This window comes from Chenopodium album, chromosome 1, assembly GCF_948465745.1.
Source record: "Chenopodium album chromosome 1, dcCheAlbu1.1, whole genome shotgun sequence".
Lineage (NCBI taxonomy): Eukaryota > Viridiplantae > Streptophyta > Magnoliopsida > Caryophyllales > Amaranthaceae > Chenopodium > Chenopodium album.
This window is the reverse complement of record NC_137834.1, coordinates 23,961,730-24,105,908: the sequence shown is the minus strand read 5'-3', so window position 1 is coordinate 24,105,908 and position 144,179 is coordinate 23,961,730. Positions and strand designations below refer to the sequence as shown.

The following is a 144,179-nucleotide window of genomic DNA, read 5'->3' as shown; positions in this document are numbered from 1 at the left end:
CGTAAAAAGGAAAAAGACCTACAAAATAAGATCTAAGGAAAATAAAAGGTGCCTATGCTAGACTTATTGGGGAAAGGGTTTGAAAAAAAGATGAAGAAAGCATGAAATATTGGTGAAAAGCTTGCCTTGTGCATTTGTTTCATCATTACCTTTTTTTTTTTTTTTTTTTTTGTGTCAATCACATGACTCAAACTCAATTCAACATGCATGGATGGGAAAAAAGTGTTGTAAGGTGAATGATGTATGGAGGAAGCATGTAAGATGAAGGAATGTGAAAGTAGAAAGTAGAAAGTGTTTAAGAAGAAAAGTGTGATATATGTATGGAAAGGTGATGTAGATGGAGAGATATGGAAAAATTAGGAATAGAGTGGACCCCCAACTTAAATGACGGAAATGACGACTCATGCGTGAACCTAAGACATGGTCATGGTGTAAAAAGAGTATGTACAAAGTGTGTGAATACTTGTGAGTGTAAGTGATGTGTTCAAGAATCGTGTCATGACCATGGGACTAGACTATGTGACTAGACTCAAGCAAAGACTAAGTTAAGACCTCACGTATGTGCACTAAACAGGACAGACTATATTATTTTAGTCATAACTTTTGATCTGTGACTCCGAATTTGACGAAACCAACGCCAAATGAAAGATAAAACTTGGGGCTACAGATCCATAGGTTCTACGACTCGTAACTCTTTCTAGAACTCCGGCTATGACCAAAACAATTTGACGTTTGTGCAGTATACGGGAATAAAAATCTGGGTTGACTCAAAGGAACTATGACTTGATTTTAGACATATTTATTAGCTTAAATTAATTAATAAATTAATTAAGAAAAGTCCTTTAGTCCTTGGTTATTTTATTTAATCATATTCATAATTACAAGTCAAACCAAACGGTTAGTTTAATCACATGTAAGTATGCACAAGCAAATAATGCAAAAGTAGTCAAATAGTCACAACATGATGCAATGAGTTTGCAACCTAACCATGGCTCTAGTTCTCTAAAGTTCAGGATATGGGTTAGTCAAAGAGGGTCCATGGTTATGAGTCTGGATGCAACGCGTGGAAGCCTTACCTTTGGAAGGGTTGGCGTGTGTGGATGGGACCCCGCGAGTTAAACTCGCTTCCATGGTTTGGTGAATTCAACAATCTTGGATGTACCCTTTGTTGCCAAGAGCGTTCAATTGGGTAGATGGAGCATAAATTCCCAGAGGGTTATGGCCATATGTAGAACACATATGGGTTTCAGAAAAAGGGAAAAACTCAATAAGGAAGTAAAACCGAGCAAATAGTACTAGAAAACTAGTCGAAACAAGAAGGTATATTTCTAGCTCGGTAGTGGAAGAATTTGGCGCGAGAAAATAGCGCCGTTGCCAAACGCTGGCACTGTTGCTAGATGACAAGCTTGTCGCCAGGTGATAGCACCATCGTTTGGCGCTGACGTTGTTTTCTCAGCACTAATTCCTACATGCCTCGACAGCTTTCTATTCTTAAATTTTCCAGTTTTTTCGTAGCATTATTTCGATTTTAGTTGTGAAAGATAATTCCCTAGATTCCTACGTGTAAAAATCCTATGTTTTGACTCATTCGGATGGTCTTTCCAATGAGAACCTTTTTATGCTTATGCCAATAACGTCAATCAAAATTACGCACATGAAATACTTATAACTTTTCGAGTCTCATCCACTCATTCTAAATCATTGCAAAAATAAATTTTAGGAATTAAAATAGAAATCCTCCCCAATGGAGTTGCCAAAAAACTGTAGGGAATATTTCAAGCCATCCCACACTTGAGCCCCACTGTAATCATACACTTGAGCATGGTGGTGTCCAAAGAGAAGGAAGTTAGAGCAAAAGACTCGCCAACAAGTATTAGGAACTTGTAAACCGTTTACAGGGTGAAGGTTACACCCCTTAACGATCCAGGAGATCGTTAACTCCAATAGGTCTGGAACCATGACTGGAAGTTCGGGGATGAAGGTACAAATCCAACCTTAAAGACTATCACTAAACAAGATCCTAGACATGATACTAACATGAAATAATCAAGCAACATCATATAATAACAATAGTCATAATCAAAATAATCATGTTAAAAATAAAGCATAATAATAATAGCAAGATCCTAGACATGATACTAACAAGATTAATAACAAACCCTAGCATGTCACTAAACAATAAAGATTAAAGCTTTAGCTCTAACATGATACTTACATGATATTTGGAAAGAAATAGGAAGCATCATAATAAACATACTTGATATTAGAAATATTAATTATCCCTAAACATGATACTAGGAATCAATAAAACATCATAACATGATACTAGGAATCAATAAAATAATCTAAGCATAATTTTTATATCAAAAGAATAGTAAAACAATTAAAGTACTTACTTCGATGCCTCGTATCTCTTTCCAATAACAAAATACACGTGTTAGTAACTTCAAGGAAAATATTATAACAAACAATTAAATTAAATAATGGAAATAGGGATTTGGGACCAAACCCTCAGAAATTATCAACCTTTCACGTCTTGGGCGAAGGCAACTTCGAACTTGGCTAGGTGTTTCTAGAACTAATGTATGAGGAATTTTGAGGGAGGGAAGGTTTAGAAAAAGAAGAGAGAGAAGGAAAGTACTAGCTTTTAGAGAGAGAGAGATGTTTGTTATTAGTGATTAAAAACGGGGAGATACGACCCCTATTTATAGAAAAAATAGCACGGAAACGATAGAAGAGAGTTCGAGTCCTATTCGGAAAAAAAGACCTCATGTTGCCAATGACAGGAGCAGCGCCAGAAGACAAGCTCGTCGCCAGGCGACAGACCTGTCGTTTGGTGTTGGGACAACTTTTTTGCGGGATTTTGTTTTTATATCTTTTGATCTAGAAGTCCAAATAAGTCTTATAATATATCGTTGAAATGCTCTTGTACTCTAATTTACAACCCAATTGGAATCAGATTAAAATCTTATGTAAATAAAAATGATATGGCCGAAATAGTGGAAGGGTTTCAGTTTTGGATAGAGTTTCGTATTCCATTCATATCTTTTTCGTTATAGCTCGGAATTATTATTATAATATATCATTAGAAAGATAATTTCAAGATTTATCCAACCATATAAGATTTGGATAAATATTATGAGGAAAAAAAATAATATCTGACTGTCTTTGAACATCTTTAAATTAGAATAGAATTAGGATTTTAAAAAAGAAAAGTTTTATTCAATTTCAAACTCTTTGATTTTATCATTTCAAAAAGGATAATTAAGATCATTTAGAAATTTATGGAAGTATCTAATTAATCCTAATTAGTTTAGGAATAGGATCAAACCTTTGGAACCTCCACATAATCATTGGGTTGCAGGTAAAATCCGGTTTGGGCCCAGTTTAGTATTTTGGCCATAACTTTCTCATTATTCATCGTAATTGGGCTTATAATATATCGTTGGAAAGGTTTTTTAAAGCCCCGTCTAACTATGATTGGCCCCCATATCATGGATCAAACTAAACTGGAATGCACATTTTTCATAAATAGGGTAAGAAAAGAAATATTTTCAAAAACAGAAAGAAGAGATATTTTAATAAAAACATCCTCATCACTAGACTTTTCACACTTTCGCTTTGTTCGACAATCAAAAGACAAGAAAGGTATTCATCACTTGGTTTGGTTTTGGGGAGACACATTTGGGTGTCTACACTTATCATAAGTATGTTTTCTATGAATTTTGATCATATTTTTACTTGATTTTTGTATTTTATTTCTGCTAAGGTTTAGGGCTTATTATTAAAAAAAAATAAAAATATAAATAAATACTACATCCATTATATGTTATGTGCAACTTTGGGGTATTATTTGTGAGATATAAAATATTCCAAAGTTGCACATAACATTTAACGGAGGTAGTAAAATTATGGGTAATCATGAATTATGAAGCTTAAATTGATGCTTGCTGTTGTTATTGCATTTAATTAATTTGTTAATTCTTGTTTTTTTAGAATTTTATGGGAAAATGGATTAATAATCCCACCTTTGCTCTATCTTCTCTGAACAATCCCATCTTTTGAATATTTCAAAATAATCCCACCTTTTACCCTAATCTTTTTCTAACAATCCCTGTGCTTGGTCCCACGTATGGCCTAAATAAAATAAAAAAATAAAATAAAATGACCAATCAAATAAAAAAATAAAAAATAAAATATTCTAACAATCCCTGTGCTTGGTCCCACCGTTAGAATGTCACTATTTAACAGGTCTATTACATTTTTTGTAAAAAAATAAAATAAAAGAAAAAAACAACCCCAGCTTGGTCCCACGTATGGCCTAAATGACCAATCAACCACCACGCCTCCACCCCTTGTGCTGCCCTGGGATGAATGGCCACCCCTTCCCTCCCCATACCGCATGAACAGCCTAGCCATGCATTCCCCTTCCCTGCCGGAAGCAAGCCCCACCCCAATCCTCACCTCTAACTTCTTTTCATTTCACTTTAACATTTGAGTTTGTTCATTTTGATAGGAAAAATCGTCTAATAATGTAATTGACTAGCAATAAGTACACTATCACAATCACTAGTTCACTACCATTAACAATCCATCAAAACTCAATTGCAGGATTAATATCAAATTCATCACCAGCACCTACACCTTTGGTATATCATAACTGACATTAATTTATTAGCTTAAAGTATACGATTTCCAAAATAATACAATTTCAACTTTGTATTCTTTTTGAAAATCATCACAAACAACCCAAATACTCTAAATGAAACCAAAAAGGATAAATTAGTCAGCTTCAATTCAGCGATTACACAAGTAAATACAAATATTGGGTTATTAAAAAAGAGAGATTGGTATTACACTTCGGTGTGGGGTTGCGGATTGCGATTGGAGGGTGAAATGAATCGCATGGGCTGTTGTGAGGTGATTGTAGGCAGTAGCACTACTGGGGAGGCTGGATCTCGGTGGTTATGGTGGCGAGTGTTTATTTGTCCGATTGGGGTGAGTTGCGTGAGGTGTGTGGTGATTTGTGTGAGGTGGGGGTAGGGAATCGGGGAAGAGTTAGGAGTGGGGATTCGGGCAGCAAGGAGTAGGGCTGGGATTTTTGAGGTTGGGTGGTTCAGGCAGCAGAGGATGGAGGTGGTGGCAAGATGTTTGGGTGGTGGACTGGTGGTCATGGTGAGAGGAGAGAGATTGTTAAGAAAAAAAAAAACAGTTTAACCTGTTAAAGGTCAAAAAGGCTGTTGGAAGAAGATTAGGGTAAAAGGCTGTTGGAAGAAGATTAGGGTAAAAGGCTATTGGAAGAAGATTAGGGTAAAAGGTGGGATTGTTTTGGAATAATTGAAAAGTGGGATTGTTTAAGGAAGATGGAGAAAAGGTGGGATTATTAGTTTCCATTTTTCCAATTTTAAATTATTTTTGTGTTATATTGGGGTAAACTGAGAATTTTTTTCCCAAGTATATAAACTTAAGCATTGAACTGGGGTAATTTGAGAATTTTTTTCCCAAGTATTTTAATGTTAAATTTTGTAGCAACTCCCATAGAGTCAACTTCCTCAATTTGATAGAAATTTTTTGTTTTGGATTTTTGGACTATGGTTTGCTATAATAGTTTTAGTAAAAAATTTGGAAAATAAAAGGCTATTTTTTTTTTGAAATTTATGTATTTTTTAATAGTTTGATGTTAACACTCGTTTTTTTTTTTTACAGACTGCAAAAGGAGTTCAGCACTCCACTCTAACATATTTTCTAAAACTAACAACTAACAAATGTGCTTTATGCACCTTATTTCTATCTGTTTTGGTGCATACAAGAAAGTCTCTTTTGGATGCTTCTAGCCAGATGTCCTTAATAATTTGCTTTAGTTCCTTGTCTGCTTTACTCATATCTTTTAGTGCCTCCACCACATGATTTGAGTATATTTTTATAATTAGATTAGAGAAAGTATCTGGAACCTGTTTCAGCGCCATTAGTACAACTAGTCCATCTGCTTGTGTTGGGGTGGAAACGAAGATGCGCATTTTACCCTGAATATGGTGCATGTGGTTCTCTTCTGCTATCCATGCAACTGCTGCTTTCTAAGTACTTCCTGCGCTATCTCACTTCTCTTTCCATGCTGCGTCTACGTTGATTGAAATGCTTGGTTTAGAAGTTACACTTACTTGCCTCTAGACTGATGGGATGCTGACTTTTCCTTGAGCCGAATGCTCTGCCTTTTTCTATACCTTCTTCTTTCTTGAGCTTTTCACCAACTTACAACGTGAAACTATGCCGATTCCAAAATACTTCTTGGGTTGACACTAACACCTTCAAAGATGATCTCATTTCCGTGTAAACCGATTGCCCACAAGGTTGCTATGAAAGTTATTGTGACTGATTCTTCTTGCATATTCTCCATACGGTAGGTAATGTAGTTAGTAGTCCATTCCCTGCAAGACAAATGGTTAGGATTAGTAGAATTAATTCCTAGTGAAGCTGCAACCCATACTCTTCTTGTGACTTCACAAAAGCGGAACAAATGATTATGTTTTCCTCCTCCTTTTGGCAAAAGACACACTTCTTATCTGATCGGATTCCTCTCTTCTCTCAGTTTTCCATAGTTGGGATAATGTTCTGGGATAGTTTCCAACCAAAAATTTTCCACTTGGGTGGAATGTCTACTTTCCACCATTTCTTCTAGAATAGCTTACAATTTAGGTGCCAAGTTGAAGTTTTTTCTTTTGCTATTTACATCCTATTTCCCGACTTGAAGTTGAATTCACCTTTCCTGTCTGCAAGCCATTTGAATTCATCCTTTTGTTCCTATTTTGGGAGATGGATTGTGAGTATCCTTCTAGCTGTGTTCTCTTCAAAAGATCTCCAAATAAGTCCTACATTTCACGTCTTGTCTGAGGTTATTAGATTAGAGACTCTTGTTAGTTGCCTTTCCCTGTCATATCTTTTTGATGTGGACTCTTTCATGTTTTACCAAACATCTTGTTCTATATTAGTGTCCTTCCCATCCCCTACTCTTTTCCCAATCCCGCATTTCATCAGCTTCACTTCCTTTGTCATGCCTTTTCTATCTTAGATGCCCGTTACGAATAACGAGTTATTTGTAACGGGCTTTTTAGGTGCCCGTTACGACTAACGGGTTATTTGTAACGGGCTTTTTCAGGTGCCCGTTACGAATAACCCTGTTATCCGTAACGGGACATGGTTTGCCCGTTACGAATACTGTATAATCAAATTAAAAAAAAAAAAATCCAGCAAAATGCTGGATTTTGCACACCATTTTATCATTAATGAAATGTATATATTTTTATACAAATATAGTATACAATTAATATTTCTTTCAAAAAAAAAATATACAATTAATATTAATAAACTACTAACTAAAACTTTAAAAGAACAGCTAAATTAAACCAAATCTCAAGTACACTTGTTTTCTTAGTTTCAAAAAAAAAAATAATAAAAAATTACACTTGTCTCCTCTAAAGGCATTATGTTTTACTTATTTGTCATTGTACAATTAAGCTACCTTTAGCCAAACTTAAATCCTCCAGAAGAGCCTTATGTTTCATAGCGGTTGAGTTGTCCAGCTTTTCAGCCTGATCATACACCTGCTGATTGGAATGAGCCCCAAATCTAGGTGCCTTGGACCTCAGCTTTTCAGCATGATCATACAAGTTGTAATGGAGGTAATTGCAAAGCAGAAGGTTAAGAAGTGTTTCCTGCAGCATAAATAAATCACATGTAATTCAAGTTCTCATCATATAAATCAGATTATGAATATATATTCTCATTGACCGCATACAAACCTGACCAAGCTCATCATGGTGCAATGTAGCTAGCCGATGCAAGGTGAGGAGTTCACTGGATCAGAAAAGAATTAGATTAAAGCGCTAAAGCAGAAGCACAACAAAATCAATAACTTTATGAAACATATTTCTTGATTACCTATGTACATTAGGGTTAATCTTATATCAATACAAGATATTAAGGCAAATAGAAATTCTGAGCCTACCCACGGATTTCAGCAAGATCACCGGTGAGCTCATAGCTCAATGAATAGAAAGAATACAATTTGGATGCCTACACATTATCAACCCTTCTTTTCAATCATTTTAAACGAGCAATGCTTGCAGAAGCACAAGATTTAGCCTGAACATTTTCAGAGTTAGCTTGAAACACATATGACAATGAAGAGTACAAAAGTAGTTTTTGGAACAGAGCACACCACATTGTGCATTTTCTGATCAATTAGAAACAACAAGACAATCAAGTAACAGAATATTTCCAGCTCTAGTAAAGTGCTTTTCCCTGAAGGTTGCACAGCAGATGTTGTAGTATCAACTTCCATCTCTTGTTCACCTCCCTAACACCAATGTGATGATAATAAGTTAGGATTTCTGAGTTGGAAAACCATAGCTGTAAGCAGCATCAGAACTAAAATTTGCATGCAAGTTATAAGAGAACCTGAAGCAACAATTTCCTAGTAACTAGTAAGGTTGTTCCAATTAAGTTTTTTACACATCCATATCATAAACTCCACACACAAGTTCAATCTGAAAACAAACGTAGAGGTAGAGACGTAGAGTAAATAAGATGCAATGCATCATATGCATACTCACAGTTAGTCTCAAAAAACTAGTCTCAAACAACTAAATCACAGTATAAGTGAAAAAGGACAGTGTATGTAGCAGTGTCACACAGCAGCCCAATAAAACTTCATTGCTAAACTTCTATACCTGGTAACCACAAACAGTTTTTGCCCAATAATTGAACTTAGTAGAGTATAAGATAGTTTACTAGGGAAAATTAGCTGAAAAAAGGCCATGATAGCAAATAATCGACTAAGTAGTCTCACCGCAAAAAATTGATAACAAACAAGTGAAATCAATAGAATAGATTAGTAATAAAACCCTTGCAAAAGGAGTGACCCTAGAATAAGATGGATTCACAATTATGACAACAGAAATGAAAACCATAAAAATCAACACCAAGTAATATGCAAAGCAGATAATGAGTGTGAAACAAAGCAGGTTCCTAAAACATATCACAACAAGACATTTAATTTATTTCAAGTTTAGTCCTTTCTTTTAAGTAACATTCATCAGGTTGACAAATACACAAGTTAAGGAACAACAAATAGCAAGAGTGGGAAAAAAAAGATTAAAAAAAAAGACCAATTTTGTATGCAGGGAACACAAAACCGCTTGGTTTTACACTTGGTGCACCTCACAAATTCATCCTTGTCATTCCTCTGGTGCTGATGACACATTTTTGAATCGATTTTAATCCCCTACAACATCAAACACAACAAATTAGACAGAATTACACATGCAAATCAGAAATGTTTTTGTCATCACTGCCTCAACAATATCCAATCAAATCTTGCCACTACGATCTCCTATTCAATTCATTTTTGGGTCATAATAGATTCATCAGTAAGCTATAAACCAACATTTTAACTGCTAAAAATCACAAAATAAAAAACAAAACCTCAAAATCACGAATCTAATTACAAAAATTAGCTTAAAAAAACAAAATAATGAAATCAAAACCAGCAAACAAATAGTTACATCTCACATGCAGATTAACACATTAATCAAATCAACAATAATTTAACAAAAACCTGAAACAAATCAACAAAACCAAGATCTTCTCCAGTCTAATTGGCTTGAAAAAAAATCGAAGAGATAGAACCATACCCATAACGTACTGTGATGTTTTTTACGAGAATCGTCACCACCATATCCACTTCCGAGTAACGAGCTTCGTACAAAAGACATCCTAAATTGGGTCCTCTACCGTTGATACGATTCAGAGGAGAGAGAAAGAGGGGAAATTTTGGGAAATAGGGTGGTGAAATGGAGGAGATTGAGTGAGGTGAATCAGTCGTAGAAGAGAGAGATTGAGTTAGCATAATGAGAGAGGAGAGAGAAAAGAATGGGGGATTTGAGTGTTTGACGGCTAGGAGTGTGAAACCCTAATAATTAGTAATGGGCTCCTCTTTTCAGCTGGGTCAAATATTCGTAACGGACACATGGTGTCCGTTACAAATAATATAGTATTCGTAACGGACACCATGGTGTGCGTTACGAATAAATGTTTATTCGTAACGGACAATATTTTGCCCGTTACGAATAATATAGTATTCGTAACGGACATCATGTGTCCGTTACGAATAAATATTTATTCGTAACGGACAATATTTTGCCCGTTACAAATGTATTTAATGTAACGGGCATAGCTTTGCCCGTTACAAATAACCCGTTACAAATGAAACTTTTTCCACTAGTGTTTGCACAAATATTGTTGCAATTGGAGGGGATTTTGGTAAAAAATATTAATTTTTGTTGGAAAAAACAAATGGGTTAAACATTTTGGGATTAAATATTGGCCAAAATGGACTATCATTTAGAGACAGAAGAAGTAGTTTATTAAAAACTAATGAATGTGAAAGGAAAAAGTAGTATTGGATTTGGGTGAGTACCATAAAAATATCGAGAAAGATATAATATTAAAATGTTTGTTTTTTATGCCAAAAAAGAAAGTGTAAAACTTATTAAAACACAACCACATTTGGTAAACACTTATTAAAGTGTAGACGCCCAAATGTGTCTCCCAAAAAACCAAACCCAGTGATGAATACCTTTCACGTTATTTGATTATCGAACAAAGTGAAAGTGTGAAAAGTCTAGTGATGTGGATGTTTTTATTAAAATATATCTCTTTCTATTTTTGAAAATATTTCATTTTACACTCTATTTATGAAAATAGCCATTCCAATTTATTTTGGTTCATGATAAGGGTCCAATAATAGTGTAGTTGGATTAGGCTCAAAAAGAGCTTTTCAACAATATATCATAAGCCCAATTTCGATGAATAATGAGGAAGTTATGGATTAAATTAAATTTGGCCCAAAATGAATTTTATATGTGGCCCGATGATCTAGAAGAGGGCATATTTTATTATTATTCCCAAAGTTATTAGGATTGATTTTAATCTTCTAGAATATCTAGAAGGTTCTTTTAAAATCTAATGAGATTAGGATTAATAATTATATTTTAAAGAGTTTTATTTTTGAATAAAATATGTGATTTGTCACAAACATGATTTTATCTAATCAACGCGGAATTAGATGCTTAATCATATTAAGAAGAGGATTCCGCGTGGAAAGCGCGTTTTAATTCTGACTTAGAGGGAGACAACAAGGTTGTCGCCTGGCGCTAAAAGTTGTCGCCTGGCACTGACAGCTGTCGCTTGGCACTGACAGCTGTCGCCTTGAGCTAAGCCTATCGTCTGGTGCTGACTCCTGTCGTTGGTGACAGGAGATATTTTATTCCGAATAGGACTTGATTTGTTTCCGGACTATTTTTTCTATAAATAGGGGTCGTATCTCCCCGTTTTCATTCATTCACAATCATTATTCACCAATCATCTCTTTCTCTCCAAAAGTTAGAAGCTTATTCTCCCTCTATTCTTTTTTTAAAACTTCCCTCTCACAAAATTCCACATACATTAGTTCTAGACACACCTAGCCAAGTTCGAAGTTGCCTTCGCCCTAGACGTGTAAGGTCGATAATTTCTGAGGGTTTGGTCCCAAATCCCTATTTCAATTATTTAATTTAATTGTTTGATTTGTTATTTTTCTTGAAGTTACTAACGTGTGTATTTTGTTATTAGAAATAGATACGGGGCATCGAAGTAAGTAATTGCTTTAATTGTTATTATTTTGATATAGAAAGCATGCTTTGATTATTTTGATTCCTAGTATCATGTTAGGATGTTTTATTGCTTTCTAGTATCATGTTTAGGGTAATAACTAAAGTTTCTAATATCATGTATGCTGATGATGCTTCCTATTTCTTTCCTAATATCATGTTAGGGTTAAAGATTTGATCTTTATTGTTTAGTGACATGCTAGGGTTTTTTTTATTAATCTTGTTAATATCCTCCCTAGGATCTTGCTATCATTATTATGCTTTATTGAGATTGAGAATATTATTATGATGATTGTTGTTATTATTGTTGCTTGATATAAATTATTATTGTAATTGCTTGATCCCGCTGATTGTTGTTATTATTGTTGCTTGATATAAATTATTATTGTAATTGCTTGATCCCGCTTTTTATGAATGTTTAAAGGGAATTTGTACTTGTAATCACGCTTAATAAGATAATTAATAATCTTGTTTAGGTTAATATGATTATAATTTAAGTGATCGCGGATAATAGATTTGTTTGTGCATTAATATTCATCCAGCATAGATTAAACAGGTTTAGGGTTAACCTATTGATTGTATGTTAGTCAGAAAGCACACATGAATATGAGAAGAATAAAGTAGAGGCCTATTTTTAAGGGTAGTTTCAATCTCTTTTAGGTTGGATTTGTACCTTCATCCCCGAATATCCATTCATGGTTCAAGACCACTATGGAGTTAGCAATCTCATGGATTATGAAGGCCGGGGTGTAACCTTCACCCTGTGAACGGTTTACAAGTTCCTAAAACTTGTTGGCGACTCTTTTACTCTAACTTCCTTCCCTTTGGACGCCACCATGCTTAAGTAAATTATCACAATGGGGCTCAAGTGTGGGATGCTTGAAATATTCCCTACAGCTTTTTGGAGACTCCACTAGGGAGGATTTCTATTTTAATTCCTAAAATTTATTTTGGCAATAATTTAGTATGAGTGGATGAGACTTGAAAAGTTCTAAGTATCTCATGTGCGTAATTTTGATTAACATTATTGGCATAAGCATAAAAAGGTTTGCATTGGAAAGATCATCCGTAATGCGTCAAAAACATAAATATTTTACATGTAGGAAATTAGGGAAATATCTCTTCACAACTAAAATCGAAATAACGCTGCGAAAAACTGGAAAATTCAAGAACAGAAGATGCCGAGGCATGTAGGAATTAGTGCTAAGAAAACAGCGTCATCGCTAAGCGATGGCTCTGTTTTCTGGCGACAGTGCCATTGTCTAGCGACAGGCACTGTTGTCTTGCGCTGAATTCTTCCAATACCGAGCCAGAAATCTACCTTCTTGTTTCGACTAGTTTCTATTACTGTTTGCTCAATTTTACTTCCTGATTGAGTTTTTCCCTTTTTCTTTCTGAAACCCATATGTGTTCTACATATGGCCATAACCCTCTGGGGATTCACGCTCCATCTACCCAATCGAACGCTCCGGATAACGAAGGGTACATCCAAGTTTGTTGAATTCACCAAACCATGTATGGAAGCGAGTTTAACTCGCGGGGTCCCCTCCACTCGCGCCAACCCTTCCAAAGGTAAGGCTTCCGCGCGGTGAATTCGGACTCATAACCATGGACCCTCTTTAACTAACCCATATCCTGAACTTTAGATAACTAGAGCCATGGTTAGGTTGCAAACTCATTGCATCATATCGTGGCTATTTGACTACTTGTCCATTATTTGTTTGTGCATAACCTATATGTGTTTCCACTAACCGTTTGTTTGAATTATGGATAAGTTTAAATGAATTAATTAATGACTAAAGGAATTTTCTAAATTAATTAATTAATTAATAAATGATTAAAGTCTAAATAAATTGATCAAACTTCACTTAGCTTAGTACGACCTTAGGTTTGTCCCTTTAGAGTAAAATACTGGAAACAGTCCCAGACCAATGTTCCATCAATGACGCAGAGGTTTGGACTGTAGCGCCACGCGCTAGTGATTAGCGCCAGGCGACAATGTTGTTGTCGGGCGTTGGTCCTTAGAGTTTGGCGACAATCCTGTTGCTCCGACGACGGTCCGTATTTTTGCTCGAGTCCTCACGACGAGTCTAATTAATCAATTACTTAATCAGTTTAATCAATTAATGACAGTAGTCATGTTTAGTCTTTTATTAAGTCTAGTCACATAGTCTAGTTCCATGGTCATGACACGAGTCAAACATGTCACCTACACTCACTAGTCTTAGCACACACTTTGTGTATATGTCATCATGGCCATGTCTTAGGTTCATGCATGAGTCGTTATTTCCGTCATTCGAGTTTGGGGCCTATTCTATTCCTAATTCTCCCATATTTCTCTTTCACCCATATCATTCTTCTTTTCCTTCCATGTTCTCTTCCCATCTATTGCATGTTGAAAAGAGCTTGAGTCAAAAATAAAAATTTATCCCTAACTTCCCTTACCGCAACGCTTGGTCAAGGAGAGAAGGGAGATTAATCAAGGACAATACCTTTGTTCAAGTACTACTTTTTGACAAACCAATCAGCCAAAAAAGAAAAGCTAAAAAGATAATGGCAACTCAAGAGGAAGACAACAAACTTAGGAAAGACGTGGCTAACATAACTGAATTGATGAAGGATATGTCCCTTCAAATCAATGACCATGTGAAGCAACAACAAATGGAGCTCATGTAAGAAAGCCTAAGCAAACTCTCCAATGACCATAGATTCCAGGGCATTAGCTCACAAGGGGTCTTAGTGGACAAGGAACTTCTTGCGCAGAAGTTCAATGTCAACGAGATCCTTAAGTTCAAGCCAACGGACAATCCTTATTTTCACCTAAGGGCTTTTGAAACCATAATGAACATTAAGGGGATTGATAGGAAGGTTTTTCATTCTTTGTTCTCGCTATATCTTGAAACCGTTTGTCAATATTGGTTCTTTTCTCATGATAAGGAGAAGACCTCTACTTAGGACGGAATAGTAAACGCTTTCATTGATAGATACAGATGTAACATTCACGTTGAAACTGATAATAGACAACTCGAGATGCTAAAGCAAAAAGAACATGAAGGGTTCACTTCTTTCTTCAACAAATGGAGGGAAACTTCCGCTAATATGGTTGAGGTTCCTATTGAAAAGGAGTCTGTAAGGATGTTCATCAAGAACCTTCAAGACTAGTATTCGAAACATTTGGAATATCAACATAATTTGAATACTTTCAAGGCCGTCTACGACATAGGTGTTGAAATCGAAGATGACCTTGCAAAAGAGAAAGCTACTAACAGTAGTAACAACAGTGGCTGGAAAGTAAAGAAGAACAACAATCCTTCTTCTCCCGAAAACACCTACTCTAGTAACAATGTTAGTACCCTTTACCATAAAGTTGTCTTAGCCATGGATAATAAAGGATCTAAAAGGAAACCTAAAAGAGAGTTCACACCCATTGGAATGACCTATGATGTTGCTTTCGATCGTCTCTATGATCGAGGATTAATCAAACCTATTGGCCTTACTGAAGATCCAATGCCAGAAAAGCGATCTTCGAGATGGAATCCCAACTCTTATTGCAAGTACCATCAAGGAAATAGTCATACCATAGATGAATGTTACAGATTTCAAAATCTTATTCAAGATCTCATAGAAGCAAACAAGATCCCATTGCCTTTAGCTAGCAAGAAGACCGGATGATAATAGAGCAAAAGACACGAGGCGAGCTTCAACGATAGATTTCGTGACCCTTTTTTTCTATTTCCTTTTATTCTTTCTTTCCCCAATAAGTCTAGCATAGGTACCTTTTATTTTCCTTAGATTTTATTCTGTGGAATTTTTACCCTTCACTTTTTAAATAAAATGAGCATTTATTTTCTTGCATATGATCATTGCATTAAAATAAATAAATAAATAAATAAATAAAAGTCATGTCGAACTAAGCACAAGGTATAACAATGATTCAAGGCACCCCTTTGTAGCCTATCATATCACCTTTCGCCTTTCAAATATACAATCGCTTCTTGTCAAACCACTTTAAGCCTCGCCTGACGATAGACCTTTATTTGTTCGACCCACATCTACTTAACCTTGGGATGGGATGGTGTGCAACTTATGCAAATACAAAATCTTGAGTGATTAAAAATAGCTAAATTTCCAAAAAAATAAAAATAATAAAAGTGTACAAAAGGGAAAATGTTCCAATGTCATTGACATGAATATGTCTTTGATATGAACACGTCTCAGATTGCGTCTCTTATAGAGTGCTCGGTACCGTTCCTAGGAAACATAAATGCCAAGTGAGTGATAGACCGCATGATCGGGATTGCCCACACTTATCAAATAAAAAAATGCAAAAGCAAAAAATCAAGAAAAAAGAGAGAAAAAAAAAGAAATAAAGAGAGTTAAAAAGTGAGGAAACCTCAAGCATAAAAATAAAAATATTTTAAAAGCAAGGTTGCACACCTTGGGGGCTTATCTAGGTCTTGAGCCTTTATCCCCTTCTTTTTCAACCTTTAACCTAAGCACATTACAACCCTTTAAAGACCACATACTTGTGCGAGGTTCGGCTAGAGCTACGTTCGGCCTGATTCCTAACGGATACGTAGGGAACCTCACATTGAGGTGTGGTCGTAATTAAAATACATTCATATTCATATTCACACACTTACACCATGATTGTATCAAGGAATTTCCAATGCTCATCCCTTTCCATTTAGAGCTAGACTTGAGGGCTTGATCCCTACATCATTAGCTTACCTAACCTGAGAGTCACCATCATTTGACTCTTCTCAAAATAATATTTTTCCATACCGTTAGCCTTTGCAGCCTAAATTTAGTATCACTTTCACACACGTCACAAATACATGCCCAAATGATACTTCTCTTAGGAACCTTTTGTCAAGAAATCTTAACATGACGTGGAAGCGTACCTTTTTATCATTGCATCATGAAGTATGAAGTACTTAGCCTCTGTGCCTAAGTTACATAAATACTTTCATCTAGAATCAACAATCGAAATGGCCTAGGATGTTACACACCCTAAGATATGGCATCGACATATACATTTGTTAAAGCTTATTCGACATGTATCGTAACACTTTACTCCTGTCTTTTTTCGTCTTTCCTTTTCGGGAGAAAGTCGATACCCTCCATAAAAATGACAGAAATTTTTGTTTTTTCTGCGTTTTCGAGTCGAATGCACACATAAGTCATGTACACATCGAGTCTCATGAGTCAATACTTTGCACACACGAGTCACACGAAGTGAGTCATCATTAAGTCAAGTTTACACCTTGAGTCATGTGAAGCCATGTGTGTCAACGCTTTGAGTCGAGTCATGACAAGTCATATGTGTTAAAAGCACATTAAGTATTATGCAATGAATCAATCATCACTAAACCTTAGGTAGACCCTAAAAAAAGATGAGAAAAGTCCTATAGTCCAAAATATAAATGCAGGTACGAGAAACCTGTACAAATGGCTTAGGAAATCAACTAGAGTTAGCCTGGTCGCAGTTAGATTGACGATCAGCCTGATTGATTAAGCACTTCCGAATTTCGATCAAGCACCTCATTTGGAAGATATCTACGGAAATTAACTTGGACTCGGTAAAATCTCGAAGGATAGGGTTTTCGACAGAGTTTCAAGGCATGGGGAGCTATCACTTCCAAAGAACAAGCGAGCAAGAACATTCTCGGATTTTGTGAAAAACCGCAAATATAAACGTATGAAATTCGTCCAAGATAAGAGGAGTTTGAGCAAAACTTACATGGATCGGTAAACTAGAGATGAAGAACTTTTATTTGCAAAAGATTTGAGCAGATTTGGTTGAAAGGATACGAACAAGTTGAAGGTTCGGAGTAAAACCGAGCACCGAACAGCAGCAGCAGCGAAAATGGAGAATAAAGGGTTTTTTTATTTCAAAAACCCGATTCTGTCGCCAAACGACAAGATTGTTGCCTGGCGCTGGTCTTTGCCGCATGGCGACAAAAGTGAAATTGCGGCAATAGCACATAGCAGTGTGTGCCTGACATGGTAAAGTCGTATCCCCTAATAAAAAATAATTACCTAAATCTCTAACTAAAGTAGATAGGGAAGTAGGGTCGAACTCCACAGGGAAACAGGTCTTTTTAATTCTAATTAATTATTATAATCTAAATTATCTAAGTAACCAATAATTTTAGGTAAGAATTCTATACTACGAAGAACAAGTTTAGGGAGAAAAGAATCAATAATAAGGAAACCTAGGGTCACAAGTTCACCTATAATTAACATTCCGGGATAGAACGAAGTAATTAATAATTAACAATGCATAGATAACATGATTAACAGGCTCTCGCAATTTATTAATCAACATAGATCTAACAGGCTCTCGCAATTTATTAGACCTAAGTTCCTATTAAAAATAGCCTTTAATATTAAATCAACATCTGCTCGATTCATCAATTCAATATTGCTAAACATTCACAATCAAATTACATCTGCTCGATTCATAATCTAATTGCAAAGAATTAAAACAATTCAATAGGAGATTATCATGCAATATCAATAATCAATAATAACAAACTATCCCTTCATATTAATTATGGATCCCCATAAACCCTAGAATGGAACTACTCACTAATCATCATAACTAAACCAATCAAGTAATTAATTAAAAGCATAATCAAGAAAACAATTAAAATAGCTGAAATTAAAAAGGGAAGAAATTGTACCAAAAATAATCTGGAATTAAAGGGAGTATTAAGAACAAAAGTTTAGAGAGAGAAAAATACTAAGTAGAGAGAGAAAGTCTAAGAAAAGAAGGTAACTAATAATTCCGTACAAATCGTATTTAAACCTCTCCTAAAACAAGAATTAAAACTAAACTGATCAGATTCTAGGAAAACACGCGCCCGATCGGGCGAAGGGCCGCCCGATTGGGCCCGTCTTTTTTACAATGCCTCTACTGACGTGCCGCGCCCGATCGAGCTTAGCTCACCCGATCGGGCGCGCTTCTTCCTTGAGGGCCCTTATGCGCGCAGCCGCCCGATCGGGTGTATGCTTGCCCGATCGGGCCCGGTCTTCTTCTTCGAGGCTTGAACTTCGATTGGGCTAGATTTCTTGGCCCAATCCATATTTCCTCTCGGGTCTCAAATACTTGGTCCAAATGCCTCGTGATCCCAATTACCGAGCCCTTAATCACCGGCTCTCACCGATCTTGGGCTCCAAAAGTGGTCGTGTCCTTCTAGCTTCCGTAGTCGATCCAATAAGGCCCGGGAGAATGCTCCAAGAGTGCAATTTCCTGTAAAATACAACTAAAACTACGAAAACACTAGAACACACAAATTAGTAATAAAAGTGGCCTAAAAGAGCCAAAAACACTACTAATAACGACCAAGGGACGGGGATAAAACACTATAAAAACTAGACATATCAAACTCCCCCAAGTCAAACCTTTGCTTGTCCCTAAGCAAAGAGCTCATCAATGAACATATAAAACATACTTCACCCCAATAATCAAATCAAAAACCAACAACTCAAGGCAAATCTAATGAACACGCTTCAACATCAATCAATCTTATTCATCTAATCACCCTTCCTCCCCAACAATTGTCAAATAGACCAAACCACAAGAGCATATAGAATTCAAGACTAGTGCTCACACACTCAACTCTCATTTATGTGGCGAGTAAAGAATGTACTCGATCGCTCTCCAACCAACCCCTTTAATGTGAACAATGCCCTCCCAACTCACACTCTCGTGTGTATAAAAACATTGAACGCTCATCCTACTAGTCGACTCGAAATATGCCAAGTCATAACTTGCTTTGACAAACAACACTTTCACATTTACATAACTTCTATGCACAAGGTCGGAAGGTCTTTTAAACTTGTAATGTAAGGCTAGGGTAAAGGTAGGATAAATTTGGGAGTATGTGAGAGAAAAGCTATGCATTAAGGGAGCCAAAACCTAATAAACCCATGATAAAAAATAATGACCATACACATCTCCAACATAACCAAATCCAAACAACAATCCACCAAATATACCCTAAACAAAATAAACAATCCCAACACTTACAATTTCACTCATAAGAATATGATAATGTAGAACTTTGAGTGAAAAACAAACTTTGAACTCATTCTTTTTTTTTTTTTTCCTTAGAACAACCTTCAAATAGAACATTTGAACATCAAACATTTTTTTCTTTCTTAGAAGTTCACCTTTTTTCAAATTTCTCACTTTTTTTTTTGAACTTCTTTTTTTTTTTTTTTCATCACACTTTTATTTTTTCTCAAAAATATACAACTTTTAAACTCAACAAAACAAAAATATGATCAAGAATGAATTACTTTTCAAAACCCACCCAAATTGTGCAAATAATGCGCACACTACAAACTCCCTCACCTCACTCACTAATAGCTCCCCCAAGCCAAGCTTGGGACTAGTAACCAATGGGGCTCATGTAGGCTTGTAATGTGGCTAAATAAACAATAAAAGGGCACAAGCAACAACATGGGTAACAAGAAGGGAACAAATGTATCTAATACTCTGAAGGCTACCTAAAAGAATGAACGCCTTCGTCCTCCTCATGTGCATAATAATAAGTTATGAAACACTACTCATAGTTGCAAATCAATACTCAAATTCATTGACATACCAGGAATTATGGAACTATCACACATTTCCTAACCAAATCAACTAGTCAAGCACTATATTCACAAGTAGTTGGACAAAATTGACGCATGTTTAGGAATCCAAGCAATCAAACTTCAAATCATGACCAACAAATCCACAATATTCATCATCAAATACCAAGAATCAAAACAATTTTTCTTAAGTACGGGGCACAGGGAAGCATGATTTACAATTCCAGAAAACTATACTAGGAAAGCAAATAAAAACTATACTAGAAAGCAAATAAAGAGAGAAAAGGAAAAGAATTACCAAGTGAAAGAACACTCCCCTAAGACAAATCAAGCAATGCCCTCATTGACTTGGGAGAGTAGCCTACTCCTCATCCTCATCCATCCTCGAATAGCCCCCGCCGTGGCTAGAACCGGCTCCTCCATGGCTAGAGCCACACCTCCATACCCCGAACCACCTGCATAGTAGTTAGGGTCCACATTCCCACCCATACCCCCAAAAGGAGCATCACCCCCATATCCGTGGACCGAAGAGTAGTCCACGTAAGCACCATACGCACCGGGGTGAGAATACCCTCCTTGGGGGTATTGGAACCAATCGGGAGTAAGTGAATCGGGAGGAATAGCCCCTCGACGGGCGTAATCATCATACATGGGATAAAGGCCCCTCCCTAGGTTCCTCTCTATATGACCAACCCGCCCATCTAAGGTGCTTAACCTAGAGTCTAGGTTTTGCATCATACCCTCAACTCTCCCTTGCCCCGTCTCGATGCGGTCTAATTGGCTCCTTAAAGCCGAAAAGTCATATGGGGCATTGGGGTCGACATTGTAATCGACCGAGGAAGTGGGCATACCATAGGTGAAGGGTGGAGGTGGTTGGTAGTGTGGTGAGTGGTGAATGGGGGAATGGTGGGGTTGTGGTGAGGGGTGAGGTGGTTGAACCTCACCTTGACCATTTATCTCGAAAGTATAAGAGGGCTTCCCCCTCTCAAATTTGGTCAAGGCGGGGTTGGGTAAGTTAAAGGCTTGGTCTCTCCTACCCGATTGTCGGTGGACTATCCACCAAGTATCACTCCCCACAGGTTGCACACAGTTCAAACCCCCTAAATAGGGTAGGTCCATGAAGTTCGATCCCACAACTTTCCTATGCCCATCCGGGTTCCAACCTAGGTGTTTCCTAGCAATGTGGGTTACTAACCCCCCAAAGTAAATAGGTGCCCTAGACCTACTAGCTTCGGCCGCATTGGCCGCCCTTTGGAAGTGATTGGCTATCCTATGGGGTATGTTCAATTTTTCAGCAGTAGGAATTATATAGGATGCCAATAGTTCTAATTCATCTCTCCTAACATTTGTCGGTTCATGCCTCCCAAAAATAGTGAGGCCGGCAAATCTTTGCCAAAGTTTTGGGACGGGATGTTGTCCCTTTGGCATGCTAAAGGTTCACTAAATCCTCCCCAGTTAGCCTCTTATAGACCACGGCGGTGTGGTCTTGAGAGGGTTCAATAGGTTTATCCGATTTTAAATCAAACAACTTTCCAAATTCTTTAAGAGTTAGTCTCACATCGTTGTTTAATAATCGGAATTGTACATGAGTAATTAGTGCATTCATTTTAATAACATTAAAACTTGAGATAAATTCCAATGTTAAGTAATCATATGTATCATGGCACATTTGAAAAAAACCACTCATGCCTATACCTTTGAATAATTTTTCCACATATTTATCTAGGCCTAACCTAACTAATGTGGGATGATGAATAAAACGGGTAGAGAGTACCTGACGATCGATGAGGTTGACCATCCTAACCCGTTGCTCCTCCGAGGTAATGACAACCTCCTCCCATCCCGGAATTTGAAGATCCGGGTTGATTGTTGGTTGTGGTGCCCTCGAGCTCTCACCCCTTTGGTTCCTTGAACGCTTTGAGGCCATTTTCTTGTAAAATAGTGGCAAATTGGAGGTTTATCTCTCTTAGGGTTTGAGAAAATTTGAGAGAAAATAGGGGAAAATTAGTGTAGATTGTAGAGGAGGATGAGGGGAGATGGAATATGTAAGAATTTTTTAGTTTGGATGGAAGAACTGGAGGAGATCTTGGATTGAAGTGAAGCTTTTTGGTTTGAAAATGGAGGTTTTAGAGAGAGAAAGTGAAATGAAGAAGATGAAATAAGGAGAAAGTGAGGAAAGAAAGAAGAGAAAAGAAAGTAAAAGGGGGACGGGTTGATGGCGCGCCCGATCCGGCGAGCCTCGCCCGATCGGGCGAAGGTGGGATTTCCAGAACTCAATTTGCGCGCCCGATCGGGCGAGCTCCGCCCGATCGGGCGCGAACGCGAAGAAAATTTTCGCCCTTTGCTCGCCCGACATATCTTTTCCTTCTCACTCGATTTTCCACAAAAAGCGCCCGATCGGGCGAAAATAGCCTCTGAATTCAACCTTGCTTGCGCGCCCGATTGGGCTGTTTCGCCCGATCGGGCGAAAATAGGTCCGATTTCAAGCTTGCTTGCGCGCCCGATCGGGCTGCTTCGCCCGATCGGGCAAATTTGCTGCGGAAATCTGGGTTGCTTGCGCGCCCGATCGGGCGAGGCTCGCCCGATCGGGCCCGAGCAGCCCTTTTTCTCCGATTTTTTTTCTTCTTCAAATTTTTCTAAGTCTTTATACCTGTCAAATTCATACCTGTACAACAACACTTAAAACTGGTGAAATATCACTCTCCTCGCCTCTCTAAAAAAACAAAAATAAGGAAAAGAAAAACTAGCCTAGAAAGCATGAAATACGGGTTGCCTCCCGCTAAGCGCTGGTTTATCTAGGTCCCGCACGACCTTCTTACCACCTTGAAGATCATGTTGGAAGTGGAGTTAGGAGAGTCTCCTCCACATCTCTAATGGTAGCACCTTCATGATACACTTTCAACCTTTATCCATTTACCTTGAACTCTTCACCTTTGTCATTCACCAACTCCACCGAACCAAATTTGTTCACCTTTGTGACAGTGAAGGGACCAGACCACCTAGACTTCAACTTTCCTGGGAAAATCTTCAATCTAGAATTAAAGAGAAGAACCTTATCACCCGGTGCAAACTCTCTTGGTAAGATCCTCTTGTCATGCCACTTCTTGGTCTTCTCCTTGTAGATCCGCGCACTATCATATGCCGACAATCTAAACTCATCCAACTTATTGAGTTGAAGAAGTCTCTTCTTACCCGCGGCCTTAGAATCCATATTAAGCTCTTTGATTGCCCAAAAGGCTTTGTACTCCAATTCTACGGGAAGATGACATGCCTTACCATAAACCAATCTATAAGGTGAAGTACCAATCGGTGTCTTAAAAGCTGTTCGGTATGCCCAAAGTGTGTCATCAAGCTTCATGCTCCAATCTTTCCGTGACTTGGCTACTACCTTTTCTAGGATCGCCTTGATTTCCCTATTAGAGACCTCAACTTGACCACTAGTTTGAGGGTGGTAACTAAGCCCTGTTCTGTGATATACTCCATACTTCTTAAGGAGGTTATCCAATTGTTTTTCATGGAAGTGGGTACCCCCATCACTAATAATAGCTCGTGGAACACCAAACCTGGGAAATATGATCTTCTTGAAGAGCTTGATGACTACCTTAGAATCGTTTGTTGGTGAAGCTATGGCTTCTACCCACTTGGACACATAATCGACGGCTACAAGTATGTAACAATTCCCATTGGAAGATGGGAACGACCCCATATAATCGATACCCAAAACATCAAATATTTCAACTTCGAGAATCCCAGTTTGGGGCATCTCATGCCTCCGCGAAATGTTGTCAGTCCTCTGGCAAGAGTCACAAGCCTGCACAAAAGTGTTAGCATCTTTAAACATAGTAGGCCAAAAGAAACCTGACTCATTAATCTTAGCCACCGTTTTAGTGGGGCCATGATGTCCACCATAGGGTGAAGTATGACAACTGGTAAGGATGCCGTGAACCTCCCATTCGGGAACACACCTGCGAAATAATCCATCTGCACACTCACGAAACAAAAAAGGATCATCCCAAAAATAATGTTTAACATCATAAAGGAATTTCTTTTTCTGTTGGTAGGACACGTCAGGAGGTAGAGTACCACCCACTATATAATTGGCAAAATCAGCATACCAAGGGTGATGCTCTACAACTGCATACAGGTTGTCATCAGGGAAAGAATCATCTATAGGTAAAGAATCCTTACCCTCATCATACCTGATACGTGACAAGTGGTCTGCCACTACGTTCTCTGCTCCCTTTTTATCTTTTATTTCTATGTTGAAATCTTGGAGCAAGAGAACCCACCGGAGTAGCCTTGGCTTTAATTCCGCCTTGGCTATCAAATATTTTAGTGTTGCATGATCAGTAAAAACAATAACTTTAGAACCAACTAGATATGATCTAAATTTTTCTAAAGCATAAATAACAGCAAGAAACTCCTTTTCTGTGGTGGCATAGTTGACTTGGGCTTCATCCAAGGTTTTGCTAGCATAATAAATAGCATGCAAAACCTTGTCCTTCCTCTGTCCGAGCACGGCTCCTAGTGCAAAGTCACTTGCATCACACATGATCTCGAAAGGAAGGTTCCAATCGGGAGCACATATGATGGGTGCCGATATCAAAGCCTGCTTAATCCTGTTAAAAGCCTCAAGACACTCGTCAGTAAAAATAAATGGGGCATCCTTGAGCAAAAGTTGTGTCAGTGGTTTAGAAATTTTAGAAAAATCTTTGATAAAGCGGCGATAAAACCCCGCATGACCCAAGAAGCTTCTAACTCCCTTAACATTGACTGGGGGAGGTAATTGCTCAATCACTGATATTTTAGCCCTGTCTACTTGTATGCCCTTATCAGATACAATATGGCCAAGGACTACTCCCTCTGTCACCATAAAGTGACATTTTTCCCAATTAAGGACCAAGTTGCACTCTTCACATCTTTTCAAAATTTTAGCGAGATTAATTAAGCATGAATCAAATGAAGAACCATATACGCTAAAATCATCCATAAAGACCTCCATAATAGACTCTATGAAATCAGAAAAAATACTCATCATGCAACGTTGAAAGGTAGAGGGTGCATTACATAAACCAAAGGGCATTCTACGATATGCAAAAGTGCCATAAGGGCATGTAAAGGTAGTCTTTTCCTGATCTTCAGGGTGAATCGGAATTTGGAAAAATCTCGAATACCCGTCCAAATAGCAAAAGAATTTGTGATTGGCTAACCTCTCAAGCATTTGATCTATAAAGGGAAGAGGGAAGTGATCCTTTATAGTGGCGATATTTAATCTACGATAGTCTATGCACATACGCCACCCTGTTACATTTCTAGTGGGAATTAATTCATTTTTTTCATTTGTTATCACAGTCATCCCACCCTTCTTCGGTACTACCTGCACAGGACTTACCCACTTGGAGTCAGAAATAGGATAGATAATACCTGCATCAAGTAATTTCATCACCTCCTTCTTGACTACTTCCTGCATGTTGGGATTTAATCTTCGTTGGGGTTGAATGCAGGGCTTGTAATTTTCCTCTAGATGAATCCTGTGCATGCAAAAATCAGGGCTAATACCCTTGAGATCATCAATACTGTACCCTATAGCCTTCTTATGGGTTTTGAGGACCCCTAGAAGTTGGGAAGATTGTAGGTCAGTGAGTGCAGTACTGATGATCACGAGGTGTAGTTCCTGTTCATCGAGAAAAACATATTTTAAATGAGAAGGGAGAGGTTTTAGCTCAGGTTTCTTGACCTCTGCAGGTTTTGATTCCTGAACTAAATTTACTACCTTCATTGTCTCCTTGGGGCTTAACTCTTCTAAGGAAAGAGCCTTTTCAATATTTTGTACCTCATTACCCCAAACGCTTGCATTGTCGCTAGATAAATTCCCGCAGAGAACTTCCTCTAAGGGATCCTTCGCAAGAACATGTGGCAAGCTATCATCACAAATATCGTCCATTATATCAATTGTATCAATGTAGCAACAATTTTCCTCTAACATAGGCCCTTTCAAAACCTTCCCTAAATTAAAGGTAACATTATCGTCACCTACAGAAAGGGTTAGTTTACCATTTTTTACATCAATAATCGCTCCTGCAGTATGGAGGAAAGGCCTACCTAATATAATGGGTATTTGTGTGTCCTCTGCCATGTCTAAAACAACAAAATCAACAGGAATAAAAAATTTACCAACTCTGACAGGTACGTCCTCTAAAATACCTAAGGGGTTTTTTACCGAACGATCTGCCATTTGCAAAGTTATATTAGTAATTGTTAATTCTCCCATATTTAATTTAGCGCAGATAGATGATGGCATGACACTGACACTAGCACCCAAATCACATAGAGCTTTATCAATAAAAACATTCCCAATGTGACAAGGGATAGAAAAACTACCGGGATCCTTTAATTTAGGAGGGGATTTATTTTGCAAATAAGCGCTACACTCCTCTGTGAAAGCTACAGTTTCTACTTCATTAAAGGCCCTTTTCCTAGTCAGAATTTCTTTCATGAATTTAGCATAAGCAGGTACTTGATTGATTAAATCAATGAAAGGAATTGTTACCTGCAGGTTTTTCACAACCTCTAAAAACTTACCGAATTGTTTATCAAGCTTACTCTTCAGTTGTCGATTAGGGAATGGGAGCTTGATAACTGGGCTCTGCGCATCTCCTCCCTTATCCTGCGATTTACCCTGCACAGAAACATTAGTAGGGTTAGTATCTATTTGTAGCCCTGCAGGGCTAGCAGGATTACCGTTTGGTATAGAGGAATCTAGATCAGGAACTGGTCTATCTTCCTTTGGCATAGGAGGTCCATCATAATGTGAACCACTCCTTAGAGTGATTGCATTAGCATGATCTGTAGGATGGATAGGTTGTGATGGTAGAGCTCCCTGCTGACGGGATTGTAGGGTAGATGAAAGTTGTGCAATTTGATTGTCCATGATTTTGTTATGGGCTAGAATAGAATCAATTTGCGCATCCCTACTCTCCATATGCTTTTGCATATTGGCAAGCATTGCTCTAATTTCTGTCATGGCAGGGTCGGAAGATGATGAGGGTGATGCTTGGCTTTTCTGGCCGGCATTAGGATGATAATATTTTTGCTGTGGTGGTGTTTGCTGTTGTGGTTGTTGTGGAGGTGGAGGATTTTGTACATTGGTACTCCGGTATGAAAGATAAGGATGAATTTTATGACCGGCATTATAGGAATTGGAATAGGGGTTATTTTGCCTATAGGTTTGAAAGGCATTAACTTGTTCCATAGAGCTCCTACAATCTTGCTCCCAATGACCTACAATTCCACAATTTTCACAAAAAGCTTCATGGTTAGCAACAGCAGAAACATTAGCTACAGAGTTAGGAGCCGTAGTAAGATTATCTAATTTTTGACAAATAGATGTTAATTGAGCTTGCAAAAAGGATACGGAATCGACATTATGTTTTCCTTTATTTGCAAACCCTCTCGGATTCCCATATTGGGAATTGTGTATTGCCATGTCTTCGATAACCTGTCCTGCATCATCCACATTTAAATTCATAAACCTCCCACTAGCTGCCGAATCTAGTACTGATCTAGAAGAATTTCCATGTCCATTATAAAATGCTTGGATCAATTGCCATTGTGCTAGATTGTGGTGGGGGCACTCTCTCTGTAGATCCTTGAACCTCTCCCAAGCCTCATATAATGTTTCGTCGGCCTCTTGAGCGAAGTTCTGAATAGCACTCCTTAGCACCGTTGTTCTCTCTACAGGATAATATTTATTATAGAAATTCAAAGCAAGAGTTTCCCAGTCAGTAATACCAAGTGCAGTTCTATTCAAACCATTAAACCATAATTTTGCTTTGCCACATAATGAAAAGGGAAAAAGAATCTCCCTGATTTGGTCTTGCGTGACCCCGACTTGTCTAATGGTGTTACAATATTGGCAGAAATCTGCGATGTGAAGATTGGGATCTTCACCTTTAGCTCCGCTGAACTGCTTCCTCTCTATCATAGTGATAAATTGGGGCTTGATCTCAAATTGAACTCCATCTAGAGCCGGAGTGGGAGTAAGGTGCGGGAAATCTGTGAGCTTCGGTTGCGAATAATCACTGAGTTTCTTCTGGGCCGTCATCTCTGATTCTGAATCTGAAGGAATATCTGTGTCACTAGAATCAGGGGGAGGATCTCTTCGATCGTTGTCCTCCTCAGAACCCGCCAGAATTTGTCTATAGAGTCTCCTTTGCCTATGAAAAGAACGCTCGATCTCAGGATCAAAAAGGATGTCACCTGATCTGGAACACCTGGGCATAAACAAAGAACTAAAGACAAATATAAGATTTGCCCCACAGAACTAATGTTCTCTGAGGCAAAGGGGGGATAATCTAGACTACAAAAATATAATTAGAATATAAAAATAAAACCGTTTCCCCGGCAACGGCGCCAAATTTTAACAGGGTAAAGTCGTATCCCCTAATCAAAAATAATTACCTAAATCTCTAACTAAAGTAGATAGGTAAGTAGGGTCGAACTCCACAGGGAAACAGGTCTTTTTAATTCTAATTAATTATTATAATCTAAATTATCTAAGTAACCAATAATTTTAGGTAAGAATTCTATACTACGAAGAACAAGTTTAGGGAGAAAAGAATCAATAATAAGGAAACCTAGGGTCACAGGTTCACCAATAATTAATATTCCGGGATAGAACGAAGTAATTAATAATTAACAATGCATAGATAACATGATTAACAGGCTATCGCAATTTATTAATCAACATAGGTCTAACAGGCTCTCGCAATTTATTAGACCTAAGTTCCTATTACAAATAGCCTTTAATATTAAATCAACATCTGCTCGATTCATCAATTCAATATTGATAAACATTCACAATCAAATTACATCTGCTCAATTCATAATCTAATTGCAAAGAATTAAAACAATTCAATAGGAGATTATCATGCAATATCAATAATCAATAATAACAAACTATCCCTTCATATTAATTATAGATCCCCATAAACCCTAGAATGGAACTACTCACTAATCATCATAACTAAACCAATCAAGTAATTAATTAAAAGCATAATCAAGAAAACAATTAAAATAGCTGAAATTAAAAAGGGAAGAAATTGTACCAAAAATAATCTGGAATTAAAGGGAGTATTAAGAACAAAAGTTTAGAGAGAATTTTAGAGAGAGAAAAATACTAAGTAGAGAGAGAAAGTCTAAGAAAAGAAGGTAACTAATAATTCCGTACAAATCGTATTTAAACCTCTCCTAAAACAAGAATTAAAACTAAACTAATCAGATTCTGGGAAAACACGCGCCCGATCGGGCGAAGGGCCGCCCGATCGGGCCCGCCTTTTTTACAATGCCTCTACTGACGTGCCGCGCCCGATCGAGCTTAGCTCACCCGATCGGGCGCGCCTCTTCCTTGAGGGCCCTTATGCGCGCAGCCGCCCGATCGGGCGTATGCTTGCCCGATCGGGCCCGGTCTTCTTCTTCGAGGCTTGAACTTCGATTGGGCTAGATTTCTCGGCCCAATCCATATTTCCTCTCGGGTCTCGAATACTTGGTACAAATGCCTCGTGATCCCAATTACCGAGCCCTTAATCACCGGCTCTCTCCGATCTTGGGCTCCAAAAGTGGTCGTGTCCTTCTAGCTTCCGTAGTCGATCCAATAAGGCCCGGGAGAATGCTCCAAGAGTGCAATTTCCTGTAAAATACAACTAAAACTACGAAAACACTAGAACACACAAATTAGTAATAAAAGTGGCCCGAAAGAGCCAAAAACACTACTAATAACGACCAAGGGACGGGGATAAAACACTATATAAACTAGACATATCAGTGCCGATGCGGCAACAAGATGCGTGGCCCCCATAAATGATAATGCGGACCTTATGCAACGATTTTGGGTTCCTTGGTACGCCGGTTAGCCCCTATAAGCAAATTTACATGATTAGCAGTCAGCTTGATTACAATCGCAGTAAGTGATCGACTTGACAAATGATCGTCTCATTTAGCTTAAAGGGCCTAAGTATTGGCTCATCACAAGCACCGAAGTAATGGTTCACAAAGAAGCGCATCACCAAAATGACAAATTTTCAAAGATTTGATTGGCATCTTAAATTGGAAATGTTTCCAAGCATGGATTGTCGCGCTTATTCTCTGTTTGGCAATTTTTCCAAGTTTGGATTGTCATACATTCATCAAATTGTTGGCAATATTTCCGAGATTGGATTGTCATACACCCAGTTCCCTATGGAAAAATTTCCCAAAGGATTTTCGTAGGTCTCTATTCATCTTAACATTTCGACAAAGGTTCCCTAACGTCGATTGTCATTCATTTCGGTAGTGGCAAATTTTCCCGAGATGGATTGTCAATCGACTCTTTTTTGCAAATGTTCCAAGACAAGGATTGTAAATTGTGGCAATATTTCTCCAAAAGGTTTGTCGCATAATATTATAAAATTTTCAAGGTGGATTTCTTTCAAGAGTTATATTCCAAGACGTGGATTGTCAATCGTAGCAAGGTTCTTATGATAGATTATTACGAAGCATTGGCAACTTTTCCCAAATTTGGATTGTGGCAAAATTTCCTAGGATGGATTGTTACAAAGCATTGACAACTTTCCCTAAATCGAACTATTGTACATCATTCAAGAGTTGTGTTGGCAACTATTCCTAAAGAAGAGAGGATTGTCGTCACCCCCAAGGCATCAATACAACAAGCAAATGGCGAAGTAAAGCATTGAGGATCAACATGCGATGGTCTTCGATAATTTTCCTCGGAAGATTATCACTATGAAATTGAAGATAGCTACAAGCAGCGGTCTTTGACGATGTCCCGAAGCAAAGAGGAGATTGTCTATAGTGGCGAGGCACTACACCCCTGAAGATGGCAAAGCACAGTCACCTTCGACGATGTCCGAAGTAGAGAGGAGATTGTCTTTAGCGGTGAGGCACTGCCGTGGTGAGGTACTGCTACAACCCTGAAGATGGCGAGGCACAGTCACCTTCGACAATGTTCCCGAGGCACTGTGGAGGATTGTCACAAGCAAATGAAGATAACGAGGCACTATTACCTTCAGATGGCGTTCACGAGGCACTGTGGAGGTCGTCACCAACAATAATGTAGCAACAAATCGGTTACTTTAGAGACGTGTGCTCAACGGTGCAAGATACGCGTTTCTTAACTCTCTTATCTGTTTGATTAACGCTAGTTTGCAGGTATTGGCGTTACAAGAATGATTTAGGATCGCAGAACGTTTTCAATCATTCTACGTCCCTATCTCTAGTTTGACTTTTGTTTTCGAAGCTTGCGTTTCTCCAAACTCAGTCAAAGTGGGGGCTTCTGTAGACACCCAAATGTGTCTCCCCAAAAACCAAACCTAGTGATGAATACCTTTCACATCATTTGATTATTGAACGAAGTGAAAGTATGAAAAGTCTAGTGATGTGGATGTTTTTATTAAAATATCTCTCTTTCTGCTTTTGAAAATATTTCTTTTTACACTCTATTTATGAAAATATCCAGTCCAATTTAGTTTGTTCCATGATAAGGGTGCAATAATAGTGTATTTGCATTGGTCTCGAAAAGAGTTTTTCAACGATTTATTATAAGCCCAATTCCGATGAATAATGAGGAAGTTATGGATTAAATTAAATTTGGCCCAAAATGAATTTTATATGTGGCCCAATGATCTAGAGGAGGTCCTATTAATTATTATTCCCAAAGTTATTAGGATTGATTTTAATCTTCTAGAATATCTAGAAGGTCCTTTTAAATTCTAATGAGAATAAGATTAATAATTATATTTTAAAGAGTTTTATTTTTGAATAAAATATGTGATTTGTCACAAACATGATTTTTATCTAATCAACGCGGAATTAGATTCTTAATCGTATTAAGAAGAGGATTCCACGTGGAAAGCGCGTTTTAATTCTGACTTAGCGCGAGACAACAAGGTTGTCGCCTGGCGCTGAGCCAGTCATCTAGCGCTAACTCCTCTCGTTGGCGATAGGAGATATTTTATTCCGAATAGAACTTGATTTGTTTCCGGACTATTTTTTCTATTAATAGGGGTCGTATTTCCCTGTTTTCATTCATTCACCATCATTATTCACCAATCATCTCTTTCTCTCTAAAAGCTAGAAGCTTATTCTCCCTCTATTCTTTTTCGAAACCTTCCCTCTCACAAAATTCTACATACGTTAGTTCTAGACACACCTAGCCAAGTTCGAAGTTGCATTCGTCCTAGACGTGAAAGGTTAATAATTTCTGAGGGTTTGGTCCCAAATCCCTATTTCAATTATTTAATTTAATTGTTTGATTTGTTATTTTTCTTGAAGTTACTAACGCGTGTATTTTGTTATTAGAAATAGATACGGGGCATCGAAGTAAGTAATTGCTTTAATAGTTATTATTTTGATATAGAAAGCATGCTTTGATTATTTTGATTCCTAGTATCATGTTAGTATTGATTGTATGTTAGTCAGAAAGCGCATATGAATATGAGAAGAATAAAGTAGAGGCCTATTTTTAGGGCAGGTTCAATCTCTTTTAGGCTGGATTTGTACCTTCATCCCAGAATATCACTATGGAGTTAGTGATCTCATGGATCGTAAAGGGGTGTAACCTTCACTTTGTGAACGGTTTACAAGTTCCTAAAACTTGTTGGCGACTCTTTTACTCTAGCTTCCTTCCCTTTGGACACCACCATGCTTAAGTGTATGATCACAGTGGGGCTCAAGTGTGGGATGCTTGAAATATTCCCTACAGAGAGTATATGCATTTAGTATTCTTCCGTATTTGTTAAGTGTTACTCTCTCTGTTTCGTAATAATAGCAACACTTTTACTTTTGCACTATTAATATGTTTACTTTGACTATGAAAATATACAAATATATAAACAAATATGTTGTCATGTAAAATATTTTGGGATTATTGTTTAAGTTTATTTTCATTACATTAACTTTTTATACTTTTGTACAATTACAAATGTAACACCCCGAAATCTTTTCTTCGGAAATACTAGCAGGGTCGTCGATGGGGCCCAAAATGAGAAAGCCCAAAATTGGTTATACTTGGTAAAAATTAAGGGCCTCAAAAAAAAAAAAAATTACAGTGTATTCAAAGCGTTATATTCCTTTCCCTATGTTCTTCATCCCTACATTTTTGGGGTTTTAGTTTCCAATGCCTATTGACTACTGACATTAATGATGTCCTCAAGATTTTAATTACTCTTTCTAAATCCAACTCATCATATTCAATTTCTTATAATATCAAATCCTTATTTAATCAATCGAAGCCGAATTCGTCACTCCATTGTTGAACATCTGATGAAAAAGATAAAGGTTTTTGTTTTGGTTTTACTATTATTTTTTTTTCTTCATTTTTTTAGTTTTAAATTTTTATATCCGATTTTTCTAATTGTAATTATACTCTATTTTCATTGTTTTTAGGGGTTGAATTACAATTATAAAGTATGTTAATCTGTGGAATTAATTTAGAATAAGACGAACCAAGTTGTTTATCTATTTACTAGATTTTTTTTTGGTGGAATAGCAATTGGATAATATCTACGTAGTTTATCTTAATCAAGTGTTTCTACTTTTTTTTTCTCATTAACGACTTATTAATTATAAAAAAACCTATTTTCTTTTCTAGAATTTTTGTAGACATTATACTCAATGAAATTCTTTTGTGTTTTTTAATTTCATATTTGAGTATGAAATTATTTTGTAGAAATTAAGTAGAGAACTGCTAATTAATTGTCTTTGTTTTTGGTTAAAAAAAATAAATTGAGGCTTCTAATTAATCTCGTTGTATAAGAAGTTTAATATTTTAATAAATGTTTTGTTGTATACCCTTAAAATTCATTTAAAAAAAAAAAAAAAAAGAATATCACGACTTAATTAGGGCCCAATGTATAGCTTCGCCCTAGGCCACCAAAATCTCATAAACGGACCTGAATACTAGTATAATACATATAATTATACTCTAAAGATAGACTTAGGCGTATTACCACCGCATGATTACGCAAGGCTGCTCAAAATACTTAACTCAATAACAAACTTGCAGCAGAAACTCAACTTTCTTTTATTAATACTTATAGAAATAGTAACATTGTTATGAGTACTCAAAATAAAGACAAGGCCAAAATTTCTAAACTAGGTAAAGCAAATCTCGGGACTCCCATATGCTCATTCTTGACTCCATTTGAAAATAGTCAACACTGCTTACCATTGCGGTAAACAGGGCGAACTAAAACAAATAGGAAATATGGATTAGCAATGATAAGTGCAAGATAATCTAAACTCAATTATATTTGCAAACATTCTTTTAAAATCAATTCCAATAATTAATCCAATAAATTCCAAACTCATTATTCCAAAACCGATTCCAATGATTTAATATACAAAATAATAGTTAATAAAACCAATTCCTTTTAATCCGATTCCTCACCCAGGTGTGCACCCTCCCCAAGCTAGTCTCCTTATATTACAAGGCTATTTTTGAGAAAAGATCTGGTCATACAACGTCCAAGGCCTTATCAATAAACCAAATCCGCATAGTGAGATTGCCAACATGCTTATAAAGCATTAATTAAATAATTCAATGGTTCAATAAATCCTTGTAATATCCAATAATTCCTATATAATTCAAACTCCTTTTTAATAATTCCACATACTTTCAAAATAAAAACCTTTTAAATAAATACTTGAGAATAAAATGTCATATTAATAACTTTTCAAAATCAATAACTCTTCCTTGAAAAACCTTTTATTTAATTAAACAAACCATTTATAATCAAATCCTTTATTTAAACATGATAAGTAATTCAAACCATTCAAAACATGATTTAAAAATCAATCATTCAAAATACTTTTATTAAAACAAATATTAAAATAATACCTCCAAACATAATTTATTACAAAATCATAATTCAAATCAATTTAATTCAATCACCAATCAAATCATGTAAACATGTTGAACAAACCAATCACTTTCAAAAGTATCTAGCCACCTAAATGTACCTTGATCCTTGCTAGAAAAACCACGCAAAAAGAACCTCAAGAACCTTGATTCCGGATATCAATCAATACTTCACACTTTCAAAGTTCAATCACAAATACACCTTGCAAATAAACATAACCATAAGGTTATCACTACATAAACTCAAATCTAATGTGCATGGACTATAAAACCCTTTTAAAATAATACTTTCATTTAAAATTATAGCTTTGAAATAGGTATTTGTATTTTAGAAAACTAACCATAAAGAAGATAAAGGAATAGGATTAAAGATAATTGAATTTTCGTTGGAAAGAATAGGCAGAACTTGCAGAGGTCATTACTCCTTCAATATAACTTCGAATTGGGTGATTCTTGAGCCTAACCTCAAGGACTTTTTGAGAGGAAAATCTTCTATGACAATACCCCAAAAACTGACCATAAGTGCTCGAAAAACTGGCTTCAAAGATAAACGGGATAATATTTTGTATGAAAAGTGGAGAAGAAAAGTATGAAAAGGTTTAGGGAAAAGAAGAATAAGTGAGAAGAAGCAGAGAATTGGGTTTTTGGTGTGAAGAATATGAGTGGTATGAAGGGGTATTTATAGGCTCATGAATGAGAGAATTATGGTAGGAGAATGAGGAAGAATTATGGTAGAAATAATTAAGGAATTACTCAGAGAAGTGAATAAAGAAATATGGAAACTTTTTATATTAAGATGATTAAGAATAATAGAATTTAGGAAAGTGTGTTTGTCATGAAAATAATATGTAAAAAGAGATTACTTGGAGAATAATCAAAGATGAAATAAGGTAGGAAAATTAGATGATCAAATCTTTGTGAGATGGAAAATAGAAATTAAGGAAAATAAGAGATTTTAAGGAGATAATTAAAAATACAATTTAACAAAATAAATCACCCAAAATTCCATCACGGTGGCCGAAAATTTGAGCTTTCCTAAGCTCATATTTTCGGACCTCCCTTTAGATATTTAGGGAAATAATTTTCTAGTTTTAAGGAATTAAAAATAATTGTGTAAATATAATATATTGTATAAAATAATTAATTAGAAAAATACCAATTATTCACTAAATAAATTTACTAAGAAAATCAGATTTTCTACACTTAGAAAATCCGAAAATCATAGATTATTATTTAGGAAATATTAAATAATTAAAATATAATTTTTGATTAGTAAAAATATCCGAAATATATATAAATAATCCCGTTTTTAAAATAAAATAAATGGATAATAAATCTTATCCAAAATCCAAAAATAATAATTTGAGTTTTTAAAATACTTTTGGCGCCAAAATTCAAATATCATTTTACCTCTAAATTTTGAATAGTAAAATAAATTACTAAAATACCCTTTTTAAGAGAACACTAATTAATTAATTAATTAGAAATATGTTTCAAAAATACGGGGTATTACAACAAATATTAATGGTCAAAGTTGTGCATTTGCATGAGTTAGTCAAAGTATTGCAATTATTATGAAATGGAGGGTGTACACTTTAACCGCCCCCATAATTTTAGATAAGTCAATTGATTTAAATAAATAAAAGGTAAATGAACCGGTGTATTTGGAGACTTAGAGTATTAATTAATTGTAAATTACAGTTAGTGGAGTTGATTTAAAATTCTAGCATAGATGTCGACTACGGATGACTATGTTCGACTACGGTAAGAGATTAAATCTGAATCGTTTATATTCATTCATCTAATCCTAGCTATCCAATCCAACACCGACCTATGCTACACAGTCATCAAGAGCTTGTTTGGTTACTAGATAATTTTTAACAATATGGAATTTATTTTAACTAAAATCGAAAAAATAGCAAATTTTAAATATATCATCAACCTTAAATCATTTTTTACATTAGAATTGAACTTGATCTTTAACCTATGTCACCTTCATCCATAAAGATTATTTTGAAGAATTTATTAATTTATAAACATTATTCAAATCAATTGTAGAAATAATTAATTATTGTATTCATCAATTATAGTACCATGATTCGAATATTAGGTAGATTAAAATAAAATTTAAAATTGTAGTATAAGTCGAGTTGCAATAATTTATTTGGAGATTCTAATAACATTTTTTCATTATTAATAAAAATGATATTGTGCTTAATCTTGATATAATTTCATGATTCATTGGCCATTGTTGAATGTTGAAGATACATACAATGCCATTGTTGAATGTTGAAGATACATAAGGTTGAAGACGACTAATATTATACATAGGTTAAAGATGACTAATTTATGTATATTTTTTTTTAAAATCATTGATTAGGTGCGCTTATTGTGGAAATAAATTATAATCTATTGATTAAAAGGCAATTTTTTAGGGAAATGTATTATAAGATATTCTATTAAATCTAGTTGTTACAATTATGTTAATAAATAAATCCTAATTTGAAACATAAGATAAATTCTTATCCTTCAATAAGATTTCACAATTAAATAAATTATATGTTTCTTATATTTGTATAAATACACAATACAAATTTGGTTTAAGGAAATACATAATATACATATACTTTTCTATAATTACACAATACAAAATTTTGTTATGAATTTACAATACAGATTTTTGTTATAAATACACAATACAAATTTTTTTTTAAAAGACAACTTAAATATTATACTATTTTTGTATTAAAAACACAATAGAAATATATATATATATATATATATATATATATATATATATATATATATATATATATATATATATATGTATGTATGTATATTTTAAAATACAAAATACGGAATTATTTCAAAGAAAATACACAATACTAATTTATTTATATTCGTATCTAATATACAAATTATTTTTTACCCGTATTTAATTTTCATTTTTGTAAGAAACATCTGAAATTAATTTGACGTGCTCAAATTTAAAAAAAAATTATTATTATTCCGTTAATATTATTATTTCACAGATGAGAAGAACATGAACATGGTATGGAGTATGCATAATCTCATTAAGATATAAATAATATGTAAAAGTATGAAAAGTTATGAAAATAATATATTTATGTAAATTGAAATTCTTTTACAAATTCCGAAAATCCTAATCAAAGAGTTGATTAACCGTGAATCCTAAAGAGTAAAATCCTCAATAAAGAGTTGATTAATCTTTAATCTAAATCCTAGACCTTACCCTAAACTCTAACCTTTACCCTAAACACCTAACCCTAAACCCTAATTGAAAAGGCAACATTTCTTTGGAGTAATTAAATGCATAAATATTCCAAATATTAATACTCTGATGTATTAAGATTACCCAAATAATGATTAGAAGGCCCTATAAAAAAAAACATTGCTTATGTTGAATGCATAATTATATAGTTGATTAATCCATTCTTTATAAAATAATTTGAATCACGTTTTTATTAGATTTGTATTATAATTTAAAATTATGGATTCATTATATGTAATGTCATATTTCAAAATAAATGTGATGTGATTTTCGAAATTGTTAATTTAGAGACGCTCCATTGTCTTATAGTCAAGAGAGTAATTTTGAGTTATTGACTTTGTGACAATATAAGTGACAAGATGATAATATATGAATTATATATATTATACTTTGTAATAATTAATTAGTATATATTACATATATAATTCTATTGGATAAAGAATCACGAACTATAAATATCTTATATCTCTATAATTCTATAGGATGTAACTAATAAGTGTGTTAATAAGCATATAGGATAAATGTAAATCATGTACTTAAATCAATGTTCACATTTTTAATAAATTTTTTTTAAAAATCTTGACTAGTTTATATTATCATGGATATTTACAGTGGGCCATCATTGACATACACTCATTGTCTTAACAATCCATTAGTAGTTAAAAGTACTAAGAAATTAAAACTTGAACAATATTATACATCTTATATCGCTATAATTCATAGGGTATAACTTAATAAGTATAATTTAGGTTACTTGTAAACATGTAATTTAATCAATGTATCACATATTTAATAAATAGAAATTTATTGAATGCTTGACTAGTAAAAAATATTATTGATTGATCACACCAATCCATCATTAATACGCATTGTCTTACTAGTATATCAATAAATCAATGTTCAAAAAAATCTTGAACAATGTGATATATTAATATGCATTTAAAATGTCATTAATGATAGGAGAAATCACAAGGGTCGTTCAATTATAATTATAAAATGGTCCGTGCAGGTTTTTGTGTTTTTTTTTTTAAAAAAAAAAATTAATAGTAAAAAAGCGTATGCTTAATATTAGTTCTATTGTATTAAGTCCCACATCAGTGCTGATATAAAGGATGGAAAGTATGGGGATTATATAATTAAAGATAAACAATGCATTTGATGTATAAAACTAAAGCAATTCGTACTAGACTTTTAAGTAAATGGCCTCATATTAGGTCCTCTTAAATTTAAAGAGGTAATCGATTATGATTGTACAATCTTTTTTAATGAGGAGCCTTTGAAACATAAATCCTACCATCTCATTCATTTCCGCCTAAATATCTTATTCCACTAAGCATCCATCATCATTAATTTATTTTTAGAAAAACTAGCTACATGCCTAAACAGTAGCCAACATTGAGACTGTAAAACTACACTAAAACATCATGATCAAACACAATACCGCATTTCACAGAGGGGCCCTGTCGTATTTCAAAAGTATTATTATTAAATTTTATAAGTCATTAATAATATTTAGCAAATTAATAATACAATTTTTTTTAAATTCAATACTCCACTTATTAAGAGAATATATATATTTCAATTTAAAATGACATATAAAATTACTCCACTTTTGATTCATTAATATTATTCAAATTTTTTTATTCATTACTCCACTTTTTATTTACTTTTATAGGTAATTTTTTACATTTAGGAAAAATTTCAGTACAAATGAGGAAAAAAAAAAAAAACAGTGTCGTATGTAGCGGGATTTGATTCACCCTTTGCCAACTATTCTAGAAATACTAAACGAATCATTTGGACAATAAAATATTTTATACACATTCTACAATTGCCATATTTTATAATTAGGCCCCACGAATAGTGATGCCATGTGTTATTGGGCTGTTTATAGCATAATAGACGACCATTACCTAACACCCCCATGATCTCACACTCCAATCCACTCTAAATTTAGGGAGATAAATTTATCAATTTTAATTTTATTTTTTTAAAAAAGGGAACATCCCGTTGTGAGACACTGTAATCATTGGGCTTACAAAAAATAATCTATGAGCAGTGATGCAAATTCAAGATTACATAGTATTAAAAAAATAACAATAAACCATCTCCACCTTTTTGAATTCAATTAATATTCATGAATCATGATACTTAGTTCTTTTTTTATTGCACCACTTACCAATTTAGGAAGTTTTATATTTATTGCACCATTTCTCTTTTGGGTAACTTTTTACATGTAAAATTACCAATTTATCCTTACTTGTATAGTTGTACTACATTAAGAGCCCATTTAAATTTTTCTAACCATAGTTATAACCAATCAACAACATCTAATTACCCCCTCCTTATATTCACAAAATCACCTTCAATTACTAAAATAGAATGCTTGACAGTCAAGTGCTATGGAGATTTCCTTATCATCAACTTATAACCTGAGCTTTATCATATCTCCACTATTTTCCCCCTATTTTATTGAAGAATTCAGATCTGGGGTTCATACACCCAAAAATTAAATCCCACCACCAACATCAGCCAGATTTTTTTTTTATTGTACAATGTAATTGGAAACCGAATTCAGTCATGTCAATCTACTCTGTATTCATGTTCCCAATTTGAGTTGCACTTAGGAGAGAGAAAATTTGAGCGAGAGCTTGAAAAAGATAGGACAACTTTGATTTCTGCTTCAAAATTGTTCTTTAAGATCAACTCTAAGGTAATTTTTTCAATTTTAATCTTTTTTTATTTAAACAAGTGAACATTATTGTAACCATTACCTAGAGTATGTGCTTTTGGTTGGAGCTCCATGTAAAGTTTTAATTTTTGTAAGTATCCATTCATGTGACTGACTACATGTGTACTTCATTCCTTTTTTTTTCGCCAGGGTTAGTTTGGCCTTTTTGGGTTATCCCATTTCTCTCTCTTGCTTTTTCTCTTCTCATCCCCACTCTCCTAAGCATCCTCACATCATCTCCAATAGCTACACAACCCAGTTGATGTTCAATTGTCGAATCCTTATCCTAATCCTAACGCCTGCCTCCCACCCATGCATATCCTAGCATTTTCCCCAATTTTCGCTTCTTCAATCAACATTAATTTAAACCCTAATCCTTTGTTCCCCTGATTTTACTCTTTACCATTCATTTGATTTCTTCACCTTTGAGTTGCTTTTTTCCTCTTATACGGTATGCTCCATCTTTCCTCTTGATTGAAGTGCGCACTCTGAATGAAGTGCCTTCTTAGCTATCTCTCCTCCTTTGAAGCGGCTTTTGAGGTTCGCTCTTAATTTTTTTAGTTTAGCTTTTAGGGTTTTGTTTAGTTGAAATTTATCTACTGTGTATCACCTAATTTTCTCTTTCTGTTTCACTAAGTGAAAAAAGGAAATTGGCACCGGTTCAAAACCCCTCAATGCCACCGGTTTGAACTAGTGCCAATGTGGGGGGTGCCATTTAGTGGATGAAAAAGCCACCGGTTCAAACCGGTGGCAAAAATCGAAATTGGTCAGGTTAACCGGTGCCATAAAAGCCCACAAAAAATTATTTCAAAGTTTTTGGCATCGGTTAACCGGTGTCAAAAAAGCCCAAAAAATCTTTTTTTTTTTTTTTTTTTTTTTTTGTCTTTATTCACTAAAAAATTATAATGACTAAAAATCTAAAATAAAGAAGAACAAAAAAATATAAATCAACTATCATTCAATATAATCGAAAATTTACAGTATATAATAAAAAAAAATTACAATTTAGATCTATAAAATTGTCAATTACAACATATAAATAAAATAAACTACAAAATAAATCAAAAAACAATTTACAACATCTAAATCAATACTCTTGATTCTTCGATTATGTGCGGTATTTGGGCTTGCAAAGCAATAGTATACCTGCGCCAATTAAAACATCCAAAATGAATCGATTAAACTGAATTAGCTGCGAAAAAAAAAAACAAAAAATAAAAAATAAATCGAATAACAAAAAAAACCCAAAAAAAAAAATCGAATTTAAACTAAATTAGCTGCGAAAAAAAACCATAAATTAAAAAATCGAATCGAATAACAAAAAAACCCAGATAAAAACAAAATCGAAAATCGGTTAAAAACCCAGAAAAAATTCGAATTTAAATCGATTAAAATAACAAAAAAAAAAACTGATTAAAATAAGTTTAAAATCCCAGAAAATAAAAAAAAATAAGAATTAAAATAAGTTAAAACATCGATTAAAACAAACCAAAAAATCAAAAATAAGTTCAAAACCCAGAAAATAAAAAAAACGAATTAAAATCGATTAAAAAAAAATATCGCTTCAAAAATCGATTAAAATAAAAAAAATCGAATTAAAATCGATTAAAATAAAAAAAAAATCAAATAAGCTAAAAACAAAATCGATTATACCCTATCTTGCTGATGCATGCGTTCTTGGTGGATTAAACTAAAAAAAATTTGAAGAAAACCCAGAAAAATCAATTAACATATAGCCCGGAAAATCAATTAACCAAAAAATATTTCGAAAAAACCCAGAAAAATCAATTAAACCCAAAAATTTCGTAAATCAATTAAACGCAAAACATTTCAAAAATCAATTAACCAAAAAAAAAACCAATAAAAATCAATAAAAACCCAAATTTCGAACAATATTACAACAATAAAACCCAAAAAAACAAGGCATTTAACACTAGCCTCAAATAATCAAACCCAAAAAATCAGAGAAAAGGATAACGAGAGAAAGAGGAGATGAAAGATTGAAAGAGAAAGAGAAAGGGTTTGATAGATCAGAGAAACAGAATGATAGAAAGAGGAGATGAGAATGAAAAATCAAAGAAAGAGGGAAGAAAGAGAAAGGGATGAGAGAGAGAGAGAGTGAGAAGCGGCGAGAAAGAGTTTGGTGGAGAATGAAATAGGGTTTGAGTGGAGAGCGTTTTTTTTTTTTTTTTGATAAAAGGCTCAGCACCGGTTCAAACCGGTGGGCTTTATGATTTTTCCATCGATTTGAATTGAATCGGTGCCTTTTTTACAGGTTCATAAACCCGCCAATTTTTTAGCCCCTTTTTGCCACCAGGTTTGGACTGAACCGGTGGCAATAAAGGGGTGCCTTTTTAATTTTTTTCTACTAGTGTTTCTTCCCAATTTGAGATATGCTTCGATCGTTTTTTTTTTTTTTTTTTTTTTTTTGGCGTGAAAGTTGTTGATGATTTTCTTTAATTTCTGCATTTTTTTACTGTGAAATTGTGAATTTTGGAGTTGAGACGATGATGGGGTCCAATAATGGTTGGGATTTTTTTTTTTTTTTTTTTTTTTTTTTTTTTTTTTGTGCTCTGGTAGCTTAGTAAGAATGTGCAAGTTTGACATTGACATTCTTTGATACCCCTTTAGCACTTGCTCAAGATGTTCTTTCTCAGTTAAATTATATCCTCTTAAAATTTCTATTAATCAAATTAATTTCTTATGGACTTGTTCTTGATTTTCTTTTTATTGCTTTTAATTTTCAAGTATTTGATTGATTCTCAATTGGGTTCCTTTAATTATAATTTGTTGTACTGTTTCTGTAAATTTTAGATTTTTTTTAGTGGTCATGATGGGTTAATTAATTAGGTGTTTAAAAATGGAGTAATATAATTTCATCTTGTAATTGGTGTGATATGAGCTTCAATTAAAAAAATGATATTGTTGCATGCAAAGAAGTATATCATATTTGTAATAATAATTGATGTTCTCATGTTGCTATAGTATTATAATCAAACTATTTGTTGGTGGATTATATGATATAATTAGATCCCAGTTTTTGCAATTTGCAACAACAATTTAATTAATCATTTGTTATTGTATAAAAAGGGGGATATCTCAAGATATTTAGGTAATCAAAGTTCACTTGATCATTCTTAACAATTTAGTGGACTGGATTTTTTAACTAATGAAGTGGGTGCTTATTTTGCTGTAAAGGGACCATTTATCTTCAATGGAGATATTTAGTATGTTTTGATTACGTAGTATTCAATGATTGTAATTTATTAGTTATCTCATTTAAGAGGAAAAGAAAATGGAATCAAATAAATGTGCAATTTGATTATTTTGTAGAATTGGGTTACGAATTCGAAGAAAGTCCATCAATGGTGATTGTCAATTCTACTATGCTTCTAAGCGATTCCCTTATTTCTCCTCCTCCGGTCGCGCTAATTTCAACTCTCAGTTAGTTTCTTTCTCTCTATTTTCTAAATTTTAGGTTTTCTAAGCGATTGCTATTTTCCCCCTAAATTTTAACCTTGGAGCGTGTTGGGGTGAGCTTGGTAATTGATTTCACGAGCTTATTTATGTTGAGCGTGATTATGTTAGAATATATAACATAAGGGTAATTGATTTTTCCCAAATTTTAAGGGGAATGACTCAATTGCTATCATGGGCGTATTTTGCATGAGATTTGCAGTTTTTAATTTGATTTTTGCAAAGAAATGTGATTTAATTTTAAACTGGGTTTTTTCTGCAAAATTATAGGGATCGTTTTCGCTAATTTAGTTTTTGAAGAACAGTTGTTGGATGGTTTGATTGTTATTTGGTAGCTATTAAATCGGTTTCACGCTATTTGGGTGATTTTTGAAATGAAGCATTATGCAGGTTAAAATGAAAGGGTAAATTTTGGTCATACCAAATGTTATTCGAATTGTGTACCATTAATTTATGTTTGATTTGTGGAAGTTTGAATATTTCTTTCTACCTCTCTTGAACAAATCATTGCTTAATAATTTTGTACATAATGAGTGAATTGGGCTGCTTTATTATTATAATATATTTTTTATTATTTTGAAATTCAATATAATTAATAGTCTAGGGTTAATTTCATGTTAGTTTGACTTTCATGAAAGTGAACAAATAAATAAATATTGCCAAATTTAGAAATTACAGAATCATACACTGCTATTCTATGCATAAAATTCCAGCCTTACTCGCCTTGATTTTTTCAGATAATTATGAACATCTCAATTAACCAATGCATAAAATTCCAGTCTTACTCGCCTTGATTTTTTCAGATAATTCTGAACATCTCAATCAACCATGCATTATGAAATTGGTTGATAATATTATAAAACGAATTGATAATATCCTTACTCTATAAAGCTTAGAATTTCATTAAGTAGAAGTCTTGGACTTACATTAGGTTGAAAGATTCAGAAGGAACAATAAATAGAAAATAAAGAAGGTGAAACCATGTCATGATGTAGGATTACATTACAAAGGCTTTATTTTTTTCCCTTCCTTCTTTGTTACTCTTTTTGTCCTTTATTTTTTCCCCATTACAAATATATGGGTCAAGCTTTTAAAACTTTGACCATGAACTATCGTGAATATATAATTGGTAATGTATTCAAATGGCGTTGAGTATGGGGTAATGGCTTATGGGTTGGTTGTGCAATTTGGTGGGCATTCTCCTATTGGGTTTTCTTTTGGGTATTTCTACTCAAAGTGTGGCCGTATGAAAGATGTACTTCGTATATAATATGTTCGATGAAATGCTTGTGAGAGATGTTGATTGGAATGCACTTATAATTGGTTATTTTTGTTTTATTTGTAACTTTTATTATTATTTTTATTATTATTATTATTATTATTATTATTATTATTATTATTATTATTATTATTATTATTATTATTATTATTATTATTATTATTATTATTATTATTATTATTATTATTATTATTATTATTATTATTATTATTATTATTATTATTATTATTATTATTATTATTATTATTATTATTATTATTATTATTATTATTATTATTATTATTATTATTATTATTATTATTATTATTATTATTATTATTATTATTATTATTATTATTATTATTATTATTATTATTATTATTATTATTATTATTATTATAGAGCAAATAAATATTGTATTGTATTTAATTTTTTGTAAAAATTGTGGTATTAAGATTAATGTATTTTTTTTTGCTAATATTTGTTTAATTTATTACAAGTATGTACTACTTTAGTATGCTAGTATCCATGTTCTTGTCTATATAACCCAAACAATTGAGGGAGTAATTTTGATGCGTATTGATGCTTTTATTTTTAACTTTTGAAAGTGTTTTGCCTTTTGTCATAGTAGTTGTGCCTTTTTATTCCCCCTAATTATTAGAGTTTTTATGAGTTTCATAGTTAAAGTATGAACAATGAAAATAATTTTTGAATTAAATTGTGAAACTCCTTCTGTTGCAGGCTCTAATTGCAAAGTAGGTGGAGTTGAATACGGCTTTTTCACCATATACCACTGAGTTTAATGTTAATTCACCATATACCACCAAAAATTTTCAAATTCACCATATAACCTTCAATTTTATTAAAATCTCACAACATGCCTTTGTCGTTAACGAAGTTAGTTATTAACGTTAATTATGCCACGTGTCAGCTTGTAATTGGTGATTATTAATATTATTTATTTATTTAATTAACTTTTAAAAAATTAAAAAAAACACCACAAATTTATCCACCACCGCCCCCAGCTCAGCCCAGCCCCGACCCCCACCCTCGGCTGGCCAATGCATGGTCCACTTTCCGGCGACCGACGACCATCCCCCTCCCTTGTCAACGACAACCCTGACTAAACCACTACCTTAGCCAAATTCCCTAACCACCACCTTAGCCTTATTCCCCTCTCATAGTATGAACCTAGCTACCAACCCGAAATACCTTCGTCGGCAGCCCAAGCCTTCACACGCACGTCATCGCCGCCCAACTTACCAAATACCACCACCCAAAACCCTAATACACTGTAATCAAAACCCTATATCTTGGTTTAGGGTTTTAGCGTACGTGGTGTTAGTTTGCGGGGTGGAGATGGAACCTCAGGGGCGAATTAGGTTCGCTGACGCGGGGGATTGGGGTTTGAGCGTCGGTCGTTGGTTAGGTGAGGGTTTTTCGACAGATATAGGGGTTGTGCATGGTTGTTCAAGGGAAGGGGGAGGATAATTGTCGAGGGTTGTGGTATGATTTCGCACTGTTGTTAGAACTTTGGTCAGATTTTGTACCAGTATAGCTGTTCTGGTCGGCTTCTATGCTAGCGTAGTGGCTGGCTGGGGGGACGTGGGTGGCTGGGTTTATTTTTTTTAATTTCTTGATAATTAATAAAATAATTATTTTAAAATTAAATAATTTAAAAGGCAAACTAATTATACGTGGCCACGTGGCATTATTAGCCTTTATGGCTAACTGTGTTGACGTTTGTTATTCACTAATGACATGTTGTGACATTTTCATAAAAAATGAAGGTTATATGGTGAATTTGAAAATTTTTGGTGTTAAATGGTGAATAAACGTAAAATTCTGTGGTATATGGTGAAAAAGTCGAATTGAATTGTAACACCCCAATAATTCTCTCTTTAAATTGTAAATACCTTTAATAAAATGCAAAAGAATTACTGACGGGCTACCGTCGCGTGTTCAAACGTTAAGGCTAATTCAGAATTTAGCAGCGGAAAAACTAACTCAGTTATAAAGAAGTTTCAAAACAAACGAATAAAACCAAATTAAGTGTTACAAGTTGGAACCATTAAGGCCCTTATTCAAAACTCAATAAAAGTAGTAAATAAATAAAACAAGAGTTTAAATAAATTCAAACTTATGAAAAGAAATAAACAGCGAACAATAACCAGCTCTCCACTCAAAATCCCACCACCTTGATGCAATGTAAACACCTGTTATAAGTCTGCTCCCCAATATTAAAAGTGTAAAAATTGGATCATTACAGGGTCATTGAAAGGCGAAGGCCATGACCAAAGAAAGACACACAAAGGCATGCAATCAGCAACGCTGAGTACATACAAGCTATGAAGAAAAATAATAAGAAATTTCTAATATGCTAATAATAATCAATCATCAAATATAACTTAATTATATACTCAAACACATGATTCAATTGTTTACATTACTAATACCTCACTAATTAATAATAGATAAATCATTTCATTTTATTCATCAGATTAAGTAAAAGACAAGGTTGTCCTCCTATGCTCCATTTGGAACATCAATAAAAGAAAAACCCCATGCCTCCTTTCGGAAACATCAATAAACATCCAATGACCACGGGCGTGACTCCGTGACCATAGCTAGTATGAGATCTCATCTAAATCCTTATAGTTTTTAAAAAGTATTTGTAAAGAAGAGACTCGTAGATCAGTCGGCCTCTAGAAAGTACACGGTTAATACCCCTTGAACCCCAACCCCTGATTGTAAATACCCTAGATGTGCACAAATCTATAGTTTTATTGCTCATCCATCTTGCACTTTATGTGATTCACAAGTTTAGAATTGGTGATGACTCATATGCAAAACAATAATCAATCAAATATCACATCATTCCAAGCATCCCAAATTTTTAATTCAATTCTTGATTTATTAGTGCCAAACAATATTTAGGATTGAATCCTTTAACTACCTCTGTGTATAAACACCTTAAGTGCATAGGACACTTCAAATACTAAACCTCGTCTTATAAGACTTTAATAAACTCCCTCTAATCAAATCATAATTAATCATGAAAGAGTATTAAAAATTAACCTCATGGAGCCATTATCAAAATTAAATCCACTTATAGACAACCAATAATCCATAACCTTTAATTAATCATAACATATCCAATTGATAAGACAATTACTTATACATCACCCACAACCATACTCATATACTTATATCTCAAACATGCCTCATAAAGAATATGCGGAAATCACAGTGTATAACCAAACAATTAAGCCCATTCTTCTCTATACATGATACTAAGTTCTCGATACATCCCTGATCATGCTAAGCAAGGTTTCGCAACTTGTACGTACCTTGAGAAACGAATTGGTATTGCCACTTTACCAACTAGAAATCACCTTCGATAAAATCATTTCCTAAACCAAACAATAAGATTTCTATTAATACCCAAGCAACAAAATTTACAGCAATACTAACTTACTTTTAAACCTTCAAAATCCAAATAAACAACACTTTAAAACATCCCCTTTAATTAAAATAAAAAGCTTATATATAGTTCTTTAAATTTCCTTCATAAAACCTTAAAATACACCCTTGTACATGAAATTACAGCAAGTTTAAAGCTTTATAAAAAATCTAAAAATTTACTTTATACATGAAATCTTAAAATTGTAGTAATATTTGAAACTATCTACATTATATATTACGGGTTTTTCATCATATACCCCTGAGTTTTTTTGTTTATTCACCATATACCCATGAACTTTTTAAAATTCATTATATACCCCCGAGTTTTCACAAAAATATACCATATACCCTTAATGACTAATGATTTGTAACTTTTTAAATCATTAGGGTTAATTATAACCCAAATTCACCCTAACTACATTCCCCTACCTCCGAAATCATCCAAATTTCTTTTACCCACCCCAAAACCACTCCAAATTTCCTTTTCTCATCCCTAAAATCATTCATACGGTTATGGTTACGGAAATTTGGAGTGGTTTCAGGGATTAGATAATGGGGAAAAGTGGTTTCGAGGATGGGGGAAAAGATCTAAGGTGGTTTCTATATATAATTAATCAAATTCCACTCATTTTGTTTTAGTAAGAGGTATATTGTGAATTATTGTAATAACTTAGGGGTATAAAGTAAATTCAAAATTTTTCATGGGTATATGGTGAATAAACAAAAAACACAGGGGTATTTGGTGAAAAATCCGTACATATTAAGTTAATAGACTTTAAACCTAAAAAATTCACCAATTCAATGTAATTAGAGGTTTCAAAATAAGAAACAAAAATATAAAAATTTAATATTAAAACTAATCTTCAAAATCCAATGCTTCAAACATACAAAATGACCCCAACAATTATTTGTAGAAATTAAAATCACGAAGTGATGAAATACCTCAAATAAAACCCAAAATTAAAACTTTAACAAATCTGAAAATTTAATTTTAATCATCAAAATTATAATTTTAACATAACATAATCAATATATCTAAGTAACTGGACTAACAGGTTTTTAAGCCCTAAAACCATAAAAATCAAGTTTTAAACCCTTATTTTCTTAATTAAATAAATGGTTTTTTCACCACATACCCTTGAGTTTTTTTGTTAATTTATCATATACCCATGAAAATTTTCAAATTCACCATATACCCCTATTTTGTTACAGTAATTCACTATATACCCCTAATAAAAATAAGATGAGTGAAATTTAGTTAAATATAACTCGAAATCACCTTAGATTTCTCCCCCTCATCCCAAAACCACTCTTCTCCTTTTTCCAGCCCCTGAAACCACTCCGAAACTCTATAACCATATCCATATGATTGATTTTTAGGATGAGAAAAAGAAAATTTAGGGTGGTTTTGGGGGTCGGAAAAGGAATGTGGGTGGTTTCGGGGGTTGGGAAATATATTTAGGGTGGTTTCGGTTCATAATTAACTCTAATGATTTGACAAAATAAACAATCATTAGTCATCATGAGTATATGGTGTATTTTTGTGAAAAAACGAGGGTATATGATGAATTTAAAAAAGTTCAGGGGCATATGGTGAATAAAAAAAAACTCAGGGGCATATGGTGAAAAACCCGTTAAATAAATTGGAAATTTTAGTCACTAAATTAAACATAGTAAAACTCATAAATTTACAATCTTTTATAATTCATATACATCATCACATCATAATAATTAATAATCAAGGAAAAATTTATATAAAGATTGAAGCTTTAAAGGAATTTAAACAAGAAAGAGTGAAAGATAGAAGAGAAAGGGACTTGAGGAAACCGAATGTTTGGGGCAGCAGCTAAGGTTGTCGGTGGTGGTGGTGGTCGTCGGCAGCAATGGCGTTGTATAGGGTAGCGGTGTTTATTTATTTATTTTTGCTAGTTGATGTGTGAATAGGAAGAAGAGGAAAAGCAACAAAATAGTTTGTCAGGGGGTGAGGTTTTAGGTGAGATTGGAGGGGAAATAAGGGGGAAGATTTTAGGTGGGTATAAACAATAACAAATGGGTTTGAGGGTTTCCTAATCCAAATATAATTAGGATAACTTGTTTAGGCCCAAATATATACCAAAGCTTACAAAAAAAAATTAAGGTGTAAGGTTGGGCTTTGAGTTAACTTAGAATAGGCTCTTAGTTTGTATGGGTAAAAAGATTATTGTCAATAGTTAGTAATGGCTACATACCTTAAATTTAATTTATTATTTTCAAAATATTTATAAAATTATATAATTATCGTAAAATAATCATATAACTAATAATAAAATGTAATTATAATAATTACAAAATTGTGGGGGATTACATGGATATATTTCCCATAGGGTATCATTACAGCGATGACCTATCTTCTAAAACGGATGATGAGTATGTTAAGCAAAGAAGAAGTGGAAAAATACCTATATACTCTGATGAAAGTGATAAATTGTTACATGATTTTGAAGAATGCATCCCAAAGAGCCATCGTTGTGCACAAGATGTTTTTTTTTATTCACACACATAATTTGATAAAGAGGTACGTGCAAAGCGTAAAAAGCAAAGAAAAGCAAACCATCTTGAAAGTTCAAGTGATGAAGATGGTGTTATCCCCATACATTCTCCACATTAAATCCCTCCTTATACTCCATCCAATCAAGTTCAAAATTTAGAGGGATTTGAGGTTCTTGAAATACCAAACTTAATTGGAACACTGGAGAGAAAAGACAAGTGAGCTATGTACCCAAAGAGACTCGGTTTGAACCTGTAACTTCCCTTGTAGATGACTCAAATGCCATTCATACTCCGGATAATTTATGACTCTGATGCCACTCAAACTCTTGATAATTGTGAATCAGATGCCACTCAAACTCCTGATAATTATGACTTGGATGCCACTCAAACTCCTGATAATTATGACTCAGATGCTACTCAATCTCCTTATAATTATGATAATAATGTTGCTCCTGGTATAATCTTTTAAACCCCTCAATATAATAACTAATGTAATTTATTATGTATGCATTACGTCATCAGCCATATTTGAGAAATAAATATTGTTAGATACATGCATGCCCTACCCTGGAATATGATCATTTAAAGAAATGAGTTAAAATTATTTTAACTAATATAAAGTTATTCTCCATTCATACTAATACCACTTACATTTGCAAAAGACTACCATGATCTACTTACAGTATACTTGGACTAATACTAACATTGAATTAAAATTTGAAATGCACATGTGATTATCCAAGAAAAAAGTCATGCATGTACAAATACTTATCTAGCTAACATCATGTAATTAAATCCTTTAGTCAAGTTTAACAACAAAAATGACCTGAATTTACAACCCCCAAAATATAGTTAATGTTTTTTCAATCAAGCATGATTTGAACTTGTAACCTCCCAAAAAATGCAGTTGCTTTCAATTTATCATTCTTCTACTAGTAAAGCTCTCAAAATGTCATTAATTTCAACTTTGATCTTAATTCCCTTGAGTAATATTGTGTTCATTATTACCATGGTGAGTAATATTGACATCAATAAGTCCCTTATCTAAGAAAATTTGACCTTGAAGCATCAATTCAGTTGGTACTTCAATTTGAATAGGAAGAAGTCCCATTCTTTCCACCTTTTCTTTCCCTTGTGAGGGTTTTTATAACCATTTCCTCCAATTATCTGAAGTATTTCAAGCATACAATATTGAATGTGCAGCCAAGTGTGATTCAAATACTTTGGATCATATGCATTATATACATTTTCATCTGCTCCAATTAACACTTTAATTGTTCTCGGAAATTTTTATACTGCAGTGACTGAAACAGCTTGAAAAAAAATCCCAAATTAAGAATATTCAAGTATGGACTTTGTGCTGGTTGGTTAATAAGCTTGATATTGAAACCCATCCTTAGTTGTAGCTTCTAAGGATTTTGTGTCATTTGGACTGATATGAGGTCTAGCATTATCCTGTTGTATCCATATTTCCTTGCATGCTCCTAATGGCCACTTTGACGTGATTGTTGGAAGCATTTAATCAATTAACATCGATATGATGGTAGATTTAGTTATTAACTATAAAGCCTTAGTCTCAATAGTGCCTGCAACTCTATTCTTTGAATTTTTATTTGCTGCCACATGTTCCGTGAAAGAAAAAACACCAAGTTTTCCATCCCAAAGACTTCTCCATCACTACAAATATGTGGGGAAAATTTTCCAATGACTACCGCGTATTGAAATAAAAAATTTGTGACTTACTATTATAAAAACTTAATAAAATTTTTATTTTACTACCAGCCTCCAATTTGAATCCTTAATGATGTCACTAACTCACGTTTAACCCATGGTTAAGCAATTTAACCACAAAAAAAAAAAAAAAAAAAAACTAACACATGGGTACCCCCCCTAACCTAACCCAATTTCGCTCCTTTTTTCACTCTCATACTCTTTCTCTCTTCTTTACTCTGACTTTTGAACTCCATTGACGAAGACTCTAAGAGTGTTGAGTGGTTTGACAAAAAATATTTTCTTTACTAAATTGAGCAGATAGTGATGCAAGCAATGAAGGTGGGAACATTGACCATTGAAGGAGGAGGACCCCAAAAGAAATATTTTACAATAACTCACATAATTGGATCTGGGTAGGTAAGCCTAATTTATTTATTGATTAGGATAATTTGCCAATTACTACCGCAAGTTAATACCACGTTGTAAATTACTACCGCAAATTAAAAAAGTTGTGAATTACTACCGCAAAAAATTTTAAGATGTTGCGATTACTATCAAACCCCCATTAAACCCAACTATGACGTCATTATATCCCTTTAACCCATGTTTGACCATGGTTAAGGGCTTTAACCAGCCCCCCCCCCCCCCCCCCCCCAAAAAAAAAAAAGAAAATGGGTTAGGGATATAATGACGTCATGGTTAAGGGCTTTAACCCATATTTGACCATGGTTAAGAGCTTTAACCATGGGTTAAAGTGATAAAATGACATCATAGCTGGATGTAATGGGGGTTTGGTAGTAATCGCAACATCTTAAAAAAAAATTGCGGTAGTAATTCAAAACTTTTTTAATTTGCGGTAGTAATTTACAAAGTGGTATTAACTTGCGGTAGTAATTGGAAAATTAATTGCATTATTCAATTAATATGTATTGCTAAGTGGGTAGTTTTGATGTTGTTGAAATTGGTGTGCTAAGCATGGATTTTGACATAGAATTATTAATTGATTGTTGGAGTATACAAAGTGTGAATTGTATTATTGAAATTATTTGTTTATTTGAGTAATTTTTAATTGATTGTTTGTTTACATCAATACATGCATTAAATTAATAGTAAATTGTGAATTTGGTGTGTTGCTGGTAAACCGAGTTCATAAACACAAGGTTGTAGAAGTTAAAGTTCTTGCCTTTATTGGTATGTGTATGTGGTATGGGAAGAAGTTTGAAACTAGGCATAACATTATTTATTGAACTAGAGGGAGTATGCTTTTACAAGGCCAAGTGAGTACTAGAAATTTCAGAGTTTCTTAAATAAGTTTGTGATGAGAAACTTTAAAGTGAAATTTGGGAATACAAGATATGATGTAGGAGGTTTGGGAAAAGACAATAATGTGGAAGACCTTTTAAAATACATAGACAAGTCAAACAAATTGGGAAAAGTTAAATGTGGGCCTGTGGAATCTTATATAATATTGGTAGGTGGTGGAGAAACACCCAATGTTAATAAAAAATCCTTATCATCACCAGCTAAACCACCTTCCTCAAAATACCCTACTAAAAACCAATCACCCCACCTGTCTATCAAAAAAGAAAAACATATAGCCTCATCAAACCCTAAATTCAAGCTTCCCAAACATGATGTCAGGTCAAAACTACCAATTAGAAGAAGATTGATACCTTAATCCTCTACTTCTTCACCAAGTGTTCTTGGTAAACTAGAAGAATCATTAGTAATTACAAAGTGAGAGTACTTGAATGGGTTAGATGCAGTTAGATGGCATTAGTAATAAGTGGCAAATTTAGCTTATGTAGAGCCAGCAACAGGTAGTCAAGAGGTGGAGTTGCCTTTAGCTTCTGAGAAAAAAGTTACCAGCCCTTAGCTTGATATTCTTCAAAGAAGAAGAAGCATATAGCTACTAAAGGAAAGGGAGAGTGCATCAGTAAGGATAAAGGGGAAGGGAAATAGTAAGGATAAGGGGAAAGGGAAGTGTTTTAATCCTAACTATGTAATTAAAGTAAAATAAGAGGAAGGCAGTGAGTTTGATGATCCTTTACAGGAAAAAGATTTAGAGGAACATGTGGATGAAGATTTGTTTTTTGGGGGTTAAAGGGAGTAAATACTTGAAGAAGTTAACAGTTCACTAGGGAATGCAGCTGAAGTTTCAACAAGGCTCGCTAGGAGTGCAACAAGGCTTAATAAAGATCTTGAGCTTAGGTTAAATTTAGATGATGAGGTTAAATATTATTTAAAAGAACCTGGTAGCTGTTGGGGTTTGGTGAGTCTGACTCACCGCGGAAACAAACCCAAAAACAAGACCGCACTCGCAATAAATAAAACCATAAACATAATTAAATTAATCACAAGATTAAGATAAGCTAGTTACCTTTGACGCGTGCTTCGCTCCAAAATGAGCTCTTACTTGAAAGCTTCAAGTCCCGCTCACACGGAGACCTCCAACGAAGTCCACCCGCACCAACAAAACCGAATAGGTCCAATGTCTTGGGGTTAGCAAGACCCGACCAATAAAACCCGAATAATTATATTGAGTTTAAAGGTTTTCACTAATTGTGATGCCTTTTTCAACTCTTACTCAAGCATCATTCCCAATGCCCATACTTGGGTATTTATAGGAAATGATGGGAGTATCATTTACTCTCCCATCAATGTGGGATAGTATGATTTTTCCATTTTATTTTAAAGCTAAAATAAAATTAATAATCAAGCTAGTAATAAATCAACAAGTGGCAAGCTCATGTGAGTGGTTAGGTGAGGACCACTTGGAGAAGGGGGGGACCAAACTTGCTCCCCACTCCCTCTCCCATAACCGGCCACCTCACTCCACACACACTCAAGGACCACAAGCCACATGGCACACACCCTTGGGCACCAAGGCAGCCAAGGTGGGCTGCCATGTGCTGCTGTCCGTGGCAGCCACGCCCAGCAAGCCCAGCAGGCCCAGCACTCGCATGCGGGCTGCCAGGCGCTGCTGGCCAGCAAGCCCAGCATGCTTGTGCGGGCTGCTGCTGGCCTTGTGCCTTGGCCAGCGTTGCTAGGCAGCAAGCAATGGCCTAGCCATGCTGCTGCTAGCTGTGGCGAGCTGGCGCGCCTAGCGTGCTAGCTGCTGCAGCTTGTTGCGGCATGGCTTGCTAGCCATTGCGCGCACAAGGCTGTGCCTAGCATGCTAGCACGCACTAGGCAGCGCCTAGCCTTGCGATGCTAGCATGGATGCGCTAGCACGCACCAGCCAGCCTAGGCTCGGCTTGGTGCGCATGCTAGCCACCATGCTAGGCCATACGCCCTTAGCACTCGGTTTGCTTGGGCATTCCGATGCTAGGGGTATTTTGGTCTTTTGTTGATTTATTACTATTTCTCGTCTCGTCTTTCACTATTTTTCGACTCGACTTCCGACGCTCGGTTTCGACGCTTTAAGCTCGAATTTCCGACGTCTAAATAGATATTACTCGGTCGACTCATTAATTCCTTCCGAATTAATTCGTCGTTTCGGTTTGTTGAATGCGTGGGTGTGACCCGAAGGGTTCAGTCAAGATGAAGCTGTAATATTAATTATTCATTAATATTACTGATCGGAAGCGGCCTCCACCCAGGCATTCCGATCACTTGACCTCACTGAATATATTAGCTTTCTAATAATTCTGAACCCACTAACGGAATAGTACACTTGTTCGAAGGACACCATTCCTTTCAGTAGCCTAGATGGATTAGATGATGAGGGAGAAAAATGTCCTGTATTCAATGTAGAAACTAATTTTAACCATTTAATTAGGTTGAGATTGGGTTTAAGGTTTGCATCTGTTGACATCTTTCGAAAAGCACTTAGGCAGCATGCTGTTGAGAACAAGTATGATTAATACTTTCTTCATAATGGGAGAAAGTAGTGACCACTTACTACAATCAAAGGTACAAGTGCCCTTGGGATCCTAAAAGATCTAAGAAGCAAGCTTGTACTTGTGGAGAAGTACTCTGTAACTTGAAAGTTTTAGGGAAAAAGAAAAGGTTGGAAGACATAATTTTGATCACAAGAATAAGGCTTGAGCACACCTGTAGAACCGATGAAAGGAATAGGAAGGTTTTTACACAATATTTGGCTAAAAAATACCTTGAGGATTGGAGAAGTGACCCAGATTTTCATATCACAAATGGTTTTGGTGAGAGAGTGTTGAGGGAGATAGGAGTGTTCTGTGGTTATTACAAATTGTGGTATGCTAAGGCTAGATCAAAGTTAATGTTGTATGGTGATGGGGTGGGGCAGTATAAGGCTATTTGGGACTATGTTGGTCTCATTAAGAAGTACAATGAGGGAAGTATGGCAACATGGATGTGTGACAAATAGACCACCACCAATTCTTCAAAAGATGTTGATTTTATTGAAACTTGTCATGGAAGGGTTTCAAATGAGATGTAGGCCTTTGATAGGATTAAATGGGTTTCATCTAACTGGAGAATATCCAGGAATTTGTTTAGTTGCAGTACCATTTGATGGGAACATCAAAATTATCCCTTTGCTTGGCGTGTTGTTGAGGTTGAGATGACAGATTCATGGATATGATTTCTGGACTTATTGGCTTTTGCTCTTGGGACAGTAGATGGACATGGTTATAGTTTCATGTTAGATTGACATAAAGTAACCATCTCATTGCTCTTTCTCCTTTTTATTTTTGTACTTGTTTCAAGTGAGTTTAGTTAACCTTAATATGTTGTTCATTTATGCAGAGACTACTTGAAGCATTTAGAGTTGTTGTGCCAAAAGCTAAAGCTAAGATTCCATTGGATACATTTTTGGAACAACTTTAAGCAAAAATGGAATGGGCTTGCATATAAGGAGTTGCTATGGCAAGCTTCTAAAGCAACAACCAAGGTATGACATCTAACTGTTACAAACTAAAGCTACTTGTTTGACTTACTGTTGTAGGAGTTTATAGGTACTATAAAGCGGAAAATCATGAATCATATTCAATCAAGAATCTAATCCCAAGATCGCATGCATAACACACAAGGAACATAATCATACCTTGAAGCGTGAATTCCACGTAGCAATTAATTGACAAATCAAGGAGAGAATAGAGCCCCAAGCATTTCTCCTCTACTTAGTCCACGAACTTCGAACAAGACGTCTACAAATACTAGATTGGTCGAGTGAAAGAGGAAAACCACGATCACCACCTTTAATGGACTAACCTACCTCCACAAACCACTACAACCGGCGCAAGGGAGGAGGAGATTAGGAAGCCAAAAACCCTCTTACCTTACTCCATATGGACGATCACTATAGGGGATGAGGCCCATCATGGGCCTCGTCCTCTCGTGCTCGATATAGACCCTTTGTGTGACCTTATAGGATCCGTCAAATTGGGCTTTGGCCTATTTTACTAGTCCAAAGATGATTAGTACCTCTAGCTATGATAAAACGACGACCCAAATATCCGAAATTAATTTATCTCCATAATTTGATCCATTTATATATCTAGTAATTGCATACAATGTAGACATAAATCCTTCAATATCCCACTTGTCTGAGACAAGTGTGCAATATTCAAATTCCTTAAGTAAATATGTGTCAATTTCATAATATGATTGCATCACATGTCGAGATCATATTAATCTACAAATCATTTCTCAAAATCTAAGTTAGAATAATAAAACCAAATGATTACTGAGTAATGCATTTGAACGTGGCCACGTATTTTCTGAATTCTCCCTCTTCAAGCGGCCATGACACATTTCCTAATTAAATAGGCAGACTCAATCCAATCTTGTGGCAACAAGGCTCCCACTCAACTTTTGAAATAACCAGGAAACACCCTTTAAAATCTCCAGTTACGGGTAGACGTTTGAGTGTACCACAGTCATAAACATACATTGAATGAAATCAATGTTCCACTCATGTCAAAGGAATCCACTAATATATTCGGAAGCTCTAAACTTGAAATTCAAGGTAGGTTAATAGTTTGATCATGCATCATTCATGTATATTGACAGGCTAAAGTCGTCATCACCTAATAAAAAATAATACCTAAATCCACTAACTGTGTAGATAGGGAAGTAGGGTCGAATCCACAGAGAAACAAGTATTTCTATTCCTAATTAATTAATATAATCTAGACTATTAAGTAACCAAAATTGTTGTTATTAAAAGGAACTAAACTAAGGAGATTAAGAGTAGGTAGAAATCAATAATAAAAGGCCTAGGGTCACAGGTTCACCAATAATTAATATTCCCGGATTAAACATAACAACCAATAATTAACATTGCACAAATAACATGATTAACAGGCTCTCGCAATTTATTAATCAACATAGATCTAACAGGCTCTCGAAATTTACTAGATCTAAGTTCCTATTGAAAATAGCCTTTAATATTAAATTAACATCTGCTCGATTCATCAATTCAATATTGCTATACTTTTACAAGCAAATCACATCTGCTCAATTCATTATATGGCTGTAAAGCGTTAAAACAATTCAATAAGAAATTATCATGCAATATCAATAATCAACAATAAAAAATTATCCCTTCATATTAATTATGGATTCCCCAAAACCCTAGAATTAAATTACTCACACATAATTAAATATAAACTAAACAAAGCAATTAAAGGAGACATGATAAGGATCAAAGCAAAGAAAATAAGTAATAAAGGAGAGAAGACATAGTACCAAAAGAAAGAAATATAAAATTGCATAAATTAAGAGTTTAGAGAGAGAAAATAAGGGAGATATAATTCTAAGAGTTTAATTAAGAGGGGAGAGAGAAGTTAGAGAGAGAAAGAGAAAAGAAAACTAAACTTAAAACTAATCTAAAACTAAACTAAAACTCACGAAAAGAAAACTAAAACTAATTAATCAGAGCTACACTCCTAACCTACGTAAAACTACTCCTTTTATAAGGAAAGTCCAAGCCTCCAACTCTCACTAAAACAAGGAAACAAATAAACATAAGCCGCCAAAGTCCAAGAATGCATAAGCCCATTAGCTGAAGTAATCCTTCACCTGGCCGGGCTGGGCCTCACCCGATCAGGCCCGTCTATCTAGAAGAGCGTGCTGGGCTTCTTCACGTGCGGGCTTGAGTGTTCTCCTTGGTATTGGACTTCTCAAGCTTTGAGCCTGTAGACACCTAAAAATGTCTCCCCAAACCAAACCCGATGATGAACAACCTTTCACCGCCATTATTGGTCGGGTTGAGTATTTAATCTTGGAGTGCTTAAATCCATATTTCCATTTCATAAACCAACCCAAATTCTATCCCATTTCCCCAAACCATAACTTACTTTCCTCTTTTCGTGCCTTTAAACCCAAAATAATTAATTTCGTGTCCATTAAAATCATTCATTTCGTGTCCTTTTTATAAAAACATTTAATCCTGTTTATTTTAGTCCATAATCTGGGTCCAATGATTGAATAGTTGGATGGGGATTTAAAAGAGCTTTCCAACGATAAATTATAAGCCCAAATCTGAGTTATAACGAATAAGTTATGGCCAAAATAATAAACTGAGCCCAAACCGAACCTAAGCCCACCTTACCTACGACCCAATGATCATGTGGAGGGTCAAAATTATTTAATCCCATTCCTAAACCAATTAGGTTTAATTGGAAGCTTCTATAAGTTTCTAAAAGATCTTAATTATCTGTTTTAAAAAGATAAGATTAAAGAGTTTGAAATTGAATAAAACTCCTTTTTTTTTAAAGTCCTAATTCTATTCGAATTAAAAGACGTTCAAAGATAGAAAGATATTATTTTCGTGACTCATATTTTTTATCCAAATTTTATATGGTTTGATAGACCTTGAAACTATATTTCCAATGATATATTATAATATCAATTCCGAGCTATAACGGAAAAGATATGAATAAAATGTCAAACTCTATCCAAAACTGACACCGTCTCACTATTTCGGCCATATCTTTTATTATTAAAAATATTTTAATCTGATTTTATTTGGGTTAGAAAGTAGACTTCAATATCTTTCCAACGATATCTTAATCATCTTATTCCGATTTCTGGATCAAAAGATATGATAAAAACAAAAACCGCAAAACTGCTGTCTATCGCAAGAGTTTTATCCGATTCGAATTCTTATCTTTTCTTGATTCTTCGACCCTCTTTTTTCTCTATAAATAGAGGTCATATCTCCCCCTTTTTTCAAATCATCAACAAGCTTGATCATCATATCATTCTCTTCTCCCACTTTAAGCCTAAACACTAACCTCCCTATTCTTCCAAAATACTTCCCTTAAGCACTCCAAGGAGTTCATACTTAACCCAAAGTTCTATAATTAAATCAAAGGCGTGAAAGGTATAAATAATTGAGGGTTTGGACCAAAATCAAATCTAAATTTATTTAATTTAATTTTTATTTGATTTATATTTTTTTTATTGAAGTTACTAACAGTTTATTCATGATGTAGCAATTCAAGGAAACGCGGAAAGTGAGTAATTAATCACTTAATTACTCTTATTATTCTTGTTGCTAGTATCATGATTAGGTTATTATTATTATTTAATTTAACTAACACTATTATTGTTAAATTGCTTCCAATATTAATGTTGTTTTTATTATATTATTTTTTATGATCACCATATTGCATGTTAAAGGAAATATGTAATTGAAAATCACGCCTAATAAGATAATTTGGACGACCGGTTTAGGTTCCTTTTTAATCTTGTTGCTTAATTGAAGTGATCACGATATTTTAGAATTATGTGTTGCATTAATATTCAACCAATTTAGCTTAATAATAGTTTGGAGCAAATTGAATTTTTGTTTGTATGCCTTTGAGATCGCAGAAATCACTTTTCACTATAAGAATCGAGTAGAGGCCAATACGGGCGAATGTGACTCCATGACTCACTTCGTACCATCATCCCCGATCCTCCTTTCTTGGTTCCAAACCATATGGAGTTAGTAATCTCATGGATTATGAATGGGGTGTAACCTTCACGGGTCAATCGTTGTTGCCTTCGTTGTCCCTTTATTCGTGGTTGCCTTTTATGATCCGTGAATGGTTTACAAGTTCCTTAAAAACTTGTTGGCGGCTCCCTACTTTCCTTGTCCCTAATCGTATATGTCAATTCCCACTTCCTATGATTGCCAAGTATATTCACCACATGCTTTTACGTAGGCGCACTTCGAACGACGCCTACAGAGCCCAATTTCCTCTTTTGGACATAACTTGGTCATGATGTTAATTTAGACCTCTTCGCTTAATTGAGCCCTTAATCACCGAACCAAATTCTTTAAATCGGTCTTAGGCTTAAAATATTTGGTCATAAAATACGATTAAACTCCAATATCTTTGTAGTGGCTTAATAAGCTCAGGAATTATCACAATTTTGCAAATTCCTACAAAATAATACCAACTCTACAAAAACACTAGAAAACGTATATTAGTAATAAAAATAGCTCCGCAGAGCTCAAATAAGCACAAATATGACCGTGGGACGGGGAATAAAAATATATATAAAATAGACTCATCATATATCCAAGTGCTTGACCGAGAATCACTATTCCCCTATAGTCCATGAAACTGCGCTATCCAATCAATCTTACATGCTAGTCCATTTATTAAAATCATTTATGTCCAATTTAATGATTTCGAACTAGGAACTTGAATAATATATGAATTTTGTTCACCTGTGGGGTTTCATTCACCAGGTCATCAACCTGATGAGCCCATTAATTCATAATTATTTTGGACATTTTATTTAATTCCAAAACCATAATTAAATAAGAGCAATAATAATTTCTATTTTAAACACAATTCTACAAATTAAGGCGTTCCTTATGTAATATGCTTTCTCAAAACATACACAACTTAAATTACATAACTTTCTTCAATCCAACTCTTTAATATGACCCTCAAATCTTAGTCTATGGCAGAGGTTTAGTGATTTCTCACTCATAATAAAACTTTGCAGGTCACGACATCCCGCTTGTCATTGATCTCGTAATTGAGGTGATATCTCATATCTATTCGTTTGGATTTGTGATGTGAACCTGGCTCCTTTGTTTGGCAAAGGTATCCTTTTAGTCACAGGATAGTTTGATCTAAACTTCCTCCTTAACTACTCCTACTGTAGCTAAAACACACATATTCTGACATTAAGTATGCGACAGCATTCTGCTTTGAACTTTTCACGCTTATTGTACTTCTCCATTCAGACACAAAATGTATCTAGATCAACATCTAAATTCATCTTGCCTGTTTAGAAAACTTGCATCCGTATAACCTTTTGACAACTTGTTCACTCTTAACACCATAAACTAGGAACATTCCTTTAGTGCTTCTCAAGTATTCAAGGATCTGTTCTAAGCAACTTTCAGTATGCTTATTCTGAATTTATTTGAAACCTGCTACACATGCACAAGTCATATGTAACATCTTGATTTGTACATATCATGGCACATATAATGGACCCTTTTGCAAAAGCATAAGGTACATTATCCATATAACTCAACTCTATTAGATTTTGAAGGCATTGAGTTTTACTGAGCGTAATACCATGAAACATGGAAAGACATCCTCTCTTAGAATCTTGATTCATGAACTTGTCAAGAAACCTTATTGTAGACACATAAAATTGTCTCCCCAAAACCAAACCCGATGATGAACAACCTTTCACCGCCATTATTGGTCGGGTTGAGTATTTAATCTTTGGAGTGCTTAAATCCCTATTCAATCCAAATTCATTTCATAAAAAACCCAATTCCTAGTCCATTTACCCAAAACATCACTTATTTTCCTCTTTTCTTGCCTTTAAACAAAAAATAATTCATTTCGTGTCCCTTAAAATCATTCATTTCGTGTCCTCTTTATAAAAACATTTATACTGGTTTATTTTGGTCCATAATCTGGGTCCACTTATTGAATAGTTGTATGGGGCTTGAAAAGATCTTTCCAACGATATATTATAAGCCCAAATCCGAGTTATAACGAATAAGTTATGGCCAAAATACTAAACTTAGGTCAAACCGAACCTAAGCCCACCTTACCTACGACCCAATCATCATGTGGAGGGTCCATTGGATTTAATCCCATTCCTAAACCAATTAGGATTAATTGGAAGCTTTTATAAGTTTCTAAAAGATTTTAATTATCCTTTTTGAAAAGATAAGATTAAAGAGTTTAAAATTGAATAAAACTTTTCTTTTTGAAAGTCCTAAGCTAATTCTATTCGAATTGAAAGACGTTCAAAGATAGTCAGATATCATTTTCGTGCCTCATTTTTTTAATCCAAAATCTTATATGGTTGGATATCCCTTGAAATTATCTTTCCAATGATATATTATAATATCAATTCCGAGCTATAACGGAAAAGATATTAATGAAATATTAAACTCTATCCAAAACTGACACCGTCCTACTATTTTGGCTATATAATTTATTGTACAAAATATTTTAGTCTGATTTTAATTGAATTAGAAAGTAGACTTCAACAGCTTTCCAACGGCATATTATTTATCTTATTTAGATTTATGGATCAAAAGATATGATAAAAACAAAAACCGCAAAAACTGCTGTTTATCGCAAGAGTATTATTCCAATTCGAATTCTTATCTTTTCTTAATTCTTCAACCCTTCTTGTTCCTTACAAATAGAGGTCATATCACCCATTTTTCAATGATCAACAAGCTTGATCATCAAATCATTTTCTCTTCCTCTCTTTTACACCAAAAATCATTCTCTCTTCTCTCTCTCTCTCATATTCTAAGCCTTAAACCAATATTCTTAATTACAACATTTTTTCCTTAAGCACTCCAAGGAGTCATACTTAACCCGAGGTTCCGTCCTTAAACCAAGGCGTGAAAAGTATAATTAACTGAGGGTTTGGACCAAATCAACTCTACTTTTTTTTTATTTAATTGTTTCATTTTGATTTATTTTTATTGAAGTTACTAACAGTTTATTCATGATGTAGCAATTCAAGGAAACGCGGAAAGTGAGTAATTAATCACTTAATTACTCTTATTTTCATTCTTATTGCTAGTATCATGATTAGGTTAATTTATGATTTGATTTGACTAACAATTTATTGTGAATTGCTTCCAATATTATTGTTTATTCTATTATATTTATTGATCACAATATTGCATGTTTAAAGGGAATATGTAATTGAAAATCATGCCTAATAAGATAATTTGGACGACTTGTTTAGGTTCCTTTTTAATCTTGTTATTAATTAAAGTGATCACTAATATTTTAGAATTATATGTTGCATTAATATTAAACCAATTTAGCATAATAATAGTTTGGAGCAAATTGAATATTTTGTTTGCATGCCTTTGAGATCGCATGAATCACTTTTCACTATAAGAATCGAGTAGAGGCCAATACGGGCGAATGTGACTCCATGACTTACTTCGTAACCTCATTCCCGATCCTTCTTTCGTGGTTCCGAACCATATGGAGTTAGTAATCTCATGGATTATGAATGGGGTGTAACCTTCACGGGTTAATCGTTGTTGCCTTTGTTGTCCCTTTATCATGGTTTCTTTTTATGATCCGTGAACGGTTTACAAGTTCCTTAAAAACTTGTTGGCGGCTCCCTACTTTCCTTGTCCCTAATCGTATATGTCAATTCCCACTTCCTAAGAGTGCCAAGCATATTCACAACATGCTTAACGTAGGCGCACTTCGAACGACGCCTACACTTATCAAAATAAGTCTCTCGGTGTTGTCCAATCATTCTTCAAGATTCACTTCGTGGATCTTGATTCCCAATATGTACTCAACATCTCTAAGTCTTTCATATGGAAATAACTCTCTAACCACTGCTTGACTTATTCAAGCATTGATTTGTCATTTCATATGAATTGTATTTCATCTACATACATGACCAAGAAGACCAATTGCTCCGACTAAACTTCTTGTCTCTACAAGATTCCTTATCGTTCTTTGAGGAAATCAAACTGTTTGATTGCCTTATCGAAACAAATGTTCCAACTCCCTGATGCTTACTTCAATCCATTAAATGAATTTCTGAAGTTTGCAAAACTTTCTAGGAATTTCTAGATTTCAAGATTCTAAGGTTGTATAATATACATATCCACCATCAAGAACATTTCATGAAGGTGATTTTTGATATCCAATGCTAAAATTCGTAATCGAAATCAGCAATCACTAGAAGAATCCGAATAGGCTTATGCATTTAATAGGTTTCACCCTATTTGTAAGACTATCATGCTCTAGCATATCTTTACAGACATGGAGTCCATACTTGATTTCATGGATTTAAGCCATTTCTTGAGTTAGCACTTATCCAAAGTTTGCTTGTAGGGAATGGGTTCTAATAGGAAAATTTTAGAATCCAACTTTTCTCAGAATTTAAACAAACTGTTTGTTTTGATCCCAAGTAACCTACAATAGGTATGAGAAACAATAGATTATTTTCTTCAACTCTTTGAAGCCTTTCATTCAAGTGGGACGATAGAAACCTCGCTAGTTGAATTAGCTTGCTTCGACATATGATTTATCAAATTTTCTGATTTCATACGTCTTGGTCTCTGATGTAGTGTTAACTACATCCATTTGTTGCTCGTTTCAAATCTCACCGAGATCTGATTTTACTCCCACTTGGCTTTGTAGGAAAATATTTCTTTCTATAAAGACACTATCGCGAGCAACAAACACTTTGTTTCTACGCGATTGTAGCAATAATACCTCTTAGTTTCCATGAGAAAACCCATGAAGAACTATTTGTCTGATTTAGGGTGCATTATGTCATCTTTGGAAACATTTTACATTGATTCCATAACCCTTAATCTTGTTTGGAAAAGATAACATTTGGAACATTTCCAAATCATAACTCTTATGACATCTTTTCTACTACTTTGGTTAAGTTTCCTGTTTAGTATATTCGCAATTGTTGTTCTAATATATGCCCTCAAAACGATATTTGTAAATCATTCAAATTAATCTAGGATCGAACCATGGCAAGCAAAGTTTGATTCCTTCTTCAAACATACATTTAATTGTAATGTTCTTGGATCGTGAATTAATTCAACAATTCCCTTTAGATGATCATTGATTTTTAGTTAAATATTTATCACAACAATCATATTGTGGTGTTAAATATTCATCTCAAACTGGTTTTACATTTCATTTTGGAATTTTGAACGTTTCAATGATTCCAAGCTTTACTTCATTAAGTAATTATTAATATAATTACTTAAATCGTTACTAAAAGCAATGAAATAGTTAAATCTCTTTGCTAATCATTGAACTTATTGGTTCATATACATCGTATGTATGAGTTCCAAAAGGTCATTAGCTCTTTTACCCTTTCAACTAAAAGGCGACTTGGTCGTTCTACCTTATCAAGCATGACCTTTAATTCTCAAGTGATTCATAATCAAATCAAAATAAGAGTCCATCCAATTGTTACTTTGGATGTGAAAATTGGTTATGTGACCTAACCTTACTTTGTTATAAGTAAGTTTACTTTAAATCATCTTATTTTGCTTTTGAGATCTACATATATCAATGTCATAAAACAAAATACCTCATATCTAGCATAAATGAAAACAATGTATTACCTTGGTCATGGATTAACCCTTGTCCAAGCCAAGTAAAAACCAATTCATTTTTCAAATAGAAAACCGAAATATTTTCTCATCAAAAATTGGAATTTTTCTAAAATCATGATAAACTGATCAGAAAATAAAACTATGAAGGTATTTCTGGCCACTCAAAAATTCTAGTGCACCTTCAAGCTCCATTTCCATTGTTAGCCTCACTTGTTTGCAGTTCCAGCGCAACATCGATAATGTTAAGCGCTGCAACTTGATATCTGTAGACACCCAAATGTGTCTCCCCAAAACCAAACCCAGTGATGAATACCTTTCACGTCATTTGATTATTGAACAAAGTGAAAGTGTGAAAAGTCTAGTGATGCGGTTGCTTTTATTAAAATATCTCTCTTTCTGTTTTTGAAAATATACTTGATTTATGAAAATATCCAATCCAATTTATTTTGGTCCATGATAAGGGTCCAATAATAGTGTAGTTGGATTAAGCTCGCAAAGAGTTTTCCAACGATATATTATAAGCCCGATTCAGATGAATAATGAGGAAGTTATGGCCAAAATACTAACTTAGGAACGAAATGAATTTTATATGCGGCCCAATGATCTGGAGGAGAGCCTATTAATTATTATTCCTAAAGTTATTAATTTTTACTTTAATCTTCTAAAATAATCTAGAAGGTTCATGTAAATTCTAATGGAATTAAGATTGATAATTATATTTTAAAGAGTTTTACTTGGAATAAAATAAGTGTTTTATGATAAACCCGGTTTTAATTTGATAAACATGGAATTTACTGCTTAATCATATTTAAAAATAGGGTTCCGCGTACAAATTGCGTTTTATTTCTGACTTAGCGAAAGGCGACAAGCCCGTCGCCAGACGACAAAGTCTGTCGCATGGCGCTGGCTCATGTCGGTCGCGACAGGAGGTTTTTTATTCCGAATGGAAATTGATTTCTTCTCTATCGGTTTCCAGACTATTTTTCTATAAATAGGGTCCTAGACCTCCGTTTTCAAATCAACAATCTTTATTCTCTCTCTCTAAAAGCTAGAAGCTTATTCTCTCTCTTACAAAATTCTGCATACATTAGTTCTAGACACACCTAGCCAAGTTTGAAGTTGAATTCTCCCTAGACGTGAAAGATTGATAATTTCTGAGGGTTTGGTCCCAAATCCCTATTTCAATTATTTTTAATTAATTGTTTGATTTATTATTTTCCTTGAAGTTACTAACGCGTGTATTTTGTTATTAAAAAGAGATACGAGGCATCCAAGTAAGTAATCTAAGTACTTAATTTTTTTTTGATATAGAACCCATGCTTTGATTATTTTAATTCCTAGTATCATGTTAGGGATAAATCATTAATATTTATTGTTTAGTGACATGTTAGGATTTGTTATTAATCTTGTTGGTATCATGCCTAGGATCTTGCTATTATTATTATGCTTAATTGAATTTTTTTTTTGTTAATTATGTTGCTTGATATATTTTTGTTATTGCTTGATCACGCCCTCTCTTGCAGGATTAAAGGGAATTTTTACTTGTAATCACGCTTAATAAGATAGTTAATAATCTTGTTTAGGCTAATATGATTATAATTCAAGTGATTGCCAATTATAGATTTGTTCGTGCATTAATATTCAACCAACATAGATTAAACGGGTTTAGGTTTAACCTATTGATTGTATGTTAGTCAGAAAGCGCACATGAATATGAGAAGAATAAAGTAGAGGCCTATTATTAGGGCAGGTTCAATCTCTTTTAGGTTGGATTTGTTCCTTTATCCCCGGATATCAGTCATGGTTCCAAACCACTATGGATTTAGCTATCTCATGGATTGTGAAGGGGTGTAACCTTCACCCTATGAACGGTTTACAAGTTCCTAAAACTTATTGGCGACTCTTTTACTCTAATTTCCTTCCCTTCGGATGCCACCATGCTTAATTTTATGATCACATTGGAGCTCAAGTGTGGGATGCTTGAAATATTCCCTACAATATCACATACCTAAGTGAAAGTTAAAATGTTTATAACATAGTATTAGGTAACTCTTACCTGTTACTTTATCCTAGTGAGGACATTCTTGTTCAAGCTCTGGCTTATTCTCCATTCAGGTAATTCTCTACATGATTCTTGAGTAAATCAACTAGCTTGAGTGCAGAATCCTCATCATCTTGTGAAAGTTTCTCAAGGTCAAAATCATCATGTAGAGAATGTAGAATTATATCATGAACCTGATGATCTTACCTTTGAAGGGTTGGCGCGAGTGGATGGGACACCGCGAGTTAAAAACTAGCTTCCATGGTTTGGTGAATTCAACATTCTCGGATGTACCCTTTGTTGCACAGAGCGTTCAATCAGGTAGATGGAGCATGAATTCCCAGAGGCTTATGTCCATATGTAGAACACATATGGGTTTCAGAAAAGTAAGAAAAACTCAATCAGGAAGTAGGATCGAGCAAACAGTGCTAAAAACTGGTCAAAATTAGAACGCATATTTCTGGCTCGGTATTGGAGGAACTTGGCGCCAGCGAACAGAGGCCGGCGCCACAATTTGGCTTTGGTGCATGACGACATAGACTGTCGCATGGCGCCAGAGTCAAATAAGTGGCGCTAGACTCTATTTTTTGACGCTAGTTCCTACATGCCTCAGCAGCTTTCTGTGCTCGATAAAATTTTCCAGTTTCGCGCAGCATTATTTCGATCCTAGTTGTGAAAGATATTACTCAAATTTCCTACGTGTAAAAATCCTATGTATTAACTCATTACGGATGGTCTTTCAAATGAGATATTTTTTATGCATATGACAATAATGTTAATCAAAATTACGCACATGAAATACTTAGAACTTTTCAAGTCTCATCCACTCATTCTAAATCATTGCCGAAATAAATTTCAGGAAGTAAAATAGAAATCCTTCCCAGTGGAGTCGCCAAAAAACTGTAGGGAATATTTCAAGCATTATCCCTAGCTTGAACCCCACTGTGATCATACACTAAAGTACGGTGGTGTTCAAAGGGAAATAAGATAGAGCAAAAGAGTCGCCAACAAGTTTTAGGAACTTGTAAACCGTTCACGAGGTGAAGGTTGCACCCCTTAACGATCCAGGAGATCGTCAACTCCAATAGGTCTGGAACCGTGACTGGTAGTTCGGGGATGAAGGTACAAATCCAACCTAAAAGAGATTGAACCTGCCCTAATAATAGGCCTCTACTTTATTCTGATTGTATTCATGTGCGCTTTCTGATTAACATGCAGTCAATAGGTTTACCCTAAACCTGTTTATCTATGTTGGTTGAATATTCATGCACAAATAAAACTATTATTGGCGATCACTTAAATTATAATCAAATTAACCCTAAACAAGATTATTAATTATCTTATTAAGCGTGATTACAAGTACAAATTCCCTTTAAACATGCATAAAAGGTGTGATCAATCAATAAATAATAATAAGCATCAAGCAACACAATAAATCATAATAATAATCATCATAATAATAATAATCATAATATAATAATCACAATTAAAATAATCATGTCAAAGCATAATATTAATAGCAAGATCCTAGGCATGATACTAACAAGATTAATAACAAACCCTAGCATGTCACTAAACATCAAAAACAAATATATAGCCCTAACATGATACTAGACCTGGCAATATTGACCCAGACCCGATAACCCGACCCAAATGACCCAACCCATGACCCGAAATCGACCCGAAACTAGTGACCCAAAATTGACCCAAAACCCTAATTAACCCGACCCGACCCATACCTGACCCGAAGTGGAACTGACCCGACCTTGACCTGAAACCCAAAATGACCCAACTCGAAACGACCCGACCTGAGATGACCCGACCCAAAGTTGACCCGAGACCCAAAACGACCCGAACCGAAGTTGACCCGAGACCCGAAGTTGACCCGACCCGAAAATGACCCGATCTTTAACTTCTTTTAGTAAATAATTATATAAGTTATAAAAAGTTTATATTAAGAAATTATACATTAAAATAGACCTAACAATATCTTACGTGACTACATTTACTTTCATATAATAGCTAAAATAGATGGTCAAAGTGAGATGTGTGAATAGTGCAAAATGTCAAATCGTTAAGAGTAATTTGGGACGGAGGGAATATAAGAATAATTCAAAGAAATTATTACAACAATGACAATGATAATAAGAGTACGTATTAAAACTAAGATCAATAAGAGAGTGAGGTATAACTCAATTAGTTAGAGCATCCCTCTTAGTTTTAGGAGATCCTGAAAGTGATTCTCAATCTAAAGTTCTAAACACAAAAAAAAAAAAAAAAGGTTAATAATAGTCAAACAATTACTACAATCCATGAAAAAAATAGCCTAAATAAATATAGTGAGTTTTTCGTCAAAAAATAAATAAATATATATATAGAGTTGAATTTAACCCAATAAATCACCCGAATATGACTCGACTAGAAGTTGACCCAACCCGAAGTTGACCCGAAAATTGGACCCGAAAATTGACCTGACCTGAACTGACCCGACCCGAAAATTGACCTAACCCAAACTGACTCGACCCAAACTTGACCCGACCCGAAGTGTTGACCAGATACCCGACCCGATTATCAGTCGACCCGAAATCAACCCGAAACCCGAAATGACCCGACCCGTCCCGAACTTCACCTGATAATCTTTTGACCCGACCCGAATTGACCGGACCCATACCCGACCCGAATGACCCATTTTCCAGGTCTACATGATACTAACTTGAATGTTAGGATGAGAATAGGAAGCATCGCAGGAAACACAATTGTCATATTTGATATTAGAAATTATAGTTATTACCCTAAAAATGATACTAGGAAGATCAAAACGCCCTAACATGACATTAGGAATCATAATAACAATCTAAGCATGATTTCTATATCATAATATCAATAAAACAATCAAAACACTTACTTGGATGCCTCGTATCTCTTTCTAATAACCAAATACACGCATTCGTAACTTCAAGGAAAACATAAAACAATTAAATTAAATAATTGAAAGAGAGATTTGGGACCAAACCCTCATAAATCAAAACCTTTCACGTCTAGGGCGAAAGTAACTTCGAATTATGCTAGTGTAGGGAATATTTCAAGCGTTACCCCTAGCTTGAACCCCACTGTGGTCATACACTAAAGTATGGTGGCGTCCAAAGGGAAAGAAGATAGAGCAAAAGAGTCGCCAACAAGTTTTAGGAACTTGTAAACCGTTCACAGGGTGAAGGTTACACCCCTTAACGATCCAAGAAATCGTTAACTCCAATAGGTCTGGAACCATGACTGGTAGTTCGGGGATGAAGGTACAAATCCAACCTAAAAGAGATTGAACCTGCCCTAATAATAGGCCTCTACTTTATTCTGATCGTATTCATGTGCGCTTTCTGACTAACATACAATCAATAGGATTACCCTAAATTTGTTTATCTATGTTGGTTGAATATTAATGCACAAATAAAACTATTATTGGCGATCACTTGAATTATAATCAAATTAACCTTAACAAGATTATTAATTATCTTATTAAGCGTGATTACAAGTACCAATTTCCTTTAAACATGCATAAAAGGTGTGATCAAGCAATAAAAATATCAAGCAACAAAATAATAATCAATTATTATAATCATCATAAAATTATAATCATAATTAAAATAATAATGTTAAAGCATAATAATAGCAAGATCCTAGGCATGATACTAGCAAGATTAATAACAAACCCTAGCATGTCACTAAGCAATAAAAATCAAAGCTTTAACCCTTACATGATACTAACATGAATAAATATTAGGAAGAAAATAAAAGGCATCATACTTTTAATCATACTTGATATTAAAGTTACCCTAGACATGATACTAGGAATTTATTGTTGTCACCCTAAACATCAAATTAAGGAAAACGCCTAACATGATACTAGGAATCAAAATAACAATCTAAGCATGATTTCTATATCATAATATCAATTAAACCATTAAAGTACTTATTTGGATGCCTCGTACCTCTTTCTAATAACAAAATACACACGTTAGTAACTTCAAGGAAAATAATAAAACAAGCAATTAAATTAAGTAATTGAAAGAGAGATTTGGGAGCAAACCCTTAGAAATTAAAACCTTTCACGTCTAGGGCGAATGCAACTTCGAACTTGGCTAGATGTATCTAGGTCTTGTGAATGCGGAATTTTATAAGAAAGGTGAGTTTAGAAAAGAGAGAGAAAATTTTTAGCTTACAGAAAGTTGATGATTGTAGATTGGAGATTCTATATGAGAATTGATGAAAATTGATGATTATTGATTGATGAAAACGGAGTTTTTAGGAGGCTATTTATAGAGAAAATTAGCCAAAAAGATAGAAAAACAAACTAGAGTTCTGACTCAAATAAAACTTGATTAGCGCAGACGGTGGCAATTAGCGCCAGGCGCTAAAGCTAGCGCCAAGCGCCAGGTGTAGGGAATAATTTCAAGCTTTTAAAATCCCACTATCTTGAACCCCATTGTGATCATACACTAAAGTACAATGGCGTCCAAAAGGGAAGAAGATAGAGAAAAAGAGTCGCCAACAAGTTTTTAAGGAACTTGTAAACCGTTCACGAGGTGAAGGTTACACCCCTTAACGATCCAAGAGATCGTCAACTCCAAAAGGTCTAGAACCAAATAAGGGTTCGGGGATGAAGGTACAAATCCAACCTAAAAGAGATTGAACCTGCCCTAATAATAGGCCTCTACTTTATTCTGATCGTATTCATGTTCGCTTTTTAATTAACATGCAATCAATAGGATTAACCCTAAACCTGTTTATCCATGTTGGTTGAATATTAATGCACAAATAAATCTATTATTGGCGATCACTTAAATTATAATCACAATTAACCCTAAATAAGATTATTAATTATCTTATTAAGCATGATTACAAGTACAAATTCCCTTTAAACATGCATAAAAAGGTGTGATCAAGCAATAAAAATAAATATCAAGCAACATAATAAATAATCAATAAATATCATGACAATAAAATTATAATCATCATCAAGATAATAATAATCATAAAAATAATAATCATAATAATAATCATGTTCATGTTAACATAATAATAGCAAGATCCTAGGCATGACACTAACAAGATTAATAACAAACCCTAGCATGTCACTAAGCAATAAAAATCAAATCTTTAACCCTAACATGATACTAACAATAATAAACATTAGGAAGAATATAAGAAGCATCGCAACAATCATATTTAATATTAAAAATTACCCTAGAGATGATACTAGGAATATCATAATAACAATGTAAACATGATTTCTACATCATAATATCAATAAAAACCATTAAAGTACTTACTTTGATGCCTCGTACCTCTTTCTAATAACAAAATACACACGTTAGTAACTTCAAGGAAAATAATAAACAACAATTAAATTAAATAATTGAAAAAGAGATTTGGGACCAAACCCTCAGAAATTAAACCTCTCACGTCTAGGGCGAAGGCAACTTCGAATATGGCTAGGTGTTTCTAGATCTTGTGAATGCGGAATTTTGTATGAAAAGCAAAGTTAGAATTGAAAGATGAAGAGAATGATTTAGAGAATGCTAAAGAATTAATGATTGTTGATAATTGGTTGTAGATGAGAACTTGTGAATGAGGAAAATTGGTGAGAATTGGTGAATGAAAACGGATTTTTTAATACGATATTTATAGAGAAAATCAGCCAAAAAGATAAATTAGACAAAACAGAGTCTGACGCTCAGAATACAGAGCTGGCGCCAACCCTGGCTAGCTGGCGCCAGGCACCAACACTAGCGCCAATGGCTAGCGCCAGGCGCCAGGCGCCAGGCCTGGTTCCAGGCGCCAAGCCTGATTCCAACGCGTTTTCAAAAATCCGATAAGTTTACCGTACTGGAGGATAAAATAATATAATTTCCTCGAAAATGCTATTTGATTTTGATCAAAACTCTGAAAAGTCAACAAAAGTCAATTTATCAATGCTAATCGAATTAGGAATGAAAAGAACCTTCTAGAAGAATCTAGAAGACTAAAACCATTCCTAATTGCATTAGGAATGATAAATCATATTAGGCCCTCCCCTAGATCATTTGGCCGTACATAAAGCTCACATCGGGCCCAGTTTAGTAAATTGGCCATATCTTCCTCAATATTCTTCGGAATTGGGCTTATAATATATCGTTGGAAAGGTCTTTGCAAGCCCCATCCAATTACACTACTATTGGAGCCATATCATGGACCAACCAAACAGGATTGGCTATTTTCTTAAAATAAGTTTTCAAAAATAGAGAGAAGAGAAAAGAAATAAAAACTTTCCGCAACACTAGACCTTTCCACACTATCGTTTCATTCGATTATGATTCGACGTGAAAGGTACTCATCACTGGGTTTGGTTTTGGGGAGACACAAATGGGTGTCTACAGAAGCCCCCACTTTGACTGAGTTTGGAGAAACACAAGTTTCGAAAACAAAAGTCAAAGTATCGATAGGGACGGAGAATGATTCAGAACGTTTTGCGATCCTAAATCAATCTTGCAACGCCGATACCTGCAAACTAGCGTTAGTTAAACAGATAAAAGAGTTATGAAACGCGTATCTTGCACCGTCGAGCACACGTCTCTGAAAGTAACCGATTGTTTTGATGACCTCTTGCAAGATAGAGAATGCCATCCCGCTTGAAAACCGCTATGCCTGTAACTGCTTCCAATTTTAGAAGATTGCTTCGCCTGAAACGATCCTCCTCCGCATTGATAATATTCCACATCCAAGGGAATACCATCAAAGATTATTCCTCTTGAAACAATCTCCATCTGCATTGATAATATTCCACATCCTAGGGAACACCATCGAAGATTATTTCTCTTGAAACAATCTCCATCCGTATTGATAATATTCCACATCCTAGGGAATACCATCGAAGATAATTTCGCCCGAAATTACCTCCAGTTGTTCATGAAAACTTTTCTCAAGCTAGGGAATGCTGTCGAAGATATCTTCTCTTGAAGTCACCTTCACTTGATGCGATAATTTTCCAAAGGAAATTACCGAAGATCCACGCCTGTCGATCTTTAAAAGTTCGCCTAAACTTTGCTCCCGCTATGCCTGTACGTCGGTGCTTCCGTTGCTTTGAACCTGTATGTCGGTTCTCTTTTGCTCTTGAACCCATATGTCGGTGCCTTTTTGCGCTTTTGAACCTATATGTCGGTGCCTTTTTGCGCTTTTGAACCTATATGTCGGTGCCTTTTTGCTAATGAGCCAATGCTTAGGCGCTTTAAGCTAAGTGAGACGATCTCTTATCATGTCGATCACTTTATGTAATCAAGCCGATTACTAAATCAAGTAAAATTGCTTAGAGGGGCTAACTGGCGTACCAAGGAACCCAAAAATATGTTGCAGAAGACTAGCTCAACCTCACCAGGTGGCTGGGTGCTTTAGCGTTGCTGAAAAACCATCAGCGCCACCTTATTAGCATTAGCGCCAGGCGCTGATATTGGTGCCATGCGCCAAGCCAAATTTGTGACGCCAATGCATAGGGCCTAGCGCCAGCACGGGGATTTCCTTAAATACCCCCTTCCTCTTCATTTCGCTGCTTTGCTCGTCGCGAAATTGCTCGAAGAAACCCGAAAGCTTCAATTGCTCATTGCTTGCTCGTTTCTCAACCGAATTCGCTCAAATTTGTTGCAAATCAAAGCTCTTTTTATCTATTTTCCTGATCTATGTAAGTTTTCTTCAAACTCACATCAGTTTTTATGAATTCTTGGCATGTTTATTCACGAATTTCATGAAAATTCGAAATTTATAATGCTCAATTTGCTTTGTTTGTCAAGTTTTATGCCATGAAATTGCTTGATTATGTTTGTATATTGCCTTGGGAGTAATTTGAGACTTGTTTGACTCAATTTGGTGAAGAAATGAGCAATTTGCCATTGTTGGACCTCTTAAGGTCGTGAAGAACAATGTGACTTGTTCTTGATATTTTTGCTATCAATTCTTGTTCAATTTGTCACAATAATCACTATAGTGTTGCAAGAAATTGTTTGATTACTTGAAAAGTACTGTCATGCTCAATTTGAATTTGTGCTCTGTTTTAGTACTACGTACTCTGTTTTTGCGAACATAGTATCATGCGGCTAGGCGAACCTTAGATACTATAGAACCTTAATTCATGATAATTTTGCACAATGTAGCATGGCTAGACAACGAGGCTCGGGTTCACGGTCCCGAAACACTAGACGGGAGCATGAGCCTGTAGAAGATGACATCACGCCTTCCACTTCGCTTGGTCGACTTCCAGAGTGGGATGAGCGGACCTTGTTCTTCGCCACTGTCCACCATATTTCTGAGAGGGTGAGACAAGGTATTGCGCCCGGGAGGACACGGCATCACGGCTCTGGCTGTGATGGTTTAGGCGATTTGTACAGGATGTACATCGCCAGGGATCTTGAGACGAGACTCCTACGGGAGTCTTGCGGACTAGCTACTCTGTTCGAGACCTCCAAGGCTATGGTTGCCTCCAGCGGGGGTCACCACGTAGTGCGTTCTTTGGTGGAGTTCTTCTGGGACACCACCAACACCTTCCATTTCCCCTGGGGCGAGATGATGGTCACCCCTACAGACTTCAGTCTCATCACAGGACTGGAGTTCACTTCTGTGCCACTGCCGTTTGACAGTGTAATCGACGTCTTCTCTTCGGAGGTCGAGGAGCTGTTGGGGCCGATCGTTATTCGGGCCCGAGCTGAGGTCGAGACGACTCAGTTTAGTGCTAGAGGAATTCGCCGTTCGACGCTGGCAGCGACTCTTGATGATGATGCGACCACCCGAGAGCAGCGGGTGCGTATCTTTGTGCTGATGTTGTTGTCAGGGAAATTCTCCCCTGACAAAGGTAGTAGAGCGTTGCTTTACTACCTCCCTACTGTCCGTGATCTCCACCGGATCGGGACTTATGACTGGGCCAGCTTGGCCTATGCTGACTTCGTTCGTGCGCTGAGGGACTCATGTCGACACCGGTCCTTTGGGACGAACGTTGCTTTGTCTGCCTTTTGGAAGGTCGTAGAGGTAAACATTTATTCCCTATAAAGTTTAGCTCTGCATATTAGTTAGCATTTGCTCACACTTTTAGCTCTTTGTAGATTTGGTTCTACGAGTACTTTCCTTCTGTTGCGCCGGCGAGACTATCGCCGCGGGGATTTCTAGTGAGCGCCTCTTTGGGCGGCCACCATGTGGACATGTCCACTACACATGTCCGGAACCGGATCATCTCGGTACGACTTTTATTGTTTATCTTGCTCTTCCGCGGTGCTTTAGATGTATTCTTGCCTGATTGATGCTTTTTATAGGGACCTGAGGTGGTATACCGGCCGTGGGGCGGTTGGACAGTCCCAGGGTTAGCCGCACAGTACTCTGCTGAGCGTCGCTATTTTCTGGGGACTTATGGAGCGGTCGCGTACTTAGGAGAGAGGGTCGCTAGACAACATTCCTCTGATGTCTTCGTCGTTCCTGCTGCTCCACCACATCATATGTTTGATGAGGCGCGGTTGTCGAGCATGTTTGAGGGAGCTGGTACCCCTTGGCGGTCCCATGTGATCCTCGGGCGGTGTTATCCTGAGGAGCTACTACCTTTGTTAGCTCCAGCCCCCGTACCGGCTGATGATGTGAGGGTAAGATTTTCTTAGCTTTACTTTCCACTAAGTAGCCCCCATGTAATGTTTTACTGACCTTTTTCTTTTATCAGGATGGTGCTACTGAGTTCGTGCCACCCCGTATGTCCATCCACTATCAGGGGATGTACGGGCCGATCGAGGAGATGATTTCTCCGGCTCCCGAGGGCGAGCGCTTTGTAGAGCGGTCGATTCCTCGCCACCAGACTAGAGTAAGCCTAGTTTTTTCAGAATTTTTGTGTTCATATATCATGCATTTTTACTGACTTATTTCTCTGACAGTTTACACGCGAGGTGGTTTCGGCGATGGCACGATGCATAGATGCCTTCCGGAGCCAGCTCGTCCGGATGAGGAACGCGGCCACTTGCCGTCGGGATGACGTCATCCGAGAGGTAGCCTTTCTTTACTCATTATTTTTGCATTGCTGCTTCAATTTTATTTTGTTTCTGATTTAACTCTTTTTTGCAGGGCCAGCCTATCGCTTCTCACACCCGCACGAGACTTGAGGGGCGGAGGGATCCAGCGAGGTCCAGCTCGAGACGTCGTCGCACTTCGTCAGGGGGGTAGAGGCGGTCGCTCTAAGGCTGCTCGAGCTGATGTTGCAGAGGGCTCGGGATCTTCTTCTGAGGGTGCTCACGCTGCACCGGTAGGAGAGGCTACCTCGGCTTTCAGAGGTGGTGGGATGTACGAGGTAGGCTCGTCATCGCAGCACCCTCCGCGGCCTCAGCCTCAGGTTGATCCTGGCTGAAGTGGTCCTATATTGATTCTTCCTCCTCCTACGAAGACTGGAGCTGGAGCTGGAGCTGGTGGAGAGGTGACTACTCGTACGGCGCAATTTTATGACATGATGGGCCTACGAACTCCAGCGCCGTAGTTTGTTCCCGTGTATATTTTATTTTGACTTTTTTTTATAGAACTTTGCCTTAGACTCATTATTTATAGACACATTTTGTATATTTATGCTATTATGAGTTTATTTACTGTTGTGTATATGTTTGTGTGTGCAAGAAAAGTGTGACAATTACTTTGCGCAAAAATTCCGTCATTTTTATTATTGGTGGAGGGTATCCGACTCTCTCCCCCAAAAAGAAAAAATAAAAGAAGGAAAAAATCGAATGAAATGTTGGGTGTTTGGAATTTAATAGCTATATTTAATTAATTAGGAAAAATGATAGAAAAGGATTCAACAGAGCCATAAAGTCATTAACCGACTCGAGTTTAGTATTAAAAACGCAAGTTGAGGACGCGCGGCTGGTCTGATAACTTGGCGCCAGGCGCTACACTTAGCGTGTGGCGCCAAGCGCTGGCGGTTGGCGCCAATCATGGGATTGTGACGCCAATTGACGCTGATACCATATTTCAGTCTGATTGAAATTCCTCGCAATTTGTGTATAAAAATCCCCTGCCTAGTCAATTCTTCTCATAATTCTAGGGAATAAATAATTCTCTTCTTTAGAAAAAACAATAATCATGTCTTTAGTCACCAAGACCTTCACCCAATACACTCAGGAATGGTGTCGATCTCTTAATGCGAGGGAGAGAAAAGAATTAGATTTATTTCACCTGGGGGGAATTTATGGCATCAAAGGGGTAGATCTTGACCTAGACTTCATACATACCACTTTAGAATTTTGGAATGTTGATACTCATTGTTTTAGAATAGGGTATGATGAGATTAGCCCTTTGCCGGAGGAATTTGGTGCTATCTTAGGCTTCCCTGCGATAGACCTTATAGCAATCCCTAGAGTAGATGCATACTATTATAAGGATTTTGATCGCTTCTTTAATTTAAAGGAAAGGGATTTATCAAGAATAGTAGATGGCAATATAGTTAATTTGAAAGAATTTGCACGCCATTATTTTGATAAACCTCTTTCTGAATCTTTTCATATATATAGAAGAAGGGCGTTCCTATTTTGCATGCTTAATCAATTTTTCCTTAGTAGTGGTAAAAATAATGAGGGTCAATCAATTATAACCACTGTACTAGAACAAATTGAATCAGGGAGAAATCCAATGCCATTAATAGTTGGAGAGACTATGATTAGTCTAGATGAATTGAAAAGGGACCCAAAAGCGCCTCTTCGCGGCTCTCCAATTTTATTACAGGTAGAAAAATAATATTTTTAATTACAGAAATCAAAAAATATATTTTTGTATTGTAATAATAATTTATTTGCATTGCAATTTTTTTTTTCCAGATGTGGCTAATGGAGAGGCTAGGATTAATTAGCCCTCCGGACGACATTGAAAAGTATACTCCCAACTGTTTCGTGAGAAGGAAGAAGCGCATCCCTAAAATTGGGCGCCATGGGTGGAGAAAAGTCTTTGAATCACGTGATTTTGCTATCAAGTGGGTCGTCTCATGGTGGAAAATAGAAAGGATGGTTGGTGTTAACAAGCAACCTTTCTGCCGTCTTCCAAGCTTATCCCGTGTAACTTATTATTACCCCTACAGGGTAAAAAGACAATACGGCTTGCTTAAGAATATTCCTTCCGGAGATCTTCGTCCTCCCTTTGAGTACCCTGTTTCTCAAGAAGTAGATAGATTCGATGCTTACTGGAGCGCTAGACCTTTATGGGAAGTGATTAAAAAGGTTCCTCATTCTTTGCCCAATGATGTAAAGAAGTGGTTGCTGAAGAAATCTTCGATTGATCAGGGTAGAACCGATGTGAAGAATCGTCTAGGTGACAGGGTGACTCCTGCCTAGGAACGCTTAGGTGCAAGAACTGAATTCAAAACACCTGCAATGCCTAGGAAGAAAAATACTACCAAGGACAAAGGAAAAAGGAAAGCTAACACCACAGATAAAAAAGCTTGGGTGGAAAAGAAGCATGGAGTGTTAGCTGAAGGGGAGACCATCTACTCCAAAATTGAATATAGGTCCTCTAAAGGGTGCCTACTAGCTAAAGTTATGGATGAAGAGGAGGAAGCAGACAAGAATTGGAAAAGAGCTAGAAAGGAAAAGAAAGACTAAGAGCATTGCTTAGCTTTAGATTTATTAGACTTAGATTGTTATTTTTATTTAAAGTTAATTTATTTCAGCTTTTTTTGAAATTCCATCAATAATGTAATTTTATTTCATTAATGAAATTACAGCTGTCAATTAAATTGTTTATTTCAAATTTATTTTATTAAAGCAATGAAAATCGAAAAAAAACAATTCTCCAGAAATTCTTCGAGTATGGAAGTCGAAAATTTTCCGAAAAACACCGAAATTCGCCCAGATTTTATTCCCGAATTGGCGCCAGTCATTGGCATTTGGCGCCTACCATTGAAGTTTAGCGCCAGGCGCCAATTCCATCAGCTGGCGTTGATGACTTCTGGCTGGCGCCAGGTTCCGTTCTGCGACGCCAATAATTCGCCGATTTTCTGTTGAATTTTTAATTAAATCTGGAACGCGGAGATGTCGAAAAATAAAGTGGCCGCACCCGCAAAGGGTTGCCTACGTATCCTTTCTTAAGGAATCAGGCAGAACGTAGCTCTCTTGAGTATCCTACTCAATTAATTTATGGGTAGTATTTATTAAGTTGGTTAAGATTTGTCATGTTTGAAAATTCATTGCCAACCATATCAGTTAGTTTCGCTGCACCTCCTGATAGGATTGTCTTGACAATGTAGGGTTGACAAGGGAATAATCGTGTCGTTGAGCGACTACACCTGAATCAAATGAATTTATAACGCTCTACCGACCTAATACGTGTATAGGGTAAATAGAGGGGTCGAACCACAGGGAGAAATGCTTAATAGCACTGCATTCATTACCTAGGGTCTAAGCTATCTCGGAACAAGAAGTGTGAATAACTAGAAGGTTAAACTAAGAACAAAATGGATTAAAATTAATATAGCTAGGCACCAAGGGAAATGGGTAGGTGAAGTTGACGCTTGGTCATGCAATAACAAAGTAGCATATCAATGGTAAACTAAACATGCACGAATACCGAAGTAAAGGGGTCCAATCTAACCGTCTTCCGGGGTTAATTGGTTTCTCCTAACATAGCCTCTATGTTTCCACATTAGAACCATATATTAGAAGGTGCAAACAAAGAATTATCGATAGTAATGAATCTCAACTAAGTCAACTTCCGTTACTTGTTAGTAAAGACTCATCTTTGATCAACTAACAATGTGCACTTGCAAGAAAGACCAAAGAATATCAAGCATGCAAAGACTTTAATCACCATTAACATAACCCCAACATTATAAGCATGAACAATTAGCAACTACACCATCCCCACACCCTTGGCTAGGTGACTACTCACAAATCATATTGAAAACAATATCAATCATCAAATCAATAAGCATCAACATGATTAATAAGCAAAGAAGAAAAATCAAAGCAAATAAGCAAAATCAAAAACAAAGGTAAAGAGAAAGAGTAAGAGATTGCTCATTAATTGAAGATGAAGGTCTACAAAGGATTGAACAAAACTCCTTCTTCAAAATCCAAGTTCATCAATGAAGAAAACCATACTTTCTCTCTCTACCAATGAAGACTAATAGTGTTTCTCTCTCTAGATTAAGATAAAAAATAGAAAAAAATTAAAACTAAGTTAATCTAATCCTCAAAACGTTCTAGGATGGGACTTATATAGTCCGTACAGAGCCAGCTGATAAAAGGAGAGGTCCGACCGAACAAATGGGAAGGTTCGGCCGGACTACAGGGTAGGTTCGGCCGGACTACAGGGTAGGTTCGGCCGAACCATGGGTAGGTTCGGTCGAACCTCCCTGATCCTGTTCTGGTCGAACTCCTGTGGTTCGACCACTCCTGCAAAACTGCCAATTTTCGTCTTGCCCCTGCCTCAACGTTCGGCCGAACCACTGAGCAGGCTCGGCCACACCTTGGTTCGGCCACACCATCAGGAGGTTCGGCCGAACCTCTTCTGAATCATGATTCCTCTAGCTTTCCTTGAGCTTAGCTTCCTCCTCTTGAAAATCCCGATGGTTCCTACAAAGCATAAGCTTGAAAATCACAATAATAACAAAGCGGGAAGACTAGGAAAAGGGAGGATAAAGGAGAAAGAAAAGAGGAAGCAAAACTAAGTAAAAATGCTTAGAAAAAGGGCCAAACAAGTGCAAATGAGGGGAGAATCCTTAGAGAACAGGGATAAAAGAGTGGCATAAATGCCACTCATCAAAATCCCCCACACTTGCCTTTTGCTTGTCCTCAAGCAAGGAATACTAAAACAAAAAAGACAACACACACAACAAGCATAATATGACAAGGGTTAAGAAAATCAATCAAGTTTCACGATGGGAAACGCTCCAAATGGACTCTAACAAAGGGACATGAATCAAATAATGCTTACTTTTCTCAACTCAAAGAGGGGGAACACGTTCTAAGATGCTCATGGTTGAGGGAGACAAACCTAAGCTAAGCGTAGAGAACTAATGATTTCATCCTCTGCCCTAGCTCCAACCAAGACGGTCCGCGTTCTCTCCACTAGCTTCAAATCATCCCCAAGTTAGCTCCTCATGATTCCTCGAGGGAACCGGAAAAAGAAATTTATTGTGGAGTCATAAGGTTACCCCGACATCTCAACTATGCACACTCTTTCCATAGGGTTGAAATCTATCTCCCTCCACCGTTCTTTGACCGCACTTCTCCAAGTCCAAGGGTCTTAACTTGAGTTGTAATGTCATGGCTAGGGGTTAAGGTTGGGAATTAATTTGAAAATTTTTGGTGGCAAATCCTAAGTGAAGCAAAAGAGTGGCCATCTCTCAAGAACCACCTAAGAATTGAACCTAAATTCAAATTACAACCTTCAATACAAAATTTCATAACATTACTTCATTTCTCTCATCATTTTCTCTTCCTTTTCTTTTTTTTTTTTCAACTTCTCTTTCTCTTTTTTTTTTTTTTTTTTTTTTTTTTTTTTTTTTTTTATATTCTCTTCTTTTTTTTTCTTTTTTTTTCTTTTGGACTTCATACGTTGCATCCTTCCTCACAAACTTTTTGCAAATATTTTCTTTCATGAACAACTTTCAAAATCTCACTTGAACCAATATTCACAACGTTCTTGCCCTAAAACCAACACTCTCGAATTCGAACCTCAAAAGCCAATGCTTCACTAACTACAAGGGTTGGTAGAACATAGGCCAATAGGTTTGTAATATGGCTAGATCAAGAAAGGGGAATGAGGCCCAAATTGGTTAGCAAGTGGGTGGATGTAAAAATGAAAACCAAATTTGTGACAAAACACAAAGAAAACAAAGAAAAATGAGAAGAAATGCCCTCTTCCTCTTTTAAATTTGTTTGGTCACGATCTCGGGAGCTAAATACCAACACAAAGATTAAGACATGCATAGTTAAGGATCCAAAACGCCGCTCACAAGAGTGATGAAGGCTAGAACAAATGACGCTCACACGGGATAAAAATAAGCAAATACCAACCAAGGGAATCCTATTCACTACGGAGAGCAACACCATCTTACCACTTTCCCGTGAACTAGGGGGTTCAAACGTCATCAAGAGTTCTAAACCGGGCTACCTTAGCTTATAATGTGTCTAATTCAACCTTAAGCATTCTTAAACCGTGTAAACCCTCATCAACTAGGAAGGTAAGCATTCAAAGCCATGTCATCAAAAAGGCACACAAATTCTTGAATCCAAATGAATGAGCAAATCCACATCAAAAATATTTCAACTTGCCATAGTCATGCTCGTTACACAAAAGAGAACAAGAAAAACACACAAAAAGGAGGAAGAAATTAAAAAGGTTCATAATCGAGGCATGTAAATCAAATAAATCCCAATCGACATACAAGTGATCGTTGATATCAACATCAACGATCCCAGGTTCCTTGGAACCAAAATCAATCAACCTCGAACCATTCAACTCTTCCTAAACTAGACCTAAACTAAGCACTCAAAGAAAAAGAAAAAAAAAAGAGAGGAAAGTTCTCACCGAATGCCGCTTGAAATATAAGACAAGGTAATATATCCAATCTCACCAAGGGAGCTAGTGTTGCTCCTTAACGTCCTAAATCTCCGCTTCAAGCTTCAATAAAGATGAGCCAAACAAAAGAAACTACAACAAAACAAGAAAAGGTTAGAAAACAAAGAAAAATACTAAAGAAATAAACAAAAAGAAGAAAAAATAAATAAAAAGCTATCTACAAAGTTTGGATTAAGGGGATTTGGAGTTTCGGGAAATTTGGATTTTTTTTCTCGGAGCATCTCCACCTACAAAGACTCAGGGATCATCAAAGAAAATCATCAGAAATCAGCAAAAATAATAATAAAACATCATCATCATCATCACATCATCACATCAATACCATCACAACATCACCATCTCATCACATCACCATCACAATGTAGGGGACTATAGGTACTACGCAGCGGAATTAATCATGAATTATATTCATATAGCACCTAACCAAGGATCTCATGCATAACACATAAAGAGTAAGAATTATACCTTTGAAGCGTGATTCCACTAGCAATCGAGCAAGAACAAGGGAGACAAAGAACCTCAAACGTGATTCCTCTACTTGGTCCACAAGCACAGGTTAAGACCTCAACTAATGCTAGTTAGTCGCGATCGAACTCTTCAATCGACCTTCTACGGAGAGGTATGAGCAACGAACTAGTCACGAACCACCACGAACCACCGCGAACACCACCAGGGGTGGTCGGCCGCAAGTCCAGGGGGGGAGAGGGGTGCCGTGAGAGAGAGAGAGAAAAGAGGGAATTGGGATTTTGGTTGCCTTGATTCACAATTCACTGTAAGTTGATTGTGACTCTTATGTTTGCAATCCTAGGCACAGATCTTATTTATAGATCATATCCATAAATAAGAGTCCATGACCAAACCCAATTCCTAATCCCAATCAAACTACACTAGCCCAATCCTATTCATGATTAGTTAAATACTCATAAGGCCCAATAATGGGCCTCTTACTTGCTTAACCCAATACCTTTGTGTGTGACCTCATAGGATCCATCACTAGGTGAAAAAAGGGATTTAGCAGCGGTTCAAACCCGGCTTAAGGCACCGGTTCGAACCGCTGCCTATGTGGGGGGTGCCAATTACACCCCTTTTTAGCACCGGTTCAAAACCGGTGCCATAAACCGGTTTTGGCACCGGTTATCCGGTGCCTTAAATAATTTCGCGGAATATTTTTTGTTAGTGGTAGTTGTTTTAGGCACCGGTTAACCGGTGCCTTTTTGGTTTTTTTTTTTTTTTTTTTTTTTTACTTTTTTCTTGCATTAATAATAAAAATAATATACAAACAACATGAAATACGAACCAAACAAAAATAAATGGTGAAATAAGGATTCTTGAAATTGTTATATTTAACATCAAAACAATGGTAAATCACATTATATTCAACAAGTAAATTGTTATTGTACCATACAAAAAAAAAAAATTACAATGAATTATAATTAACTAAGAAATTGAAATTGTAAAACAATAAAAAAAAAAAAATTTACAACATCAAAATAATATTCCAAAATCGAAATCTTGAATCCTTGTTGCTTGAATTAACACCTGCATAAATTAAAACCCAGAAATTATTAAAACTAAAAAAAAAAAAAAAAAAAAAAAAAAAAAAAAAAAAAAAAAAAACGAGAAGCAAACCCAGAAAACTAATGCATGAACGAGAAAATCAATTAACCCAAAATCAAACCCAGCAATCGATTAAACCCAGCAAAATTAGTTGACCCCAGAATTTCGCTGGATTTTCTGAATTAATCGATTAATCCCAGAATTCAGAAAATCGATTAACCCCAGAAAATCAATTAAACCCAGAAGCAAACCCAGCAATCGATTAAACCTAGCAAACCCAGAAAATCACTTAACCCCAAAACTTTCGAAAATCAATTAAACCCAGAAATTTCGAAAAATCAATAGAGTGCAAAAAATGACAAAATTAATTAACCCAAATAATTCCATGATCAATTACACCAATTAATTTCGAACAATATTACAACAATCTAACCCCAAAAAATTAAGGCATATAACATAAAAATGAAACCCAGAAACCCTTCCCCCAAATAATTAAACCCAGAATCATGCACTAACCTCATGCAACCCAGAAACCCAGAAAAATAAGCGGACTTGGTGGTGGCGGTGGTTAGTGGCGTCGGTGGTGGTGGGAGAAAGACAGAAGAGAGGTTGGAGTTTGAGACAGAAGAGGACAGAGAGGGGAGAGAAGACAGAGAAGAGAGGTCGGAGAGAAAAGGAGGAGGAGCGCCGTCGAGATCAGAGGAGAGAAGGAGGAGCGTCGTCGAGAGATCAGAGGAGAGAGAAGGAGGAGAGAGAAGGAGGTAGGTTAGCTTAGGGTTTATATAGAGGAGAAGGCCAGTTTTTTTTTATGGGGCACCGGTTCAGTGGCACCGGTTCAAACCGGTGTCCTTTTAATTTTTGGCACCGGTTTGAGTTAAACCGGTGCCATTGTTCTTGGTCTAAATCCCCGCCCAATTTTTGGCCAGTTTTTGGCACCGGTTTGGTTTGAACCGGTGCCTATTAGGGGTTGCCTTTTTGTATTTTTCTACTAGTGAATTCTAGCGGGCTTTGGGCTATTTTACTAGCCCAAAGATCATCTCTCATAGTCTAGCAACAGATGATGAAGCCCCAAGAGAACGAACTTATTATCTCCATAATAGTGATCCTTGATATATCTAGTAATTGCACTTATCGAAGACATAACTCCTTCAATCTCCCACTTGTCTGAGACAAGTGCGCAATATTCAAATTCCTTAAGTCAATGTGTGCCGATTTGATAATATGATTACATCTCATGTCGTGATCATATTAGTCAACAAATCTTTTCTTGAAAACTGAGTGAGAATTACAAAACAAATGATTACTGTGTAATCCATTTGAGCATGGCCATGCATTTTTTGAATTCTCCCTCTTCAAGGGGCCAAGACACATTCCTAATTAAATAGGTAGACTCAATCCAATCTTGTGGCAACCAAAGCTCCCACTCAATTTCAGAAATAACCGGGAAACACCCTTTATAATCTCCAGTTTTGGGCAAACGTTTGAGTGTACCACAGCCATAAGATCCATTGAATGAAATCAATGTTCCACTCATGTCAAAGGAATCCACTAATATATCCGGAAGCTCTATACTTGAACTTCAAAGTAGGTCTATAGTTCGATCATGCATCATTCATGCATATCCATGTGATTGACCGAGCTTCACTACGCTCCTATAGCCCATGAAACTGCGTTATCCAATCAATCTTACATGCTAGTCCATTATTAGAAATCATTTATGTCCAATTTAATGATTATGAACTAGGAACTTAAATAATACATGGATTTTGTGCACTTGTGGGGTTTCATTCACCAGGTCATTAACCTGATGAGCCCATCAATCCATAATTATTTTGGACATTTTATTTAATATTGAAAACCATCATTAAATAAGAGAAATAATAAAATTTCTGATTAAACATAATTCCGCAAATGAGTGTATTACATATGTAACTTATTTTTCTCCAAAAATAAATACAAATTCTAATTACATCATTTGCTTCAATCCAGCTTCACTAGCATGTTTCTCATGCTTAGGTAGTGGAAGGGGTTTGGTAAGAGGATCAGCGATATTCTCATCCGTATGAACTTTGCACATCTTCACATCTCCTATGTTAACGATTTCTCGAATGAGGTGATATTTCCTCTCCACATGTTTGGATTTGAAATGTGACCTAGGCTCCTTTGATTGAGCAATGGTGCCATTGTTGTCACAATACAATTCAATTCCATTTTGAGCACTTGGTACGATGTCCAGCTCAGTTAGGAACTTCTTTATCCAAACTGCTTCTTTGGCTGCCTCAACCGCAGCCAAATATTCTGATTCTATTGTAGAGTCTGCGACAGTGCTTTGCTTCGAACTCTTCCAGCTCACTGCTCCTCCATTCAGACAGAAAATGTACCCAGACTGTGATCTAAAGTCATCCATGTCCGTTTGGAAACTCGCATCCGTATAACCTTTGACAACCAACTCATCTTCGCCACCATAAACTAGAAACATTCCTTTCGTCCTTCTCAAGTACTTAAGGATGTTCTTGGCAGCTGTCCAGTGTGCATCACCTGGATTTTTCTGAAACCTGCTACACATGCTCAGAGCAAATGCAACATCCGGCCTCGTACAAATCATGGCATACATTATCGATCCTATTGCAGAAGCATAAGGAGTGATAGTCATACGTCTCATCTCATCTGGCATAACCGGACATTGAGATTTACTGAGCGTAATGCCATGAGACATGGGGAGAAATCCTCTCTTGGAGTTTGTCATCTCAAACCTGTCAAGAACCTTATCAATATAAGTCTCTTGACTTAGTCCAATCATCCTTCGAGACCTGTCTCGATGGATCTTGATTCCCAAAATGTACTCGGCGTTACCTAAGTCCTTCATGGAAAAACAACTCTTCAACCATTCCTTGACTGTCTCAAGCATTGGTATGTCATTTCCCATGAGTAGTATGTCATTTACATACAAGACTAGGAAAACTATGCTGCTCCCACTAGACTTCTTGTATACACAAGGTTCCTCTTCACTTTTGAGAAAATCAAACTGTTTGATTGCTTCATCAAAACGAAGATTCCAACTCCTGGATGCTTGCTTCAATCCATAAATGGATTTCTGAAGTTTGCATACCTTACTAGGATTTTCTGGATCCTCAAAACCCTCAGGTTGTGTCATATACACTTCCTCCGTCAAGAACCCATTCAAGAAGGCGGTTTTGACATCCATCTACCAAATTTCGTAATCGAAAAATGCAGCAATCGCTAGAAGTATCCGAATGGACTTAAGCATGGCTACTGGGGAAAAAGTCTCATCATAGTCAATACCATGAATTTGTCTGTATCCTTTCGCAACCAGTCTTGCTTTATGGATGTAGGAATTTTCATCCTTGTCTGTTTTAATTTTGTAAACCCATTTGCAACCAATAGGTTTTACCCCATCAGGCAAGTCAACTAGGGTCCACACTTCATTTTCAGACATTGATTCCATTTCGGACTTCATGGCCTCAAGCCATTTATCAGAGTTGGGGCTCGCCAAAGCTTGCTTGTAGGTAGTAGGTTCTTCATTCTCCAGTAAGAAGATTTCAGAATCCTCAGTTATCAGAACCTCAACAAACTGTTTGTTTCTGATTCTGGCAGACCTATGAGGGGTAGGAGCAACAATAGAAATATCCTCTCCAACTCTTTGAAGATTTTCGCAAGAACTAGGTTCAAGTGGGACGATAGGAGTCTTGCTAGTCGAATTAGCTTGCTCCAACGCATGATTAATCGATTCATGCGCCCTCGCCTCTGATGTGGTGTTATCCACATCCATTTGTTGCTCGTCTCGAATTTCTTCGAGAATCACTTTACTCCCACTTGGCTTTCTAAACAGGAATTCCTTTTCTAGAAAGACACCATCGCGAGCAACAAACACTTTGTTATCTTCGCGATTGTAGAAGTAATACCCTTTTGTTTCTTTTGGATAGCCCACAAAGAAACACTTGTCTGATTTAGGTTGTAGTTTATCACCTTGTAAACGTTTTACATAGGTTTCACAACCCCAAATCTTGAGATAAGACAACTTTGAAACTTTTCCAGTCCATATCTCATATGGTGTCTTCTCAACTGCTTTGGACGGGCTTTTGTTTAGTACTCTGGCAGCTGTTTCTAATGCATATCCCCAAAATGATATGTGAAGATCAGTACAGCTCATCATGGACCTCACCATATCAAGTAAAGTCCTGTTCCTCCTTTCTGACACACCATTCAACTGTGGCGTTCCTGGAGGAGCTAATTGTGAAATTATTCCACAATTAATCAGATGTTCATCAAATTCTTGGGTTAAATATTCACCACCACGATCTGATCGTAATGCTTTAATCGTCTTCCCAAGTTGGTTTTGTACCTCATTCTGGAATTCTTTGAACTTTTCAAAGGATTCCGATTTGTTCTTCATTAAGTAGACATAACCATATCTACTTAAATCATCAGTAAATTTAATGAAGTAGTTAAACCCACCCCTTGATTTTGAACTCATTGGTCCACACACATCCGTATGTATGAGTCCCAAAAGATCACTAGCTCTTTCACCTATACCCGAGAAGGGTGACTTAGTCATTTTCCCAAGCAAGCATGACTCACATATTTCAAATGATTCATAATCAAATGAAGAAAGAAGTCCATCCTTATGTAATTTCTGGATGCGCTTTTGGTTTATGTGACCAAGCCTACAATGTCATAGGTAAGTTGGGTTTGAACCATCTGTTTTCTGCCTTTTATGATCAATATTGTAGACATGGGTTGTATAGTCTAATACATACAAACCATTAATTAATTTGGCGTTGGCATATAACATATTTTCTTTCGAAATAAAACAACACTTGTCTCTTATTTCAAATGAAAATCCTTCAGAATTTAAAACAGGAACTGAAATAATGTTTTTAGTTATTGTTGGTACATAATAACAGTTATTAAGCACCAAAATAAGTCCATAGGGAAGTCTCAAATGATAGCTTCCAATAGCAAGTGCAACAACTTTTGCTCCATTTCCTACTCGAAGCGTTACTTCCCCTTTTGCCAACTTCTTACTTTCTTTTAAGCCCTGTACGTTATTAACGATATGAGCACCACATCCGGTATCAAATACCCAGGTGGAAGATGAAGTAAGATTAATTTCTACAACGAAAACATCAAGTAACTCTTTACCTTCAGTTTTCACTGGTGTATAGTGGGGACACCCTGGTGTATGGCATGGCCAACTACCGCAAAAGAAGCATTCGCTTCCTCTCCTCTTCAGGAACTCCTCAGCATGGTTAAGCAACAGATTGATCAATGTCACCGAAGATCCCTCATCATTATGAGTGAGCTTGACAATGTCAAAACCATCATGGAGTGAGAACAAAATAATATCATGAGCAGAGTCATCATCGATCGGTTTCCCAAGGACATCCATTTGATTGAACATTTCAATCAATTCCCTTACATGGGCCCTTACTGACTGACCAGGCATGAGACTTTTAGCCATTATTTTACAATGGACATTGTAAGCCTCATACCTTACACTGTCAGTCCAGGAATAGTAAATCTGAGGGATCGAGTTAACGACCTCTCTTACATTTTGATCATTTATGCCTCCACTTCCTAGTGCTCCTATGCCACCTTGACAGATGGCACGAAGACATTTGTACAATATGGTTAGCTCATAGTTCCTGAATCTTCTTTTCCAACAAGTTGGAATAGATTCTAAAATGAGCTCTCTGATTTTCTCTACAGCTGAAACAATTTCAGCATGCCTTTCAGCTCCATACTTTTCTGTATATTTGCTCTCAACAGGAATGTATAAACGAGATTCAAGCCTATGGCTTGTGAGAACATTTCTCAACTCCTTTTCCCATTCCCTGAAGTTTTTGAGATTCAGCCTTAAGTTAAGTTTCATTGGTAAAATTATGTTGTCGTATAAGTTATTCATCTACAATCAAAAAACAAACGAGGCAAAGTTCAATAATTATGTTTAATAAACTTTTAAAGTACCATAAGCGATTATAATATTGGTAACTTTAAAACATTCATTCAATTTTAATTGATCCCTATTGAATAGAATGATTCCAAGATCCTTTATTTGTACAATAATTGACCGGACTTTGGCCCTACCATCAACTATTACATTTTCAAGGTGAGTAAACTCTTTACTGATTACAACTCTTTGTAATTCTTGGTTGAATAATTAACCATCACATGTTTAATTATTACCCTTAGCTTCAAGGTTCTAAACTCTTTAGGTAACCTTGTTGAGTATAACCAATCAAAAGTGTAAAATTTGTCTTACCCCCACTCCCCTAAGATATAATATGACACCCTGCTTTGGCATGACCCATCATAAATATCAAAGGTTTCATCGGGTTTTTTGATTGGGAAAGCAACCTCAATATTACTGGGACCTAGATTCATTATGTGGTGATTGTTTAGTGAACTCTAGCGCATCATCAAACAACATAAATAAAATCTAACATGCATAATCTACTAATGCATAAATAAAACATGACATAGTATAGCCCCTTAATCCTAAGAAAACTAATAAAGCAAAAGCTCCCACTTGAATCTTCATGGATCTCATCCACCTTGCTCCTTTGGGCCTCCACTCCATGGATTCTTGGATTAACTGCAACCTGTAATCTTATTCTATTCTATCTACTACTTAAATAAAATAAAATAAATTACAAAAATACTTAACGGTACGCAGACCGTATTTAGATTACAAAAATACGAAACGATGCGCAGATCGTATTTAGAATCTATGGGCCATACTAGTCTATATAGCAATATACAACATCATATATTATAAAATTCCATATAATAAATCACTCATCATGCTTTCCTAAAATACAACATCGAATGTTCACAGTAAAGGAAACATGACTCCTAAAATATCTCATATTTTAATTAATTAATTAGTTACTGTAATTAGATAATATCATATATTATTCATGACCAATTATAAATATCATATATCTTAATTTAGGTATGAGATAGAATCAAATCTTATTTTAATTATGGAAGATAAATCATATTTATCTTCCATGATTATCCTAACTTTTAGGAGATTCTATCCTAATTACTTGCCAATCACATATTTTAAATCAATTAATATCCTAAAATAATTATGGGATAATCATATTATTTAATCAATTATTATCCAAATAGAATCTTTTGCTCCATAGTCATCCTATCTTAACAAAATCAACAACTTTAATTTTGTTAATTATCCTTTCAAAATCAAAACTTATCTTTTAATTTTAATTTTGAAAACTGATTTTATCCAAAATAAAATAAAATAAAATAATTTTTTTTTAAAAAAAACCCGCGTCATCCACCGTGGTGTGGCCAGCCGAAGCCGGCCACGGTGGCCGTACACCGCAAGGTGTACGCTGCAGTGCAGCGGCGCAGGGCAGCAGCAGCGGTGCCGCGCTGCAGGTGCACGGTGCTGCTGTTGCTGCTGTTCTGACCCGTGCTGCTGCCCTTCCCCGTCCCTCCCTCCGGACCACCAGCAGCGGCAGCCGCCGTGGCAGCGCCACCCAGCCGCGGTTGCTGCTGCTGAAAATTATTATTATTATTATTTTTTTTATTTGATTTTTAATTTAAAACAAAACAATTTTATTAAAATTAAAATTAGTGTGGTCCATCCAATTTTAAAATTAAATCATATTCAATTTTAAAATTAGGGTTCTTTATGAATTTAATCCCAATTCAATTTAACTTTTAAATTAAATAGGTTGATCATGAAAAATTCATAATTTATCATGAAATCAATTAGATTAAATTCTTTAAACATAAAACTTTCGAATTAAATCAAAATCATAAACACAAATTTCACAAATTAGGGTTAATGATTTCGAAAATTTTGAAATATTAAGGGGGGGGGGAGGGGGGTTCGAATTTTTTGAACTTCATAGGGCAATTTTCGAATCAAATTAGGGCTAATATGGAGCAAATTAAACAACTTTAATGATTCTATATTGTTAAATCACATTTAATATAATAATTGACCCATAATTAAATTATTCTCCCTCCTAATTGAATTAAAATTGTGGATTAACAAAGGTTTAATACTCAATATATGTAATTGCAAGAGGCTAACTGATACCACTGTAGGGGATTATAGGTACTACGCAGCGGAATTAATCATGAATTATATTCATATAGCACCTAACCAAGGATCTCATGCATAACACATAAAGAGTAAGAATTATACCTTTGAAGCGTGATTCCACTAGCAATCGAGCAAGAACAAGGGAGACAAAGAACCTCAAACGTGATTCCTCTACTTTGTCCACAGGCACAGGTTAAGACCTCCACTAATGCTAGTTAGTCGCGATCGAACTCTTCAATCGACCTTCTACGGAGAGGTATGAGCAACGAACTAGTCACGAACCACCACGAACCACCGCGAACACCACCAGGGGTGGTCGGCCGCAAGTCCAAGGGGGGGGGGGGGGGGGGGGGGGAGAGGGGTGCCGTGAGAGAGAGAGAGAAAAGAGGAAATTGGGATTTTGGTTGCCTTGATTCATAATTCACTGTAAGTTGATTGTGACTCTTATGTTTGCAATCCTAGGCACAGATCTTATTTATAGATCATATCCATAAATAAGAGTCCATGACCAAACCCAATTCCTAATCCCAATCAAACTACACTAGCCCAATCCTATTCATGATTAGTTAAATACTCATAAGGCCCAATAATGGGCCTCTTACTTGCTTAACCCAATACCTTTGTGTGTGACCTTATAGGATCCATTCTAGCGAGCTTTGGGCTATTTTACTAGCCCAAAGATCATCTCTCATAGTCTAGCAACAGATGATGACGCCCCAAGAGAACGAACTTATTATCTCCATAATAGTGATCCTTGATATATCTAGTTATTGCACTTATCGAAGACATAACTCCTTCACACAACATCACCAACATCATCACTACCGTCACAACACCACATCAATACCACAAGGCCACTATCCTCACTATCCTCCTTATGTGCAAGCAACTACCATACCACTCTACCTTCCTATGTACACTTCAACCAACCAAAAGGACATCCTCCCCCACACTATTCTTTTGCTCGTCCCGAGCAAAAGTGACAAGTGAGAAGATCGGGGGGGGGGGGGGAGATCCCTCATTACTGGTTATCATCTCCTCGCCCCCTAGGTTGAGGGGTGTTGTTAGGATCAAACCCGGGAGTGTCCATGAAAGGGTGGAAGGGTTGGTTAAAGTGCGCATAGGGCCACCCTTGGGCACCCCAACCACCATCAAAAGGAGCGGGGGTGGATGTGGATGCCGGGTCATAAGCCGGATCACACCCACCCGGACGATAGGGGTCGTATGGGGGGGTGCCAACGCGTTGGGTAGGGTCGATGGGACCTTCCCAATAGGCGTAGCAAGGGGGGGTGGGGTGTTGAGGGTCATAGGGTCCCCAATGATTGACCGGACCCTCTTGAGGAGGGTGGTAAGGGTAGTTCACATAGGGCGCTTGAATGCCCGCTTGCACAAGATTGTCATAATTTGCCCTCGCGTAGTACCCCCATTGCTCAGTGGAAGCTTGATTGTCTCGACGGATATCATCGAGGGTACTACGAAGGGCATTGAAATCAAAAGGAAGAATGGAAGAAGAAGAAGATGCCTCACCTCCCCCGCTAAGGGGGGGAATGATTTGCTCTTGATGGAGGACCGGTGGAGGTTGAGGAGCTCCACCCCGGGCTCTAGTTCGCCTCAGCTCATTGGGGATGATTTGCTGAGGGATCTTCCATTTGAGAGGAGCCGAGTGGTCCACCGTAGTGAGGTCGGGGTCCGGGAGGACACACCATTTGATCTCCCTATCGACCAAGAGGATAAAACGGCGCTTGCTAGTAGTGTAATTGAGGAAGCGGCTGTGACGGAGGGCGCTTATGGATAGAGCATAGGGAGGGAACTCGTCGGTGATCTCTTCTCGGTTTTGGTGCACGGGTGGGAGCAATTCAATTTGGTGTTTGTATGCTCCATCCTTCAAAGAAAGAGCAATGATAGTAATCATGCCACCCATAAATATCTCATCACCGAGACGGTCGTCCCTAGTATCCAAGAGCCGTTGGATGAAGGTGGAGGAGCATTGACATTTTAGCCGTTTAGGATTATCGGTTAAGAATAGGCAAGCAACCTCGTCTTTTACCATGGAGCCGAGGTTGGCTTTGAAGAACACGATGTATTGGAGAAGCCGTACAAAATACCTCAAGGCTATATAAATGATGTTGTTGACCTTTGAGGTATTGGTTTGGAACCTATCCTTGTTTGTGATGCTCCTCCACCACTCTTGCTCGTTGTAAGGAATGCGATGGGAGGAGGTCATTTCATACGGGTGATCAAGGTCGGTGGCGTGCCAAAAGAAGATCTCATTTAGATCACTTTCCGTTAGAGAATGATCCTCGTTGAACATCCTGAAGTGTATCATGAGTTGAGGATCCTCATCGATCCGGCTCAAAAACTTCCTTGCGGAGAGAGGCAAGGAATTCCAAAGTCACACGCTCGTAAGTGTGAGCGTGGAGGTGAATGAAGTCGCCCCATCCAAAGTTTTGAGCCAACCTTGTCACCTCATCCAATATTCCCAGCTTCCTCAAAGTTTGAGGGCAAAAGAACCTTGTAGACCTAATCGGACGCTTGATGAGTGATGCATATATAGGCCAAAATTGCTCGTCCGGAGCAATAATGCCATGATCATTGATGCCGGGAGGAGGTGGGAATTGCGGTGCTGAGGATTCTCCCACCCTCTTCCTCTTTGACTTTCCTTTTCCCTTGCCGAACATCTTGATTCTACAAATTCACCAAGAGCATATCATTAGAACAAATTGATAAGAAATGACATAAGAAGCCAAGTACTTAGCCAAGGTAAAAGTGTATGCATAAGAGTATACAATTCAAGGCATGCATGAATACATTTGAACCAAGGTTTGAATAAGAATTCCTATGTTATTCCTAAATTAGTCCTAACAAGGTCTAGGTGAAATTTGGCATGATGTCCCCTAATTTTCATGATATCCATTCATCAAACCATCAAAATCAAGCCAAAACAATGAATAACAATCTTCAACAACATCCAACTCATGCATTTCTCAATCATAAAATGGTAACATGAATACCCTAGTATGAAATCAACACTCAAAGACATTGAGATCAAAATAAAACCAAGGTAAACATGCATAATCATCATAACAACATGTTCTACTATCAACAACCAATCAATTGCAACAAGTCAATCCAAAGAACCACATGAAACAAACAAGTCATTACTAACAATTTCAAGAATACCATAATTCACACTTAAATATGTAAAACATGGTAAAACTATAAGAAATTAAAGAAGTAAACTTGCAAAAGCTAGAACAAACATACCACAATTGATTGGAAGGAAGTAAAAACCCAAAAACACCGAAGCACTTAAACCCTTGAAATTGGGGAAAATGGAAAGATGGGTTTGTTTTGTGAGGAATTTTTTTTGGTGGAGATTGTAGAAATTGAGTAAAGGATGGAAAATAAGTGAGAAAGGGTGAAGATTGGAGTGATTTTGATGGAGATTTGAGGTTGTAAGGGGAGGTGTAATGGAGGTTTAGAGTGAGAAGGAGAAGAAAGAGGTAGGTGACGAATATGGGAGTTGTGGTCACGAAAATGCAGCAAAATAGAACTTAAGGAAGCATTTTTTTTCGAATCTGAAGAGAGGTTCGGCCGAACCAAGGGTATGTTCGGTCGAACCACAGTAGAAGTTCGGCCGAACTCCCCTTTGGTTCGGTCGAACCATTGCCACAACTATACTTTATGAAATCTGGGCAGAAAGTTCCAGCAAAATCGCAAAAAGAGAGGAGTGACCGAACCCAGGAAAGTTCGGCCGCACTAAAGTTTAAGTTCGGTCGAACCATACTGGGGTTCGGTCGAACCTGTTCTGGAACTTCAAATTTGCAAATTCTGGCAGAAAGTTGCTGAAATTTTCTAAAAATTAAGGAGTGACCGAACGCAAGAAAGTTCGGCCGCACTACAGTTTAAGTTCGGTCGAACCTCCCAGGGGTTCGGTCGAACCTTCTGCCAGAATGCAATATTTTTGTTTTTGGCAGAATGTTGCCATAAATCCTTGAAATTGCTGCAGTGGCCGAACATGAAGTGGTTCGACCAAACTCCCATAAAGAATCACGCAAGTAAAAATAGTCCTTAACACACATCTAAATATCATACAATCATGCTAGAAGCAAAGTATATCAAAAACCAAAGCACAATCAAAACTCAAAAATCCCAACAATCCAAAGTTGTAGATGGAAAAATAGAAGCAACATGAAAAGAAAAAGTATAAAAGGGTTAGAAACTCGGGTTGCCTCCCGGAAGCGCTTTTGGTTAACGTCGTTAGCTCGACGTTCCTTGAGTTGATCAAGGAGGGTCGAATTGACGATGCACATCAAGAAGTGTCACAGAAATCGGTTCATCACTTGGGAATCCTTCATAATAGGGCTTGAGACGGTGACCGTTGACTTTGAAAGGAGAGTGGCCGTCTTGGGAAATTTCGTAGGCTCCATATGGAAACACTTCCGTGACAATGTACGGCCCACTCCATCTTGACCTAAGTTTGCCCGGGAAAAGCTTCAAGCGGGAGTTGAATAGGAGGACTTTTTGGCCTTTGACGAATTCCTTCTTGACAATTTGAGCATCGTGCCAAGCCTTAGTTCGCGCCTTATACATGCTTGCGCTATCGTAGGCATTCATCCTCAACTCCTCTAACTCATGTAGCTCTAGAAGCCTTTTCTCACCCGCACTATGGAGATCAAAGTTGATTTGCTTGATTGCCCAATGCGTTCGATGCTCCATCTCCACGGGCAAATGACAATTTTTCCCATAGACAAGCTTGTAGGGAGTGGTCCCTGTTGGAGTTTTGAAGGCGGTCCTATAAGCCCATAGTGAATCAATAAGTTTGGAGGACCAATCCTTCCTTGTCCTAGCAACCGTCTTCTCCAAAATCACCTTGAGCTCTCTATTGGTGACCTCCGCTTGACCACTCGTTTGAGGGTAGTACGCAAGCCCTTGCTTGTAAGACACCCCATGTTTCTCAAGTAGTCGAACGAAGGTGTGGTGCTTGAAATGCGATCCCCCATCACTAATTATTGCTCTTGGAACACCAAATCTCGGGAAGATTACTTTCTGGAAAAGATTGACCACCACCTTAGAGTCATTCATTGGAGAAGCCACGGCCTCCGCCCACTTAGACACATAGTCAACGGCGACCAAAATATACTTGTTCCCATGTGAAGAAATGAAAGGGCCCATGAAGTCTATAGCCCACACATCAAAAACTTCAAGCTCAAGGATGGGGTTTTGCGGCATTTCATCCTTCCTAGAAATATTCCCCATCCGTTGACATCTATCACAAGTTTTGACAAATATCCACGCATCCTTGAATAGAGAAGGCCAAAAGAGCATAGATTGAAGGACCTTTGAGGCGGTCTTTTGAGCACTCATATGCCCACCACAAGGAGAAGAGTGGCACAAATGGAGAACACTTTGAACCTCGTCGTTGGGGACGCATCTCCTCAACAAACCATCGACCCCTCTTTTCAATAAAATGGGATCATCCCAAATATATCTCTTGGCCTCGTGCTTGAGTTTTCGACGTTGTTGCGAAGTGAAATCGGGCGGTATGGCACTACAAGCTAAGTAATTCACAATATCCGCATACCAAGGCTCCGATTTCACTTCAAGGACATAAAGCACATCATCTCTTAGAGCGTCCTCTATTGGCAAGCCATCATCTTCAAACCTTGCACCGCCCAACCTTGAGAGGTGATCCGCCACCACATTCTCGGGTCCCTTCTTGTCTCTCATCTCATAATCGAAGTCTTGGAGGACTAAAACCCATCTCAACAACCTTGGTTTAGCTTCCTTCTTCCCTATCAAATATTTGAGAGCCGAGTGGTCGGTATACACAATTGTCTTAGAACCAATGAGGTAGGTTCTAAACTTCTCGAATGAATGGATAACCGCTAGGAAATCCTTCTCGGTAGTTGTGTAGTTTTGTTGGGCATCATTGAGAGTTTTAGACAAATAATGTATGACATGAAGTTTCCCATTCTTTCATTGTCCAAGAACCGATCCAATGGCCTCGTCGCTTGCATTGCACATGAGCTCAAATGAAAGAGACCAATCCGGACCTTGGACAATAGGAGCGGTGCAAAGGGCTTCTTTCAACCTACAAAAGGACTTATGACAAGCATCATCAAACACAAACTCCTTATCTTATTGCAATAGAGATGTGAGAGGCTTAACGATCATTGAAAAATCTTTAATAAAGCGCCGATAGAACCCGGCATGGCCAAGAAAAGACCTCACTTCCCTCACGTTGGTGGGGGGAGGAAGTTTTTCGATGACCTCGACCTTGGCTCTATCAACCTCAATGCCGGCATGGGAAATTTTGTGCCCAAGAACAATCCCACTTTCAACCATAAAGTGGCACTTTTCCCAATTCAACACGAGGTTAGCCCTCTCACACCTTTCTAAGCAACGAGATAAATTAGATAGACAATCTTCATAGGTGGCTCCTCCAACGGAGAAGTCATCCATGAAGACTTCTATCTCATCCTCAATCATATCACTAAAAATGGACATCATGCAACGTTGGAATGTTGCGGGGGCATTACAAAGCCCGAAAGGCATCCTACGATACGCATAAGTACCGTAGAGGCATGTGAAAGTCGTCTTCTCTTGATCCTTGGGGTCAATCGGGATTTGGAAAAATCCCGAGTAACCACCAAGGAAACAATAGAAGGAATGCTTTGTAAGCCTTTCCAACATTTGATCAATGAACGGTAGTGGAAAATGATCTTTGCATGTACTTGTGTTAAGTTGGCGATAGTCAATACACATACGCCAACCGGTAACAAGTCTAGTGGGTACTAGTTGATCATGATCATTTTTCACTACCGTCATGCCCCCTTTCTTAGGAACAACTTGCACGGGAGATACCCAATCACTATGTGCAATTGGGTAAATAATTCCCGCATCAAGAAGCTTAGCCACTTCCTTCCGCACAACCTCTTGCATGGAAGGGTTAAGCTTTCTTTGCCTTTGCCTAACGGGTTTGGCATCTCCCTCTAGATCAATTTTGTGCATACATAAAGATGGACTAATACCTTTGATATCATCAATGGTATAACCCAAAGCTTTTTTGTGTTTTCTCAAAACATTGATTAAGAGGGAGGTTTCCTCCTCTGTTAGGTTAGAATTTACAATCACGGGGAAACTCATCGGGACCAAGAAATGCATACCTCAAGCCCAAAGGTAGAGGTTTCAAGTCTACCTTTGGTGCTCCCTTACCATTGGGGCTCTCTTCTCTTTCTTCAACTTGAAAGAGGTCATGAATGTAAGGAGCCTCTTCTTCCATGCTTGCGCCCTTGCACTCCTTATTGCTTTCCTCAAGCAAATCCTCATAGAATTGTATGTCTTCTTTGTGAGTACCTATCTTTGATTCATTCAACAACACACTTTCAAGAGGATCATTAGTAGCATGCAAGTGGGAGCGAGAAAATTCATCAAGAACCGTATCAAGAACATCTACCCTAAAGCATTCACCACTTGAGGAGGGTTGTTGCATGACATTGTTCAAATCAAACTCAATAGAATCATTGTCAATTTTCAAGGATATCTTCCCCTCCTTCACATCGATGATAGCTCTAGAAGTGGCTAGAAATGGCCTGCCCAAAATTATAGGAATCCTCTCATCCTCATCCATCTCTAGCACATAGAAATCCACGGGGAATGTGAACTTTCCTACCTTAAGGGGAACGTCCTCAACTTTGCCCATTGGGAACTTAACGGAACGGTCCGCTAGTTGGAGAGTAATGTTAGTGGGAGAGAGGGTTCCTACACTAAGCTTTTGGTAGACGGAATAGGGCATGAGACTCACACTTTCTCCTAAATCACACAAGGCTTTATCAAATTCAATGCCATTGATAGAACAAGGGATGGAAAAGTTACCCGGATCTTTCAATTTGGTAGGTAGTTTGTTGGAAAGAATTGCACTACAATTGGCGGTCAAACTCACTGTCTCACACTCCCTTCTCCCACTCAAAAGATCTTTCAAAATTTTGGAATAGTGGGGCATTTTCTTCATAGCATCAACAAAAGGGACGGAGATATGCAAATTCTTAATGACTTCCAAAAACTTCCCAAATTGGGCATCAAGTTTAGCTCTCACAAATCGTTGTGGAAAGGGTAGCTTCTCCTCTCTAGGTTGGCGATTTAGGGGCAAGGGGGTGGCTTCTTTTCCCTTGGGCACCTCAACATGTTTTTCCTTTTCAACACTCAATGGCTCATTGGGTTTTTCACCCTCATTCTCTAACTCCACCTCTTCTTGGGGTTCTTCTTCAATTAAAGGGTCACTCCCTACTACCTTCCCACTCCTTGTTGTCACGGCATACAAAGGTTTTGGGTTGACTCCTTGACTTGGGGTGTGAGAAGAAGAAGGAGAAGAAGAAGAAGGGGATGAATTAGATGCAAGTTGAGCAATTTGAGTCTCAAGCATTTTCATATGAGCATTGGTTCGTTTTTGAGCCTCTTCATGTTTCTTTTGATCCTCCTCACGCATTTTTAAAAGAGCATCTAATTTAGCCATCACGGGATCTATTGGAGGGGCTTCAAGTTGAAGAGGTTGTTGAGGTGGAGGAAGTTGGGGTTGATGGAAACCCGGAGGCCTATTAGTTTGGTCATAGTTAGAAACAAATTGGCCCCTATTGCCTCTGGTGCCTTGGTTAGGAACATTGCTTTGTTGATTATTTCCCATGTTACCTTGGTCACCAAAATTTTGATTTTGATGGTCATGGTATCGGGAATTAGGTTGTTGGTTTTTATTACCATACCCTCTTTGGTTAGAGTAGCCTCTTCCATTGAAATTGGAAGGGCCTCCCCCACCATGGTATTGGTTATCATAACCACCACCACTTTGGTTCCAACCACAGTTTCCACCTTGATTCCAATTCCCCATTTGATTGGAGTTTGGCCTCAAGTTTCTTACATTTCCCATTCTAGGAGCAAAATTCATAGCATTGACATTTTTCATATTACCATCATGTTCATGGGAAGGGGGTTGGACTTCACAAGCATAGACACAATGAGAGGTATCATGATCATAGGTTTCACAATTAGAACAAAACATGCATCCTTGGGGCATTGTATTGTAAGAAGAGGGGGAGGAAGTATCCATACCATTGCCTCCCTTGGTTGAAGGGGAGGTATTACCATGAGGGTTGGACCTTTCTTTCATCAATTCATCCATTTTCTTGGTCATTTTGGAGATTTGGGTAGAAAGGTTGTTGATTGCGTTGGCTTGCTTCAATGCATAAACACCCTTGCTAGAAGTAGCATCCCTTTCTCCTTCGTACCAATCATCATAGTGCTTTGCGGCTTCCTCTATAATACACTCCACTTCATGCTCTCCTTTGTTCATGATTGGACCACCGGCCGCGGCGTCTAGGCTTGTTCTTCCTTGAGGTGTGAGACCTCCATAGAAAGTGTGAATGAGTTGATACTTGGGTATCCCATGGTGTGGGCATTGACGTTGAAGCTCTTTGTATTGTTCCCATGCCGCACTTAGAGACTCACCACTCTTTTGGCAAAAACCTTGAATCAAAGACCGAGCCTCGGCGGTCTTCCTATGGTTATAAAACCTCCTCAAGAAGGCCGTAGTCACTTGGTCCCATGTCGTGAGAGAATTAGGGGGCACCTCCTTCTCTAGCCATTCTAGACCTCTCCCAATTAGCAAAAATGGAAACATTTTGAGGCGAATATATTCTTGAGTCACTCCATTGGCCTTTATTGTGTCACAATATTTATCAAACTCTTTTAGGTGCTCATGAGGACTCTCAAACTTTCCACCCAAGAATTGTTTCCTCTCAATCAAGGCAATCAAATTAGGCTTGATCTCGAAATTGTTGGCTTGAGTAGTAGGAGTTAGGATCCCACTTTGTGTTCTAAAAGCTTCGGGGGCCCCAAGACGACTCAAAGGCGTATTCTCTCCCATTTTAGAACCTTCTTTACTCTCAAACTTATAGGTTGAGAAAGGGTTGATTTCTGAACTCGAAGATGATTTAGGGCTATCTAATTCTTCACTTGAGGGTGAAGAGGGTGGAGTATCTTCTAATTCTCTTACTCCTCTCGTTGGAGTGCGGGAATTTCTACTCCTTGCTCTTGCTTCTCTTCAAAGTAGGACAAAGACCTCTTAGCTCTGGATCGATGGGAATCAAAGATCTTGAGCGGGTTCGTCCTCTGTTCATACAACAAAGCTAAGAAGAACGTAAGCACTGACAAGTAACAAAAGTAGCAAACACTAACAAATAAAGGTGAGATAGTCTCAAACAAGCAATGAAATAGCAATGGAAACCATCTCCCCGGCAACGGCGCCAATTTGACAAGGGAATAATCGTGTCGTTGAGCGACTACACCTAAATCAAATGAATTTTTAACGCTCTACCGACCTAATACGTGTATAGGGTAAATAGAGGGGTCGAACCACAGGGAGAAATGCTTAAGCACTGCATTCATTACCTAGGGTCTAAGCTATCTCGGAACAAGAAGTGTGAATAACTAGAAGGTTAAACTAAGAACAAAATGGATTAAAATTAATATAGCTAGGCACCAAGGGAAATGGGTAGGTGAAGTTGACGCTTGATCATGCAATAACAAAGTAGCATTTTAATGGTAAACTAAACATGCACGAATACCGAAGTAAAGGGGTCCAATCTAACCGTCTTCCGGGGTTAATTGGTTTCTCCTAACATACCCTCTATGTTTCCACATTAGAACCATATATTAGAAGGTGCAAACAAATAATTATCGATAGTAATGAATCTCAACTAAGTCAACTTCCGTTACTTGTTAGTAAAGACTCATCTTTGATCAACTAACAATATGCACTTGCAAGAAAGACCAAAGAATATCAAGCATGCAAAGACTTTAATCACCATTAACATAACCCCAACATTATAAGCATGAACAATTAGCAACTACACCATCCTCACACCCTTGGCTAGGTGACTACTCACAAATCATATTGAAAACAATATCAATCATCAAATCAATAAGCATCAACATGATTAATAAGCAAAGAATAAAAATCAAAGCAAATAAGCAAAATCAAAAACAAAGGTAAAGAGAAAGAGTAAGAGATTGCTCATTAATTGAAGATGAAGGTCTACAAAGGATTGAACAAAACTCCTTCTTCAAAATCCAAGTTCATTAATGAAGAAAACTACACTTTCTCTCTCTACCAATGAAGACTAATAGTGTTTCTCTCTCTAGATTAAGCTAAAAAATAGAAAAAAATTAAAACTAAGTTAATCTAATCCTCAAAACGTTCTAGGATGGGACTTATATAGTCCGTACAGAGCCAGCTGATAAAAGGAGAGGTCCGACCGAACAAATGAGAAGGTTCGGCCGGACTACAGGGTAGGTTCGGTCGAACCATGGGTAGGTTCGGTCGAACCTCCCTGATCCTAGTCTGGTCGAACTCCTGTGGTTTGGCCACTCCTGCAAAACTGCCAATTTTCATCTTTCCCCTGCCTCAACGTTCGGCCGAACCACTGAGCAGGTTCGGCCACACCTTGGTTCGGCCACACCATCAGGAGGTTCGGCCGAACCTCTTCTGAATCATGCTTCCTCTAGCTTCCCTTGAGCTTAGCTTCCTCCTCTTGAAAATCCCGATGGTTCCTACAAAGCATAAGCATGAAAATCACAATAAGAACAAAGCGGGAAGACTAAGAAAAGGGAGGATAAAGGAGAAAGAAAAGAGGAAGCAAAACTAAGTAAAAATGCTTAGAAAAAGGGCCAAACAAGTGCAAATGAGGGGAGAATCCTTAGAGAAAAAGGATAAAAGAGTGGCATAAATGCCACTCATCAAGGGTCCAGACCAACTAGGTCTAAATTTTCCCCTTGGGTCTAAAACATTTTTCCTTAGTGCTTTTAATACCAAATATCCTATTTTGATATTTCTTGTCTTGACCTTCTTATTAAAATGCCTATCCATACGAGTTTGGTAACACTGAATGTGATATAGAGCTTCTAGTCGTTTTTCGTCGAGTAGAATCAATTCTTCGTATCTTGCCCTAGCCCATTCGACTTCATCGAGTTTACTCTCTAGCGCAATGCGTAGAGATGGCATTTCTAATTCGACAGGTTGTACGGCATCCATTCCATATACCAAGGAAAATGGCGTATTCCCTGTTGATGTACGGATTGACGTGCGATAACCCCACAATGCGAAGTGAAGTTTGTCAGGCCAATCCTTATAATTTTTTGTCATTTTCTCGATGATAGTCTTTAAATTTTTATTAGCTGCCTCAACTGATCCGTTTGCTTGAGGTCTATAAGGGGAAGAATGATGGTGTTGAATGCCGTATTTTTGTAGCAATTCTTCACATTCGGCTTGAAAGTGAGTTCCATTGTCACTTATCATTTCATGTGGGACTCCATATCGACAAATGATATTTCTTTCGATAAAGAGTGCTACATGTTTTTCAGTGATTTTAGCGTACGATTGCGCTTCGACCCACTTTGTAAAGTAATCGATTGGTACTAGGATAAACTCGTGGCCTTATGTTCCTGGGGGAGTGATTTTGCCAATGATGTCAATTCCCCATGTAGAGAATGGCCATGGCGATGTGTAGGTGTAGAGCAAAGATGGAGGGACATGTTGTAAATTGGCATAAATTTGGCACTTAGGGAATCTTTTTACGTATTGATGGCAATCCCTATTCATTGTAGTCCAATAATATCCCTATTCATTGATGGCAATCTGGACTAACATTTTGCCGTTTACATGAGTGCCACAGATTCCTTCGTGAACTATTCTCATTACTCTTTGTGCATCCATCTTTCCTACACATAAGAGAGCTCGACCTTTAGGTACCCTTTTATGTAGCTCGTTGTCTATGAGTACATATTGAGAAGCCAAAAGTCTCAACGCTCGCTTTGCTCTTTTGTCAGCATGAGGAGGGTATTCTCCATTGGTGACATAATTGAGTATGTCCGTGTACCACTGTTCTTCTTCTTCTTCTTCTTCTTCTTCGTCTTGGACTAAGTCATCGTCTTCTATAGCCTGGATGTATGCTGATTTGTGCCTTTTTCGATAGTTAGAGGCATTTTCTCGATTTCCGTGGGAATCCTAACCATTGAGGCTAATCTCGCCAAGGCATCGGCAAATTGGTTTTCTTCTCTAGGTAGATATGTGTATTCTACCTTCTCTAACTGATCGGTAAGAGTTTCCAGATAGGTTTGGTAAGGGGCTAAGCTTTCGCTCCTTACTTTCCACCTTTTAGATATCTGATTGATGATCAAAGAAGAGTCTCCGAATATCCTTAACTTCTTTACTACCAATGCCAAAGCTGTTTCAAGGCCTACCACGCATGCTTCATATTCAGCAGCGTTGTTGGTAACGTCGAAATCAAGCTTTATGGAGATTGGAACGTGTTCTTCTTTAGGTGATACTAGTAGTACTCCAACGCCACATCCCTTTTGGTTTGAGGCTCCGTCGAAATACAAAGTCCAAGTATCATCTTCAGTGACCATTAGGTCTTCATCTGGAAATTCATTGTCTTGTATTGGTGTCGAGTCTTCTATTGGAAAATCTGCTAGAAAGTCTGACACCACGGATCCTTTAATAGCTTTTTGTGGCATAAACCTTACATCGAACTGAGCTAGATTGACTATCCATCTTGATATGCGTCCATTGAGTGTAGATTTCTCGAATAGATACTTGAGGGGATCTAATCGGGAGACTACGAAAACGGTATGCACCAACATGTAATGTCTTAACTTAGTTGTGACCCACACCAAGGCGAGGCACAATTTCTCGAGCGGTGTATAGCGTGTCTCGTATTCGAGCATCTTTTTACTTAGGTAGTAAATTGCGTTCTCTTTGCCTTCTACTTCTTGTGCTAGCATGGCTCCCATTGTCTCTTTGGTAACCGTCAAATATAACCTAAGAGATACTCTGGGAAGTGCTTGCGCTAATACGGGAGGATTTGCGAGATAGGCTTTGATCTTTTCAAAGGCTTTTTGACACTCGTCATCCCATATTACTGGTATATTCTTCTTGAGATTCTTGAAGATTGGTTCACATATTGTCGTCAGTTTTGATATGAACCTACTTATGTATTGCAACCGGCCAATAAATCCTCAAATCTGTTTCTCGGTCTTGGGCGGTGGCATTGACATGATTGCTTTAATCTTGGTTGGATTTACCTCTATTCCTCTAGAGCTTATGACGTATCCCAAGAGCTTGCCTGAGGTGACTCCAAAAGCACATTTTGATGGATTTAACCTCATGTTATACTTTCTTAGCCTTTCGAAAAATTTCCTTAAGGCTATTTGATGGCCTGGACGATCTTTTGATTTTACAATCATGTCGTCGACATATACTTCGACTTCTTTGTGCATCCTGTCATGGAGTAAGGCAGTTGCTGCACGTTGGTAAGTAGCACCCGCGTTTTTCAACCCGAATGGCATTACCGTGTAGCAGTAAGTGCCCCATGGTGTTATAAAGGTTGTTTTCTCCATGTCTTCTTCTGCCATGAGAATCTGGTTGTAACCTGCGTACCCATCCATGAACGAAAGAAGCGCGTGATTTGCCGTGTTACCTACCAGAATATCGATGTGTGAAAAAGGGAAGTCGTCCTTTGGACTTGCCTTATTTAGATCTCGATAGTCGACACACATTCTTACCCTTCCGTCTTTCTTTGGAACTGGGACGACGTTGCCGACCCATTCAGGGTATTTGGATACCTTGATGAAACCTGCAGTTATTTGTTTTTGAACTTCTTCTTTTATTTTAAGTGCTACGTCGGGTTTCATTCGACGCAACTTTTTTTTTACAGGTTTCATTGCTGGAATTAGTGGTATAGTGTGTTGAGCTATTTCTCTATTAATGCCTGAAATATCTTCATATGACCAAGCAAATACATCGATAAATTCTTTAAGTAAGTTAATTAAATCGGTTCTTTCTTGTTTATTCAATGTTAATCCGATTTTAACTTCTCTTTTATGGGTTGAATCATTCGAGATATCAACCGTTTCAGTTTCTTCAATTACCGGTGTTTTCTTTTCGAGTGTTTCCATTGCTTTAATAATTTCTTTGTCTTTTTCATTGTTAGCTAAGCAATGCTCGTCATCTTGGGTTAGGGAGGAACACAAGAAGTAAGGAGAATGAGAAATATTATTATACTCTGAGATCATTACATCAAAGAGTGATATGTCCTCAGGGACTGGATCACTAACTATCCTAGGAGAAGAAATAGGAGGGGGAAGTGTAGACACCCATTTGTGTCTCCCCAAAACCAAACCTAGTGATGAGTGCCTTTCACGTCGAATCATAATCGAATGAAACGAAGTGTGGAAAGGTCTAGTGTTGCGGAAAGTTTTATTTCTTTTCTCTTCTCCCTGTTTTTGAAAACTTTATTTTAAGAAAACAGCCAATCCAGTTTGGTTGGTCCATGATATGGGTCCAATAGTGGTGTAGTTGGATGGGGCTTGCAAAGACCTATCCAACAATATATTATGAGCCCAATTCCGATGAATATTGAGGAAATTATGGCCAATTTACTGAACTGGGCCCGGTTTGAGCTTTAAGTACGGCCTAATGATCTAAGGGAGGGCCTATTAATTTATCATTCCTAATGTAATTAGGAATGGTTTTAGTCTTCTAGAACATTCTAGAAGGTTCTTGTCATTCTTAATTCAATTAGGACTCTTCAGAGTTTTAATCAGATCAAATAGCATTTTCGATTGGAATTATATTATTTTATCTTCTAGTGAGGAAATTTATCAGATTTTCGAAAACGCGTGGAAAATCAGTTTGGCGTCCAACCCCAGGCCTTGGCGCCTGGAACCAGGATTGGCGCCAGGCGCTAGCCATTGGTCCTGGCGCCAACTAGCCAGGGCTGGCGCCAAAGTGTTTTTGCGATCTCCAGACTCTGTTTTGTTAAATTATCTTTTTTGGATGATTTTCTCTATAAATATCGTATCAAAAACTCCGTTTTCATTCACCAATTATCAATATTCATTCATCAACTCTTTTCATTCACAAATTATTCATCAATTAGCATTCATCTACAATCAAATCATTCATCAACATCATTCATTCTTTGGTATTCTTTTCTAAACTTTGCTTTTTAATACAAAATTCCGCATTCACAAGATTTTGAAACACCTTGCCATATTCGAAGTTGCCTTCGTCCTAGACGTGAAAGGTTTTAATTTCTGAGGGTTTGGTCCCAAATCTCTCTTTCAATTATTTAATTTAATTGCTTTGATTATTATTTTCCTTGAAGTTACTAACGTGTGTATTTTGTTATTAGAAAGAGGTATGAGGCATCCAAGTAAGTACTTTAATTGATTAATTGATTTTATGATGTAGACATCATGTTTATATTGTTATTATGATTCCTAGTATCATGTCTAGGATATTTTTAATATTAAATATGATTGTTACAATGCTTCCTATTCTCTTCCTAATATTAATTCATGTTAGTATCATGTTAGGGTTAAAGATTTGATTTTTATCGCTTAGTGACATGCTAGGGTTTGTTATTAATCTTGTTAATATCATGCCTAGGATCTTGCTTTTATTATGCTTTAACATGAATATTGTTATAATTATGATTATTAATATTTCTGATTGCTATGATTATGATATTCATTATTGTCATGATTTTTTATGATTATTATTATTGATTATTTATTATGTTGCTTGATGCTTATTCTTTATTGCTTGATCACCTTTTATGCATGCTTAAAGGGAATTTGGTACTTGCAATCGCGCTTAATAAGATAATTAATAATCTTGTTAGGGTTAATCGTGATTATAATTCAAGTGATCACCAATAATAGTTTATTTGTGCATTAATATTCAACCAACATAGATAAACATGTTTAGGGTTAATCCTATTGATTGCATGTTAATCAGAAAGCGCACACGAATACGAGCAGAATAAAGTAGAGGCCTATTATTAGGGCAGGTTCAATCTCTTTTAGGTTGGATTTGTACCATCATCCCCGAACCCTTATTTGGTTCATGACCTTATGGAGTTGACGATCTCTTGGATCGTTAAGGGGTGTAACCTTCACCTCGTGATGGTTTACAAGTTGCTTAAAAACTTGTTGGCGACTCTTTTACTCTATCTTCTTCCCTTTTGGACGCCACCGTACTTTAGTGTATGATCACAGTGGGGTTCAAGCTAGTGGGATTTTAAAGGCTTGAAATTATTCCCTACAGTTTTTGGCGACTCCACTGGGGAGGATTTCTATTTTAATTCCTGAATTTGTTTCGGCAATGATTTAGAATGAGTGAATGAGACTCGAAAAGTTCTAAGTATTTCATGTGCGTAATTTTGATTAACATTGTGTCATATGCATAAAAAGGTTCTCATTGGAAAGACCATCCGTAATGAGTCAAAAACATAAGGATTTTACACGTAGGAAATTTGAGAAATGTCTTTCACAACTAGGACTAAAATAACACCGCGCGAAACTGGATGATTTTATTGAGCACAGAAAGCTGCTGAGGCATGTGGGAAGTAGCGTCAGGGGCCAGAGCTTGGCGCCGCACTTTTAGCCGTAGCGCCAGACGCCAGTATTGGCGCCAGGCGATACAGTTAAAAGTTGGCGCCACATTTAAAAGTTGGCGCCAGTCTCTGTTTGCTGGCGCCAATTTCCCCCAATACCGAACCAGAAATATGCGTTCTAATTTCGACCGGTTTTTCGTATTGTTTGCTCGATCCTATTTCCTGATTGAATTTTTTCTCATTTTTCTGAAACCCATATGTGTTCTACATATGGACATAACCCTCTGGGAATTCATGCTCTATCTACCCGATTGAACGCTCCTGGCAACAAAGGGTACATCTGAGAGGTTGAATTCACCAAACCATGGAAGTGAGTTTTTTCTAAAAACTCGCGATGTTCTATCCACACGCGTTAACCCTTCACGGTTAGGCTTCTACGCGGTGCATCTGGACAATTAACCATGGACCCTATTTGACTAAACCATATCCCGAACTTTAGAGAACTAGAGCCATGGTTAGGTTGCGAACTCATTGCATCATATTGTGCCTACCTGACTAATTGTGCATTATTTGTTGTGCATATATATTCTATGCTCCTCTTAACCGTTTGTTGATTTGTGTTGAGGTTAACATTAATGACTTAAAGAACTTTGCCTAATTAATTAATTAATTAATTAATTTGAGTCAATAAAGTTTCTTTTTAATCGGAATGGACCTAGTACGACTTTAGACATACCCTAGTTGACTAATAATACCGAAAACAGTCCCAGACCAAAGCTCCAATATTGGTGCCAAAATCTGAGCTGTAGCGCCACTGTATGGTGTGTAGCGCCAGACATTTACTAAAAAGTCTGGCGCCAATCTCCATATTGTGACGGCAGTTCTGTCGCTTGGCCGACAGTTCGGATTATTTGTCGAGTCATCACCTAACGTCTATTTAGTCAGTTTTCCGTTTAACTCGATTAACTTTGCTTAATTAAAATGTTCGAGTCTAGGCACTAAGTCCCATGGTCTTACACAAGAGTCCAAACATGTCACTTACACTCAATACACACACCAATACACATGTCTTGACCATGATTAAGGGAGTCTTGTGTGAGCGCGTTTTTTCGTCATTTTTTTTAGGGGGGTAAGTCGGATATTAATTCTCCAATAAACAATAATACTTAAGTTCCCTAAACACATGTACATTATTGCTCCCTAAAAATACGCATACTTTTTTTTAAAATAAATAAAAACCATAAAGTCAAGATGATTCGAGTCAAGTAATTAAAACGCAAATTGGCTTAATTTACAGCGCGTGGTCAAGAAAAGAAGGACGATTAATCAAAGATAACCTCTTCGTACAAGTCCAACTTTTCGACAAACCTATAGCCCGCAAGAGGAAAGGAAGAGTCATAATGGCAACTCAAGAAGAATTCAATGATCTCAAGAACCAACTGGCTACTGTAACTGAGACACTGAAGCTTCTCGCACTTAAGATCGAGGATCCCGTGAAGCAACAACAAATGGACCTCATGCAAGAGAGCCTAAGCAAGTTGTCCAGCGACTACAAGTTTCAAGAACTCACATCCCAAGGGGTCTCGGTGGATAAAGATCTTCTTCCGCAGAAGTTCAGTGCCAACGACATCCCAAAATTTAGGGCAATCGACAACCCCTACTTCCACCTAAGAGCATTTGAAACAATAATGAGCATCAAGGGTATCGATAAGAAAGTCTTCCCTTCTCTGTTCTCGCTATCTCTCGAGACCGTTTGCCAACAATGGTTCTTTTCTCTTGAAAAAGAATAGACCTCTACCTGGGAATCCATAGCAAACGCTTTCGTTGATAGGTACAAGTGCAACATTCAAGTCGAAACTGACCATAGAGAACTTGAAATCCTCAAACAGAAGGAGAATGAGGGCTTCACTGCTTTCTTTAACAAGTGGAGAGAAACCTCAGCTAAAATGATTGAGGTACCAAGTAAAAAAGAGTCCGTGAGACTGTTCATTAAAAACCTTCAAGAAAAATATTCAAAACATCTTAAATATCAGAATAACCTTCATACCTTTAAGGCTGTTTATGATATTGGGATTAATATTGAAGATGACTTGGCTAAATCTAAAGCTGCCAACAATAGCTCCAACAGTGGCTGGAAAGGAAAGAAGAGCGACAATCCTTCTTCTTCCAAAACCGCCCACTCAAATAACGTTAGCACCTTTAATCTAGGAGAAGTCCTCGCTATGAACAACCAAGGACAAAATAAACCATTTAGGAGAAACTTCACTCCTATTGGCATGAGTTATGACACCGCATTTGATCGATTAAATGCGAAAGGTCTTATAACTCCCATTGGACCATTTGGAGATCCACAAGTTGAGAAGAGGTCGCCTAATTGGAACCCCAATGCACATTGCAAATATCATCGAGATAGGGGCCATTCTACTAAAAGCTGTTGGAAGCTTAAGGAAGCTATCCAAGACCTAATTGACAGTAACAAGCTGCCGTTGCCCCCTGCCAGTAAAAAGCCAAGCATTGACAATGCACCTCTAGCTCATACTTTGGCTATTTCCGATGAAGAAAGCGAAGTTGACCCTTCATCTCTCATTAAGCCTGTCAAAGCAACCAATGTCGAAGAAGGAGAAGAAGAGATCTTTTTTGATGTCGAAGATAACCTTCCAGAACCAGCAAACGAGGTAGACATACGAGTGCTCACACTGTTTATGAGGGAGACATCGCAATTCTTACGTGAAACTCTCAAAATTATGAACGAACTTCACAAGAAATATGATGAACTTCCTAAAAAAGAGTCCACACCAGTGAAAACGACTTATGAGGCAAAATACTTTCCCTTACAAGTCACCGAAAGACCCAAGAAGAGCAATAAAATTTATACTCCAATTGGGATCCCGTATGCACAAATGTTTGAAATGCTCTCCGAGAGTGGTAAGGTCAAACCTCTCGAACCGAGACCATTTGAATCATTAAAAAGGACAGATAGATATTACTGTCGGTACCATCAGTCAGGAGGGCACACCCTAGAAAACTGCTTCAAGTTCAAGGATTTGGTGCAGAAAATGATTGATAAAAAGGAATTAGTCCAAGTTCAACGAGAAGAGGACATAACTGTCAATGGAGTATAGGACAGTGATGAAGAAGATGTCTACCTCAAAGACGTAGTAGGGCCTTCACCTTCTGTATCATACACCACGGACGAAATTTGGGCTGAAGAAGATTCATCAATAGACGTCCTCACAAGATCCGGGAGAATGCAACCTCCCGTTTCAACACAACCTATGCCTACTGTACAACAAGTTCCCATACCCGTCATCGAAGACAATGACATCGTTAAACAATTCAAGAAGACAAAAGTTGAGATGAATGTATGGAAGCTTTTAGCAACATCTCGAGAACATAGGTTGGCTGTGATGAATGCTTTGGATAAAGTCGGCATAGATTCTGACACCACTCCTGAGGGACTAGCTAACTTCCTCACGAGTGATCTCCCTAGTCCAATTAATCTAATTACCTTCTCTGACAAAGATTTACCCCCGGAAGGTGACAAGCACTACAAAGCGTTAAACCTCACGGTAGTCTGCAAAAGAATGAATGTTCCCATGACTCTTGTAGACAATGGATCGGCTATTAATGTCTGTCCACTTAGGACTGCGAGGATGCTCGGCGTAAAAGATGAGGATTTAACTCCGTCTACACAAGGAATAAGAGCTTACGATAATACTCATCGTCAAGCTCTTGGCAAAATAACCCTAAATGTGACGGCAGGAGCAATAGAACATGCTACTACTTTTCAAGTGGTAGACATCAAAGCCTCATTCAATCTGTTGTTAGGACGCCCTTGGCTCCATGATCTAAAGGCCGTCCCTTCATCTCTCCACCAACAAGTGAAAGCCATAGTTGGAGGAATCCCCATCACTATTGACGCTTCGCCGATGCGGATCAAATCAATAGAAAATCCAATCATCAACGTGGAGCACGACGAAGATGATGAAGACCTATGGGACTTTAACGAAGAAGTCTCCTTAATCCAAGAGGATGAAAGGACATCTCTTTGCCACGACCCCTATTCCTACATGATTATCAACACTATGCTGAAGAAACAAGGACACTTCCCTGGGATGACCTTAGGAAAGAAGAAGGGGATAGCAAAATCGATAGAGTCACCTGGTCTCCCTAAACTAGATACTTTCGGACTTGGTTTCGAACCGACTTGGAAAGATCTCAAGCGAGCCCAGGACAAATTGAAAGCACGTAAGGACGCTCGCATTCAAAAGAAAGCAATTCCAATGGATCAGTACCCTCTTACGCTTAATGGTCAGTTTATAAAAGAAGGAGAGGACTATCCATGCCATGAATTTCCAGAACCATTTGTTGTAAATGGCATACGACAACCAAGATTCGAGATTTTCTTGGATTGCTATTTCACTGATGAAATCCCAACTCCCGTCCATAAGGAGAAAGCACCCCCATGCTTTCACTTTAACGTCATGGGATTACTGTTTGGGCGAGAAAAGAATGAGCCAACTTATGAAGAAGATAATTACTCGCTCATTCAAACGGTCCTACAAAGCGAAAACTTCGACCCCTCAAAGCTAATTACTCCAGCTGAAGGATCACTGCAAGGGTGGCGCAAGACTATCAAGGTGACTACTCCGAGTGGAAGAAAGATATCAATCACGACAGGACAAGGGCCAATGTTTGAAGAATCGTCAGAGTCAGAGTCTGAGTCTGAGTCAGAGTCTTTCCCTTTAGAATCTTCTAAGTCTTTAGCTATAATACCTCCCCTTCATATTTCTTCTCCTAGGATAGTTAGTGATCCAGTCCCTGAGGACATATCACTCTTTGATGTAATGATCTCAAAGTATAATAATATCACTCATTCTTCTTACTTCTCGTGTTCTTCCCTAACCCAAGATGACGAACATTGCTTAGCTAACGATGAAAAAGATAAAGAAATTATTAAAGCAATGGAAACACTTGAAAAGAAAACACCAGTAATTGAAGAGACTGAAACAGTTGACATCTCAAATGATTCAACTCATAAAAGAGAAGTTAAAATCGGACTAACATTAAATAAACAAGAAAGAACCGATTTAATTAACTTGCTTAAAGAGTTTATCGATGTATTTGCTTGGTCATATGAAGATATGCCAGGCATTAACAGAGAAATAGCTCAACACACTATACCATTAATACCAGGAATGAAACCTGTAAAACAAAAGTTACGTCGAATGAAACCCGACGTAGCACTTAAAATAAAAGAAGAAGTTCAAAAACAAATAACTGCAGGTTTCATCAAGGTATCCAAATACCCCGAATGGGTCGCCAACGTCGTCCCAGTTCCAAAGAAAGACGGAAGGGTCAGGATGTGTGTCGACTATCGAGATTTAAATAAGGCAAGTCCAAAGGACGACTTCCCTTTGCCACACATCGATATTCTGGTAGACAACATGGAAAATCACGCGCTTCTCTCATTCATGGACGGATACGCGGGGTACAATCAGATTCTCATGGCGGAAGAAGACATGGAGAAAACGACCTTTATCACACCATGGGGCACTTACTGTTACACGGTAATGCCATTTGGGTTGAAAAACGCAGGTGCTACTTACCAACGTGCAGCAACTGCCTTACTCCATGACATGATGCACAAAGAAGTTGAAGTATATGTCGACGACATGATTGTGAAATCAAAGGACCGTCCAGGCCATCAAGTAGCCTTAAGGAAATTTTTCGAAAGGCTAAGAAAATACAATATGAGGTTGAATCCATCAAAATGTGCTTTTGGAGTCACCTCAGGCAAGCTCTTGGGATACGTCATAAGCTCTAGAGGAATAGAGATAAATCCAACCAAGATTAAAGCAATCATGTCAATGCCACCGCCCAAGACCGAGAAACAAATTCGAGGATTCATTGGCTGGTTGCAATACATAAGTAGGTTCATATCAAAACTGACAACGATATGTGAACCAGTCTTCAAAAAGCTCAAGAAGAATGTACCAGTAATATGGGATGATGAGTGTCAAAAAGACTTTGACCGGATCAAAGCCTATCTCGCAAATCCTCCCGTATTAGCGCCAGCACTTCCCGGAATACCTCTTAGGTTATATCTGACGGTTACCAAAGAGACAATGGGAGCCATGCTAGCACAAGAGGTAGAAAACAAAGAGAATGCAATCTATTACTTAAGTAAGAAGATGCTCGAATACGAAACACGCTATACACCACTCGAGAAATTGTGCCTTGCTTTGGTATGGGCCACAACTAAGTTGAGACATTACATGTTGGTGCATACCGTTTTTGTGGTATCTCGATTGGATCCACTCAAATATCTGTTCGAGAAATCAACACTCAATGGACGTATTTCAAGATGGATAGTCAACTTAGCCCAGTTCGATGTGCGGTTTATGCCACAAAAAGCTATTAAAGGATCTGTGGTGTCAGAATTTCTGGCAGACTTTCCAATAGAAGACTTGACACCAATACAGGACAATGAATTTCCAGATGAAGATTTGATGGTCACCGAAGATGATACTTGGACCTTGTATTTCGATGGACTCTCAAACCAAAAGGGATGTGGTGTCGGAGTGCTACTAGTATTACCTAAAGAAGAACACGTCCCAATCTCAATAAAGCTTGATTTCGACGTTACCAACAATGCTGCTGAATATGAAGCATGTGTGGTAGGCCTTGAAACAGCTCTGGCATTGGGAGTAAAGAAGTTAAGGAGACTCTTCTTTAATTATCAATCAAATATCTAAAAGGTGGAAAGTAAGGAGCGAAAGCCTAGCCCCTTACCAAACTTATCTAGAAACTCTTACTGATCAGTTAGAGAAGGTAGAATACACATATCTACCTAGAGAAGAAAAGCAATTTGCTGATGCCTTGGAAAGATTAGCCTCAATGGTTAGGATTCCCACGGATATCGAGCAAATGCCTCTAACTATCGAAAAAAGGCACAAACCAGCATATATACAGGCTATAGAAGACAACGACCCAGTCCAAGACGAAGAAGAAGAACAAGAAGAAGAACCATGGTACACAGACATTCTCAACTATGTCACCAATGGAGAATATCCTCCTCATGCTGACAAAAGAGCAAAACGAGCCTTGAGACTTTTGGCTTCTCAATATGTACTCATAGACAGCGAGCTACATAAAAGGGTATCTAAAGGTCGAGCTCTCCTATGCGTAGGAAAGGTGGATGCACAAAGAATAATGAGAATGGTCCACGAAGGAATCTGTGGAACTCATGTAAATGGCAAAATGTTAGTCTAGAAAATAATGCGAGAAGGGTATTATTGGACTACCATGAATAGGGACTGTCATCAATACGTGAAAAGATGTCCTAAGTGTCAAATTTATGCCAATTTACAACACGTTCCTCCATCTTTGCTCTAGACCTACACATCACCATGGCCATTCTCTACATGGGGAATTGACATAATCGGCAAGATCACTCCCCTAGGGACAGGAGGCCACGAATTTATTCTAGTAGCAATTGATTACTTTACGAAGTGGGTTGAAGCGCAATCATATGCTAAACTTACTACAAAACATGTAGCACTCTTTATCGAGAGAAATATCATTTGTCGATATGGAGTCCCACATGAAATGATAAGTGACAATGGAACTCACTTTCAAGGCGAATGTGAAGAATTGCTACATAAATATGGTAACCAACATCATCATTCGTCCCCTTATAGACCTTAAGCAAACGGAGCAGTCGAGGCAGCTATTAAGAATTTAAAGACTATCATCGAGAAAATGACAGAAAATTATAAGGATTGGCCTGACAAGCTTCACTTTGCATTGTGGGGTTATCGCACGTCAATCCGCACGTCAACAGGAAATACACCATTTTCTTTGGTATATGGTATGGATGCCGTACAACCTGTCGAACTAGAAATACCATCTCTACGTATTGCGTTAGAGAGTAAACTCGATGAAGTCGAATGGACCAGGGCACGATATGAAGAATTGATCCTACTCGACGAAAAACGACTAGAAGCTCTACATCACACTCAGTGCTATCAAACTCGTATGGCTAGACATTTTAATAAGAAGGTCAAGGCAAGAAATATCAAAGTAGAAGATTTGGTATTAAAAGCGTTAAGGAAAAATGTTTTAGATCCAAGGGGAAAGTTTAGACCTAATTGGTCTGGCCCCTACATTGTCAAAACAATCCTGTCAGGTGGTGCAGCAAAATTAACTGACATGGATGGCAATGAATTCTCAAACATGACCAATCTTGACCAACTTAAAAAATACTACCCATAATTACTTGAGTAGGACACTCAAGAGAGCTACGTTTGGCCTGAGTCCTTAGGAAAGGATACGTAGGCAACCCATTACGGGTGCGGCCACTTTATTTTTCGACATCTCCGCGTTCCAAAATCAACAAAAGGTAAACAAAAGTCGGAAAATTATTGGCGTCGCAGAACAGAGTCTGGCGCCAGTCAAAAGCCATTAGCGCCAGACGAGGGAATTGGCGCATGGCGCCAAACCTCAATAGCTGGCGCCAATCTGCAATTACTAACGCCAAATCAGTCATAAAATCTGGGCGAATTTCGGTGTTTTTTTCGGAAAATTTTCGACTTCCGTACTCGAAAGATTTCTGGAAAATCAATTTTTTTTCGGTTTTTCATTGCTTTAATAAAATAAATTTAAAGTGACAATTTAATTGAAAGCTGAAATTTCATTAATAAAACAAAATTACATTGTTAATGGAATTTAAATAAGGCTGAAATAAATTAACTTTAAATAAAAATTAACAATCTAATAAATCTAAAGCTAAGCAATGTTCTAATCTTTCTTCTCCTTCTTTGCTCTTTTCCAATTCTTTTCTGTTTCCTCCTCTTCATCCATTACTTTAGCTAGTAGGCATCCTTTAGAGGACCTACATTCAATTTTAGAATACATTGTTTCTCCTTCAGCTAGCACCCCATGCTTCTTTTCCACCCAAATCTTTTTGTCTGTCACTTTCCTTTTCTCCTTGTCTTTAGTAGTATTCTTTTTCTTAGGCATTGTAGGTGTTTTGAACTCAATTCTTGCACCTAAGCGTTCTTTGGCCGGTGTCACCCTGTCACCTAGACGATTCTTCACATCGGTTCTACCCTGATCAATTGAAGACTTCTTCAACAACCACTTCTTTACATCATTAGGTAAAGAAGGGGGAACCTTTTGGGTAATCACTTCCCATAAAGGTCTAGCGCTCCAGTAAGTGTCAAATTTATCCACTTCTTGAGATACGGGATACTCATAGGGAGGACGAAGATCCCCGGAAGGAATATTTTGAAGCAAGCCATATTGTCTCTTTACCCTGCAGGGATAATAATATGTTACGCGAGACAAGCTTGGGTGACGGCAGAAAGGTTGCTTGTTAACACCAACCATCCTTTTTATTTTCCACCATGGGATGACCCACTTGATAGCAAAATCACGTGATTCAAAGACTTTTCTCCACCCATGGCGCCCAATTTTAGGAATACGCTTCTTCCTTCTCACAAAGCAAGTGGGCGTATAATTTACAATGACGTCCGGAGGGCTAATTAATCCTAGCCTCTCCATTAGCCACATCTGTAAAAAATTGCAATGCAAATAAATTAATATTACAATACAAAAATATATTTTTTGATTTCTGTAATTAAAAATATTATTTTTCTACCTGTAATAAAATTGGAGAACCGCGAAGAGGTGCTTTTGGGTCCCTTTTCAATTCATCTAGACTAATCATAGTCTCTCCAACTATCAATGGCATTGGATTTCTCCCTGATTCAATTTGTTCTAGCACAGTGGTTATAATTGATTGTCCCTCATTAATTTTACCACTACTAAGACAATATTGATTAAGCATGCAGAATAAGAACGCCCTTCTTCTATATATATGAAAAGATTCCGAAAGAGGTTTATCAAAATAGTAGCGTGCGAATTATTTCAAGTTCACCACATTGCCATCTACTATTTTTGATAAATCCCTTTCCTTCAAGTTAAAGAAGCGCTCAAAATCCTTATAGTAATATGCATCTACTCTAGGGATTACTACCAGGTCTATTGCAGGGAAGCCTAAGATAGCACCAAATTCCTCTGGCAAAGGGCTAATTTCATCATACCCTATTCTAAAACAATGTGTATCAATGTTCCAAAATTCCAAAGCGGTATGTATGAAGTCTAGGTCTAAATCTACCCCTTTGATGCCATAAATTCCCCCCAAGTGAAATAAATCCAATTCTTTTCTTTCTCTAGCATTAAGAGATCGACACCATTCATGAGAATATTGGGTGAAGGTTTTAGTGGCTAAAGACATGATTATTATTTTTTCTAAAGAGATGAATAATTTTTTCGCTGGAATTATGTGAAGAATCGGCTGAGCAGGGGGCTATTTATGCACAAATTACGAGGAATTTCAATCTGACTGGAATACGGAGTCAGCGTCAATTAGCGTCACACACTCGACATTGGCGTCGCCCATCAGCTTTTGGCGCCACACGCTAAGTGTAGCGCCTAGCGCCACGCGCCATAGGCTGGCGCCAGCTGACGCCAAGTCAGCAGAAAGGCCGCGCTTGCTCAGTTGCGTTTTGATATTAAACTTGACTCGGTTAATGACTTTATGGCTCCGTTTTAATTTTTTTCTAAATATTTTTCTATCCTTTTTTTAATTAATTAATTAAATATAGCAATTATTTTTAGTTAATTAATTTCCTTTTTGGATTTTATATTAATTTTCAAAAATCAGCTTTTTTTTCTCCGTTTTATTTTTCCTTTTTATTTTCTTTTTGGGGGAGAGAGTCGGATAATACCCTCCATCAATAATAAAAATGACGGAATTTTTGCGCAAAAATTACTATCACACTTGCACACACTAACATACACTAACATAATAATAGATAATAATGAATTTACAATAACATAACAAACAAAGTGTCTAAATAATAAGTCAAAGGCAAAGTTCTATAAAAATTCAAAATGAAATACATATCCAAAAATAAACTACGGCGCCGGAGGACGTAGGCCCTTCATGCCATAAAACTGCGCCGTCCTAGGAGTCACCTCTCCGCCAGCTCCGGCCTCAGCACCAGCTCCAGTCTCCGTAGGAGGAGGGAAACTCAAAACAGGACCGCTCCAGCCAAGGTCAACCTGAGGCTGAGACCGCGGAGGCTGCCGCGATGACGAGCCAACCTCGTACATCCCACCACCTCTGAAAGCCGAGGTAGCCTCTCCTACCGGTGCAGCAGGAGCACCCTCAGAAGAAGACCCTGAGCCCTCAACAACGTCAGCTCGAGCAGCCTCGGAACGGCCACCTCTACCTCCTGACGAAGTGCTACGACGTCTCGAGCAAGACCTCGCCGGCTCTCTCCGCCCCTCAGGCCTCGTACGGGTGTGAGAAGCGATCGGCTGACCCTGCAAAAAGAATTAAATCAGAAACAAGGTAAAACTGAAGCATAATGCAGAGATAATAAGTGAAGAAAAGTTACCTCTCGGACAGCGTCGTCTCGACGACAGGTAGCCGCGTTCCTCATCCGGACAAGCTGGCTCCGGAACGCATCTATGCATCGTGCCATAGCCGAAACCACCTCGCGTGAGAACTGTCAAGAAAGTAAGTCAGTGAAAATGCATGATGACTGAATACAAGAATCTGTGTTAAAAACTAGGCTTACCCTAGTCTGGTGACGAGGAATCGACCGCTCCACGAAGCGCTCGCCCTCAGGAGCCGGAGAAATCATCTCCTCGATCGGCCCGTACGTCCCCTGGTAATGGATGGACATACGGGGTGGCACGAACTCAGTGGGACCATCCTGATAACACGGAAAGAAATCAGCAAGGTATTACTCGGGGGCTACTTAGCGAAAAATAAAAAGCTAAAGATCTTACCCTCACATCCTCGGTCGGCACAGGGGCTGGAGCTAACAAAGGAAGTAGCTCCTCAGCATAACTCCGCCCAAGGATCACATGGGACCGCCAGAGGGAACCAGACTCCTCAGCCATGCTCGATAACTCTCTCTCGTCGAACATATGACGTGACGGAGGGGCAGGAACGACGAAAACATCAGAAGAGTGCTGGATAGCAACTCTCTCCCCTAAATATACAACCGCTCCATAGGTCCCCAGAAAGTAGCGGCGCTCAGCAGAGTACTGTGCGGCTAATCAAGGGACTGTCCAACTGCCCCACAGTCGGTATACTACCTCAGGTCCCTATAAAAGACACCAATCGGGTAAGAACATGTCCAAAACATCACAGAAGAGCGAGATAAACACTAAAAGTCGTACCGAGATGATCCGACTCCGGACACGTGCAGTAGACAGGTCCACATGGTGGCCGCCCTAAGAGGCGCTCACCGGATATCCCCTCGGCGATGGTCTCGCCGGCGCAATGGAAGGAAAGTACTCGTAGAACCAGATCTATAGGAAGTTAAAAGCGTGAGTAAATGCTGACTAACAGGTAGGGCAAAACTTTATAGGGAATAATGTTTACCTCTACAGAAAGCAGACAAAGCGACGTTCGTCCTAAAGGACCGGTGGCGACACGAGTCCCTCAGCGCGCGAACGAAGTCAGTGTAGGCCAAGCTGGCCCAGTCATAAGTCCCGATCCGTTGGAGATCGCGAACAGCAGGGAGGTAGTAAAGCAACGCCCTACTACCCCTGTCAGGGGAGAATGTCCCTGACAACAACATCAGCACAAAGATGCGCACCCGGTGCTCTCGGGTGGTCGCATCGTCATCAAGAGTCGCTGCCAGCGTCGAGCGGCGAATTCCCCTAGCACTGAACTGAGTCATCTCGACCTCAGCTCTAGCTCGAACAGCAATCGGCCCCAACAGCTCCTCGACCTCTGGGGAAAAGACGTCGATCCCGCCGTCGAACGGCAGCGGCACAGAAGTAAACTCCAGTCCTGTGATGAGACTGAAGTCTGTAGGAGTGACCATCATCTCACCCTAGGGAAAATGAAAGGTGTTGGTGGTATCCCAGAAGAACTCCACCAAAGTGCCTACTACATGGTGACCCCCACTGGAGGCGACCATAGCCTCGGAGATCTCAAACAAGGCAACTAGTCCGCAAGACTCCCATAGGAGTCTCGTCTCTCGGTCCCTGGCGATATGCATCCTGTACAAATCGCCTAGACCATCACAGCCAGAGCCGTGATGCCGTGTCCTCCCAGGCTCGGTTCTCCGTCTCACCCTCTCAAAAATGTGGTGGACAGGGGCAAAGAACAAGGTCCGCTCATCCCACTCCGGGAATCGACCAAGCGAAGTGGACGGTGTAATGTCGTCCTCCACGGGCTCATGCTCCCGTCTAGTGTTTCGGGACCGTGAACCTGAACCTCGTTGTCTAGCCATGCTACATTGTGCAGAATCATCATGAATTAAGGTTCTATAGTATCTAAAGGTTCGCCTAGCCGCATGATACTATGATTCGCAAAAAAAAACATAGTACGTAATACTAAAACAGAGCACAAATTCAAATTGAGCATGACAGCATTTTTTCAAGCAATCAAACAATTTCTTGCAACACTATAGTGATTATTGTGACAAATTGAACAAGAATTGCTAGCAAAACATCAAGAACAAGCTACATTGTTCTTCACGACCTTAAGAGGTCCAACAATGGCGGATTGCTCATTTCTTCACCAAATTGAGTCAAACAAGTCTCAAATTACTCCCAAGGCAATATACAAACATAAACAAGCAATTTCATGGCACAAAACTTGATAAACAAAGCAAATTGAGCATTGTAAATTTCGAATTTTCATGAAATTTGTGAATAAACATGCCAAGAATTCATAAAAACCGGTGTGAGTTTGAGGAAAAATTACATAGATCGGGAATATAGATGAAAAGAGCTTTGATTTGCAACAAATTTGAGCGAATTCGGTTGAGAAACGAGCAAGCAACGATCAATTGAAGTTTTCGGACTTCTCTCGGGCAATTTCGCGACGAACAGAGCAAGAAATGAACGAAAACGGGAATTTAAAGAGATTCCCGTGCTGGCGCCAGTCCCTAGGCATTGGCGTCAAGTTCTGTGCTTGGCGCTTGACGCCAACGCCAGCACCTGGCGCTAATGCCATATGGCTGGCGCTGATGGATTTTCAGCGACGCCAAAGCAGCCAGCCACCTGTTGAGGGTTGTGCTAGCTTTCTGCAATATATTTTGGGTTCCTTGGTACGCCAGTTAGCCCCTCTAAGCAATTTGATATGATTAAGTAATCGGCTTGATTACGTAGAGTGATCGACCTGATGAAAAGATCGTCTCACTTAGCTTAAAGCGCCTAAGCATTAGCTCATTAGCGAAAGGCACCGACATATAGGTTCAAGAGCAAAAGGTACCGACGTATAGGTTCAAGAGCAAAGGGCACCGACATACAGGTTCAAAGCAAAAGAGCGCCGACGTACAGGCATAGCAAAGGCAAAGTTCAGGCGAACTTTTAAAGATCGACGGGCGTGGATCTTCGGTATTTTCCTTGGGAAAATTATCGCATCAAATGAGGATGACTTCGAGAGAAGATGTCTTCGGCATCATTCCCTAGCTTGCGGAAATTTGTCACAAACAACTGAAGGTAATTTCGGGCAAAGTTGTCTTCGATCATAGTTCCTGAGGCATGGAAGATGCACTAGTAGAAAAAGGCTCATTTGCGTCGCTCATTTATAGTGTATTTGCGTCGCTTCTATGAGCGACGCAACTGCTCGCGACGCAAATAAGAGTCATTTGCGTCGCTCCTTTATAAAGGAGCGACGCAAATGACTTTTTTGATAAACTTATTTTTTGTCATTTGCGTCGCTCCTTTATAAATAAGCGACGCAAATGACTCTTCTGACAAACTTATTTTTGGTTATTTGCGTCACTCTTTTATAAAGGAGCGACGCAAATAACTCTTCAGATAAACTTATTTTTGGTTATTTGCGTCACTCCTTTATAAAAGAGCGACGCAAATAACTTTTCTGATAAACTTATTTTTAGTCATTTGCGTCGCCCCTTTATAAACAAGCGACGCAAATGACACTTCAGATAAACTTTTTTTGTTATTTGCGTCGCTCCTTTATAAACAAGCGACGCAAATGACTCTTCCAATAAACTTATTTTTTGTTATTTGCGTCACTTGTTTATATAGGAGTGACGCAAATGACTGAGTAGACAATACAAAACTGTTGTATTTGCGTCACTTGTTTGTTTAATGAGTGACGCAAATGAGGTGAATTTTTTTTTTTTTTAATTATAATATAATAATTGCCTTGTATATGTTTGTAGTACCTGTTTTCCTAGGTATAAAGTAATATGCTAACGCTAATATAATTGAAATTAAAATGCAATATTATTGAATAATGCAAATGTAAATTTCGGCAGAGTCTCCTTTGTAATTTGGCCTACCCATAAAATTTCCAAACCATGTTTCTTAACCAAATCAACGTATAATACAACTCCAACTTCTAGACTTAAACTTAAAGGTAGAAGTACCTCAACAGCTCAACCTAGAGTTCAAAACGTGGTAACTACTGATTACTGACTATAGTATACAATTTCGCCCAAGCGAGCAAGAGGCATATGGCAGCTTGCCTATTGTGACCAGAAGTGAGACAGAGCCCTTCCATTTTTGCAGGCCGCAACACACTCAAGCACATATTCTCTGAGCTTCTTCTGGACTTCTTCCATTGGCAAGCAGGCATCAACCATCTGTTATCATTCAGCATCGTATGAAAATCTAGATGGCATTATTACGGAATTTGATGAAACAGCAACTATCTCACAGAATCTAGTTAAAAAACATAATTTACAAAAATAAAAAGAACATTGCAAGAAACTGGAACATGTTTAAGTAAAAGAAAATTAGTATAACCTGCACTACATAATATTGCAGGCATCACTATAATGACACTATGCAAGATAAAGTCACCACTGTCAAACCTATTAACCTTACAGCCTTACCAAAATTGTACAGTCTGATGCAAGCTATGAAAAAACTAAGATTTGGTTTAACAGCCATGTCTCAGATCTTACCAAATAAATGGTACGCCCCATAAATTCTTATCAGTGAAACTAAAGGCAAAATTCCTATCATGCCTATTTGAATGAAAGTATACCTCTGGTGATATATCAAGGTATAAGACCATGTCTGGAGCCAGCAATCCTATCTCTGGTGCCTGCACAAAGAGAATTGTGATCATATTGCGACTAAATAGAGATATGCCTGAGTGAACTGGTTGATTACTAAGAGTTGGAATCTTCAAAGCAAGTTGTCAACATACATCACACTCACTCGAAGATGGGTTTTCAACAACTGTAATTACTATATATTATTTCCTTATATCAGCCATTCTCTCTTTACATAATGCTTCATAGAATGCCATTGTTACCAAACCAAAAGAGTTAAACAATAATTTTAATCCTTACACTTTCACAAGTCATGGGATTATGAAAAGTCAGTAACCAATTTTATAGAACATTCAACAGTCACTTAAACAGAGATTGTGGTGATAACATTTTACCTTACACCAATCAAAATCAAGGCCTTTGGCAGAAGAGAAAGCCACACCGGAGTAAAGGCAGTTTTTTAAAAGTAATCTATCATAATTCCAACTTTAAATCACAAGCATATCACCAAAAAAACAGATTCATGAAGAAGTAAAGTTTACAACTTTAAATCACATTCTGAACTCCTGTCCCAATATACTTGTATATATTTCAAAATCTCAGGGGAATAAAGACAGTTTTTTAAAAGTAATCTATCATAATTCCAACTACAATCTCCAGAATGTAATATAACCGAGAACGAATTACCCAAATTAACCAATAAATAACAACATAGAAAGGAATTAGATTTAGCTAAACATAACATCAAACACATGGTATGCAACTCACAAATTATGTATAAAAAAAATCATAAAAAGAAAAAAGAAATAACCTTTCCTCCCAACGATTAGCACTGAACAAAAGATGAATAGTATGATCATCCAAATTAGATTGATTGGAAAGATAAGCAGAGATCATCTGCCCAACAGCAGTATTTCGATCCGGAAACCGCCATAACTCAGCAGAACACCCAATACTTTGCAAGTGAGAGAGAAGCTGAATACACTGAGAGCTCTTTCCACTTCGATCTAACCCTTCTAATACAACCAAAGCACCTCTTGATTGTAAATTGGGGTTTAGGGCAGAAACTTCAATTTTCTTGGAAGAATCATTCTCCATTTTTGTAGCAAAAATTGAACAATTTAACTGAAATTTTACATCCTGGTTTCTCCTCTGTGCTCCTGCAAAGTGCACCCAAGAAACAACTCAGATCAATATTTTGGTAATTAATATCGAAATCCTGCTTCTGTTGCAAAGGAAGATAACTGGGCATAAATTATACATCATTAGTAGTTATTACTTGTGAACTTCACTGTCATGTCTTTTCCTTGTCATCTGCCATGTAAACGGACTATTAGGATCCACACCAGGCTGTGAAATTTCCAAACCATGTTTCTTAACCAAATCAACGTATCTGAAAATTCAATAAAAAAAAAATGACAAAAGTTCTGTACTGAATAGCTCAAGACATTAGAGGATATGATGCAGAAAGAGTGCTAACTTTTCAGAATCAAAATTATCCACTCCCAAATCTTCGTCCCAGATAAATATGTAATCATATGGTGCCACAATGTCAGGATGTAGAAATCGTTTTGCATACCACCTTTAACCATACAATGAAAGAACGGATCAGTATGATAAAATTGATAATTAATCTGACCCAATTGCCTTAAAAACTAGAGTACTAACCATTTCGCACTAGTTTGCAAAATTACCAAGCAGAGACACAATTATGAATCATGTAAGAATAGCCAAAGTTTGCAAATAAAGCTTACTCAGCACACTCATTAATCTTCCCCGAATTCTGGCTTTCCACAATCTTCAGAATCAAAGACTTGTTTTCATCCAAGTACTGCCAAGATTTAAACCAACCAAAATTTAGAAATCAATAAGAAAAAAATATTTCCAGATGAGAACTAACCAAGCAGTATATATAGATGAAGCGGCTAATAGACTAGAATCATAAGTGAATTAATGTAACAAAGGATGAATATGTCATGCATAACCAAAGTGTATTACAGTACATATCAATTTTTACTTAAGCGTAAGGATCAAATGATCTGCAATTAGCAATGTTTTAGAATCTACCCCGGTAGCCCTAGACTAAGATAAAAAGCAATGCATACAACACAATTCCCTTATATAATTTCATATGTATTAATTGTTTTATCAATGATCATTTGATTCAAAATAACTTCCTTTTATTCAACCATTTACAAGGGAACATACGGATTCTCCATTTTAATGAATCGGAGATGACAGTTGTTCATGCTTGAGACTTGCAAAAAAAAAAAATTGAAAATAATAATAATAATAATTCTGGGTTTTTTCCTCCAGATTTAGGACCAAAAGGCAGATCTTAGGCCAGGGGTTGAACCATGCTCTTAAGGTATGTTGAACAGCATGCCAGCAATAATCAAGCTGCATGACAGTATGTATGATGGATATCGACTTTTCGATGCTTACAAATGCGAGCACGTAAACCTTAATCATCTGTTAGGCTAATTACAACTAAGATAGACATAACAATGTATCACTCGACTGAAGTGCTCGTTCAGCATGCTTCAATGACTAAACCCGAGATCATAATGGACTTTTTAATTGCAATTAAGGCAGTAATAACTTAAATCATCAAGTAATGTACATTTGTACTAGACTAGAATAGATTAAGGCAGTAATAACTTAAATCAAAGTTTGCAAAATTACCAAGCAGAGACACAATAATTATGAATCATGTAAGAATAGCCAAAGTTTGCAAATTAAGCTTACTCAGCACACTCATTAATCTTCCCCGAATTCGAAGCCTTAAACCAAGAAAAGATTGAACATAAATAGAAGCAATCTTACCATAGGTGGAATTGACTTCAAAAATTCAACAATGTCGAGCCGAAATCAAACTTCAATTGTTGTTGCTGTAATTTGCTTGAACTTCCTCGGGTTTTTTGGGGCGAAATTAAGCGATTTTTCCACTCGAAAATTTCAGTTATTGCTCGAATTTTTGTTGCTGTAATTTCTTGACTTGAACCCAGAAAAAAACGTAATTCAAACAATTATTGTTGTTGTAATTTCTTGACTTAACCTATTGTTGCTGTAATTTCTTGACTGAAATTCGAACAAAAATTATTTATGACTGAAATGGGACGAATTTCTTAGGGTATATTGCGTCGCTGCCAAAAACCCTAGAAATCCCCCCACGAAATCCCCCAATCGAACTTGAAGACCGAAATTGAATTTTTTGGGGCTTTTAGGGTTCGAATTTGTATGCTTTTGAGTTGATTTTTTGCTCGAAATGGGGGATTTTTGGTCGGAAACAATCAATTTTTCTGGGTTTAAGGCTTCGAATTTCTTAGGGTTTTTGGTCTAAATTTTTGCTCGAAATTGCTCGAATTTGCAGCCGATTATGGGTCTTCGACTTCACTGCGATTTCAGATGTTAAATTTGCTGGGGAAACGCAAGTTTTTGGCCGAATTTGTTGGATTTCAGAGACAAATTTGTGGGTGTTTTGCTGTAGAAATTCGCTGGGATTTAAGAACTCTTCGTTTTTTTTTTCTTTTTGTATAGTGAATGTAGGTACCTGGTAAAAAAACGCAGAAAAACCTAAAGCCAAAAGAGTTATTTGCGTCACTTTATTATAAAAAAGCGACGCAAATAACCTTGTTTATAATGTTGTACAATGTACATATGCGTCGCTCATTAGTAAAAGAGTGACGCAATTTACTTAATCACTTATTTGCGTCGCTTGCTAACTAATGAGTGACGCAAATAAGTTTATTAATTGCGTCGCTTTAATAAATAGGAGCGACCCAAATGATAGAAAGCTGAAATACACTTGAGTTTTGCGTCGCTTCTTAAATAATATGCGACGCAAATAATTTAAAAGGAAGGTAAAATAAAACATTTGCTTCGCTCCTTAGAATGAGTGACGCAAATATGGCGACGCAAATGTACATTTTTCTACTAGTGATGATCATAATGCGGATGAGAATTATTTCAAGAGAAATAATTTTCGATGATATTCCCTTGGACGTGGAATATTGTCATAGCGGGGAGGATAGTTTCGGGCGAAGCAATCTTCTAATTTGGAAGCAGTTACAAGGCGTAGCGGTTTTCAAGCGGGATGTTGTTCTCTAGCTTGCAGGAGGTCATCGAAACAACAGTAAAGCAGCAACAATCGGTTACTTTCAGAGACGTGTGCTCGACGGCGCAAGATACGCGTTTCTTAACTCTTTTATCTGTTTAACTAATGCTAGTTTTGCAGGTATCGGCGTTACAAGATTGATTTAGGATCGCAGAATGTCCTGAATCATTCTCCGTCCCTATCGATACATTGGCTTTCGTTTTTCGAAACTTGCGTTTCTCCAAACTCAGTCAAAGTGGGGGCTTCTGTAGACACCCATTTGTGTCTCCCCAAAACCAAACCCAGTGATGAGTGCCTTTCACGTCGAATCATAATCGAATGAAACGAAGTGTGGAAAGGTCTAGTATTGCGGAAAGTTTTATTTCTTTTCTCTTCTCCCTGTTTTTGAAAACTTTATTTTAAGAAAACAGCCAATCCAGTTTGGTTGGTCCATGATATGGGTCCAATAGTGGTGTAGTTGGATGGGGCTTGCAAAGACCTTTCCAACGATATATTATAAGCCCAATTCCGATGAATATTGAGGAAATTATGGCCAATTTACTAAACTGGGCCCGGTTTGTGCTTTAAGTACGGCCTAATGATCTAGGGGAGGGCCTAATATAATTTATCATTCCTAATGTAATTAGGAATGGTTTTAGTCTTCTAGAACATTCTAGAAGGTTCTTGTCATTCTTAATTCAATTAGGACTCTTCAGAGTTTTAATCAGATCAAATAGCATTTTCGATTGGAATTATATTATTTTATCTTCCAGTACAGGAAATTTATCAGATTTTCGAAAACGCGTGGAAAATCAGTTTGGCGTCCAACCCCAGGCCTTGGCGCCTGGCGCTAGCCATTGGCGCCTAGCGCTAGCCATTGGCGCCTAGCGCTAGCCATTGGTCCTGGCGCCAACTAGCCAGGGCTGGCGCCAAAGTGTTTTTGCGATCTCCAGACTCTGTTTTGTTAAATTATCTTTTTTGGATGATTTTCTCTATAAATATCGTATCAAAAACTCCGTTTTCATTCACCAATTATCAATATTCATTCATCAACTCTTTTCATTCACAAATTATTCATCAATTAGCATTCATCTACAATCAAATCATTCATCAACATCATTCATTCTTTGGTATTCTTTTCTAAACTTTGCTTTTTAATACAAAATTCCGCATTCACAAGATCTTGAAACACCTTTCCATATTCGAAGTTGCCTTCGTCCTAGACGTGAAAGGTTTTAATTTCTGAGGGTTTGGTCCCAAATCTCTCTTTCAATTATTTAATTTAATTGCTTTGATTATTATTTTCCTTGAAGTTACTAACGTGTGTATTTTGTTATTAGAAAGAGGTACGAGGCATCCAAGTAAGTTCTTTAATTGATTAATTGATTTTATGATGTAGACATCATGTTTATATTGTTATTATGATTCCTAGTATCATGTCTAGGATATTTTTAATATTAAATATGATTGTTACAATGCTTCCTATTCTCTTCCTAATATTAATTCATGTTAGTATCATGTTAGGGTTAAAGATTTGATTTTTATCGCTTAGTGACATGCTAGGGTTTGTTATTAATCTTGTTAGTATCATGCCTAGGATCTTGCTTTTATTATGCTTTAACATGAATATTGTTATAATTATGATTATTAATATTTCTGATTGCTATGATTATGATATTCATTATTGTCATGATCTTTTATGATTATTATTATTGATTATTTATTACGTTGCTTGATGCTTATTCTTTATTGCTTGATCACCTTTTATGCATGCTTAACGGGAATTTGGTACTTGCAATCGCGCTTAATAAGATAATTAATAATCTTGTTAGGGTTAATCGTGATTATAATTCAAGTGATCACCAATAATAGTTTATTTGTGCATTAATATTCAACCAACATAGATAAACAGGTTTAGGGTTAATCCTATTGATTGCATGTTAATCAGAAAAGCGCACACGAATACGAGCAGAATAAAGTAGAGGCCTATTATTAGGGCAGGTTCAATCGCTTTTAGGTTGGATTTGTACCATCATCCCCGAACCCTTATTTGGTTCATGACCTTATGGAGTTGACGATCTCTTGGATCGTTAAGGGGTGTAACCTTCACCTCGTGATGGTTTATAAGTTCCTTAAAAACTTGTTGGCGACTCTTTTGCTCTATCTTCTTCCCTTTTGGACGCCACCGTACTTTAGTGTATGATCACAGTGGGGTTCAAGCTAGTGGGATTTTAAAGGCTTGAAATTATTCCCTACAGGAAGGTGTCACTACTAAATACTTAGAAGACTCTATAGGGAAAGACTCTGACTCAGACTCTGACTCAGACGACTCTTCAAACATCGGTCCCTGCCCTGTCGTGATTGATATCTTCCTTCCGCTTGGAGTAGTCACTTTGATAGTCTTGCGCCACCCTTGTAGTGATCCTTCAGCTGGAGTAATTAGCTTCGAGGGGTCGAAGCTTTCACTTTGTAGGACCGTTTAAATGAGCGAGTAATTATCTTCTTCATAAGTTGGCTCATTCTTTTCTCGCCCAAACAGTAATCCCATGACGTTAAAGTCAAATCATGGGGGTGCTTTCTCCTTATGGACGGGAGTCCTACGTGCCTTCAACTTGTCCTGGGCTCACTTGAGATCTTTCCGAGTCGGTTCAAAACCAAGTCCGAAAGTGTCTAACTTAGGGAGGCCAGGTGACTCCAGCGGTTCTGCTATTCCTTTCTTCTTTCCTAAAGTCATCCCAGGAAAGTGTCCTTGTTTCATCAGCATGGCGTTGACGGTCATGTTGGAATGGGGGTCGTGGCAAAGCGATGTCCTTTCATCCTCCTGGATTAAGGAGACTTCTTCGTTAAAGCCCCATAAGTCTTCATCATCCTCGTCGTGCTCCACATTAATAATTGGATTTTCTTTGGATTTGATTCTCATTGGCGAAGCATCGATGATGATTGGAATTCCTCCGACTATAGTTTTCACTTGTTGGTGGAGGGATGAAGGGACGGCCTTTAGATCATGAAGCCAAGGGCGTCCCAACAACAAGTTGAATGAAGCTTTGATGTCCACTACTTGGAAAGTAGTAGCATGTTCTATTGCTCCTGCCGTTACATTTAGGGTAATCTTGCCAAGAGCTTGACGACGAGTATTATCGTAGGCTCTTATTCCTTGTGTGGACGGAGTTAGGTCTTCATCCCTTATGCCGAGCATCCTCGCAGTTCTAAGTGGACAGAAATTGATAGCCGATCCATTGTCTACAAGAGTCATAGGAACATTCATTCTTTTGCAGACTACCGTGAGGTTTAATGCCTTGTAATGTTTGTCACCTTCTGGGGGTAAATCTTTGTCAGAAAAGGTGATCAAATTAATCTGACTAGGAAGGTCACTTGTGAAGAAGTTGGCTAGTCCCTCAAGAGTAGTGTCAGAATCTATCCCGATTTTATCCAAGGCATTCATTACAGCCAACCTATGCTCTCGAGATGTTGCCAGAAGTTTCCACACATTCATCTCAACTTTTGTCTTCTTAAACTGTTTAACAATATCGTTGTCTTCGATGGTAGGTATGGGAACTTGATGTACGGTTGGCATAGGTTGTGTTGAAACGGGAGGTTGCATTCTCCCAGATCTTGTGAGGACATCTATTGATGAATCTTCTTCAGCCCAAATGTCATCTGTGGTGTATGACACAGAAGGTGAAGGTCCTACCATGTCCTTTAGATAGACATCTTCTTCATCACTGTCCCAAACTCCATTAATGGTTGTATCCTCTTCTTGTTGAACTTGGACTAGTTTCTTTTCATCAATCATTTTCTGTACCAAATCCTTGAATTTGAAATAGTTTTCTATAGTGTGACCCCCTGATTGATGATACTGATAGTAATATCTATTTGTCCTTTTTAATGACTCAAATGGTCTCGGTTCGAGAGGTTTGACCTCGCCACTCTCGGAGAGCATTTCGAACATTTGCGCATATGGGATCCCAATTGGAGTGTAAATTCTATTGCTCTTCTTGGGTTTTTCAGTGACTTGTAAGGGAAAGTGCTTTGCCTCATAAGTCGTTCTCACTGGTGTGAATTCTCTTTTAGGTTCTTCTTTTGGAAGTGGAAGCTCATCATATTTCTTATGGAGTTCGTTCATAACCTTGAGAGCTTCACGTAGTAATTGCGATGCCTCCTTCATAGACAGTGTGAGCAATTGTATATCTTCCTTATTTGTCGGTTCTGGAAGACTATCCTTCACATCGAAAAAGATCTCCTCTTCTTTTTCTATGGCACAGATTTCTTTGACAGGTTTAATGAGAGAGGAGGGATCAACCTCGTTTACCTCATCGGAGATAGCTAGAGTATAGCTAGAGGTGCATTGTCAATGCTTGGCTTCTTACTGGCAGGGGGCAATGGCAGTTTGTTATTGTCGATTAGGTCTTGGATAGCTTCCTTAAGCTTCCAACAGCTTTCAGTGGAATGGCCCCTACCTTGGTGATACTTGCAGTGTGCATTGGGGTTCCAGTTAACCGACCTCTTCTCAACTGGTGGGTCCCCAAATGGTCCAAAGGGAGTTATAAGACCTTTTGCATTTAATCGATCAAATGCGGTGTCATAACTCATGCCAATAGGAGTGAAGTTCCTCCTAAATGGTTTCTTCTGTCCTTGGTTGTTCATGGTAAGAACTTCTCCTAAATTAAAGGTGCTAACATTATTTGAGTGGGCGGTTTTGGAAGAAGAAGGATTGTCGTTCTTCTTTCCTTTCCAGCCACTGTTGGAGTTATTGTTGGCAGCTTTTGACTTAGCCAAGTCATCTACAGTATTGATCCCAATGTCATAAACGGCCTTGAAGGTATGGAGATTATTTTGATATTTAAGATGCTTGGAATATTTTTCTTGGAGATTTTTGATAAACAGTCTCACAGACTCTTTTTCACTTGGCACCTCAATCATCTTAGCTGAGGTTTCTCTCCACTTGTTAAAGAAAGAGGTGAAGCCTTCATTCTCTTTCTGTTTGAGGATTTCAAGTTCTCTATGGTCAGTCTCGACTTGAATGTTGCACTTATACCTATCAACGAAAGCATTTGCTATAGACTCCTAGGTAGAGGTCTTTTCTTTCTCGAGAGAAAAGAACCATTGTTGGCAAACGGTCTCGAGAGATAGTGAGAAAAGAGAAGGGAAGACCTTCTTGTCGATACCCTTGATACTCATTATTGTTTCAAATGCTCTTAAATGAAAGTAAGGGTTGTCAATTGCTCTGAATTTTGGGATGTCGTTGGCATTGAACTTCTGCGGAAGAAGATCCTTGTCCACCGAGACCCCTTGTGATGTAAGCTCTTGAAACTTGTAGTCGCTGGACAACTTGCTTAAACTCTTTTGCATGAGGTCCATTTGTTGTTGCTTCACGGGATCATTGATCCTAAGTGCAAGAATCTTCAGTGTCTCAGTCACAGTAGCCAGTTGGTTCTTAAGATCATTGACTTCTTCTTGATTTGCCATTATAACCTTAGCTTTTCTCTTGCGAGCTATAGGTTTGTCGAAAAGTTGGACTTGTACGAAGAGGTTATCTTTGATTAATCGTCCTTCCTTTCTTGACCACGCGCTGTAAATTAAACCATTTTGCGTTTTAATTACTTGACTCGAATCAACTTGACTTTATGGTTTATTTTAAGGGAAAAAGAAAAAGAAAAGGGTGCATATTTTTGGAAAAAATAATGTACATATTTTTGGAAAAAATAATGTACATATATTTAGGGAACTAAGTATTATTATTTTTATTGGAGGATTAATATCCGACTTACCCCCCTTAAAAAATGACGGAAAAACGCGCACACAAGACTCACTTAATCATGGTCAAAGTATGTGTATTGGTGTGTGCGTTGAGTGTAAGTGACATGCTTGGACTCTTGTGTAAGACTATGGGACTTAGTGCCTAAACTTGATCATTGATTCAATTAAATATTATTGACAGCAAAATTAACCGAATTAAACAGAAAACTGATTAATTAGACCCTAGGTGATGACTCGACCAATAATCCGAACAGTCAGCCAAGCGACAGGACTGACGTCACACTGTGGAGCTTGGCGCCAGACAACATAGTTGTCGTCAGGCGCTACACTCCATAGTGTGGCGCTACAGCTCAGACCTTGGCGCCAATATTGGAGCTTCGGTCTGGGACTATTTTCGGTGTTATTAATCAACTGGGGTATGCCTAAAGTCGTACTAGGTCAATTCTGATTAAAATATTATACTTTATTGACTCAAATTAATTAATTAATTAATTAGGCAAAGTTCTTTAAGTCATTAATTTATTTAATCTCAACACAAGTCAACAAACGGTTAAGAGAAACATAGAATATATATGCACAACAAATAATGCACAATTAGTCAAGTAGGCACAACATGATGTAATGCGTTCGCAACCTAACCATGGATCTAGTTCTCTAAAGTTCGGGATATGGTTTAGTCAAAGAGGGTCCATGGTTAATTGTCCGGATGCACCGCGCGGAATCCTAACCGTGAAGGGTTGGCGCGAGTGGATGGGACACCGCGAGTTTTAGAAAAAACTCGCTTCCATGGTTTAGTGAATTCAATATCTCGGATGTACCCTTTGTTGCACGGAGCGTTCAATCGGGTAGATGGAGCATGAATTCTCAGAGGGTTATATCCATATGTAGAACACATATGGGTTTCAGAAGAGTGAGAAAAAATTCAATCAGGAAGTAGGATCGAGCAAACAATACGAAAAACCGGTTGAAATTAGAACGCATAGTTCTGGCTCGGTATTGGGGGAAATTGGCGCCAGCAAACAGAGACTGGCGCCAGATTTTAATTGTAGTGCCTGGCGCCAATTTTGGCGTCTAGCTCTACGGCTAAAAGTCTGGCGCCAAGCTCTGGCCCCTGACGCTACTTCCCACATGCCTCAGCAGCTTTCTGTGCTCGATAAAATTTTCTAGTTTCGCGCGATGTTATTTCAATCCTAGTTGTGAAAGACGTTTCTCAAATTTCCTACGTGTAAAATCCTATGTTTTTAACTCATTAAGGATGGTATTTCCAATGAGATCTTTTTTATGCATATGACAATAATGTTAATCAAAATTACGCACATGAAATACTTAGAACTTTTCGAGTCTCATCCACTCATTCTAAATCATTGCCGAAACAAATTCAGGAATTAAAATAGAAATCCTCCCTAGTGGAGTCGCCAAAAACTGTAGGGAATAATTTCAAGCTTTTAAAATCCCACTAGGTTGAACCCCACTGTGATCATACACTAAAGTACGGTGGCGTCCAAAAGGGAAGAAGATAGAGCAAAAGAGTCGCCAACAAGTTTTTAAGGAACTTGTAAACCGTTCACGAGGTGAAGGTTACACCCCTTAACGATCCAAGAGATCGTCAACTCCATAAGGTCTAGAACCAAATAAGGGTTCGGGGATGAAGGTACAAATCCAACCTAAAAGAGATTGAACCTGCCCTAATAATGGGCCTCTACTTTATTCTAATCGTATTCATGTGCGCTTTTTAATTAACATGCAATCAATAGGATTAACCCTAAACCTGTTTATCTATGTTGGTTGAATATTAATGCACAAATAAATCTATTATTGGCGATCACTTGAATTATAATCACAATTAACCCTAAACAAGATTATTAATTATCTTATTAAGCATGATTACAAGTACAAATTCCCTTTAAACATGCATAAAAAGGTGTGATCAAGCAATAAAAATAAATATCAAGCAACATAATAAATAATCAATAAATATCATGACAATAAAATTATAATAATCATCAAGATAATAATAATAATAATAAAAATAATAATCATGTTCATGTTAACATAATAATAGCAAGATCCTAGGCATGATACTAACAAGATTAATAACAAACCCTAGCATGTCACTAAGCAATAAAAATCAAATCTTTAACCCTAACATGATACTAACAATCATAAACATTAGGAAGAATATAGGAATCATCGCAACAATCATATTTAATATTAAAATTACCCTAGACATGATACTAGGAATATCATAATAACAATGTAAACATGATTTCTACATCATAATATCAATAAAAACCATTAAAGTACTTACTTTTATGCCTCGTACCTCTTTCTAATAACAAAATACACACGTTAGTAACTTCAAGGAAAATAATAAACAACAATTAAATTAAATAATTGAAAAAGAGATTTGGGACCAAACCCTCAGAAATTAAACCTCTCACGTCCAGGGCGAAGGCAACTTCGAATATGGCTAGGTGTTTCTAGATCTTGTGAATGTGGAATTTTGTATGAAAAGCAAAGTTAGAATTGAAAGATGAAGAGAATTATTTAGAGAATGCTAAAGAATTAATGATTGTTGATAATTGGTTGTAGATGAGAACTTGTGAATGAGGAAAATTGGTGAGAATTGGTGAATGAAAACGGAGTTTTTAATACGATATTTATAGAGAAAATCAGCCAAAAAGATAAATTAGACAAAACAGAGTTTGACGCTCAGAAAACAGAGCTGGCGCCAACCCTGGCTAGCTGGCGCCAGGCACCAACACTAGCGCCAGGCGCCAATGGCTAGCGCCAGGCCTGGTTCCTCGAAAATCCGTTAAGTTTACCGTACTAGAGGATAAAATAATATAATTTCCTCAAAAATGCTATTTGATTTTGATTAAAACTCTGAAAAGTCAACAAAAGTCAATTTATCAATGCTAATCGAATTAGGAATGAAAAGAACCTTCTAGAAGAATCTAGAAGACTAAAACCGTTCCTAATTGCATTAGGAATGATAAATCATATTAGGCCCTCCCCTAGATCATTGGGCCGTACATAAAGCTCAAACCGGGCCCAGTTTAGTAAATTGGCCATAACTTCCTCAATATTCATCGGAATTGGGCTTATAATATATCGTTGGAAAGGTCTTTGCAAGCCCCATCCAATTACACTACTATTGGACCCATATCATGGACCAACCAAACTGGATTGGCTATTTTCTTAAAATAATTTTTCAAAAACAGAGAGAATAGAAAAGAAATAAAAACTTTCCGCAACACTAGACCTTTCCACACTTTCATTTCATTCGATTATGATTCGACGTGAAAGGTACACATCACTGGGTTTGGTTTTGGGGAGACACAAATGGGTGTCTACGCCAGGCTTAGCGCTAATGTCTGGCATTAGGCGTTAATCCTGTTTTTGACGCGTTTTCTAAAATCAAATAGAATTTAACCGTACAGGAGGATAAAATCGTATTTTCCTCAAAAACACTCTTTTATTCTGATTAAAACTCTAAAAAGTCAACAAAAGTCAATTTATCAATGCTAATTGAATTAGGAATGAAAAGAACCTTCTAGAAGACTAAAACCATTCCTAATTGCATTAGGAATGATAAATCCATATTAGGCCCTCCTCTAGATCATTGGGCCGCATATAAGGCTCAAACCAGGACCAGTTTAGTAATTTGGCCATAACTTCCTCAATATTCATCGGAATTGGGCTTATAATATATCGTTGGAAAGATCTTTTCAAGCCCTATCCAACTACACTACTATTGGACCCATATCATGGACCAACCAAATTGGATTGGCTGTTTTCTTAAAATAGGTTTTCAAAAAGAGAGAGAATAGAAAAGAAATTAAAACTATCCGCAACACTAGACTTTCCACACTTTCACTTCATTCGATTACGATTCGACGTGAAAGGTACTCATCACCGGGTTTGGTTTTGGGGAGACACAAATGGGTGTCTACAGCTAGGTGTTTCTAGATCTTGTGAATGCGGAATTTTGTATAGAAAGTGAGAGAAGAATTCTTAAAAACTAGAGAGAATAAGAAAACTAGAGAGTTGATGATTGTTGATGATTGCAAACGGAGGTTTTAGGAGGCTATTTATAGAGAAAATCAGCCAAACGGATAGAAAAACAAATTAGAGTTTCGACGAGAACAAAACAGGTTAGCGCTAGACGCTGGACATTAGCGCCAGGCGCCAAGCATTAGCGCCAGGCGCCAAGCATTAGCGCCAGGCGCTAATCCCTGTCATTAGGCGCTAACAATT

The 144,179-nt window shown here is 37.2% G+C and overlaps 2 protein-coding genes, 3 long non-coding RNA genes and 1 other non-coding gene across 15 annotated transcripts; 3 read left to right on the top strand and 3 right to left on the bottom strand.

Annotated features, from left to right (window-relative positions):
- Window positions 1-7,371: 7,371 nt before the first annotated feature.
- On the bottom strand, window positions 7,372-9,925 carry LOC145574209 (uncharacterized). 4 transcript variants are annotated; one of them, XR_014098035.1, is made up of 4 exons: window positions 9,690-9,925; window positions 7,936-9,280; window positions 7,797-7,851; window positions 7,372-7,709 (listed from the first exon to the last, which is right to left on the bottom strand). It is a non-coding gene; the product is annotated as an uncharacterized LOC145574209 (long non-coding RNA). The 4 variants fall into 4 exon arrangements; XR_014098030.1 differs by having other exon boundaries at window positions 8,003-9,280; XR_014098042.1 differs by having other exon boundaries at window positions 7,797-8,353; window positions 9,165-9,280.
- Window positions 9,926-41,390: 31,465 nt separating this feature from the next.
- LOC145642746 (uncharacterized) lies at window positions 41,391-64,006 on the top strand. Of its 5 annotated transcripts, XR_014115716.1 has the most exons (6): window positions 41,391-41,789; window positions 44,583-44,693; window positions 54,010-54,104; window positions 58,420-58,564; window positions 62,115-62,135; window positions 63,625-64,006. It is a non-coding gene; the product is annotated as an uncharacterized LOC145642746 (long non-coding RNA). The 5 variants fall into 5 exon arrangements; XR_014115719.1 differs by having other exon boundaries at window positions 54,010-54,108; window positions 58,420-62,135; XR_014115718.1 differs by lacking the exon at window positions 63,625-64,006 and having other exon boundaries at window positions 54,010-54,108; window positions 58,420-62,438.
- Window positions 64,007-78,056: 14,050 nt separating this feature from the next.
- LOC145574117 (uncharacterized) lies at window positions 78,057-80,945 on the top strand. Its single transcript, XM_081631888.1, has 6 exons — window positions 78,057-79,316; window positions 79,391-79,522; window positions 79,598-79,918; window positions 79,993-80,130; window positions 80,201-80,311; window positions 80,388-80,945. The coding sequence occupies exons 1-6, from the start codon at window positions 78,450-78,452 to the stop codon at window positions 80,484-80,486; spliced, it is 1,668 nt and encodes a 555-aa protein (XP_081488014.1). The 5' UTR covers window positions 78,057-78,449; the 3' UTR covers window positions 80,487-80,945.
- Window positions 80,946-105,974: 25,029 nt separating this feature from the next.
- LOC145566192 (small nucleolar RNA R71) lies at window positions 105,975-106,080 on the top strand. Its single transcript, XR_014095379.1, has one exon. It is a non-coding gene; the product is annotated as a small nucleolar RNA R71 (small nucleolar RNA).
- Window positions 106,081-129,263: 23,183 nt separating this feature from the next.
- LOC145574039 (uncharacterized) lies at window positions 129,264-130,513 on the bottom strand. Its single transcript, XR_014098007.1, has 3 exons — window positions 130,462-130,513; window positions 130,057-130,116; window positions 129,264-129,649 (listed from the first exon to the last, which is right to left on the bottom strand). It is a non-coding gene; the product is annotated as an uncharacterized LOC145574039 (long non-coding RNA).
- Window positions 130,514-130,718: 205 nt separating this feature from the next.
- LOC145573781 (thymidylate kinase-like) lies at window positions 130,719-132,127 on the bottom strand. Of its 3 annotated transcripts, none has more exons than XR_014097959.1 (3): window positions 131,735-132,127; window positions 131,547-131,648; window positions 130,719-131,226 (listed from the first exon to the last, which is right to left on the bottom strand). XR_014097959.1 is itself a non-coding variant. In XM_081631805.1 (3 exons), the coding sequence occupies exons 1-3, from the start codon at window positions 131,831-131,833 to the stop codon at window positions 130,838-130,840; spliced, it is 504 nt and encodes a 167-aa protein (XP_081487931.1). In that variant the 5' UTR covers window positions 131,834-132,127; the 3' UTR covers window positions 130,719-130,837. The 3 variants fall into 3 exon arrangements, 1 of the variants encoding a protein (XP_081487931.1); XM_081631805.1 differs by having other exon boundaries at window positions 131,821-132,127; XR_014097908.1 differs by lacking the exon at window positions 130,719-131,226 and adding an exon at window positions 131,347-131,459.
- Between the last annotated feature and the right edge of the window lie 12,052 nt (window positions 132,128-144,179).

Excerpts from the sequence above, each read along its gene's own strand:
- LOC145574117 (XM_081631888.1), top strand. The coding sequence starts at position 78,450 with ATGGCTAGACAACGAGGCTCGGGTTCACGGTCCCGAAACACTAGACGG. Across the intron at positions 79,317-79,390 it reads CCTTTTGGAAGGTCGTAGAG|ATTTGGTTCTACGAGTACTT; the intron begins GTAAACATTTAT and ends AGCTCTTTGTAG. Across the intron at positions 79,523-79,597 it reads TCCGGAACCGGATCATCTCG|GGACCTGAGGTGGTATACCG; the intron begins GTACGACTTTTA and ends TGCTTTTTATAG.
- LOC145573781 (XM_081631805.1), bottom strand. Across the intron at positions 131,227-131,546 it reads GATAATTTTGATTCTGAAAA|GAGCACAGAGGAGAAACCAG; the intron begins GTTAGCACTCTT and ends TGCACTTTGCAG.